This window comes from Desmodus rotundus, chromosome 13, assembly GCF_022682495.2.
Source record: "Desmodus rotundus isolate HL8 chromosome 13, HLdesRot8A.1, whole genome shotgun sequence".
NCBI classification, from domain to species: Eukaryota; Metazoa; Chordata; class Mammalia; order Chiroptera; family Phyllostomidae; genus Desmodus; species Desmodus rotundus.
This window is the reverse complement of record NC_071399.1, coordinates 90747566-90873525: the sequence shown is the minus strand read 5'-3', so window position 1 is coordinate 90873525 and position 125960 is coordinate 90747566. Positions and strand designations below refer to the sequence as shown.

The window sequence follows — 125960 nt, the reverse complement described above, 5'->3', positions numbered from 1 at the left end:
GCCCGCGCCGCATTCTCGGCGCTTGTGTACAAGGTCTGGCACGTTTCTGTGAAAATCGGTCCAGGCAGAAGCATCTGTTACTCTCTTCCTGTGACTGAGCTTAGAAGATGCAGAACTTTTCTTTTATAGAAAAGTGGTATTTATACAGATAACGACTTTTTTCCTCTCTCTTACCCCCGCCCCCTTCCTCTGGCAACCCATCTGCTGTCTGTGTCTGTGAGCTCGGCTGGGGGATTAGTGTTCATTTTGCATGTGGGACTAAGGCTTCTAGAAACGACAACACAGCAGGTCCCCTGCCACTGGAATGTGTGGCTACCAAGCGAGCAGTCTTGAGCACACCAGGAGCTGGAACCAGGAGAAGGAGCCGGCCGTCAGTGGCCTGTAGGTGACCAGCCCGCCACTGCTGCGTGTAGTCGGGCCAGGATGTGACAGTGTGCCCTGTCATCTCGTCGGCTGGGTGTGGACAAGAGTGACCTATCTCAGCAGACGATGCCGATTCAGAGTGTGGCACTTCCCTCTGGGCGCTCGCCCCGTCCCGTCCCCTCTGGGTGTTCACACACTGGAAATGTGCTAGAGCCTGACAGACACCAGCCCAGTCTGGTCCTGACCCATGGCGGCTCCTTCCTCTTCGCCTCCGCCTGCCGTTTCACTGACTATGTGAGCTCGGCTGCATTCGCACTTAAAAAAGAAAGACGCCTGGGAACATCAGAGTGCACTGAAAGATTTTGGTTCAGAATGACCCCACCCAAATCACTGCCCTTTATCCAAACTGAACACCTAACCTGTCTTTCCTTGGACATTTTTATCTTCTAACTTAGGGCCCCATGCTTTTCCCTCTCTGCAAGACACTCGCAAACCCTCATGGGCCCTCCTCCCATGGCTGGGGCAGCTTCTCTGGCCCCGGTTTGAGGTTCCGACACGTGCTTGTCATCCTGCCTGGTTTGGGCCCCCGCACATGCCTTTCCCTGAAATAGCACAGTGGGGCGTCTCGTGGTGACTCCCCATCTTCTGTGTCCATCGAGGGCCCAGTCACCGTGATTGGTTTCTGCTTTCTTCTTGTCCTTTTTTAAAGCATAAACGAACAGGTCTTAAACTTTGGTGCTCGTCAGCTCTTAGAGACGTGCCTTTGGGAAACTCAGGTGAAACGTCGGGCTTGACCGCAAGGTGTTTGCAAACTGTCCGCAGCGCAGCTCCGCGGTCATTCACGTGCGTGTGCCTCGCCTGCGATCGGGTCATTTTTGTCACGACAGAGGGAAGATCAAAGTAAGCCGGGTTGTGCTCCTGTTTGTGACCTGACTAGGTGTCCCACATGCGGAGCCCTCGTTCACTTTAGAGAGGAACACTCGCTGGAGAAAGCTGGATTCACAAGAACAAGACTTTGGCCAAAAGTCCCGAAACATCACTTTTGATCAGTAGAAAATCACTTAGGGCCAAAAGTCAATTTGATTTGATAACTGCATTTGAAAAATCTTGGGTTTTTAAAATTTTTAAATCAAGATGAAGACCTTTTACCCCCATCTACTGTAGGAACATACAGTGTTATATTCTACACTCTTTGTAAACGCTTACGAAAAACTCCATTTTGCATTTCACATTGCTGGAACACCCTCGCTCCAGCACGCAGATGCACTCAGCGGCTGGGATGCCGGCGCCCGGGGGTCGCGGAGCGATGGCAGGGGCGTGGGGACTGCTGACTTTTCATGCTGCAGAAACTCATCGACAAGAATGAGGTGACGATTTAAAAAGCAACCACGTCGAGGCATGGGTTTTCTAATTTTGTGTATATGGAATATATTTTTCAAATACAAATGTTTCTATGTTAGAGAAAGCGTTAATGTTGCCATTACCTAGGCTAAGCTAGTAAAAAAAATAGAAAAAAAAGGAAAACTTATTGCTTTAAGGTAGTCAGCTTGACTCAATTTAGATTTCATTATTATGGCTTTGCATACTGGAATTTTCTTATATGGATAGTTTTGTACTGCCCTTTTAAAAAATTTGTGAATAAAATTCTTACCTGGAATTCCTGTTTGCTCGTCCAGTGAGAATGTGACGGATGGTGTGAACACACACCCCCTCGCTGTCCTGGGAGGGCCTTGCTGGGTTCTGATCTTCCCAGCATAACCCTGTCGGACCCCGCAAACTTTATGGGGGAGATTCGAAATCCCTGTGACAACTAGTGACCTGGTGAGATTTCTCAGACACCTCGAGCTACTGAAATGCTTCGAGTTACTTGAGAAGCTTTGGTATCAAGATTTTATGATCTCTTTTCTCCCCCTGCATTTTAAGACACAAAGAGGAAAGGAACTGAAGAAGCTTTGGATTCATTCTTTGTGGGGGGCTCTAGGGTGTACTCCTGCAGAGAGTGGGGTAAAAAAGGAAAGAAGGAAGAAAGAAACTCCCACAGAGCAGTACTGGCCACTGTCAAAGTTTCCTTTTTCCTTCTGAGTTTCTCACCCTCCTTCTTTCTCAAGCCCTTTATTCCACTTTCCCTTCCTTCCCGTGGGGACCCTAATACAAGCTATTATTCAATTTTGAGAGAGGAGTTTAAACTTCTTGGGAAAAAATGGGTTATTTGAAAGTGACACCATATTTTCTCCACTGGTGAGTCTGTGGCATTGCAGGGCACTGGCGCCTGTGGGGAGGGACAGTGGCTTCTTTCCCCCTCTGCACCCCCTGCCACCACAGACACAGCAGCCCACGCAGATGGGCTGGGCTCATGGGTGCCCGCAGCTCTGAGAAAAGATAACTCCAGCTTTGTGAGTTCTAACCGGAGGTCAGAAGTGCTCTGTAGCCACACAAATGGCCTATTTTCATTATTAGTGCTATTATTAAGATCTCTTTGCTCTTGGCTACTCGTCATGCTGAATTTGTCCATTTGTCCCATTTTAACTCGAGAAGATATATAAGGTATATAAACACAACTTAAATTTATCATTTGGTCATCTACAACATCTAAGAAGTTTCAGTGAGACTTGGTGTGTGGTTCTGAGATACAGTTACGCTGAGTCGAGCCAACAGTTCGCGGTAACATTGCTTACGTTGCGTTTCAGCCCTTGGAAGGTCACCGGGTTTCTGCCACGGAGACTAAGCAGGCCAGGGTCGGGTCCTTTCCTAAACCACCGGAGGCATCGGAGTTAGTGTGATTTATGGCTGCTCTCACACTAGCCCCTCCAGAAGACTTGACTTTTAAGTTAACTGGCAGAACTCCTTTTTCTGGCACCATGGGTGGTCTTCTGAAGCAGGTTTCAATAAGTATATTGTATAAAGACAGAGCCTCCTTTCTTTTTATCTTCATTTCTAATGGAGTTAAGGATTCCTGTTGAAGACAGAAATAGCTGCACCCTATCTGTGTTGTTTGGGGTTGAACTTGGCCAGCAGAACGGTGCGCAGGAGGTTTTCTTACCTCTCCTGACTATTCACAGTAGATGGGAGATCTACAGATCGCAGCTGGCGGTGCCTCGGGAACCCCTGAGGGTGCGGGCTGCCCGATGGAGAGGTGCATGCCTACCATTCATGCATCGAGCGGAAACGGTTCCCTTGATGTTCTCAATTCAAGTCTGATTCCCCGCAGGAGACTCTTAAGAGGCCATCCTTCCTTGTTCCCGAATGACCATCTGTTTACATGGTCGTACAGGTATGTCCTCGGTAGCAAAAGCAAGGCCAGGGTGAGGCAGACTGGCAGAGGTAGGATAGGAACAAACCTTCAAAGGTTTTATACAATAGGTCTTGACTGTGAAGGCACACACCAAATTCTCCTCGGACCCAGGGCCCAGGGCTGTCCTGAGGGAGGTCAGGAAGGGCACAGGAACCTGGAGCTGATGCTCAGGTGGGCCCTGAGGGTGGTGTTGGCCCCCCCCCACCCCACTGGGGGTGGGCAGGGCAGGAGGAGCCCGCACAGCGCTGTGAAGGCCTGGCTTGTTCTGAGAGCCGTGAGGACGGGGCAGCTGGAGCTCAGGGAGCGGCCGAGTTCTGGTTGACAAGTGTCTAGTGGGCTGTGCCCCAGGCTTTGAACTGGCCCCGAAGGGAATTTGCTCACCTTTAAACAAATGGGTGACACAATATAAAACTCTAACACCGCTAGTCTTTCTGAGCAGAATAAGCCTAGAAATTGAGGGCATGGCCACCTAGCCTGGGGGACAGGCGGACACTCAGTGCCTGGCTTGAAAATAAGGAGCCTGAGATTGTTCTCTGTCACCGAGGTCGCCGGGGCCCCATCGTGACTTCAAGGCAGGACAAGGACTTGGCCGCAGCACCTGCTCACATCACATCAACGGATGATGCTCCACCCGCCTTTGTGGGGCCTCAGGCCCGATCTCGGCTCAGGCCGGGGGTCCTGAGAGACAATATTCAGAGAACACTGACCATTTTCCGAGACCAAGTACTGCCTATAATACCACCTTCAGACCTGGGTGAGCCAACCCCCGACCCTGGCCCTGTGCCTCAGGGAGCCCCAGTGCTTTGAAGAGTCTTTCTTGAAATGTTCTACACCCCCCTTCAAAGGTGAGGATCGGGCAGAGTGGCCAACACTTAGGTGGGGTGCCTGGCAGCCGAAACAAGGCCAGCGTGGGCCACAGTCCTGTTTCTCTCCTTCATGGCCCTCCCTTACTCTCGCCCTGGCTTTCGGGCCAGATGCTCCAAAGACCTTCAAGTCTTGCCCTTTGGGTTTTCCTGGGGCCCCGTGGCTGGGACTTGGCCTCAGGAAGGGGCCTGCTGAGTGGATCCTCCAGCGATTAAGAACTGGACGGCATTCGTAAAGCTCTGAGGTCTGAGGTCAAGGTTAGCTTGAGAAAGTCTAACTGGCAAGTACACTTTCTCCAATGGCGGATTTCCGATAACCTCAGTTTGAGAGACGACTGGGCTCAGTCTCTCCTTCCTGTGCTTTAGAGCCGAAGGGGCCTGATGACCAGTGTGGGGGAGCAGCGGTGGTAGAAGGAGGGTGTGGGAGTTGGGGGACCGCCAAAGATCAGGGGTTCAAGGGGGCACTAGAACCGCACTGCACCATCAGACCTTTCTGTGCCCCTGAGCTGCCTCAGTCTGCTTCTTCCTCAAACATAAAAAGGCTGAGAAAGTAGCACATGAGGGATAGTACTGGATTTTGAAAACTCCACCTCATCCGGAGAAAACCCACCCAATTCTGTGAGCTTTGGCCTGGGTGGGGGTGGGGGGAGGAATGCCGCCACGCCAACTTAGATCCGTGGAGTGAATCCAAGGGCTGGAAAGGACCTCACGGATAATGAAGTCCAGAATATAAACAGATCAATATGGGAAAAGCGAGGCCCGAGAGGGAAAGCAATGACACGTGGTCATTTGGGTCAGCACGTCGTCATGCCCATAAACCACTGACACAGTCATCACCTGCTCAATCTGTTTCAAACACCTGTCTGCCACCTCCCACCACGGGGAGCAGGCAGCTGCGGGCAGTAAGGACCGTCAGCAGTGAAGGGATTCCGGTCAGATTCGTCCCACAGCTGAGACCCGCCCCCAGGGTGACTGACTCCCAAGACGCCAGTCTCTGCTGCTGTCCGTCACAGGGGGGAGATGAGCGTCCGCATCAGGGGCACGTGTGAACCTCCCTCAAAATCTGAGATGAGGTGCGTGGAGACCAAATAAGGATGAGGAATGTCTGGGGGGCCCTGGCTGGGTGGCTCAGTCGGCTGGAGTGTCGTCCCGGTGAGCCAGGGTTGCAGGTTCGATCCCCAGTCAGGGCACAGACAAGGAAGTAAGCAGGGAGTGCCTGAATGGGTGGAGCAACAGCCAAATCAATACACAATATTTTTAAAAATGTCTGTTGTAAACCTGTTCTCTTGCAATTTACGGCGTGCCCCTAGCCTGATATAACTCTGAAGAGGCTGAGGTGAGTGGTTAGCGCAGACCCGAGGAAAGAAGATTATTGAGGGAGCCGTCCGAAGGGCTGGAGTCAAGGCCAGAGGATGTCGGTCGGGTCTGAAATGTACTAAGGATCCCGTGTGACAGGGGTTGGACTCGAGCCCTCCTGTGCGACACAACAATCCGCACGTCATTTTTAAGGATCAGGAAGACAATGTCCCTCCCTCTCCCACCCCCAGCATCCCCATTCCTCTCTGCATCCCCCACGCTGTGCCTCAGGATTAACTACAGAGGAGCTTGATCTCAAACCTAAACGCATTGCTTTTTCCAGTGCAGACCCGTTTACATCATGTAGAAGAAATGGCAAATGAAACTCATCTCTGTCCTTGATGTAATAATCCCTCACCCACGAAAAGAACTCGGCTGCTCCCTGTGTCCGTTTCCCAGATAAGCAGCCCCAGTTATCTTATGTTTTCTTTCCTTTTCTTTAAAAAGCTTGTATTTATTTATTTTTAGACAGAGGGGAAGGGAAGGAGAAAGAGAGGGAGAGAAATATCAATGTGTGGTTGCCTCTCACATGCCCCCTACTGGGGCCTGCAACCCAGGCATGTGCCCTGACTGGGAATCGAACTGGTGACCCTTCAGTTCTCAGCCTGCGCTTAATCCACTGAGCCACACTAGCCAGGGCTCAGTTATCTTATGTTTTCATCAGAGGTCCTGTCTCTGAGTCTTTCCAGCAGCTTCTGTGAGGGGCACTGGCTGGCCAGGAGACAGGCTCACGGGGAAGGTCATTCTCTGCGACACTGGGGTGGGCAGCTGCCCCTTCACTGAAGCTGAGTAAGCCCCCACTCAAGGCAGAAAAGCGGGCAGAAGTCAACAGAGGCCATCATGAAGGGCGGCGACTGGAAGGAGGCCCAATGCTGAGAAAACCCGAGGAGGACGAGAATCCCAAACACGGTTATTAACAGCAGGGAGATAAAGCCTTTGGAAAATACAAACACCGTATGAGACCTCAGGGGAGTGGAAAAAAAGCCAGCAAATTACATGTGAGCCTGAAACGCGAGATGCCCGAGGCGACCACAGGGCACACAAGCCGTGCTGGAGCGCATAGTTGAGGGATCGAGTCACAGAGGAGGACGGGAGCGATTTCCCGCTGAGCATACCGAGACCGCATCCTGGGCCCTGGGACAGCAGGGGGCTCAGATGAGGTGGGGGCGCTGGGAGGGAAGGCACCAGCTGGGGAAAGGGGTGGGAGGCAATGGTTTTGGAGAAAACCAGCAAAGTTTGTGTGAGTGGAGGCTAGAAGGAAGAAGGCCCCACCCCATGGCGAAGGAGAGGCCCACTGAGGGAGGCTGGACCCAGTAAGTCAGCTAATGGTGTGGCTGCACGGTGCCAGGAGACGGCCCCAGGGACCCCGTGGCTGGAGTGGCTCTTTGAGGCACGGAGAGGCCAGGCAGCATTGCAGCCGTGGTGAGGTCTGGTCTGCCCTGCAGCCGGGGCAGCAGATTCCTCAGGGCCTGGGACGTGCTCAGCGGGAAGGGGACTGGGGTCCTCCCACCTTTCCGATGACCGACACAGTCATCCCATCAAAGGCTGAAGCTCCGGAGGCCCGGGCTGCCTGTTCCTGCTTTCAATCACCAAGGCGCTGCCTTTTGTGAGCGGCGGCCAGATCAAGGTTACCCCTCACCGGATCTTTCTCTTGTGAGCTGTTTCCTGCCCATGTTTTCACAAAAAGCCAACAGGGGGTGGGAAACAGTGGAGGACAGAGGAGGACAGAGGAGGCAAGTGTGGCAGAGATGGGGGGCAAAGTCCTCGGGCAGCGGGAAGCTGAGTGGGGAGGCATGTGGGGGGCCCTGGGGTCCAGGCCTGTGGCTAGCGGCCTGTGGGCCTGGAGGGCTTGGGCAGGGAGCCAGAGGCCCTCAGCAGCCCCAAGGACCTCTAGTGGCAGGCTGGAGGTAGTGAGCATCCCTGGGGCCTCTTCCCGAGCCCAGGCCCAAGCAGGCCTCTTCCGCTGCGTCAGAAAACACGAGTCCCTCAACCGTGTGCAAACATGGGTGGAACCTGTAGGCCCATCACAGTGGTCCACACTCACAGCGCAGAACTGAAGAGCGTGACCCTCAGCGGGGAGAGGGACGGGGCCCCTGGAAATGGAAGTAGGGGGTCCTCGAGAACAGAAGTGGGAAAGGAGACCTGAGCTAGGGCACACTGGGTCTCTGGAGCCAACAGGGACAGCAGGGAGGTGAAGGGGGACACTCTGCAAAGGCGTGAAGTGACCTGTGGTGATGAAAAGCGTGGATTTTGGAGCCGCGCAGTTTGGATTTGAAGCTGTGTGACCTTGGGCGAGCGACTTCCCTTTGCTCTGTGCCTCAGTTTCCTCTGCCATAAAGTAAGGATTAAAAATGGGATCTGCCCTGGCCAGTGGCAGCTCAGTTGGAGTGCCCTCCGGTACACCAAAAGGTTGCGGGTTCGATCCCTGGTCGGGGCACGTACGGGAGGCAACCGATCGATGCTTCTCTCTCCCTCCTCCTTCCTCTCTCTAAAATTGATAAATACATCCTCTGATGAGGACTGGCAGAGAAAGGATCCACCTCTCAGGATTGTTCTGAGGATTGTCAATATGTGTAAAGCCCTTGGAACTCTGTGTGACATGAAGGAGGTGCTCGTTGCAGATGAGCAAAGGTCTTTCGAGTCTCGTACTCAGAGAACCTGGAGGAACTCAGGGATGGTGGACAAGGAGGCAGCGAGCAGGCGGCAGACCGGCTGGAGGGGCTGCTGCGGATGGGCGCTGCCCACAGTCTCAGGCGCCGGGGGCTGCTGGGGAGTCAGAGGAGACGTAGCTTTCTACTTCTTATTTTATAGATTTAAAAATATATGACCTTTAAAATGGCATTGGAAATCGCTTTCCCGTTACATGGCCTACAAAACTAAAATTAAAGCGCTCTGGTATTTTTATATTGCATAATTCAAGAGCTGTTGCTTAAACACGTATTTACTTGTGGCCAAAAGAACAAACAGAAAACAAATGTCAGAGTTTAATTATTTGGCTCAAAAAATAGATGATGCTAGGGCAGCATAAGGAGAAAAATGAGTTCTACCAAAAAAAAAAAAAAGGTTACTGAAAATGGTAAAATTAGTAACCAAAGCAAAAATAGTTTGCATTTCAACGCTCGTGAAGTCCTCCACCAGAGGAAAGGCTCCAGTGTCCGAGCAGGCTTATGGCCAGGAAAGAGGGCGGGAGGGGACTTGGGTCAGGGGACCTGAGTTGGATGCCCAGGCGGAATCGAGATACGTCTCTCAGATGAGGAAGAAGACGCTGATTTTTCAATCAACTTATAATACATTCATCCATGCCTCTCAAATACATACGTGCCTTCCTAAAGCTACATTTCTTCACGTGAGGGGTCCGGGCCACATGGTCAAGCCCCTGGGCACTCTGGGTCTCAGCACCGGGCAGGCCATGGCCTTGCCCCCAATTCCTGCAGGAAGGAGCCAGAGAGCGGGTGGGAACAGGCCCCACCTGGCCCCATGTCCCGGAGAGCTGGGAGGTGCGTTCGGGGTCCCTCATCTCCCTCTGCTGCTCTGCCCTGGCCGGCTCTCCACCCTCCACTCCTGCATGGGAAGTCCTTATCTCCTCGGGGCAAGCAACTGGCTAAGATTTGGGGGAAAGCTCAGAAAGGGGAGTCCCCAGCTGGGCCTTGGGCCCGTGCTTCAGCCTGCTTTCCAAAGGGCTCGGAAGCCCAGCACGAAACGCCCCACTGCCTCCCTTTACTAGGCCTCCGTGTTTTGGGCAGAGGCCTCCTCCTGGGGTTGCTGCCCGGGCTGGTTGAGAGCGTGGTACTGCAGTGGCTGTGGCCACAAGGACCTCTTCACGCTTCACAGCCACCTGGGCCAAAGCACACCTAGGTCCCTGTCACCGCTGGTCTCTGCAGCACGGGATAGGGTCCTTCCCCCATCACCCAAACACTGATGATGGGCCCAGGAGCAGGGGGACATGGCGGATTCCAGGGAACCGGGCCCCCTCGCCCCACCAGCCCTGTCCCAGGTCCCCACCGAGTCTGTCTCCGCAAACCAATGTTCCGGCACTGACCCGGGCAGCTCAGTCCGTCTCCCAATGACCACGCCACCCGCTCGGCCTTCCGTCGAGTGGGAGCCACACCACAAGCCCTCGGCCCCGGGGGTGGGGAGGGGTGATGATGATTAAGATGACCCCACAGTTTGGACACAAGACCAGGGACAAGATGGGTGTTATCAAGGCCTGGGGAAGGTGCATCCCCACCCGAGGCCCGGGCTGGCTTTCTGTCCCATCCTGCTCGGTCTCCAGGTGGAGAGTAAGTAAGCAGTAGGCCCCCCGGGCAGACAAATGCCTGCTCAACCTCCTGCAGGTGAACGTGACCCCCTGGGCCTCTCCCTGACCCCTTTCCACACAGCCTCGTTCATTGGGGATGCTGGGAAGTCCCTGAGGCCCCCTGAAGTGCTGAGGTCTGGAGAAGTGACTGCAGAGGGCGGGAGTGTCCGAGCAACTCATTCTCGGGTGGGCACTCCCCAGGCGACATGCCGGATGTCCGCACACCTTTGAGGTCAGATGACGGCAGAGAAGGGTCTCCTCCCCTTCTGTTGCACAACAGCTGCTGAGATGGAAGGTTTTTAAAAAATGCTGGAAGCTCAGGAAATCTGACACTCGGTCTCCACAGCAGCAGTCGCTCTGCCCACACGTTCCCGCCCGCCAGCCAGTGGCAGGCGGAGGGCCGCGCCAGAGACCACTTGAAAGAGAGCAGTTGGCTATGCGCTCCCTGGAACTGCAAGTCTGCACATCACTCGTGAACATCTGACCAGGCCACTCTGGCTCAGCTCCCCCACCCTGCCGGTCTGGGCTGGAAGGGGCAGCTCACGTCCAGCCTGGTTGCCACATCAGCCTGCTGTCCCCTGGCCAGGGACCCCGTCCATCTCTAGCCCATGCGATCGTGGTCACCGTGTGCCCAGCTCTGCGCGGGGTACTTCATGCCAACTGGCCGTCCGTCAACAGCTTTCTGCTGAGGCCCACGATGCTCGGGCTGTTCCATGTGACAGGGATGCGGCGAAGAGTAAAACAGTGCTTTGCCACCAAGCGGCTTGCCGCAGCAGCGAGGGAGGTGTTGCCAGCCATGCAATAAGAGCAGGCTACATGGTATTTGGTGCCGATGAGTGCCACAAAGGAAGTCACCCAGGGACGCACGAGAGGTGACGGTGTGCGGGCAATTCGCTTCTCCCCTCACGTCGGGTCCCCACCACGGGGCTGCGGAGTGGCGGTGAACAGCTACACCCCATTTTGTGGATGAAGGAGGAGGGGACCTGGGACGCATGTCACTAAGGCTGCCAACCTCACAGAGCTGAGCCAGAATTGAAACCAGGTCTTCCGGTCACAGAAGTCCATGTTCTTGCCATCGGGCTGTCGTCCAGAGACCTAAAATGCTGTGAACTTCTGGTCACAAAGCCCAGCAGATGTTAGCCCCGCGGTGATGTGATGATGGCGGTGTCGGGGAGAAGCTGGAGTCCTCGGGGTACCAGGGGGTGGGGAGGGAAGGGGTTGGTCACCGATGGCATCTGTCCATGGCGAGGAGCCCGGTGTGGACAGAGTGCCGGTGCCAGGAGGGGCCGCTGTGCACAGACAGGGTCCTCAACACAGAGCCCTGGTGCCGGTGGGGGCTGGTTTCCAGGTGCAGACACTCCTGTGGTGGCCGTGCCAGGTTACCGAGGTGATGCCGGTGAGCATGGACTTGGGAAGAGGTGTGGGCGACTACGACCTGGCTGGTCTTTGGGGGCCCCGGCTCCCCAGCCAGCGGGAGGGCACCCCTCGGAGGCCGTGTGCCGTGGAGGTGAAGAGCGTGGATTCTAAAGCCCGGCAGACGGGGTCCAGGTCCCAGCTTTGGTGCTTATTCGCTGTGTGATTTTACACACCTGCCTCTGAGACAGCAGGAAAGCACACGCACACGCACACGCACACGCACGAGCGGCAATGGGGACCCAGTCAGGGCTGCCTCAGCCCATGGAGGGAAGGCGTGCACACGCCCCTCCTGCGTGCGCTCTCCACACCATTCCCACCGACACTCTCAGGGTCCCCAACACCTGCCGTCACCTCGGACGCGTGGGACGTGCTCTAACAACCACGATGCCTCACAATCCTTCCAACTCCCTCGGGACTCCCGGAGACCCACTCACACCCTCCAGGGTGCGCGTTGGAGCCCTTTGGCGGGGTCACCATCACCCCGGACGAGAGGCACGTTTAAAACCTGTGGTCTAACCGCAGAGCACACCTGACCGCTGGAGGTCGGAGAGGACGCCCCTCCTGAGTCTCTGTCTCGGGCATCTGGGCGCCAATCTGTGCCACAAGCAGCTCTGCACTGAGACCACGTGACCACAAATATCTTAGACAATCCAAGAGGTTTCAAAACGTGGCTGGGTGGGCAAATCAGGCAGGAAGAGACTGCAGGGCCAGGTCTCCCTTCCCCCCTCCACCTTCTTCTCTCCCCAGAAGGTCCCGGGGCCAAAGTCAGGCTTGGCTGCAAATGGCCGGGGGCCATGCCATTCACAGACCTTTAATTTCAGAAACTCACTCCTTTCTCTTTGACAAATCAGCAGGTTTTTTTTCCCCCCTTTGGAAGAGGTACTTAGAAACTGAGGTAAATTAAAAAGTGATAAAACTGCCCTGGGTTCACAAAATTCGGTAAGAAGGAGGGAAAAGCACACCATCCCTGTTTAGCACAGAGCGGAAGCGATGTTTCGCGAAGACGTCGTGGCCTGAAGAGGTCCTGCCACACTCAGAGCTGGGCCAACCTTCAGTGCTTGTTGGAAAACTTGGAGTCCAACCTGTAGGTGTGGAGGACTTCATAGAGCCATTGGTCTCTGGGCTTTTGCCCTGCCCAGTGCCTCGCCCACCCGCAGGCCACCTCTGCCTGTCGCCGATTGGTCGCTGTCACCCGCCCTCCGCATCATCCAGTTCCCGCCATTTGAGTGGCTGTAAGGCCTGTCAGCCCTGCGGCCAGAGCTCCTGTCCCGTCTGGGTTCCTCTGCAGCCCTGGACGGCGCGCTAGTCCCAGACCGTCTCTGCCTCATCGGCTGCCTTCAGCTTTCAGAAGCCCACTCAGTCCCTCACTCTACACCGAACCGCCCCGTCGCCTGGCCCACCACCACATTATGACGTCCTCGGTGACCCTCTCGCCATCCCAGGGAAGGGGAAGGTGTCCTCCTGCTCCGAGGGTCCACACCCCTTCCCTGCGCTCCCCTCCCCGCCCTCCACGTTCTGAGGCTCCTGGCATGGGAGGAAGGTCCATCTTCCTCATCTTCCTCCAGGCCTGCGGCTGCATCCTGACACCTCACGCGTGTTCGGCACACCTCGGAGTGCCGTCCTCGAGTGTGTTTGTGCCACCACGAGAGAGGGGAGGCGCGTTCCCCCAGCGGGAGATTGCCGAAGGGGCTGGCTTGCAAATGGCTTCACTTACAGGGAACGCATGAGAGAGTCTAATGATTATCAGTAAGAGGCAGGTGACGGGAAAGTGAGACAATAAAAAGTGGTTTTTTTTAATCCTCTCCTGAGGACATGCTTACTGATTTCAGAGAGAGGACAAAGGAGGGAGAAAGAGAGAAACATCGATCGGTTGCCTCTCGTCCGCACCCTGAGAACTGAACCCGTAACCCAGGCATGTGCCCTGACCAGGAATTGAACCTACGACCTTTCCGTTTATGGGGCAACGCTCCAACCAATGGAGCCACACCGGCCAGGGCTCGAGTTTGTCATAATTAGTAATTTAGTAACCTTTTCGCGACAGCATTATAAATCACTGGAAAATAGACAAAAACAGAGGCAGAGTCTTAAAAAAAAGTCACCTAGCTCCCTGTTCCTTGTCATGCCTTCTCCTTCACTGAAAAAGCTAGGCAGCTGCCAACGAGAGCTAAAGACACAGAGGAACAACCACTGAGCGACTGCACTTACACGCGGCCCCTCAAACGGTGAAGTCATGGGGACACAGAGCAGAATGGTGGCTGCTGGGCGGGGGGGGGGGGGGAGGGGAGGGGACAAAGGTCAGTGCTTGGTGATGAGGGGGCTGGGAGGATGCACAGCCCTGGCACTGGGTGGGGTGGTCCCGCACCACAATGCGATGCCCCTAGTGCCGCACAACCGTGTCCTTAAAAATGGTCGAAACGGTAACTTTTACGTTACGTGCATTTTCCTGCGATGGTTACGATGGGAGTGAGGAAACCGAATGCTCAGAACTCACAAGTGTCCTCCTCCAGCCATCCCCGTGTTCCTGTCGCTGATGTGGCGTCGATCGAGCGGACAAGCGACGCGGGCCAGGAGCTGCGCCGCAGTGACGAGTGAGGCGGCCGCCAGGTGTGGGACGGTCGGCCTGCGGTCGGCCGTTACAGCCGTCTCTCCAGGAGCAGCTGGAGAAAACACCGAAGAGGTGCGTGCGGGCAATGCTCCCATCGCTGGCAGTGTGAGGGGCCGCGTGGTACTGGCCGCACCCTGGGCCCAGGGCCCCTCTGTCCCACCGGGCCTGTGGGCGAGCCTCCGAGGGCGCCCTTGACTTTGGGGTGGCGGGGGTGAGGCCCGCACCCGCTGCACACGGACAGCGCCGCCCTGATGCCGGAGGGTGTGTTTACACACGTGTGGTTCCCACGAGGTTCTGTTTCCTCAGCTTTATTTCCATCCCATCCCACAGCGTCCGGTCAGGAGCATGTGGCAACTTGGTCCTTTAAAGAAGTCTACCTAAAAGTGGCGCCTCTGTGATGTAACTTCACCCCAAGTCTTTCTGGGGGGAAAAAGGAAGGTTGGTGTATTTTTATCACAGGGGTTGTATCTGAATTGTCTAAAGACTGGTTACACAATAAACGTTGAGAGTTACGGTTAATAAACCTGTGCTTAGGGCGCTGGGTGTGTCGGGAGTGTCCGCTGAGACCTGAGTGCCCGCCACTCTGCAGAGAGGTCTGAGTCTGACTGGCCGTGAGACTCCTCCCCCTTTCCAAACGAGGTAGTAATTCAGATCAGACGGGAAACGAGGGTTCTCTCCAAACTCTGTGAGTCAGGCCCAACGCTAATGTCCTTGCAAAGGGCATCTCGTAAGTGAGAATGTGGCTATGCGTGTGTGTTGGGAGCGGGCTGGGCGGGCATAACAGGCCGACAATGGAAACCTCAGGCAGCGCAGCGCCCAGCAGGGGGATGCAGCCCCGTCGGAGCCCTGTCCAGGAGGAGCTGGGAGCCAGGACGCAGGCTCTGCCGTGGGCCTGGGAGGAAATGCAGTGGCACCTGGAGGCCTGGCGGTCCCCTGGGTTACAATACTGCATGCCGGCTGTTCACTGCCGTTCTCCTTTGGGTCCCTTTTCCTGGCACAAGTCTTCTCCCTGCCTTTCCTGTTTGCGGAAAGGGGGCATCAGGGGGTCCTCACTCCCTTGAGGGGGGTGCCATTTGGTCTTTTCAGAGCGATGTGACCTGCCGGTAATAGGATGAGAAGACACGGCCAGTGAAGCACGTCCTGGGGGAGCCACGTGCCTGGGCAGCCAACGCCTGTGTGCTTGTGTGACTTCCCGTTTCTGCTCCTCTCCCCTCCCGGCCGGTCTGGCGCCCTGGGCTGGCAGGCTGGCATGGGGCAGGGCCCCCTGGAACTTTAGGGTCTCTGGAGGCTTCCTGAGGCCTGGTTCCTGGAGAGGCTGGGGTGCAGCTCTACAGATCTAGGAGCACACCCCAGAGAACTCTTTCCCCCCTGCCCTCCTGCCCCGTCAGGGCAGCAAACAGAAGCTTCTGCACCCGGGGGCCATCAGGAGCTCTCCTGCCCCAGACTTCGGAGTAGCCGAATTACCACAAATACTTGTCAAACAGACTCTTCTTTAAAGTCTTGCCAAACAAGCTGACCTGCGACCGAAGTACCTGGAGGGGGGGCTCCATCCAGTCCCCCGCCCTCCTTTTCCCAACACGGCAGGCAACGTCCCTTCAGTGACCTCTTGGGTGGAAGCCCAGAGTGTAAATTCTGTTCCCCGTGGCTGTCACCCTCTCCCATGGTGGCACCTGAGGTCCTTGATGGACCTGTGACAACCACAAGGCTCTGTCTGAGAGACACTGGCCCTGAGAAGCTCCCAGCGACAGTCCCAGACTGGTCCCCCATTCTCTCCTTCTGCAGCCACTCAGGACAGACTCGGGCCCTGAGATAACGGCAGCTGCCGGGCGTTTGGCCCTGTTTGGAGGGCAGGCAGGCTGCCAGCTCCCTCCGGGAAGTGGAAGCCAACCCTGGACTCTCGTCCCAGAAAAATGCATACAAGCACAGATTTCTGCATATAAATGTGGGTGCCCCGGGGGTCTCGCTCAAAGCCCCTCCCTGCTGTTCAGCCATCACCCAGGACCACGTGGCCTGACAGTCTGACACGGTTTAACACGGTTTGATTTCAGATTTATCTTATTTGCAGCCAAAAGCATCCTCACCACTCTTGACATTCCCGTGTGGCCATGAGATGCTCTAGTGGTGTCCCTGTAAGAAATTCACCATTTTACTCAAGCTAGTTCAAGTCCGCAACCCAGATGTGCAACCAAGAGCATGAACAAACACGAGGTTGGTGTTATTAAAAGTCAGGCAGGAAGAGGATGCATTGACAGAGTTATTTTGCATACAAGAGAAAATCAATCTTCATTTTAAGTTTCTCTACATGACTATTTATGTCTGAGGCTGTAAAACTACACTAACAGAGACCGTGTAGGCACTGAAAGGAACAGGGAGGGAAGTGAGAAGCACAACCTTTATTATATATACTGGATACTCTTAGGAAGCTACAATTTCACACATAATGGAAATGTTTCATCACTCAGGAGACAGAAACAATTGCACTGCCAGTGACACATCATCTTTTGAAGCCTGTCCCCCAGGCGAGCAAGGAAAGGAAGCAGACATACCTGCCAGAGTCAGGGAGGAAACTGTTAGGGCCAAAGATCGCTTAGCAAGAGCGTGTAACCCTCAGCGGAGCTTTGACGAAGATGCAGCTAGCTGGGTACCTGATACCAGACCCTATTCACCAAATAAATGAAGACAAAAGGATGAATACATACATTTTTAAAAACAGCTTTATTGAGATATAATTCCCACACCATAAAACTCATCCATTTAGGTGTATAATTTCACGGTTTCTGGTACATTCCATGAACTTTTAAAAACAGCGGTAAAACGTTTATAGTTTTTTCTATGGAGTCAAGGCTGGGCAGCTTCTAGGTCATGGAAGGTTTGCCCTCCAGGGACCATGGTAAGTGGGATCCTCTGCCCACGCGGCAGCTTCAGAGCGTGGACGGGAGGCCCCAGCGTCTCCCATCCCGCAGGCTCGGCCTGGACCTTCCATTGTGTTCCTTCACTGAGGTGAATGGACCTTCCATGTCTGAGTCTTCTTGGAGGAGGTCTGTTCAAGTCTGTTTCAGCTGGGGTTCTCCAGAGAAACCGAACCAACAGGCATACGTGTGTGGGGGGAGAGAGGGGGGCGGGGAGTCGATTGTGACTGATCTGAAGGAGCCAGCTCCCACGATAATGGATGCCAGCGAGTCCAGACTTCATGGAGTGGTGGCAGCAGGCCCCCGCGTGCTCCGGGGCTCAGCCTTCTGTTGTGTTTGGGACTTCGGCGGATCGGACGAGGGCTGCCCACGTCCTGGAGGACGACCTGTGCCCCTCAGCCTTTACTGAGTTACATGCTGATTTCACCCAAAAACGCTCTTACCGAAACAGCCAGCAGGGTGTCTGGCTGCGTCTCTGGGAGCGGTGGCCCAGCCGGGTCGCCACGTGAAACCAACCATCTTCATGTCTATCTCAAGATGTGGTGCGTGGGCACGAACGCGGCACCCCAGGTGCGCGGCTGTGAAGCCGCGTGATGGCCGAGGAGGGGGCATTGCTCCATCTTGCACTTTTTGCACACCTCTGAGCCAGCCTCGGTGGCTGCCGTCACACGTGGACTGGCCCCTGCTCTGTGCTCCTCAGAGGCGGGCGGCCATGGGATCGGATGCGCACCCTATGCCCTCCCTTCTTCCCACGGTCTGGTTAGGGTTCTGGAGAGAATAATCTAGACTCAATTCTTCCTTTTCCTTAACTTCTTCTGTCTGGCTTCTCTGTCCACTCACCATTCCTAGTTCCTAGGTTCAGTGGGAGGGTGGTCCAGCATTCCCCAATTCTGGGTGGCACTGGACACTAACCCCATCCCCTGCTGGACCCCCTCCCTCCCTTGGCCAACAAGATCCACTTCCCATCTGTTCAGTTCATCAGCTTGTCACAGCTGCAGGTCAGGCCCTGGGTGGTGCTGGGGACACAGGACGGGCTCGGGCCTCACTGCCACATTCGTTTCCTCCTCTCTGGCTCTTCAGGCTCATTCCTTTCATGGCCTAGAAGGACGAACACAGCGATATGCAGATTGCATAAGAACTCCATAAAATATGCATTGTCTATTACTTAATACTGGGCTGCTGTAACGAGCAAGACGTGATGAAAGGGACCCACCCTGAAACAAGCAAGATGTGGCCTTTCACCTTAGGGAATTAAAGGGTGTAAACATGTTCACAAATAAATACATTGTAAAGCAGAAAGTGCTGGAGCTTTTAAAAAGATCTAATTATATGCTGTAAGTCAAGATCAAAGGAAGGAAACCTCCTTTTGGTTCTAGGCAAATGACATTGGCCTCACAGAGCCCTGATCGGCCGTGCGAGAGAGGGAAGGCGGCCCTGGCAGAAGCCACTGCACGGAACGGGCATGCCTGGGGGAGGGGAGGCACCAGGTGGGCTGCGGCCATGCCAAACAGTCGGGCATTTTACCAAATGTTCAACAGGGACTCAGTGACAGGTTGGGGGCAGTGGCGTGACATGGTGAGCAGCGTGCTTTAGAAGGGTCCTCTGGCAGTCACTCAGAAGGCCTGGGAGGAGCGGGGAGGGTGCCTGGGCAGGTGGCAGGAAGTGGGGCTGCCTGGACAGGGAGGGGAGGGGATGGAGGGGGGCTGGGCGGAGGGAGGGAGACAGGAGAATGCCGGGTTTGGAAAATTGCTGGCTGAGGAGGTGCTGCTTTTATCAGAAATGGCACAGAAAAGCTCCAGGGGTTTGGGAAACGTGGATTCAAGGAGGAGGTCAGACCCTTCCATGTAGAAATCCGGGATGAGTGAGCCCATTGCCTGTGTTGTTTGTGAATGAGGCACCACGGAGGAGACACACGCCCGCAAGTTTGGAAGGTCACGTGTGTTGAAAGCCACCTTCTGGACGCCTTCTGCCTGGTGTCTGCTGTGTGTTGGGGAGGGGTGGCGAGGGGTCGGTCAGTGTCACCTTGTCAGGGTCCTGAGTCACGCGCCAGCAGTTGGGAAATGCTGCGTTTGACTTCCTGATCTCCGGATCCCGTGTGCGGGCCTGTGTTCTCGGTCACACCGCTCCAGTGGCAGAGTCGGAGACCGCAGCCTGAGCACCTCCTTCCAGGAGCTCTTCCTGCAAGTGTGAAAACACCTGGCCACAGACCTGCTCACGCCGGCATCCCCGCACCAGGGGCTCCAGTGTGCCAGATGGGTTTGGTGGTGGGGCCTTTGCGGGCCCTGAAGTCAGGAGAGTGGAGGCCCCCGGATGGGAGAGCAGGGAGAGCACACGCAGGAGGGGGTGGCAGTGCCGCAGGGAAGGGGCTGTACCTGACCCGACCCCTGACCTGACCCTGCCGGCTCCTCATCTTGCACCTCCAGCCTCCACAATGGTGAGGAAGAAATGTCTCTTGTTTAAGCCACCCAGTCTGTGGTCTCTCCTTAGGGGAGCAGACACAGTGAATACCCGAATTAACCCTTTCCTGCCAGAGCTGCTGAGTGGGCCCTGTGCAGCAGGACCAAGTGACACCTGTGCTTCAGCCAGAAACATGGGCCCGAGGACAGACAGAACATGTGTCATGAGGGGTGAAGGTGGCTCTGCCTCCAGTGGTTGAATGAATGCAGCAGGAGAAGCAGGGGAGAGGAGGCTGAGCACGAAGCAGACGGGGAGTGTGAAAATCACCTTGGAGACACCGGCTCCCAGAACAGCAGAAACCAGATGGCACGCAGGACACTGGAGGCAGAAGACCGGGCTGGCTCTGGGGGGTCCCTGCTGGTGGGCTGTGTGGGTGGGGGTGGGGAGCACAGGGACAGTGTCTGGCCAGCGCAGAGGTCTCCGCAGCATGCCACCTGCGCCTGTCACAAATAAAGCCACTTAACCATACAAGGTCTGTCCAGAAAGCATCCAGCCATGCACAATGAAAAAGAGAGACATTTACTGAAGAAGATACAAGAGACAACATTGCACGGAGGACAGTGATGCCTCAGTCCCCTTCAAGGCAGGCACCTTGGGACCTCACACAGTTCTCCCAATCACCATCAGCTGCCCTATCGTAGTTTCCTGAATCTCATCGATGGTCTGAAATCTCTTCCCTTTTAAAGATGATTTTACTTTTGGGAAAATCCAGAAGTTGCAGGGCGCCAAATCTGGGCTGTAGGGGGGCTGAGTCACCTGGGCGATTTGGTGTTTTGCCAACAATTCTGCATGAGACGTGATGCATGAGCGGGCATGTTGTTCTGATGAAGCTGCCAATCACCAGTTGCCCATAGCTGCGGCCTTCTGAGTCATCCGAATAGTGTCCATGGAGGAATGTTCAAGCTTCACACAAAATTTGATGCAGGTTCATTGCTCTACTCACTCAGTCATTTTGAATGTGACAACCACACAGTACACATGCTCACTCAATGGTGTCTATGCCCCCACTGACTAGTACAGTGAAGTCGTCATTGTTCACACATGCGTGTTCCAGTCCTCTGTCCTGGGCTGCCAGGTTATGCTGATGTTGCGGAAACCGTTCTCGTTATACTAACCATGGCTGGACTTTTTCCAGACAGCCCTTGTACATTTCCTTTCTAAGACCAAGTCTGAGTCACGCTTTAGGTGAGCACACAGGTGGCTCATTCACACAGTTTGACACCAAGTCCTGCTAGGGAATGTTCCAGGGTGTCTGTTGGCTCACTCCTCTCCACCGTCCTACCCCAACAGCGCCTTCATTCAGCCCTTGTCTCTCCTGCTCTGATGTAATATTACATCTCATCTGACCTCGTCTTCCATCTGTCCTCAAGCGGAGAGGTGGGGAGGACAGAAGGCCCTGGGGCCCGTGGGTTGTGCACACTCCACACGCTATGTCGGTGTCTAAAGGCACAGCCCAGAGCCTGCAGAGAACACACTCGGGCGTCTGAGCACTAGCAGCAGGTGGCAAGGACAGCGGGCAGTGGGTGAGAAGCCAGGGGAGCTGGTGTTGGCTGATGCAGTGCCGGGGACCAGCTCAGGGACACTGGCAACCAAACCTGTCCGCCTCGCTAGTGACGGCGCTATCTCACAGGTGACGAGCATCCTATGGCTTAACTGTATGACGTGCTCTGTAAACTAAACAGTGCTCAATGAATGTCAGGGGCCGCAGCTACGAACATCGCAGTCACTTTTACCAAATCAGGCTGAACCTGGGCTGTTACACTACAGACGATCACGTTAACGTTTTGTTAACCACCACGCCCCTTTCACACACTCTCGCTCTCGAGTTTACCTAGTCCTAAGGGCTTTAAACTGGGGCCTGGGAAGCTGGTGGTGGATGCTGGCTGCAGCAGAGAGCGCTCCCCAGAGGAGCTGCCGGGGCTTACGGCTGCTGTGGCCATCGTCAGATCGTCAGGAAAAGCATTCACAATACAACTAGTTGCTATTACGATTTATCCAGCTGTTGTTTAAAAAGAGGCAGTGACCCCTCTGCATTCTTAGGAGCTCCTTAGAGACTTTCTTTGCTTTTGATGCTTTGTCTAAATGACTCATTCTTGTAGCAACGTTTAAAGGGCACAAGGGTGAGATGTTTCTGGAGCCCTCGCATCCCCTGTGCATGCCATTGGGCGTCTCAGCCTTTGCCACTCAAAGCTCTGTTTTCATTGTCCCTGGGCATCTCATGGCGATCGACGTACAGTCCCGCTTGTGCTGTTGCGATGACTCTGAGATCCCCAGGATGCACGTTCCTTCGCACGTAACCTGTTTTTCTCCTAGCTGAACATGTGCAGCACGGGTTTCCCGTGTCCTGAAAAACGTCACCGCCAGGTACTCCACAAAGGGGGCGGGGCCTATCATGACAATGTTCGGGAGACGCTGGGCCACACGTGCAACGCTTTGTGTGTTCTGTGAGAGTAGGGGCGCTGACGTGCGCACTGAACCTCCAACGCGCACTTGGCATTTTGCAAAAGTCTTTACCAAGTTCCTGGAAAATGGAGTAATATCCTGGAGAGTACGCTGCAAAGCCCAGCGTGGGGTACGCTGGCTTATAATTTCAACTACGTTTGCATTCAAACTCTTAAAAGCAGCAGCCAGTGTCTACACAAGGGTCTCTTTCCATCTTTCTGTTTGTTTCGGTCGGGAATAAAGGGCTCTCGCTCTCATTTTTTTCAAGAAGACTGTGGTAAAATATACGTAACAAAATTTACTGATTTACCCGTTTTTTACGTGTCCAGTTCAGTGGTACAGTCACATTATAGGGCAACTATCAAAGATTCCCTCTGAAACTGCACACTCATTTTCCCCTCTCATCTCAAAAAAGTTTTCTTAAGTTTGCAGAAGAGCAGGTATCTGCCAGACCACCTCCTCCTGCTCCCCATCCTCCTTCTTTGTCCCCGGGAATTCTACACCTGGCTCGGGAGGCAGCTGTCCCTCTGCTCGCCCGCTCCCAGCGCCCACATCCCTTCCACCCGCCTGCTGAGACGTTCTCACGTTTGTCCTTTCCTGCTCTGACACTGTCTTAAACCACCGCATGTGTTTTAGTTTCTTTGCCTTTCTTTCTTTCTCATTCTACCAATCTTCTTTTTAGCTTACGCTATTATTATCTTTTTATGCCTGCTTGCTCTTTATGGCTTTCAGCTTCATAAATGCTGCATTTTCTCAAATCTCAATAAGAGTAGTTGGAGGTTTTCTACATTGTGTTTACCCCCTTCACGGACGATTTTCCAAGGTCTGCTCCTGCTGGTGATCTTGCCCTTCCCCTTCCCTGAAGGATGTGCACACATGGGCTCCGTGGAGACCTTTCCCCATCCTCACCGGCACTGCTGCTACGCCTGGGAGACAGTGAAAGCACCTTTTCAGAGGTGCCTGCCACTGACGGGCAGAGTCCCATCAAGTTCTCCAAGCCCACGTCTCGGAAGTGAGCCGGCATTTGCGTGGTGCAGGTCTGTCGGGGAGGGCCTTCCTCACCTGAACTGGACACCGGCAATCAACAGGGTGGGGAGTGCCAACAACTCGATCCCTCCCGGGCACACCACCCGAGCCCTGCCCCACTTCCTGCCTGAGGACTCTCTGCAAAGTGGTCTCCAGGCTTTCGGACTGAGCGATTCCTTGGGAGCAGCTGGAAGAGGAATAAAGGGCACAGGGGCCAAGGTGAGAGCAGTGCCCAGGGTGGGTGGAGGACAGTGCCCGGTGCTCTCCTTTCTGGTTGGGGCCCACTTTGGACTTCTCAGCGTGAGGGGGGCTGCGGGGAGAGGAAGGGTCAGTCCCCTGGATCCAGGTGCCCCCGGCCATGGGCGGGGGGCGGTCACTGGCCTGTCCATCTGGTCTCATCTATTTCTGAACTGGTAGAAATTCCTCTAGATTCTGTGAATAGGTTGGACATGCGTCCTAGTTTGGGGGGTTTTTGATCTTGCCTTTTTGCATTGTCGTTGGTTATTGAGCGAGAAGCAGGAAGGAGCTCCTAGCAGATGCCATCTTGAAGTCTACACTTAAGTTCCTGACTTTGACGGTGGGAAAACCCCGTGAAATCTCTACTCTCCTACTGTGGACACACAGCGGCACAGGTGCACTCGTGTGAGGTAGGTGGGTCAGGGGGAAGCTCAGGCGGGGTGTGCGTCCTGGTGGCTCCCGTACTGAGCGCCTGCTGCCCCTCTGCCTGCATGTTGCGGGGTGACCGGGCCCGCGCCTGCTCTTGTGCGCCTGTAGTTGAGCAGGAGAAGTACGTGTTTCAGTCCTGTCCGTTCTGAGTCTACTGTGTACGCCGAAACACGCAGGGAAAACCAGCGACGTCAGTGACAAGGACTCTGGAAACCACACTTGGTTTCTGGTTGTCATAACAGCCCCCCCGCCCCCTCCATCGCATTCTCAAAGCTTGGACAGTGGGGTTGAGTGCAGGGGACCAGGGAACGCCCAGACCCGACACCGAAGAACCCTATGAGTTTTCACTAGCTCACCGAGTGGGTTTCCGTATGTCCAAAAATCTGCCAAACAGACTAACATCGGGTTGATTAAAACACATTATTTATTCCAAGTTCCCCCACTGAAGGTTTTTCAGCAGTCATCACGGAGGCGAATGCTGCCGTTAGAACGGGTGCTAGCAGCTGCGGCAGTTACGGCAGAGTCAACGTCCGAGTCTCGGATTTGGGAGGGGCGAGGCGTCTCTGTCACTCGGAGTCCATGAGGAAAGTCTCGAAGTCCGGGTCCAGGTCGGAGACCAGGGCGCTCACGAAGTCATCCACGGAGGGGCACTTCTGCAGCATCCCTGCCGACAAAGACAAGGTCAGCCAGCGCCTGCACCCCAGACGACCGGGAGGCATGGAGGAGGCTCACACTCGGGGGACATCCGGCCGGCACTCTGAAGTCAGAGCCCGGCTCTCCGAGATGAACTGAGGACATCACACGCAGTCACGGCTCCGTGTGGGGCCTGCGGGCAGCTACGGTTTTAACGCCTCTCTAATCAAGACTTAGCAGAGATTTAGGCCCAAATGTGTTTCCCCGAGGGCTTTTACTTTGCAGATATTACCGTACACTTGGAGTAATGTTAGAAGGCTGAATTTTTAAAGTTATCTTTGACTGGGCTGATTCAGAATTTAATATGTGTAATTGCTTACCAGGTTTTATTATTCAGTTTTACGCACTTTAAAACCAATCAAGTGTTAATTTTTTGGCAGAAATCTCATAGAGTCAAGTGACTGGCTTTCCTCCAACCTTCCTGTCCCGGAGAACTCCTAGCTTTGCAACTTAGTAACTGTGCACCGTGGAAGTCACTGACAGCCTCCAGTCCTCAGACGTCCCCATCTGATCTACGAGGCTGCTACAGGGTAGAGCACGAAGACGCAGTGGAAGGCCACGGGGCGCCATGGCGACTACACATTCACATTTAATAAAGGCTGGGTTTACCTCCATTTTTCACTCCAAAGAGAAAGGTCCAAGCAATCAACCTCGCTGCCCCAACCTCTGTTCTCGGCAGGTAACACTAACTCAGGGCTGAACAGGGCTCTGCACACCGGCACTTAATTCGGGGGATGGAGCCCGTAAATCTTTCCAACACCGAGGCCCGAGGAGATCGCCAGAGTCCGCGATTCTCCTCCAAGTCTCTGATGTCACTCAGTTACCAAGTCGTGGGTACTCGCTGCGTGTCAAGGATCGGGCCGGGTCACGATGGGTCCAAGCCCAGAGACGAACAGCCAGAGTCACACCAGAGGGCAAGGAGGACACACCGCTAAGGAAACCTGGGGAACTGGATACACCCGGATGGCGGAGAAAGCTAACCTTGACCCCCCGCCACATACTGTACACGGAAATCAACTTGAGATGGGCACAGACCTAACTGGGAAAGCTGAAAGGACGAAGTATCTCAAAGGAAACATAGAACAGCTCTGTGACTTTTAAGGAAGCAACAATTTCTTAGGACACAAAGGAATAACCACCAGAAACTGATGCATTTTATCAGAATTAAAAACTTCCACTCTTTACAGATACCTCCCAGAATACTGGTATCCAGAACATATAAAGGAATCCTTAAACTCACCATTAAAATATACTTAAAAAAAAAAACCTACGACGGACAAAAGAGAGAAGCAGACCTCCACAAGCGAAGACAGCCACCAGACACAAAGGCTAACGGCGCTGAGGAGACCAAGGTCGCTGCTGCGGGGGAAAAGCGAGTGAAAGCCACGGGGGACACCGTCGGGGACACCGCACGGCACCCGCCAGCACAGTTGGGAGACAAAGGCCGACAAGGGCACACACCGACCAGGTTGCGGGAGCCTGAACGTCACCTGTCCCTGCAGAACTGACCCTCCTTTGGAGAAAGGCCCAACAGCTCCTCGCAGAGCTAAGCTCAGGCCTGCCCTGTAAGCCCGCAATTCCCGGGGGGGTAGTGACCCGAGGAAGCGAAAGCAAGCTGACAGGAGGAAGAACATCACCTCCCAAATGGGGAACCCACAGGCTTCCGGGCACAGGACTGGGCTGAACACAGGGGTGTGTTCCTGCCCCAGCACACGACTAGGTGATGCTGAGCACCGGCCTGCTGTGCCGGAGAGGACGCGATGGGCCTCAAACAGCGTGCTGAGTGCGGGAAGCCTCACGGGAGGGAGGACGTACAGTTTGATTTCATTTGCACCGAGTTCAAAAATGGGCCGACTGACCTGTGGTGGGAAAACCGGAACGGTGGCCGCCTTGGAGAGCAGAGACAGCGAGTGCGGGAAAGGGACCTGGGCGGGCTTTCTGGTGTGAAGGCGACGCTGAACTCTAGGGGATGCCACGTGTGCAGAAGGGGCCAGGGTAAAACGCACTGGCGTCTGCTCTGAAAAATACCCGCGTATGAGTGACCTGGAGCATGTGTATGCCTGACCGGCAGGCGGGAAGAATGGGCGCTGGACGTGTGAGGCCGCAAATGCAGGCCGCGCACCGTGGGATCCAGATGGCACGTCTGTGGGTGGTGGCCGCATCACTCACTCCACTTTGCTGAGTGCTGGGAAGTTTTCAGCACCAAACACCGGGACAAGAGTGAACTGCGGGTGTTAGGCACACACAGAGCGCAGTTGGGGGGTCAGCAGGAGGAACCCTGATGGGAGACTCAGAGGCCGGGCGGAGTGGCTGGGGCCTGGGCAGGACCCTGAAAGACCGGGAAGATTTAGGTTTGAATCAGGGGCTACTGGGGATAGAGGACATCGACACTGGAAAGGCAGAAGGCTGGGAAACACCCGATTCTGGCGTCTGCATCTCAGGACGTATCTGAGAGAGAAGGAGCAGCTGCTGAAAGAAAATCCCATTGCTCTGTCTTTATTTGCGACACAAAAGTCCCAAACACAATTTCCTTTTTACTGTAAAACCATCTCTATGGAAGAGAGAAGGCCTATCCTCTGCGCTAGTCACAGAAACGGTGAGCCTTGCCGATTCGTGACACTGCCCATTTCCTGTCGTTACTTAACTGGATGCAGTCTGATGAGTCCCTCGGGTTCCGGGCTTTTCCTAGGTGCCAGGTTCCTCAGCACACAGAATCGCCGGGGGCAAAACGCGCCTTTCGGTCACCTGAGTGAGCCCAGCGCAACACTGTACTCCTTCAGTATGTGAAACATTCTGTAATTAAATGTCTAGCACTGCCAGGAGTTAAACCCACTTTATTCAGAGCAAATTTATTCAGCTCCGTGCGGCCCTCCTGCACCTTTGATGTGGCTCACTTCAACTCCGCTGGCTGCCAAGGTCAACATGACCTTGCTCTGTGCCTCTGGGCAGACAGCCCCAGCAGCTCACATCCCCCTCCGTGTCCCCATCCGCAGGCACTGCTGCCTCTCAGAGAAGGCGCCTGTGGCCACAACGAAAGAAAAACATATACGCTCGGGGCATTTTAAAATAAAACCTGGGCACAGCTAAGTGGTTTGGTACTTCTTCCTGTGATGCGATCGCTACAGATGAAGGCTCAGGAAGGAGGAAATCAGAACCGAAGGGATGAAAGAATAGTTACCGGGGCAAGAACTCGCTCGGCATATTGTTACAGCGCCCTCGCTTTAATTAGGCTAAATGTTTTACAAGCGCCGACATGAACTGACTTCTACGTGGAATTAAGCGGAAAGCACAGTGTTTTCAAGCAGTTCGACAAATAAGAGAAACTGAAGTTAGCTCTTATATGTGTGCGCAAAGAAAATTCCAAAACTCTTTGATTTTTTTTAAAGCCGACAAAAAACGTCCCCTCTGCCTTCAAGCCTTGATCTTAACCGGGAGATGACTGGACTTGCCGATCCCAAGGAGCCCCTGGGAGAGGGGAGGGCTGGGGCGGTTCAGTTGCAAGTGGGCGGAATTTACAATCGTCTCTCACTCACAAATGTCTCTCTTACAAACGGAAACCACCTAAATTGTGCGGAGTGGGGGCTGGGTCAGTTTTTCCAGAAGGATGGGAACAAACGGTACAGCTTGGGACTGAAAAGGGCCCACGGCGCCGTATCAGGGGCCTGGAGGCAGGAGGCCCTGCTGCGCACGCTGCTCCTTCGGAGGAGGCGGGTCACTGTCCGGTCTGCCTGTCCTCCCGGGCGGGGAGGACACTTAATGCGTAGGTGAAGAATGGTGATTCAATGTACTTTTCTCCTCTTTTTACCCAAGAGGTAAATGGGCTGATAAAGGCCGGATGAGCCAGAGCATTTCCATGCGCCGGCTCTGCTCAGACCGGTGAGCTCCACAGCCCCGCGGAGCCCGGGAGAGTCAGTGACGCTGTCGCAAGGGATCCCAGGCTGATTTTGGGAGCAGTAAAGGCTTCCAAGCCATGTGTGTGCCTGTCTGTCTAGCGGCTGTCAACATCAAGCTGGGAGCAGAGTGGGGACAAAGCTCCAGGCGTGAGGGCCTGGCCACCAACAGCCACTCCAGACAGGTTGGTAGACAGACCGCCACCAACACAAGGCAACTGTGATGAGGGCCACCACCTGGGGAAGAGGATCGGCTCACCTGGTCCTTACAGCACACCTGTGAGGAGCCCACCTTACAGGTGAGACCAGGGAGCAGGAAGAGGTCACAGGACCACGAAGCCCCTCTGTCCGACCCTGGTGGTCTGGCCCCAGAGCCCGTGCCCGTAGAGCATGGGACGCACCGAACTTCTGTACAATAGCACATGGTTGGAAAGGCCCGATCGGAAAGGCCCGTCCCTAAACACCAGCATCTGGAACGCAACAAAGACCAAACGTGTGGAGAAATTCTGGAAAAAAAGTCTAGTTTGCTGATGCCGCCCGTGGCTCCAGGGACCCAGCTCATTGCTTGTCCCTTACTGTTTTGCAGACACAGCCAACCGCACCCCGCTCTTTGGGCGATGGAGCCCACAGCGCACCCCACCTGTGTGCCCGTGCACCTGGAGGCTGGGCGCACAGCGGACTGTGAGCCACCTCGGCTGAGAAGGCCACGGGCCGGGTCCGGTGACATGGCTCTGCCTGCTGTGACAGGGATGCGCACCCGGGCTGTGACCAAGGCCTCTTCCTCTCAGGGCACAATACTCGGCCATGCCTGGCTGAGGTGGGCATCCTTTCCTGGCACAGCGCCGGGAGAAGAAAGTGCCTAGGAGTTCCACGCTGAAGGGTGTTTTCTGGCTGGCCTCCAAGTATCCATGGCAACCCTGGGCAAACAGGAGCCCTACATGTTTGAGGGGCTTTGAACCCTGAACGCCACTTCCGTGCTTTCACCAAGAGAAAACTGTCAGCCCCGGAGTGACTTCTATGGGTGTGTGAAGCTGCAAGTTCACACCCTGCTAGTTTGTAGTATGTGATGAGACTCTGACCAGACCACGGTTTACATGCCAGCAAGCACTTGGCATGACCTCTTTAACCTCTCGCGCACCTGCCCAGATGCGCAGCTCACACAATCATCTGCAAACCTGGTGGAGGACCACTGGTCGGCAGTTTGGTTAAGTCTCTAAGCCAGCCTGGCGGAGAGGGCGTCTCGTCCCGGCCCCTTCCTGCAGCACTGGGGTGACACGTCTCCATGTCATTCACTGTGGAGAATGCAGGGGCCACCAGGGCTGCCAAACCAGCAGAATTGACTTACGCCTCGAAGGAGAAGTAGGACAGTGACAGATCGGATGGCTCAGGGCTCACGGTGGAGGGCGAGTCGGGAGCTGGGGCGGGGCCAGCACCCACGGAGGGTCTGACAGGTCTCAGAAAACTGATGAACTACCTGGAAGATGAGGCAAAGCTGCTCTCAGCTGAAAACGGCAACCTGAAAACTACTGAGCAAGGACACGCTGACTTTTTACTTAACTAAACCAGAGACTATTTGTTTCTCAGATGAAATGGGAAACAAACTCGTGAAACAATGGCGGGGCTGTTAGGGGCCCTGTCCTTGGTTCTACGGCCATGCTGCAGCGAGGGGCCGCAGCGGCGCAAGAGCCCCTGGAAGGCCGGCTGGGGTGCATTTGGCAGGAGAACGGCCTGGGCGTCAGGGCAGGCAGGGAGCGGCCAGAGAGGCACAGACCTGGGCTCTGAGAGGACCAGGGACCTGCCAGGCAGGAGGTCCAGCTTTGCAAGTTAGTGACAGGGTTTTCATTAAAAAAAGGAGCGCGTCTGCTTGCTTAGTGGCAGCGCCTGGGAAATGGCGCGTGGTTTCTCGATTCCTGACTGTCCCGTGCGGAAATCTGAGAAGCACCTTGCAGCAGCTTCCGGGAGCAGCAGTTCTGGAGGTTCTGGGCCAGAGGCCCACCACTGAACCCAAGTTGGCGGGGGCCCCGGGGGGGGGGGGGGCCCTTCCCCAGAGAGGCGCCCCGGGAGTCAGCACAGGCATGGGGCTCTGTGGGAATGCAACAGCCCTGAGAAAGGTGGGGGGTCTTCCTAGCATCCTCTCCTGCTGGGGCTTCCGACACAGAGGCTCCAGCCGCCCAGCTCCGGGCAGTGCTGCCGAGGGGAAGTGTCCCGGGGAACCCGGCAGACGAGCCGCCGTGGCTGGAGAAACAGCCTCTCGGTCCGGGGCCGGTTAGAGTTTCAGGCAAAATGGAGCACTACCTGGCTCCGCACAGCACTGCAGTAACTTAAAATCTCAGCCGAGTTCTCCTCTTGTGACCATGCGAAAGTTTTCCTCTGAAGGACTGCCGAGAAGGAAGAGGGGAAGATAAATCCTTCCTCTGCGAAGCTGAGGTTCAGATGCCTCTGCAGAAGGCGCTCTGTGCTCAGGCCAGAGCGGGGTCAGGCAGCCAGGCCCCGAATCCGCCCGAGGCTCCGCAGATGGGCCGCCGACCTTCCCGAGGGCAGGGCAGGCCACGTGTTAGTGACGTGCAGGGTCGGAACCTCACAAAACTGGCACGAGGTCATCTACTTTGCCAGACTACTGCGGGGAGTAAATAAAATAGTGCATTTAACACAGGGAAAACGCTCCCTAATTGGTGCACATCAGGTCCACAGGTCTATGAAAAGCTGCCCCAGTTCAGGAGCTGAGGGGTGAGGTGAGGTTGCCTACTTCCCCCTGCACGCTGAATTCCTAAACACTGGTCTGTCATTCTAAGTATTAGGGTTTATCATTGAACTCACAATCACAAACACCCAGCTACTACATTATTGTTTGTTTCGTTTCCCCCTATGATTTGCCATCTGCTTTTTATAGGACAGCCGTCTATCTACTAACAGAAGGAAACAGAAGATGAATTACAACAGTAAATCGAGTTTTCTACCTGTTAGCAGCTGTGAGGGAAGGTCATGGAGAAGAGACCGCAGGTGAGGGGAAGGTCCTGCAGACGGAGGCCGGGAACGGCGACCGCAGACTGTGAATGCACAAAGCTGTGAGTGCCCCTGACTCGTGCACTTGAACAGGTGGAGATGGCGGACTTTACGTTATGTATACTGCACCACAGTTTTTTAAGAGACCAAAGTAGCACGGCAGGGCCTTGACACGCCCAGACGTCCAGCCGGGTGCTACCCGCCCTCTGCAACCAGATGCGACCGACGGTCTCTGCAGGCGTGGGAAGCGGGGAAGGAGGACCCACGTGTGCCCGACACACGATTCTCAGAGCCCATCTCAGAGTTCACAGCTGCTGTTGAAACTCAAATAATCACACGTGCCAATCTCAGCTCAGACTGATCAAAAACTCGAGTACAGGGCTGGCCTGGCCGCCTGAGAAGCTGTGCTCCAGACCCACCTCTCCCAAGCCCAGGGCAACTGCGCGGTTCGCCCTCTCTGCTCTGACGTTCTTCTCTGCTACTAGGCCGTGGCTGCCCACACCTCTTCCTGGGGTGGACTCCCACCATCTGCCATTGGTTCCTGAGAAAATGAGGGACCCAGCCAGGAAGTGAAGCCCCTTTGCTCCTCTGAACTGAAAAGTGACACTGGCCCCTGGGCTGGGCTGGGACCTGCTGACACTGACCCAAGCAGAGCTTCCCGCCGGATGGGGCGGGCCCACCCAGTGGGGGCCCAGACTGCTCTGTTTACCAATTAGTTTATCTTAATTTCATTGTCCGATTGAGTAATTCCACTTACCATTCCATTTCTGGGTTCCAAAACATTGTGCCTTTTGAAGTTCAACGTCTTCCTTAAACAAACACACCCACCCGTTAAACAAGCACACACCCTCTTAAAAATTCAGGGCATTCACAGAAGGGCAGCCCCAGCCTTGAGAACGCAGGTGCTCTCTTCCATCCCCGCCTTCCCGGAAGCTCCCGGCCCTTTCGGAGGCTTCGCTGAGTAAACAGCCCGGCAGGCCCACGGTTAGGGGTTCTGTTTGTGTGGCTGTTCCTGTGGGCTGCCATCGACCTCTACTGCAGAAACTGCGCTGTAATCCTCAAGCCCCCGAATGCCACGCCGGACCCCGCGGCCTGCTTCCCTTGCTTATCCCTGCCACACTGCGCAGGAAAGGCAGGGCTCTGCCGACGGGCTCTCGGAGAGAGACGACCGGCTGTGCACTCCCGTGCTCTCACTCAACAAGCGCACTTTGCTGCAAGGCCACTTCTGTGCACGAAGGCAAGGGGCACTTGGTTAGTTCCGGTTCGCACACGCCCCCTTCAGACCTGTCCCTATGGCATCTTGCTTCGCAAACTCAAAAATGTTTTCCCTGGGCCTCGGCGTGATCTTGACAAGGCAACTCAGTTACCGAAAACTGCTTGAGTGAGAGGGGAACCTGTGGTGGAACGTGCACACAGCTACTTCCAAAGCAAAAGGGGCCTGGTGACCCCTGACGGAGAGGTTGAGGTTACCTACCAGTCCCAGCAGACGGGCGGGAACGCCTGGACTGGGGTTCTAGTTCTACCACTTGCTACTGTGGGACCGTGGGGGCAGTTACGAAATGCACCCTTTGGCCTGCTGAGAACTCGGCGAGGCGAAGTGTGCGAGGTGCTAGCGCCTGTCTGGCCCATCCAGGGCACCCATGGCAGGTCTTAGCAGGGTCACTGTTAGCGTCCTTGTGACGTGGCTGCTACTACTGTTACTCTCTCCTGTCCGTTCAACGCGGCACATGTAAAAGTGGCAGAAATGAGCCCCGGCTGGTGTGGCTCAGTGGACTGAGTGCCAGCCTATGGACCAAAGGGTTGCCAGTTCGATTTCCAGTCAGGACACACGCCTGGGCTGTGGGCCAGGTCCCTAGTAGGGGGCGCTCCAGAGGCAACCACACATTGATATTTCTCTCCCTTTCTCCCTCCCTCCCCGCTCTCTAAAAATAAATAAAATCTTTAAAAAAATAAAAAATGGACATAAAAGCAGCAGCAATTAGTCTTGCCGGTTAATATCTAACCAAGTGTTAGCTGCTCTAGGAACACCGTGCACAGCCCGCAGCACCGTCCTCATAGAATTCGGACCTGGAAGCGAGAGGGGCCTGTGCACAGAAAGGAGCCAATGACTGTTGAGTGTGTGGCTTAAGGTTTTAAGAATTTTTAAAGTTTGTTTAAACTGCTTTTAGGAAAAATGTAAATGGAGTTTAGCTGCCCCCGCCCCCCACCCTACAGCTTAATCAAACTAAACATACATTCAGTACCGTAAGAAAGAGATTAAAAAACCAAACATGTGTTACTTGACATGCCATAAATTATGTGATGGGGTAGGAAAAGAACTTGATAATGTTATTCAAATATTTGAGACATGCAAACTCTGAGATAAAGGAGGAATTATTCTATTAAAAATCCTTTAATGTAAAAATAAACAAGTAAAAAAGAAAATTAGGTTTAGGCATGATCTAAATCCAGTTTAATTAGTAGCAAAGCTACCTATTAGCCAAAAGGAAAAGTTTCCTTTGGAGATAGTTGAAAAGGCTCAAATAAACAGAGAAGGAATCTTGTAAAGTTATCTTTTAGGAAATGATCCAGTCAAACCAAGAGAAACTTTCCTGTCTCTATGCTCTCTGGCAACATTTCAAGTAAGAGTTAGTAACCACATGTCTTCAACTCAACTCGATTCTTCCACTGAGAGCCGCTCTAGCTCTCTACGACCACCATGATTATTTTACTTTCACTGGTGCAGTTTTTGAACGTAATTCATGGGTGGCTCCCAGCCTCCCCTGCGCCTGCAGCTCCGTGCCTCAGGGGGTGAAGGTAGGAATGTCGACCAGGAGCTCTGGAGGAATGCCTTGCTCTTCTAGCCCGTGTGCAACCCAGTGCCCACAGCCCACGCCTGTAACCACGTGCTAAGGATGCATTTTAAAAGAAGATTTTACGGTGGTTTCACCAAGCAGTCAGAAGAGCTGAAAGAACATTATCTACACTCCTTTTAGAAAGTAGCAAATGTTGACACAATCTAAACGTGCAATCGTCGGTGTATTTCTTGGAATGAATCTACTGCAAGACACAGTAGACCTGGAAAAGGTGTCACCTCAAATAATGTCACGCCCAGAGACTTGACTCCAGTGGGCTTCACCTGCTGTGGGGCGGGGCTCATCTCACCGACCCAGCGAGTGCAACACGACAGTCTGCCACATGGTGAGGGAGAGGAGTCGCCATGGGCGCTGCGCACCCACAGTCCACGGTGACAGGAGTCATCAGGAGCCCGCGGCTCCTCGAGGGGCTGGGCTGGGGCACCATGAGCCAGCGGGGACGGGCGCCGCTTGCTCTGCACCCTGGGAGGCCACCCGCCTGCTGGGGGCCTGCCCTCCCCTGTGAGTGAACTGGGGGCCCCACCACCTGCCAATTCGGGTGGGGGTAGTGAAGCCACCACAAACCCTGCCCTGCCTTTGGGCAGGGCCGAGGCGCTGCGCCGAGACAGAAAGTGCCACATATACACCTGTGTGTGGTGTACAGCTGACAGGTGGAAAGTTAAGTTCCGTTTAAAAGTTACTTTCCCAAAAGCCAAAAACTCTGTCGGTTGAATTTGGTCGTTGGAATATTTGCAATAAAATAGCAGGGAAAAAATCCAAGGGTAGTAGAGCCTTCTGGGTTTAGTTTAACAGAAGAAAAGATCAATGCTTTTTTGGCAAAAGCTGACCTGTTTTTATTGGGAGAAAGATCACTACGCCATGTGGTTCCTACCACCCTGCGTCGTAGGAACCCCAGAGAGTGTTACCGGGTTGCTAGTAGGCAGTGCGCAGTCGTCTGCCTGCGTAGTAGGAAAACTCCGTCCCCCACAGGAATTGCTGGTGTTGCAGGAACATGTAGAAAATCAAAAACCCCGCCACTCTTTTCAGGAGGGCATTTCACTTATAACACCCACACACTTTCTCTTCTGTTCTGTCACCTTTGAAATTCTGATCATTATTAAGCTTTAGTCTTTCTCTCTCAAATGCCGTTAAGGTGTTTAATTCAATCTGGTGTTTCCATTTCTATTTACGAGATGTCTGAAGGGCGGGGCCTCCGGGACTCCCAGAAGCTCTGGGAGCACACTGGGGATGCCCTGGTCAAGCCGGCAGGCAGAGTTGGCCGCGGCCTCCAAGGCCGGACGCCCATTGATATCGCCGGCTCACACACAGCCCTCCCGAGGGCCGACATCCTGCGTGTGAACTCAGGTTTGCACGCACAGCACAGCGCCTTCCCCCAGTGCTCGCCCCCCAGGGACCTCACCCCCCATGACCCCTGGTCACCCGGTGGGTGCAGAGCACGCAGGTGGTTGGCTGGGGGAGGAGGGGCCGAAGCCCAGGGTCCGGCAGCCCCCAGCCCTGTGTCTTCCTGCAGGTGGCCGCCCTCACGTGGGAACCGTTGTGCAGTTCCACCTCCCAGAGGGGTTCCTTCCTGTGATTCCCCTCGGACGCCCTACCCGTCACATGAACGCAGGGTCTACCTATTACTCCCATTTATTTTTGTGTCTCCAGGGTGCCTGGCTGTCAGTAAGTATTCAACAAACACCTGTGAAGTTTAAATGAGTTAACGTTATCAACAACTCGCAACACTTTTTCCATTCTCTGAGGTCATTCACTAGTCACTAACTAACCTAAGAGTGCTAAAGCAGTGCGCTTCCATGACCGACAAGTTCTGGACAGCGGTCCCGGTCTCGGCCGGCGCCAAGGAAGGTGGTGCAGCTAAACCAGCTGATCCTGGAGGGCAAGGCGTCCAGGTGCCTGGGGCAGGGGGACACCTGGCCCCAGGCAGAGCTTCCCTTCGAGTAGGCCCTGCTTTAAGCCCCAAGAGTTGCTTCTCCATGGTCCCTGGGACAAAGGCCAGAAGTCCCTCCTAGTGTCAGCCCCCGGTGCCCCACACAGCCCGACCGACGCCGTGCAGGTGACCTCTCTAGCGCATTGTGTACTACATTCGCCCCTCCTCCCATTATGTGCCTCTGCATGCCCCCCGCCCGCCCGCACAGGGAGGAACCGGAGCCCCAGAAACAGCTGCCAGGATGCAGGGGACGTGGCAGACTGAGTTCCGAAATGGCACAGATGGCCAATGGTAGTGTCACCATCACTGAAAATTCTCCCAGAGGCTTTTTCGTCTGTACACTTTTGGTTCTAAGACAGTTTCATATTTACTGAAAAACTGAAGGTAGTACAGAGAGGCCCCCCAAACCCATTTCCCCCATTACCTCGCACTGCTATGGCCCACGCATCACAGCCCATCAGCCAGCTCCGGTCCAGCGGGGTTCACGAACGCCACCCGGTGTCTGGGACGCCTTAGTTTTTACCCAGCGCTCTCTTCTGTTCCCCGGGCCCCTCCAGGAAACCACACCGCACTCACCTGCTGAGGTGTCTGTTTCTCAGTGACCCTGACGGCTGTGAGCTGGACCAGCGTGGCGGCTGTACTCCACCCTCGGTGTGGGTTTGTCTGGTGGTCTCCTCACGACTGGACGTGGTTATGGGTTCGGGAAGGAGGAGCACAGGGCTGTGGCGCCCTTCTCAGCACGTTCTGTCAAGGGCACTCCTTGCCGATGTGGCCGACCACTGTGGACGTTGCCCTTGAGCCCCTGGTGGGGGCATGTTTGTCAGTTTCTCCAGGGCCACGCTATTCTGACCCCCACCCCCTGCCCCACGCTGCCCTCTTAGGGAGGAAGTCACTGTCATGCCCACACTTCAAGGGTGGGGAGCTGGGCTCCACCTCCTTAAGGAAGTACACAGGTCACCTGCAGTACACAGGTCACCTGAGATTCTTCTGCAAGGAAGATCTGCCTGCTCTCCCCATTTACTTATTTGTTTATTTTTCCAACCACATACTTCAGGATGGACTTGTTGGTACATATTTTCTACTTTGTGTTAGATTCCGACACTGCCTTATTGCTTTGGCTCCTCGAACGGCTGTGGCTTTGGCCACTGTGCACTCTTCTGTTCAGAGGACGCTGGACTCCCCGGCACAGACCCCATCGCTGTGCGTTTCTTCTTTCTGCTACTGCAAGACACCCTGGCTTGGGTTGTGCACTTCGCCCCAGAACTGCGCCTGGCCGTTCTTCCGGGAGCCCTGGCTGCGTTCGGTACGGGATGGCGTGAAGCTACGACTGGGCGCTGGCTGCGCCAACGGCTCACGGGACGCAGAACCCAGAACGTGCTTAAAAGAGAAGAGCAGCGCCTGGCCCAGTGGCTCCGTGGGTCGGAGCATTGTCCTGTGGACCATGAGGTCATGGGTTCAATTCCTGGTCAAGGGCCATACCCAGGTGGGGGGTTTGATCCTTGGTCGGGCACAGACAGGAGGCAACCAATCAATGTTTCTCTCTCACACTGATGCTTCTCTCCCTCTCAAAGCAATGAAAAAAAAATCCTCAGGTGAGGATTTATAAAAAAAAAAGAGTAGTTGTAGATTGTATTAATCTCCTTGGGGACCTTCTGGAATATAAACCACAATTCCCTGGTTTGTTTCTTGGACAAAAATAATATGTAAGAAGTTGGGAGAGATGATCTAGAACATAAGATAAGATGATTATGCTGAAACTAAATGTGTCTGAAAACCAGAATGCTCGTCAGAAGGGTGAGGTGTAACGATTCCAATCGGTAGTGCCCCGAGGGCTCCTAGACTTCGGTTCCAAGAGTCATTTTGGCAACACAGAAAACTGAGGGAGTTTCCAGCAAACTGACTCACTTATCTGCTCTCTTTTATCTGATGTTGGCTCCTTTCTAAATTCTGTCAAGTTACTACTTTGCACCTCTACTTGCACACTGCTTTTGGTTACAGAGAGACATAAAAATAAAGTAAGAGTTTCTTTTCCTCTAGAAAGGAGCAGAGAAATAAAGCCGTTCGATACTTGAAAATCATCTCTGGGATGCTAACATCCCAGACCGTAACCGTTCCTTTCCCTCACCCAAGTCTCTGTGCAGAGGCGGAAGAGGCGCGCACAGGAAAGCCCTAGGGACCTGCCCAACGCCACACTCATCCTGTGGTGGCGGGAACCCTCCTATCAGAGCCACCATGACAGGAAGGGGCCGTGGAGGACGTCAGCAGTGTAGCTGCAGAAGTCTCAAAGTGCTCCCAGGAACACGGCTTAGGGAGAAGTTTGCTGTGGGTCAGTGGAGGGCAGGCAGCCTCTCCCGGGTCGAGGGGAGCAGACTGCAGGTCCTGGGGGCCTAGAGCTCAGGTCACTTCTGTCTCCCGTGGTCCGAAGGCCCAGCCACCCTCAGGCCGGCACTCAAAGACCTGGGGCGGCTGTGGCGGTCAGAGGACAGTCAGCACAGCAAGGATGTGCACTCGGGCAGAGCCCCACCGTCAAGGGGACGGGCACTGGATGAGAGGGCGCGGCAGGAAGCCCCTTGTCCTGGATGGGCCGAGATACGGGAGATCGGGTCCTGAGAACTCGGGAAGGCCATTTCCTCCGGAAGTCAGGTGCCATGAACCCGAAAAGCAGTCTCAGAGGACGGCACTCACCCTTGCACGAGTAATCCCTGTCGTTGGTAAGTTCCGAAGCAACACGGCCTCAACCCCTCGCAGCCAGAGGGCCCCACGCTCTCACCTGCGTCACAGGGCGTCTGCCCGCGGCCCGGCGGGCACCAGACACACCTCCGCGCTGCTCACACCTCCCCGTGCTTCTCTTCCCAGCACACACACGTCATCTGAAACGGCCACGTCAGGAACTGAGCCTGGGCTCGTGTTCTCCACCGCACACACGGAAAGGTTCTCTCTCTATGTTTTTAAAGGGCAAAGTGAATGAAATGCCGTACCATCACGGCTTCCTTTAAGCACGTCTTTAAGTGTTCTTACTACTTAGACACGTGGTGCTGGCACCAGCCGGAAATCGCGGGTCGCGGTGACTGGTCAAGGACCAGGAGCATCACACGCCTGACGTCGTGGGGCGCGTCTCACTCAGGGCACACGTTCAATGCGTGTGTGCTCTGAGTCTATGACATAGCCCGGGGCTCGCTCAAACCTAAGTTGTAAGGAAGGAGGTTAACCGATGTGTTATTTGGCCAGGGAGGTACGAGGTTTGAAGGTAGGGAGACAGATCCCAGGGGCCCCCACAGGTACCGGGATGGGGCAGACGCTTGAGTGCCTGGGCCAGCTCCCCGTTCCTGGGGTGGGGGTGATACCTGCCGATGCGGAGGGCTGACTGTATTCTATTTCTCTTCTTTTTGCTACTTAACACAGTTGTTTCCATTTACCTAGGACGTAGTTAAATAAAATATATACAGCACCGATACAGTTACATTTTCACAAAGGAATAATACCAACTCGATGGTTTGTGCTTTTATATCACCGCTTCAGTAATTCTGCTGGTCCCTCCTCCAGGGGGCACCCCAGTGCTATGGCTGTGGGCCAGCACGTGCGACATTCCTGTTAGGGGCAGGCTGGCTGCGTACAAGAAAACGAGAAGCCACCGAGGGTCTGGTCTTACAAATCCAATCCCATGGAGTGACAACGGGCATAACCCCTCCACGCGGCCCCAATCATCTTTGACACGTCACGCGAGTTAACCAGGCATGACTGCACAGCTGCGGGGAGAGCAGACCCAGCTGCCGTCCACCGGGGAGGCGATGTGGACGCTCTCTGACGGCTGTCTGCCCAGTGCCGACGCTACTGCTCAAAGGCACGCGGTTCCAACCACCTGTGGCTCACTGTTACCAGCCAATGAATTTTGCTTTCACGAGAGCCCATAACCGACCTCGCTGGGTGTTCCGTCCCACGCGCAGGGGAAGCAGCAGAGACGACAGGGAGTCCGGTCCCGGCCACCGGGAGTCCCAGGCCCAGGCCCCACCCCAGGTCTCCTACTCACTGCCTCAGGACCTGGGCCAGGAGCCGCGGGCCCATCAGCTGGGAAACGGGGCAATGACGCATCCCACCTCACGGGGCTGCTAGAAGATGAATCAGTGCGGGAACAAAATCTGCAACAGTTCCTGGGGCTAGAGGGGTCCGGGAAGGGTCAGCGGGACAACGGAGGTGGCGTCACCCGCCTTCTCTATCTTGAGGGCTAACTCCCGGGCCAACCCGCTGCTGGGAAACCGAACTGGCCAAGCATAGCCTCGCTGTGCGACAGCAGACGCAGATCCCTGGGCTGGCTGAGCTGTTGGAGAAACCTGCGTGGGGCTGGCCAGGCGAGCTTTCCCGGGGAAAGTGGTGGGATTCTCCAGAGCCCATGGGAGCCGGGCTCCTGTCTCGCTTGTGTCTCAGCACTTCGCCTTCCGCACTTACAGCAGCACGGGGCACAGTCAGCACTCAGCACACGCCTGCTCCTGTTTAGTAAGCGCACAGCGGAAGGAGAGGGTTTGGGCATCTGACTAAAGAGATCCAGGACAGAAAACACTGACGTCAGAACCTGCACGCTTCCGACCCACTCAACAGTGACAAAGACGGCAACTTCCCCTGAGCCTGGAAGTCAGCTCCCAGGTGCCATTTCCATCCGACAGCCAGAGGGGCGGCCACACGACAGCTGCCGGCACTCGGCAGCGTCCACGAGCACTCACACCTTCCTCCACATGCTTGTGAGAACATCATACAGAAAGTCGTGACGGTCACTTCCATGTACAACTACATTTTCAGTGACAACACTTGAAGTTAAAAGATTACCAAAAACAATCACATAGGCAAACAAACTCGGTGATGCCCACAGAACAGTTAATTCAGTTCTAAGTTTTCAACGCGTAAAAAGTCCAATCCGATGCCTTAAATTTCTAGCCAATGTGTAGCCAAGCTTTCAGAGCAAGAAAAGAAGGAGTAAGAAATAAGTAAGTTCTGGTGGCTAAAGAAATGCATTGTGATCTATTAAAATCTAAAGGCAGATTTCCTGAGAATTGATGCAAATACACAAATTTATGACAAATTTAACAATTTCCTGTTAGAGCGCTAGGAACGTTTTGAAAGCTAAAGCCTGAAAATGTATCCTGTCATCTACATAACACACAGTAACTAAAAATTAATGTTATTTCAGATACAATGAAATAGAAACGGACGTTAGACTAGAGACAGTAAAACTGTTATTTGGGATACAATGAAATAGATTCCCAGAAAACGTGCATAGCTGAATGATCATCTCTTTGAAGGAAACAACACAAGGAGGAAACACGAAACAGCTTTCATTGTAGGCGGCCAAAAGCAAACTCACCCTGCTGATACTCAAACGTATGGCCCACAGACCCTTTAGAAAGGCCCCAGCCCCCATCTGGCTTACCTTGCACCAGAAGCATGGGCTCCCGGCCCCCGCCGTGGGCCAGCATCTCCCGCCGGTAGCGCTCCCCGGTCGCCCTGGGGAGACAAGAGGCTGTTAGGGGCCCTGCGTGCCCAGACTGCTGGGCCCCCCTCACACCTGTCCGGAGTTTCTTAAAAGAAGCCACACTGATGTCATGGTCTGGGAAGCTGCTACCGAAAGACCATTCAGCTGTTTACTTTCTTGCTTCTAAAAACCTAATTCCAATTTTTAAATTATTCTGATGAGCAAAATCATATATTCACAGTAAAAAGCTAACTATATGTTTAGCTGCTTCATTCTTAGCAAGCAATCCCTTCGCAGAAAGGATCACTTCATTTACACTTTATAGGGTAAGTAGGATTATACCCCGTTCTCCATCACCTTTGGGTTACAGCGAGGTCTGAAATGATTTATGCCAGCCTGGACTTTCATAAAGGGACTGGAGATGGTGCCTAACACAGAGAAAAGTAAGACTCTGAGGAAGAAGTGAAGAGAAGAAAGCTGGCAGGGGAGAACCCACGCCTGGGAGGCCTGGGCTGAGGAGGCTGGCTCAGGGGACAGAACGCTGGCTCTGGGGGGCGGGGGGCGGAGGCCGTGGCCACGGATGGAGCAGCTGTCTTCTCCTGCAGGGGCTCCCCGTCAGCTGGGGTCTGTAGGGAACATAGTCTGTACCACAAGGAGGCAGATGATGAAGAATTTTTAGAGACGAAAATTCTCCAAATCAATGGCACCTGGAGACAAGCTATGTGGTGCTACTCTGGTGTTTTATGAAAAATGTAATTCTTTCATGCAATTCTTTCAATGCAAATGACCACGCCCAGTGACAACGTAAATTCTGATGTTTTCATTCCATGGTTTCTGCAGCAATTCTATGCACGGGCGATTTTGTGAGCGTGATCTCGAATCAGGACTCTCGGCAGCATTACCCATCAGAAACGGGCTCGTCTCAGACACCGGTCTGGTTGCGTCCGGCAGTGGGGGCTCAGGCAAACGGTGCCCGGCAGCAGGAATGCGGGCAAGGACTGTGCCTCCTCAGGGGACGGGCCGCGCAGAGGCCCAGCCACCGTGTGCTGGCCGCCGGCTTGAGTCACATTATGGCCCTCCGCCTGCTCAGCTCGGGTCTGCCTGGCCCCTGCTGTCAGCCTCCAGCCCGGTCATTTTCAAAAGCGGGGTCCAAAAGGACCTACTGACAGGGGTTAGAACTGTTCTAGTCAGTGAGCATTTTTCCCAGCTTACTTTTTACATGGCTATAAAACTCTGGCCAGTACATGTCTAGGCAAGAATGCGTATATAAACAAGATATAAATACTTGGAAATATGTGTATTTAATAGTATGTGGTTTTCTAGTAAAGTGTAGTTCCTTTAAACAAGATATTTTGTCCATTTTATAGAAATCTCCAGTAAAAAAATGTAATCCCTCAAACTGTAGTCAATTTTGGCTTTAGGTCCTTTGAAAATAATAAAATCTGAAAAGCAGACCAAAACCCTGCTTGTGCAAAGGGCTGAAGACAAAACAGCAGGTGGGCACCAAGCTGTAAAGCATTTAAAACTTCTGTTACATCAGACCCCAGTTCAAAAGCCAGGACGGACCCTGATCACTGGCTGCTGGGGAATGCAAACCTCTGGCAGGACGCACGGGACGCTGGGGGGTGGGGGGGCGGTGCAGGCAGCAGGAGGCAGGAGGGACCGGGATGAGCAGCTCTGGACGGTCACCTCACTCCGCCCCGTGGGCCACGGAGCCTTCAGCAAGTACCCAGCCCTCCCCGGGCCTCAGTCTCCTCTGAGAAAACGCGCCGGCTCGGCCACAGCCGCTGGGTGTGAGACGACAGGCCACGAAAGCTCGAGGGCCCCGGACATCTTTAAGGGGACACCGTGTGAAACCACGTGAAGGCAGTGCTGGAGACAGGCCCCACGGTGGCGGCCCGGTTGTCGGAGATGCATCTGTTTGTGTGGTGAGGAGGTAAAATGCTTTCCCCGCCTATCGGACCAGGTCACAACGAGCAGTTTGCTTGCAAAGGAAGCTCCTTCCAAGGACTCGGAAGCCAGAACCCACTCCCCCTGCTTCCTGCCGTCGGAGGCAGGAGGAGACCCAGCCAGGCGGCCAGGGAGAAGTGGGCACCCTCTCGTGCTTCCCGCCCTCTCCAGCCCGCACCCCTGCCCCACCCCCTGGCCCGCCTCTGTTGTGGGGGCATCATTGTATTGTCTCCAGCTGAACTCTCCCCAGGGGCTCACGAAAGCTCACCACCGCACTGGCTGGGCAGAGGCCTGTGCTCTGTGCGAGGCTGGGGTCTGTGCACCCAGCGAGGGGCCTGCCTGACCTGACCCAGAGCCTCGGGCTGTGTCCTTGGCACCGCTGAGTATCCCATGAGGATGCTACCAGATGGCGGCAGGAAGCCACGCTGGGACTGCCCTGTCTTTCAAGGGCAAGGGAAAGTACTCCAAAGCCGAGAGGAAGGTGAACTTCCAGAACAAACGAGATGCTAAGGGCCATCACCCAAGGTTCCAGCAAGCACTGCTCCCAGCTGGAGAAAGTGCCAAGGCCTCCCTTAGGCAACAAAGGAGACAGGACAGGGGGATGCTCCAGTGGCAACAGGGACACCTGTGCCAGTGACGGGCATGCTGAAAGCAATGGGCACTGACCACAGGAGGGGCTGGAGCTGAGCAGACCTGCAGGAAGGGGGCGAACATGTCAGTGTGGCCCCTTGGGGCAGGAGCTGGTAGCACTCACACAGTGGGTCCCTGGGGGTGCTGGGACGGGGTGCTGGGACAGGGTGCCAGGCCACCACCCACAGGTGGCCGCAGCTCAGGGCTGCGCAGTGGGGCAGAAGGCTCTGGAAGGAGGAGGGGGCTTGGGCTGGAGGGAATGCCCCTGGAGCTTTGCTTTCCTGTGGGCTCGGGCTGGGTTCCACAGGGCCAAACATTGGTGGAGAGGGTGGCGGCATTGACTGGAACGTCTCTTGCCCTGCCCCCTTCTTACCTGTCGAAAGGATCCTGTAGGAAGCACTCCTTCCAAACCATGGAGGCGACAGCCCTGGACATCAGGTAAGAGTAGTACTTGGCTCCGTAGCCCACGAGGTGGCTGAACCGCAGCTGCCAGGCCTGCGAAGACAGCAACGCAGTGCTGGGAACAGGCCAGCCTCCGAATTGCAGAGACTACGGGTGAGTGCGCAAAGGCAGCACCCTGGGAGTCTGCGGACGTTTTCCCTTACCTCTCGCCCCGGAGGGCCACCCGCTCACGGCAGTAATTTTTCTTCACATTTAATACAATGATAGGGGTGGGACTGGGACCCTCCACATTCCTGCACTGAAGTCCCAACCCCGGTACCTCACGAGGTAATTGCGTTTGGAGAAGGGGCCTTTAAGAGGGTGATTCAGTGAGAAAGGAACTTTGGGTGGCCCCACCCCACAGGGCTGGTGTCCGAGGGTGAGACACCAGGGAAGGGTGCCGGGGGAAGACCACAGGGGCACACAGCAGGGCGGGCCAAGGGGGCAGGCCTCGGGGGACCAGGCCGACTCCTAGCAGTTCTGCCCACATGGGTCTCTGCTGGGATCTGACCCAGTGGCAGGACGGTGGTGGAGCAGGGCTGCCCCTCCACACTGCTCGGCCTGCTGGGGGCACTTGGCCCTGCGCGGCAGGGGACACAGGCCACGTGGGTGTTCCCGCCCAAATGCCCCTCACTGGAGAACCCCTTTCCTGTTTTTCCCCGTCCCTTCGAGCTCCAGACACGGGTTGCGCATTCTGACCGCGAGCAGGGGGACGGACGGCCCTCCGAGGGCAGCCGCAGGAGCTCGCCGGAGCACACGTGTCCCAGGTGGCACCTGCTGCGGCAAAGGCCAGAGTTCCAGAAACGGCCTGAACGACATTTAGGACGGAAACGTTTTCACTTTTCTGAAACAAACAACCTGACGTGCAGTGACCCACCATCTTCCAACGCGTGCTTTATCTGACACTCAGACTTGGGAAAAGTAAGTTGAAGCCTAAGTTTTCAACTAAGATGATCATTACTTCGTCAGTCTTTCAACTCCCTGGAAAACAGCGTGTAGGGTGTAATCCTCACCACAAATCCATAAACTGGACAAGCACGTGCTACCTAACACGTTAAGGGATAGGTATTAACAACACAGAGAAGCTTCCGAGGTCGCAGCGGAGTGGGATTTTAGGACGCGCTCCAAGTCCAACCCCCGCCCCTGGGGCTGTGCCAAGGGGGCTCCATACTGGCTCCTCTCTGCGCCACCCTGCTATTGGGGCAGGGGCTGCTCCCAAGGAAGCCGCGCTGGGGCAGGCGGACCCAGGGAGCACCGGGGGAGGGCACCAGTGCAGTGTGAAGCTATCCCCACACCTACTGCCCGTTCACCACGAGGATGTCACTGGAAGTGAGGTGCACACCTGGCGAGTTGTGTCCATGAAGGGAAGAGATGCACCCCTTCCTCCCTGCCCGGCACCCCCTTGGGCCACCTGTGCAGGTGAGAGCCCAGGGGTGGGGGAGGTGCAGGCAGGAGTGTGCTCGCTGACTCCCTGTGGCCATGGGCTGGGGGGTGCGCTCACGTGCCAGGACCCCTCCTCCTTCACCCCTGGCACTGAAGCCCTTCAAGCTCTGCAGTGGCTGTGCCCTGGCTCGGAGGAGGTGACTGCCCACTTTCCTGCCAGCAAATGCCCTCGAGTCACGGTGGGCATGGGATGGTAGGGGCAGGCTTTACCCCCTGTTTGTATGCAAGTGGTAATTAAATTGAGGGCAAGTAGCCAAGGATTACCCATGGGGTCAGGTTCTTCATTTACAACCAACACCCAGTTCTGGATACTCTGCCTTACTTTAAAAAGGGGTCTGTGCTGGCTTCCGTGCTGTGCTGGGATCTTAGTGGACCGTGGGTGACCGTGTTCACACACGGCCACTGGGGTGTGACTCTGTGAGAGGGAACACAGGCAGCTGCGCGAACAGGACACAGACCGATGCTGCGTCTCCTGCTGCTGATGACGTCTGTCTCTCGGGGCGAAAGCCCACAGCTGAGGGGTTCTGTCTTTGGAACTTTTCCCTCTTGGTGACCTGCCAGAACAAGTTGGGCGGCCTTTGCTGTCGTGAGCTGAGTTTAATTTTGTTTAGATTCGAGCTGAATACCGTTTTGTTTTATCTTGGAAGCCGGCATTTCATTTGCGCTCAGAAATTTCTAAGTTCCTTAGTTTCACCAACTCGTAACTGAGCTCCCACCTAATACAGTGATGGAACTCAGACCTTGCAGAAGTGGAGAGAGTCATCAGAATTTGTGAAACGTGCAATTTCCTGAGCCACCACAGCGCCCGCTTCGCACCAACCCCCCGCTTGGGCGCAGGCGTTCTGGCCCCATGCACACCTGGCTGTGTCTGGTTCTTTAATTCCAGGTTTGAGTCGGTGCCACACCCTTTCCCTCTTTCCCTACCTCCAGATGAGAGGTGCTGCATAATCACACCTACCTGACACCTTTGTCAGCGGCTGACAACAACCTGACCTGCCGTTTCACTGCTGTTTGACCACGAATGGCTGAATTCCTGCTAATGCAACCTAAATATGAAGTTCCTGTTGCCATTTCCCTCATTCATCAGGAAAAAATTAAAGACAGAGTATCTCGTTCAGCCCTGGAATCAGGACCCCTCTTCCTCTGAGACTGAAGTTCCCTTCTAGAGAACATTTGCCAGGTGGGTGAGAGGTCTCGCTCCCCTTCAGTGTAGCGTGCAGATGCGACCCCCCAGAACAAAGGGTCCGGGCACCCCGGCAGCCTCCCTTTCATGCAGACCAGAGACGTCGCTTCCTGATCCCACCGCCGTTCACTCCGAGGCGCAGCCACGAAGGCCTTTCCCGGGGGAGGACAGTCTCACTGCCCCGCAGGACGGACAGGAGCGTGAGCAGGCGGAGCGGCAGCGTGGGGACTCCATGGACGCGTGCTTGCTCCGGGGCTCGCGGAAGGCCAGGGCTCCGCAGCTTGTACTTGCTGCAGCTCTCAGAGGGGACCGCAGCCGGACCGCCCCCGGATGCCCCCAGGGACCATGGGGGAGTCTGCTCCTGACAGTGACACGGGCCACATGCAGGAGAGCGGGTGCAAAGCCGGGTCCTTCCTCGCTGCGAGCCCACACTCTCTCGCTCCTCCACACTGCTCGTCCTGACACTTCTCACGATGTGCCTGCTGCTTCCTATGCACACGAGCCTTCCAGCCACTTCGACTCCAAATTCCTGACCCCCCCCAAAACTCCTAAGCTACACTTGTGTGTTTGTATTTGATAGCTGTAACTTCATTTCTATCACACTGGCTAAAACTCGCATCGAAACACACCACCTAGCTATTTTCACACCTAAAATGGAGAGCCCTTCTACAAGCGACAGGAGGGAGTGTCACACGTTCAGACGTTAACACGGCTGGACCTGGGCTGGCCGAGAGTCGACGGGAGGCAAGAAGGCAGCGTAAGCACACCAGCACGAACCCTAAGCGTGACGATGAGAGTATTATGTTCCTGCTGCCATGGATCAGGTACAGACCCTTCTCCACATTACCATGCAAACTGCACAATTCCTAAAAGTGCCACGAGGAAGGCATCCTGCTCCCTTATTTTAAACCATACTACAAGGCTACAGGCATCAAAACAGCATGGTACTGGCACAAAGACAGACACGTACGTCAGTGGAACAGAGTAGAGCGCCCAGAAATACACCCGCACCTCTAGGGTCAACTAATCTATGAGAGAGTGCCGGGAATACTCAGTGGGGCAAGGACAGCCCTTCAGGAAAGGTGTTGGGGAACCTGGGCAGCCAGGTGCACAGGAAGGAAAAGGGACCCCTGTCTTACAGAACTGGGAACGTAACACACACCTCTCTGTATCTTGTGCCGGAAACAGCGTGCCCAACAAATATTCATAGAAAGATGATAAACTGGGCAGAAAAATTAAAATCAAATTACTACAATTTAGACACAATGACATCTGTAAATCCAAATTCTCTTTCCACACTTGACTAGTTTCCATAATCACTAAAACTGTGAAGACGCCAACATGCAGGTAAAAAAATGGCCGATTAACTTGCTGACACCTGAGTACACACACCTGCATTTCTGAGGTGACACAACAAAATACGATGCAATTGCTACTTCTATTAACTTCTCACTGAATCAGGCCCAGGTACGCTGGTCACACTGAGGAAGGCAGGCCCCGACAGCCACGTTCTCTGTGAAGTTCGGGGCCTGAACAGCAACCTCCGCTTACACGGGTTTTACCCACTGACCGCACCCAACAGCTTCCACATTTACACCACTTCGCTGGTTTGAGTAACCGCTACTCTCCAACTCACTTTCTGATTTGTAAGCACAGGGTCCCTCCAGCTCACTGAGAAGTACGTTCTACTAATGTCCACTTGTGTAGCCTGAGTCGTGGAGAAGTCACCCACGTGCCATCAGGAGGCTGCGCTCCCAGCGGGATAAAGCTCAGTGAACGGACACTGCACGCAGTGCCCCCACCTCCAGGAAGGGCTCAGACGCACGCTCCCGCCCTCCACGGACCCCTGGCGAGGCGCTCCAGCCGCTCACAAAGGAGTGGCCTCTTCTGAAGTGCGGCCCAGGGTCTGGGAGAGGCTGTCACCGGCCGGGCACGTCACTACCTGTGTCTGGATGGGGTAACTGACAGAAATAAGATACGTGACCGATCCACCGAAATTACTAGAGTCGCCTGCTCTCTGTCAATCAATCCTCCCTGATTATCTCGTCTGAACAATGTCCAAAACTCCTGATGCAACAGCTTTTAGTGATTTGTTACAGAGAGAGAGAGAGAGAGAGAAACTGCTATAGTTATGATGGAACCATATGCAGAACCTGGGCAATGCCAAACAGGACATATTCCTGCAATTCAAACAGAATGTCAGACCAACATAACAGCATTAGTTAAAATTGGTAGTCACTACAAAATGCAGCACCTAAGTATTAGTGTAACTCTCTATATGAAGGAAATACCAACTTGCATTATTTTGCAACGTTGTAGTAATAGGAGCTCTATATTGACTGTCTTATTCCCACATCTCCTAAATGTGGACGTTTGAAGGTGGTTCCTTCACGAGGGTCGGCCGTGAGGGACGGCTGGTTAAGGCTGAACTGCACAGCTGGGCTTGTGTTTCCCTCTGAACCTGCAGGTGACTGAGTTAGAGCTGACTGCACAGGGGGGCAGGCTGGATGATCTTGGGAGGGCAGCTGGTGTCCGCCTCTACAGCAAGCAGCTCGGGCTCCTTCTCCAAGGAAAGGGTGCATCGTGGGGCCCCGCACGCCCTTCCTGCTGCAAGGCATCGTCTCCTCTTTAAAAACACCAGATGAAATTCACACACAAGACCCACTCTCTGCAAGCGTACAGTCCAGTGGCTCCTAGTGCATTCACGAAGTCCTGTGACCGTCACCGCTGTCTACAACCCCGGCACCTTCTCATCTCCCCGAGAGAACTCTCCCCCCAACTCACAGTCAGCCTGCACGCCCGCCTTCCCCTGGCCCCTGACAACTGCTGATTTACTTCTGGTGCCCACAGGCTTTCCTGCTCTGGATGTTTCAAGTAAGTGGAATCATACAACAGGCGATCTTTTGTGTTTGGCTCCTTTCCCTTAGATAAAGGTCATTTATGTTGTACCCTGAGTCAGTACTGGATTCCTTTTTATGGCTGAGTAATATTCCAATGGGTGGATCAGCAACACTTTGTGTACCCACTCACCTAAATGTTGATGGAAGGGTATGTGGGATGTTTTCATTTGGGGGCTATTATGAATAATGTTACTAACATCTCAGATCTGCCAGGATGTGAGACCTCTGTGCAGGGACCCTGAGAGCTGAGGAAGCTGGTCACCCCCCTGCTCCTCCTGTCCCAGCAGGCGTGGTGGATTCTGTCCCCGCAGTGGATACTGTCCCCACTGGGGGGCTCCACCCATCACTGGGCACTGCCAGCCTGAGGGAGGGCATGAGGAAGGCAACATGAAGCTGTCTCCCTTCTCGTGCGAGCTTTCCGTTCTGGTCCACAGTGTTCTGAAGTCTCTTGAACGAGCTCCAAGGCTCTCCCAGATCTGCTTTTGTCTGTGGGCAGCTGTCTAATTGTTGATCTTTGTTGGAGGGTGGAGACTGGGGTCACCTACGTTGCCAATTTGGTGACGTTCCTCTTGGAATTCCACAGGGTCTTGATTACACAGGAGCTTTGTAATAAGTTTTGAAATTGCGAAGTGTGATCCCTCTAACTTTTTCCTTCTTTTTCAAGTTGGTTTTGGCTATTTTGGGTCCCTTGAATTTCCATATGACTATTACAGCTTGTCGGTTTCTACCAAAGGGCAGCTGAGATTTCAGAGATTGTATTGAATCTGTAAATCAATTTGGGGAGTATTGTCACATGTAACAGTCTTCCAATCCATGAAAGTAACAAGGTTTTCCATTTCTGTAGGTCTTCTTTAAATTTTTTCAATAATATTATAAAATGTATTTTATATTATTTTTCAATGACATTTTAATATTTTTAAGTGTGTACAAGTGTTAAACTTTTTGTTATGTTTATCCCTAAGTATTTTGTTTTTCTGATGCTATTGTCCGAATTGTTTTCTTCATTTCAGTTTTGGATTATTACCATAGTACAAAAATACGACGATTTCTGTTATTGCTCTCATGTCCTGCAACCTTGCTGGCCCTGTTTATCAGTCCTGAGGGTTTGCTGTGGATTCCTCAGGGTTCTCTATATGCAAGATGACGTCATCCACAGTAGAGGTCGTTTCCCTTGCCGCTCTCCCGGCCGAAGGCCATTTATGTGTTCTTCCTGACGAATGGTTGTAGTTAAGAACTACAGTACAGCATTTAACAGAAAACGGGGCCTTATTCCCATTGCAGGGGAGAGCTTCCAGCCTCACCACCGAGCACGATGCAGCCAAGGTTCTTCCCGATGCTCATTACGAGGTCACAGGTCGCAGGCACTGACCCTGGACTCCTTAGCAGTAACCGCTGATCGGCTCTCGTGTCCCGCCGATTCTGCCTCAATGCACTGCTTGCACTTCCCCCCTGTCCACGCCTACTTCCAGTGCCCCTTCCACCCCGGTCGTCTTTTGTCTGGACTGTAGGTCTTCAGGGCGGGGTCTAGGTGCAAATCTGCTTTTTGGAGCAGAAATGTTGCACTCATGAAACAAGATCGAGATGCTATGGAAAAGAAAAAGCAGCTACTGGCGATAAAACATGTAATTGCTATTGAAAACAAAAGCCAAAACTAAAGCTAACTAACCTGAAACCACGGGGAGAGTCAGATGAAGAACAAGCCACAGCCATTTCCTGGAACAGAGCAGAGGGGAAGCGGAAGCGTGCGGAGTAACTGAAGGAGGGGCCGAGAACCTGGGCACTGGCGGGGCTGCGGCCGAGAACCTGGGCAGGGGCTGCGGCCCTGCAGCGTGGCACGGTGGGCTGGCCCCACAGGCAGCCCTCCCGAACAGAACAACTGAAGTGCTGGATGAGAGAGACTTTTGTTTGTTTGTTTTGAGAGAAAGAAAAATGGAGGGGGAAGGAGGGAGAGAGTCCTGGACTTGTGGTCCCACTGACGTCGGTTCTTGTATGTGCCCTGACCAGGAATCGAACCTGGGACTTCGGCATCTTCTGGATGACACTCTGACCAACCGAGTGATCTGGCCAGGGCAAAACACACTTTTTTGTAAAAAATGTGAATGCATTGCTATGGCAGGAGAGAATAAAATACAGCTGAAATGGTCAAGCAGGTCATTTTTATAAATGACAATTGATGCTTATTTTTGTGGTAAAATCACTGTATTTTTTTATTTGTTTTCATCTACTACTTACTCGAAATAAGAGGTTAGTAAGAATAATTAGGAATAAAGTGTTTTGTGGCGTCCCAGGGTCGGTGCCAGTAGGCAAACTTGAGGTCACTCTGCCACGGAGACTGTGCTTGTTACTCAGTCACCACCGAGATAAACCAATTTACAGCTGAATTCTCCTATTTCAAACAAGCCGGCTCAGCAGCACTGATATTACTCCACTTCCTTTCGATGCTATGCTTTGCTAAACTGAGTGCTGTCTGTCTATGATTCTCTCAAATCTTTCTATCTATTTCTTTACTCACTTTAAAGTCAATATGGAATTGGCTAAAACTGTCAGAGGCTATACCGAGTTTTAAGAGGGAAAACGAGTGAAAAAAGTGGTTATGAAACACATGTAAGCCATCGCGTGATTTATAGAGCGCCACGGCTTCCTTTAAAGGGCTCAGCGCCCTGAGAGGCTGCTTAGACGGTTCTTTGGCTTCAGTGAAAAAAGTTGTTGCTGCAATTGTATAAATCACTTCAAATATTGTTTGATTTTAGCTTTTAAGTGTCTGCATTTTTCTAAATGTTCTGAGAAAGTTTGGTTCCCTTTTTACTCTCCATAAATCAGCAACTATTTCAAAGCTTCCCGGAGACACAGGAAAATATACACACGGGAAGAGTGATGGCCTCTTCGCCGAGTCGGGCATCTGAAGAGAGGGGACATCAAAGGCAGCGACAAACGCGGCCCCTCTTTTGGTGATTCAAAATACACAGTGCGAAGCAAGATGTGTGGGAGACACCGAGATAAACTATTCCACCCCGTTAACGACCACATATGGTCACGGAGAGCAGGGAGAGGGCGCAAACCTGCCGGCCTGGGGTTGGAGGAGCTGGCTCTGTGCCGGCATGGGCCCCCAGGGAGCCCGGGGGTTGCCTCAAAGGCCACTGGAAGAATCATGCTCAACGGCCAGGGAGGCTCCTATCTACTTTAGTGAGTTCCTCGGCTTTTCCTGCTCTTCCCCATCTCATATGCGGCTGGTGAAATCATGGTTCCCACTCACAGTTCTTACCACTTAAATGCCCCCTTTTGATGATCTTTATCCTGCTGACAACGGCAACAACACCACCTGCCGTTTGCTTTCAGTTCACTGTGGGCCAGTGCTCCTGACCTGCATGTATTCATTCACCCCCCAGACCCTCTGGGTTAGGTATCGCCGCCTCAGACAAAGAGCTGAGGGTAAAGATGCAGCAGTCTCGGCCATCTGATGCTAGGGCTCTGGAATGTTCTCTTCTCTCAGATGTTCGTCCTAGCCCTCTTTCAAGTCACAGGTCAACCAGAAACATTCTAGTACAACTATAAACGAAACAAGGATGCTGGAAGTTTCAAGCCACCAAACCAGCTGAAGTCATGGAAACATATAAATATAGGAAAGGGGCAGAAAAACATAAGTATACAGGCTGTGAGATACATTGTATGTATATGTGTAAACATATAGACATGCCTGGAAAGCCCCTTACAGCACAGCTGGTGAGTAAATATCAAACACAGTAAATGAATATTAAGAATGCAAAAGTACTTTCTGTGTACCAATGACACTCAGCTAGCAAAAGGGGGAGGGACGTAAACATCCCATTCACAACGGCCATCGTTGTCATCATCATTGTCGTCATCCTCATCATCCCCATCAGCAGGAACACACTGAACAAGATGTGGGAGAGACTCCGGAGAGCACTCTAAACAGAGAGGGTGTGACAGGAATAGGGAGAGAAACGAATAGTGGAGCAACAGCGCGCATCTGTGTTACAAAACCACCAACCGTCAGCAAACGATCATCCAGGCTGGGCAAGAACCGCGGTGACGGGAGGAAAGCTCAGAAGCAAATTCTGTCGTATACGAAAGCTTACGCGCTCACAAAGACAGCCTTTTTCGGGTTAGTGGGGGAAAATGGGTTATTTAAATGCCAACTAAAAAAGCTGAAGCTGGCTCTAAATCTCACACCTTATACCACCATGAACGTACGTAACCAAAGATCAGAGTTGACAATAAAACCACGAGAGTACTAGAATAAAACACGGGCAAACATTTAGATACTCTTAGGGAGTTCCTTTTAAGCATGGCAGGAAATTGAAAGTCTGACAGATTTAACTAAATATAATCACTACAACCATCAAGCAAACTAGTAAAAATAAAACTGAATGTTAAAAAATCGTAAAAGGCTAACATGCCTACAACAATCAGAAACAAAAAAATAAGAACATAACATAAACACGGGAAAATGACATAAATAGGCAATTCACCCCCTATTCTCCAGAGACTGTGAAATACCATGGGGGGAAGTGCTGATTTTACTGGTAATAAAAGAACTGCAAGCAAAAGCGAGCTGCAGTGTTTGTGGTCTACCAGCCTTCAACAACTAAAATCAAACAAGGACCCGGCTGCCCCGGGACCACTCCCTGGAGTCTGACTTTGCGGCGTGCCCTGGACCGCGATGGTGCACAGCTCAGCCCACGCAATCCCACTCCAGGAGCTGAAGAGCAGCCCAGCACACTAGGGGACGTGCACCCGTGGGTGGCCAGCAGGCCTGCTGTGATGTGGGAGAGTCGGGTCAGAACTTGTAACAAGCTGGGGCAGCGTTTCTGAGCAAGGGGAGGGAATGTGAGGACCACACGGGCCTGGGAAAGCACTCCAGGGGCCGAGGGCAGGCCAGAGCGCGGCGCGCAGAGGGTTGTCAGGCACGCCTTCCACTGCGCACAAACGCGTCAGGCCTGGCCCACAGCAGTCAGAGCCCCTGGAGACTGTTCATGCAATAAATGAACGAAGTCCAAACCCCACTTCGTGGAGCACCGACCCGAACCCCAGTAAGAGACTCCAGCACGACCTGGGAAAGTAAGGGGCTCACACACAGTTTCGAATAAGCTTGTTCATTTTCAGTTATGAATATACGTGCAAGTTCTGTCCAGGCCAAGAATGCACACTCCCTTTCTTTCACATTCCCCACCATGGCCCTGCCACACATGCTCTGCGGTGAAAACCCGCCCAGTGCGGTAAAAAGGCTGGTCATTGCTGCAAAAGCCAGTTTTCAGGGCGCTTCTTTCCGGAGGCAAGAAGAGTTTGCATTCCCAACCTTCAAGATCCTTCAAGAAGGGAGGGAGCTTTTGGGCTCCAGAGGATCGAATTTTGCCTCTAGAGCTCATGCCATGGGGAGAGAATTTCTACTCTGAACCTCTGTGGGGCTCAGCCCTGACCCTTCAGCCACGTGGGGCTGCCCTGGGCCCATGCGGCCCTTGTACTTTCAACTACCTGTAATTCTTCCACGGAACACAGAGAGCTGAACGCCCGTGTTACTGGGAGCCAACTGAAGGGGTGTGCGTGTGTGTGAGTGCATGCTCACCCCTCTATTATATGAGGAATACAGGCTTATTACCGAAAGTTGGAATATAACAAATAATAGTGAAAGGAAAGTGAAACTCACCCCTCATCCAGGACTTGTGACAAACACGTCAACATGTTAAAAGTTATCTTCAGTCTCCTTTCAAAAGACCCAGTCCCACCATCCACAATTTTCCACCCGTGTTTCGCTAACCCGACTTTCAGAATTCTTCGCAAACATTAATAGCTGCAGGGGATTTCATTGTGAGGACTACGTCGGCCAGGACACACTACGGTACGCTGCAGTCACACAGACCCTAAACTCCTGGCGGCTCCACACAGGAAAGATGTTTCCACCGAGCAGAGGCCCCGCCCGCTCTGCTCCTGTCACCAGCCCTGCCCATGGGCACCCACGACTCGGGGCCTCTGCCCCAGGGCCGTCCCTGGCTGCTGGGCCAGGGAAAGGAAGTGTGGACGAGGGCACCAGAGCTCTTAAAGGCTCCGCCTCCGCTCCATCCTGGGGGTCCGGTTAGGCCACACGGCCACAGCTAACTGCAGGGAGCAAGCTGGAGGTGCCTCCGCACCAGGCGCCACGGCCAGCAGTGGGTGTCCTCGAACAGGCCCGACGACCACCGCACAGGCGCGCCAGGGTGTCCAGTCCTCGAGTGCTGGACTCTGTGCGACTTTTTTTTGGTAAATGCAGTGATTATCAGGTAGAAAGCTTTATTTGGTTTTCTATTTCTTTCTTTAGACTAAATTCCTAAATGTTACATTATTGGTTTAAGAGGTCCACAAGCTCTTTGTGTTCTTGATGCCTTCTGCCAAACCCGCCTATCTGCCTACAAACAGACACAACCACGCTCGTCTCAGTGTAAACACTGGTGCTAGGTACTGTCTTTCTGTAAAACGTTGCTAATTTGATCAGTAAATACGTCATTTCACTGTTATTTCCACTTGCACATTTTTGTATCCTAGGCAAGTCAACTTATTTTATTGTTCTGTTGTTTTTGTTCTGTTTGTATAAGCTTCTTATGCAGCAACAATGTAGACCACTTGTCATAAATATTACAGTTGTTAAAAACTAGTTTGCCGCATGTGAATTTTATTCACGTTTTCTGAGATTCAAATTTTTGCAATCAAACTGTTACTGTTTTCATTTGTGATTTCTCCCATTTTTTAGCTTACTATCTTTCTCTAAATGAAAAACATATTTGCAAACAGATGCCATTTCTAATGGTGCACTTTTTCTATTTAAGTGTTCTCTCCATCTGGAATTTATTTCACGACAGTAAGTTAGTATAACAGAACTCCAGTCTAGAAGTCAGGCGATACCTCTACTAATTCTGCCCACGCCACCTTAGGTAAATCACTTAATCTTCACCTGACTTTGTTGGAAAGCTTCTTAGCTTTGATATAAGACAGAATGGGCCGCCTGGCCTCCACCACAACCAGAGTACCAGGAACTAGTAAACAAAAAGAAATTCTGTATTTGTACTTTGCAAACGAACAGGAAAATACGTCTCGTTTTCCACACCCTTCTCTTCACCTCCCTGTGTCTCCAGTATGACTGGTTCTGAGCTTTCCTCCTCCTGCCTCCCTTGGCCTTGAGGGAGACCAACCCTGCAACGGCTTCCCTCTGCCAGCGTCAAGTGGGGCCCAGAAAACGGTGTGCCCCACCCGGGTCTCTCACGTCCCAGTGGCCACCACTCACGGCTCCGCTGCCACCACCTGCTTTGTTTCTACCAGTCACCGTGGACATTCCGTGTGTCTCATGCTCTGACCTCTTCTTCTCCCTCCCCATCCGCCACTGAGTTGTCCGAAACCCAGTCACCAGCAAATTCCCCTCACTTCCATCTGCCTTCTCTGCATGTTCCCTTCCCTTTCTGTTCTAACAGACACCTGTGTCTCCCCCGAGAATCCTACCTCCCTCGAAATCTTCTCAAGATCTCTCCTGGTGCTGGACTGGGAGGTGAGGCGTTTTTTTCTGTTCCTCACTGACTGTCCTAGACCATTCCCCCTCCCCCTTCTCAAGGCGAGGACACCCCACCTTCCATCTTCCCGAGGGGAAAGCTGCTGCAGCCCTGGGCCTGACCGCCGGCCGTCCCCTTGGCCCTTCCCGATTTCTTACTTCGGCCTCACTTCCACTTTCACGTGAAAGCACACATTTTTGGGTTGTTTTAACCACTGGTTTGTTATAGCAATGACCTAAAACTAGTATACTCTGCTCTCTTGACTCCCAGCCCTTCTCTTTTAACTCTGTCCCTTGTTTCCACGGTCACAGCCTAGACCTTGTCATCCCTCTCACTGAATGACCCCCGTCACACCTGTGGGAAGGTGCAACAGCTGGGGTGGGGGGCAGGGACCTCCCAAGGTACTGGAAATGTTTGATATCTTCATCTGACCAGTAGTTACATGAGTATAAACACATACACACCTTCATGGGGCTGCGGATTAGAATTTGTGCCTTTTCTGTAAGTTATGCCTCCACAGAAAGGTAAAGAAAAAGAAGCGGTAAATTTCTTAGGCATCTACCACACACAAGTAAATGCAGGGCCCTGAAGAACTAATACCCAAATCAGAACCGGGCCTTGCCGGCATGCGGAGCACGCCCCCTGGGAAGATGAAGACGAATCACAGCCTGGGATGACTGATGGGAAGCAGAAGCCAGGCCGCAGAGCTGGGAGACGCGTGGCGGAGGGCTGACCAGCTCTGCAGAGGGGGCATTCCTAGCGAGTGAAGTGAGGGGAAAGAGAGGCTGCCCCAGGGAGGAGGAGACCCGGGCTCAGCCCTCGGGGCCAAGGGAAGCGAGTATGCTCAGCTGGACGGCACCGGAGTGGCCACACCACATGGGAGCTAGGGGTGGCAGAGGCTTTGGCCTGTAGTTAGAGAGCAATGAAATCTGTCGAGGGTTTTAAGGGGAGGGCTGTCACTGCCAAACTTGTATTTACACAAGATGTCGCGGACAGCTGAGAGAGGAAAAGGCGGTAAGGGGACACTCCATTAGGGACAATTGTGATCGTCCAGTCCAGAGTTCGCCTATCTGCGAGAAGAGGCAGGAAGAGCATAAGGGGGAAGGGGGTAGGGAGAACAGCAGGCCTGATGTCTCTCTGTATCTAATGGAAGTAATTCTGTCTTCAAGCCAGAGTGTGAGAAGCAACAGTAGCGCAGGGTGCAAGCAGGGAAGGGGCTGAGGGTCGGAGGGAGAGGGAGACTTTCACACCACAAATCCTGGTGGGCCTTACGGTTTTTAGTCCCGCACAAGTCCTACCTCCTCCAAATACAGCTGAAACACACCGCAGGCTCCCTCGTGTTGCTACTGTTGCCCTGGGGTCTCAAAGGCATAGAGGTGAAAGGACACGGTCACGAGCCCCTCTGGGTGCCATCGCTGCATGAAGCACAGTGAGGTCCCCGTCCTGCTCACAGCTCCCACTGGCCTGGGATGAAACGGGATTACCCCAGAGCAGTGACCCCCACCTGGAGTGCTGCGAGGATTTGCACAACATGCGACCCCGACTGCAAGCCAGAGGTACAGACCTCTCTTCCCTCTGGCCGTGAGATAAAAAAGGGCAGCAGCCATCCCAACAACAGCTGTCCGGTGTGAATGAATCAAAACTACACTTTTTTTTCAGGTCGGCAAAAAATATATTTTTTGGCATGTCACAGGTATTTAGTAATTAGTTTGTGAACAAGGTTGAAAATCGGTGCCTTAGAGAATCGCCAGAGAAAGCTTCCTAAAATAGAAATAGCTTCATATCTGAAAGACAATGTGCCTATCACTTAAAATACAATCAACAAAAGAAAAAAGCAAACAAAATGTAACCAGAGACATTGAAATTAAGGACAATGTAACAATAGCCCGAGGGGAGTGGGGAGAGGATAGTGGGGAGCGGGGTTTACAGAAGCTACTATAAAGGACACAAGGACAAAATCAAGGGGGAGGGTAGAGATGGGGGAGGGAGGTGGGATTGGCTGGGGTGGGGTGGAGGGATGGGGAGAAAATGCAGATAATTGTAACTGAATAAAAATTAAAAAAAATAAGTAAAATACAAAGTTATTTGGTAAAGAAAGAGCTTCTAATATCCTGGACTTTTGTCTCATTGTATCTAGCCCATGCGACTTTGCAGGCAAAAAAATAAATAAATAAAATAAAATCGCACTATTCGTGAAAACCAAGACGAAAACGAAAGTTGGTGACTTGGCACAAGGACATGCACCATAAAAACCACCCGGGGAATCTCATAACATCCTCGTGTTTTAAATCAGCGAGATCTAGAGTTGCAGCTGTCCCACAAACTGAAACCACACAAATTTTTAGAAAATGAGTCAATCCTGAGATTAAAGTTTCAATTTATAACACTTCTGTGTTTTAGTTACAAAGTCATAAATAAATCTACCATGACAGAGAAGGTAAATATTTTCTCAGTTGTTTATGTAGCCAAAGAGGAAAGGAATTTAACATGCAATTAACCACTTAGGGTTTTTGAGATATTCACCATATGGTTGTATTTAAGATAAAGAAAAATTATTGTTGTGTTTAATCTAGCATTTGCTTAGCAACACCAGATGAGTGCAGCCTGGGCAGCACCTTTACCTCTCAGGTGAGTTTTTCCACTCCTGCAAGCGCGGCGGCCTGAGAACAGGAGGAAATGTAACTTCTTCCCCAGGAAGAACAATAAAACAAAAACCAAACTGACCAAATAGAAGGGATGAGGACTGTTAAATAATTTAAACTGAATTATCTAGAGAGAGAATGATGAACTTTTAACAACGCTGGGGCTCTAGTTCTGTTATGTAACAGATGGTAGCTTTTCCACATATTACAAAAAAGAGACCTTTACGCCATCCTTCACACCGACACCTGACCAAGCGCGAGGGACAAACAGCCCAGCTCCGAAGCAGACCTCAGGTTTCTACACACAGACCCACGGGATCCTGGTTTCTCTCGCTCACCTTACTGTCAACGTAACTGATGAGGAAAAAAATATGATTGCCATTTTAATCTTGATGGTAGAAATCATTTTACAGATATGTACTTCTTGTCTTAGTTTTATAAATTATGCTAAAATTAAAGCTTTTAAAATAAAGTCAACAGAATGCTACATAAGGTCAATAAGCTGTGATCCAATTTTCTATTAATAAGTGAACGATAATGATCAAATATCCAATGAAAAGTTTTGCAATATACACTTAAAATTAAAAATATGAAAGCCTAACGTTTAATCTGCTTCAGGGTGCTCACGCCAGATATCTACATGGATTTACACCCAGGCACTCACACACGTATTGTGAAGAAAGAAGTCAAAACTGACTATCAAGTAAACAGGAGAGAACGTTACCTCCAGTAGCAATGAATCCGTCGTGTAACACCCCAACTGTGAGCAGCAACGCACTCTCTTGTGGCAGGTGTGTTCATGTTCCTTCTCCGCGGGCCATTAAAAATATAACTCCAGGCAGTCAAGTGAACGTGGTACAAAAGCACTCTCACAGCCCCGCACACGCACTCCTCCACAGCCCCCGCCTCCGCTCCCCACCGCTGCCCGCGCCGGGCCAGAGGTCTGTGGGACCCCATCTGGGACCTGCACACTCTATGACGACCGGCTTTGCTGTGAGCCGCACCCCTCTCCCAGCTGGAGACTCCACGCTTACTTTGCTCACACGAGCATGAAACAGCAATGTCAGCCTAAGAATCGGCTCTCAAATTTGAGCGATTTCAACATGAGCAGCTTGCAAATAACGCGTAGGCGGTGTGCTCCAAGTTCATTTACTGGTCTGCTGTCTGGGACCTCGGAACACACCCCCAAAATAAACGTGGCAGAAACGGAGTTCCGAGCCACCAGTCAACGGAACCACACCCAACAGAGGGGCGCAGGGCAGTGTGCTGCTGTGACTGAAGTCGCAGAAGCACACGAGAAAAGAGTGTGTTTGGAGCGTGCTCTCTGCGGACACCTGAAAAACGCTGTCCCTGCGACCAGCTCTGTGACCGCACTGGCCTACTCGCTGCTCACGCAGCCCAGCGGCTGCACCATAGACGCCCCCAGCCACGTCCCGTTCAGTGCTCAGCCTGGCCCTGGGTGGGCATCCCTCTCCAGGCCAGCGGCTCCCCAGGCCCATAGCCCCGGCCTCGGCCTGTTTCCTGTGCTGCCAGCCACCGACCCAGCAACGGCTGCTCACCCGCACTGCACTTGGACAGCCTACCGTCACCTCAAACCACACTCATCCATCTTCGCAGCCCTCTCCCCACGAAGCCGCAGCCCCGCCTTATTCCACTTTTCACTGAATGCCTCCCCCACCCAGACCCCATGGATGGCCCCCTACAAACTGAGGGTCCCCCTCCCCATACTCCGTTAGTGCCTCCAGCCCCTCTCGTCCTGCCCAGATATCTTTCCCATCCTTTGGCCTCACCTCTGGCCCTCTGGCCAGTGCCCCGAGGCCAAGTCCCCAAGGACAAGGAAGAAGGAAGAGGGCAGGGGCCAGGTGAGAACGCAAGGGCACCTCTTCTCCTCCCTGGTTCTTTGGGGAAGACCCCCTCTGGCCATTAAAGACCAGGCTCCAGCACACACACACACTGGCTGCATCAGGCCGCAACACCCCAGAATTCTCAGACTTCTCCTTCAGGCCATGTGCTCCTAGCTCGGAGAACTCCGCAGGGCTGGAGGGACAGCTGGCTCAGGGATGAAACGTTTCACAGACTGCTGGCCGTGATGATAATCGTGCACACTCCCCCACCCCAACAGGCCATCTCTAATGCAAGCCCCGGAAGGTGGGCGTCCCACTCACTGCCCTACCCGTCTCCCAGAGGGTGCACGGCAGAGTATGCACTGAATGAAGTGCATGTCGCACACACAATATATTCGTTACTGAAACTAATCCGATCTAGAATATTAACAGTATAACTGAATTAATGTATACAAGGAGGAAAAACAATATTTGTGCAAATCTAAACAAACTCTCAGGTATTAAAAGCCTTCGAGGGTCTTTCTTCTCTAAAGGTAACTATGCTTCTTTGAAAGACCTCTTGAAACAACCTGTACAGAGCTATGGGTATTGACCAGAAATGGGGAAGATGATCCCGGTAAAAAGTTAAATGTTTGTATTTTCTCAGAAACCAGCCTTGGCTGGTGTGGCTCAGTGGATTGAGTGCTAGCCTGCAAATGAAAGGGTCGTCAGTTCAGTTCCCAGTCAGGGCACATGCCTGGATTTCCGGCCAGGTCCCCAGTGGGGTAACCATACACTGATGTTTCCTTCCCTCTCTTTCTCCTTCCCTTCTCCTCTGTCTGGAAATAAATAAATAAAATCTTAAAAAAAAAAAAAAAAAAGAACTAGGACAAGAAACTAGTGAACATAATAATAAGACCATGCTTTTAAATGTAAAATAATTTACTGATAGTTGATTTTAGAGTTTGGTTGCCACTGTTACCTTATTTTCGTATATTTAATTATTTTGATGAAGAACCCTGGATAGTAAAGAGGTTTTACTTCTCTTCTAAAGAAAAGGAATAGATCAATCGTTACAAGACTTAAGACAGAGAAAGGCAGGGAGCAGGCAACTCCACGAAGTCGAAGTGCTGCAGGTTCAGGAAGCATCCCGCTCTTTCGTCTGCGTGGTTTTACTAGTTCCTGCTTGTGGAGACTAAGTCACGTCCATTTCGCTTCCCGTTTGCGTCTGTCTGTACTTCAGTACTTTTCCATCCCCGAACCCCCACTTTGCCAACCACCAACTTGCTCTCTATGGGTCTCTCTCTCGTGTTGTTTTGTTTTGTTCCGTTTTCTTTAGATTCCGCACGTAAGCGAGATCGTAGTGTCTTATTTCTCTGTCTTATTTCACGTAGCACAACACCTTCCAGGTCCATCTGTGCTGCTGCAAATGGCCGGATTACATTCTTCTGACTGACGAATAATACTCCATTCTACAGATACACCACATCTTCTTCATTCACTCACCCACTGACGGGACGTCTAGCTTGCTTCCACATCTTGGCTAAATACTAGTAATGCAATGATCGCTCATTACGGGTGCATGTGTCTTTTTGAGTTAGTGACTTCATTTTCTTCAAATAAACACCCAGAAGTGGAATTGCTGGGTCATCTCTATTTTTAATTTTTTGAGGAATCTCAGTACTATTTTCCATAGTGGCTGCACTAATTTGCAACCCTACCAACAGCATGTGAGAGTTCCTTTTTCTCTATATCCTCGCCAACAATTGTTATTTTGTGACTTATTAATGAAAGTCATTCTGACAGGCATCAGGCAGTAACTCGCTGTGGTTTTAATTTGCATTTCCCTAACGCCTACTAACGCTGGGTGTCTTTTCATACGTCTGGTGGCCATCTGTGTGTCCTCTTTACAGAAATGTCTCTTCACATCTGCTGCCCATTTTTTCATTGGATTTTTTGGGGTTTTTTGAGTTATGTTGTATGAGTTCCTTATATATATTGGCCCCGTATCAGATGTATCATTTGTGAATATCTTGCCAAATTTAGTAGGTTATCTTTTCATTTTGTTGATGGTTTCCTTTGCTGTGCAAAATCTTTTAGTTTGAAGTAGCTCCATTTGTTTATTTTTGCTTTAGTTGCCCTTGCCCAAGCTGACATATCCAAAAAGATACTGCTACGAGCAATGTCAATGTCAAAGAATTTACTGCCTGTGTCTTCTTCTAGTAGCAGTATGGTTTCTGGTCTTGCATTTAAGTCTTTAATACATTTTGAGTTTATTTTTGTATGTGGCGTAAGAAAGTGGTCCAATTTCATTTTTTTGCATGTTTCTGTGTAGCTTTCCCAACACCACATATTGAAGAGACTGCCTTCACCCCACTGGAGAGCCTTGCCTCCCTCTCATGCCTTCATCGACCATGTAAGAAGTTGTATCTGGGCTCTCAATTCTATCCCATCGATCTGTATGTCAGGGAGCATGAGTGATACCTCCCACTCTGTCCTCATTTAAGATTTCTTCAGCTAGTTAGGGCCTGTTGTGGCTCCATATAAATTCTAATGTTAGTTGTTCTAATTCTGAGAAGAATGTCATTGGTATTTTATCAGGGATTGCATTTAAACTGTGTACTACATTGGGCAGTAAGGATATTTTAACAATATTAATTCTTCCCATCCAAGAGCAAGGTATACCCTGTCATTTATTTGTATTGTCTCTAACTTCTTTACTGTCTTATAATTTTCACATTACAGGTCTCTCACCTCTTTGGTTAAATTTTTTTCTAGGCACTGCCTGCTTTTTGAGGCAGTTGTAGACAGGATTGCCTTCTTGACTCTCTTTCTGGTTGTTCGCTATTGATGTACAATAATACAACAGATTCCTGTACACTGATTCTGAAACCTGCACCCCGACTGAAATCATTGGTTAGTTCTAAGACAGTGTTTGGTAGAGCCTTTAGGGTTTTCCCTATTTAGTGTTGTGTCACCTGCAAATGATAGGAGCTCTTCCTTTCCAGTGTGGATGCCGTTTATTTCTTTTTCTCCTCTGTCTGCTGCGGCCAGGCCTCCCAATACTGTGTTGCATAGAAGTGCTGAGAGTGGGCGTCCTTGTCTTGTGCCTGATCCTAGAGACAAAGCTTTCAGCTTTTCACCACTGAGTGTATGAGCTGGGGGTTCTCATAAATAACCTTAATTTGTTGAGATATGTTACTTCTAGATCCACTTTGTTGAGATTTCTTTTAATCATAAAAGAATGTTGGGTTTTCTCAAATGCTATTTCTGGATGTACTGAGATGATCATAAGGTTTTACCCTTACTTTGTAACTACGGTGCATCACACTGATTTACAGATATCGAACCGTCCTTGCATCCCCAGGATGCATTCCCGTAGGTCATGGTATGTACCCTTTTTACTGTATTGTTCAATCTGATTTGCTCATATTTCGTTGGGAATTTTCATATCGATGTTCATCAGTGATACTGGCCTGTACATTTTTTCTCAATTTCTTTGTCTGGTTTTGGTATCAGGGTAATCCTGGCTACGTAGAATGAGTTTAGAAGTGTTCCTTCCTCTTCAGTATTTTGAAATAGTTAAGAAGGATAGACATTAATTCTTCTTTGAATGTTTGGCAGAATTCACCTGTAAAGTCATCTGGTACTGATGACTTTCAATCTGTTGGGAGTTTTCAATTATTGCTTCAATTTTTTTGCTAGTAATCAGTCTGTTTAGAATTTCTATTTCTTCTGATTCAGTTTTGGAAGTTTATATGCTTCTAGAAATTCATCCATTTCTTCTAGATAGTCACATTTGTTGACATATAATTGTTAGTAGTATTCTTCGATGATCCTTTGTAGTTCTGTGCTATCAGTTATAACTCCTCATTTATAATTTTATTGATTTAGTCACTCTCTTTTTTTTCTCAATGAGTTTGGCTAAAGTTCTGTCAATATGTTTATCTAGTCAAAGACCAAGTTCTTAGTTTTATTAATCTCCTCTATTGGTTTTTAAATTTTTTTAAATTTCTATTTCATTTATTCCCACTTTGATCTTCACCATTTCCTTCCTTCTGTTTATTTTGGGGTTTATTCTACTCTTTCCAGTTCCTTTAGGCGCAGGGTTAGATTGTTTATTTGGGGTTTTCCTTGTGAATTTCCCTCACAGAACTGCTCTTGTCGCATTCCATAAATTTTGAAAAGTTGTGTCTTCATTTTAATTTGTTTCAAGATAGTTTCTGAGTTTCTGTTTGTTTCATCTACTGGTTGTTTAGTGGCATGTTATTTAGTCTCCATGTATTTGGTTTTTTGCCAGTTTTCTTCCTGTAGTTGATTTCTAGTTTTATGCCATTGTGGCTGGAAAAGATGTTAATATGATTTCAGTATTCTTGGATTTATTGAGCTTCTTTTGTGTCCTAATATATAATCTATACTAGAAAACATTGCCCATGTGAAAAAAATGTACTTGGACTTTTTGCATGAAATGTTCTAAAGAGGTCCACTGTCGATGTGGTCTACTATGACATTTAAGGCCATTATTTCCTTATTAATTTTCTCTGTGGTTGATCTATCCCCACTGATGTGAGTAGGTACTAAAATCCCCTACTATTAGTTTTATTACTATGGAATTCTTCCTTAATGTCCATTAATGGTTGCTTTAGAAGTCACACCCATTTCAAAGGTAAGCAAAGAAAACTACAAAATAAGCACAAAAGTATGTGAATCATGCCATGTTCTCTAAACAGGAAACGCTATTATATTAAAATCTAGGCGACTGTTACGATTTATTCCACAAATGAATAGTTAGCTTACTCTTATCACCAACTTCCACTAACACAGACAATCCCGAGCTTAACAGCACGTGTCATCGGAACAATGAATCACACAGAAGGTCAGAGAGAGGCAGGGGCGTGATCAGCATTACATATCTGCAGAGGACTGAGCTTTCAAGACAGTAAAAACTGTCGGTGAGAGTGTTGTGAAGGCAGCTGCCCCGTTGTGCCACACGTCTGGTGAACAGGAACTGTTCCCATGCAGGTCTGAGCGTTGGGACCCGAAGATCAAGGGCACTTAGAGGTCACTGCTTCATTTGCCCTCTTAGCCCCACGTGTGCCGGCGCCCAGCGTGGTGAGAAGTAAAGAGTCACTCGCTGGGCATTCTACAGCGCACAGACAATTTTCAGGGCACCCCTTCTTCTATGACACTGGCTGAGTTAGGGGGTCGCCCCGGACCCACCGGCAGCCGCCACGTCACCTCATCAGCGCAGCCTGCCTGGGAATGAAGTGAAGACAGACGGCAGAGCTGAGACGTGGAAAGGAAGAGGAGCATCCCTAACAGCATTTTCTGGGAACTAACTAGATCCAGCCTAACTGGAACCAGATACGTGTCTGCACCTTTCACTTGTGAGACTCAATACGTTCACATTTCTTCCTAAGCCAATACAAGCTGGGTTTCCAGCACTCACAAACGAGAGTCCCGAGAGAGTCCCGAGGAACGTGCAGAAGTCTGTTACCCTGCTGACCACCCCAGCCAACACTCCGCCCACCATCCCGGCTTCTTCACAGCACACCCGGAGCACTGGGAAGGCGTGGCTTTGGAAGCTGGGCTTGAATCCCTCCACCATCACTCACCAGCCAAATGATCTTGGATGAGACATCCAATGTGTATGAGACATCCAATGTGTGTGAGCCACAATCTGAGCCCCAGATATGGGGGTATTATCTAATTTATGGGCTGATTTGAGAGTTAAATTAGATTATTTTTTATACAGCGGTTAGAGTCTGGCACCTAGCATTCCATAAATGGCAGTCTACCCTGACAGGGCACTGAGGTAAGATATGCAAAACACCGACTGCGATCCCTGATACAATCAGGTACCAGTGGGTGCTAGTTCTCTGCGAGACGGGAATGACTCGGGTTGATAATCACGCACCTTACGTGGCCACCGCTGTTCTCACCACGGAAAATAATGAAACGGAGCACAGGCTGACACCATGCCCTCTGTCACCCCCGCTTTCTCAGGAAGCTGGAAAGGTGCTGCGGGCAGGAGGCGACCAGGCATGTGCAAATCACAGCTGGAGACGCTGAGGGGCCAGGCCGTTTCGGGCACTTGCTCCGTGCGAGGCCTCGACATGAGTGCAAGGATTCCGTGTTCAACAAGGGGCAAGGCCACCAGAGCCCACCCACCCCGACAGACACAGCAGCAGAGCTGCTCAGCGGCATGTGACAGGGTCAAAGCGTGGTACTCACGGTGTTGGGGACGTAGGGCAAGCCATAAAGCCTTTCCTGGGCCTCCTGCAGGAGGGCCGTGGTCGAGCTGCTCAGCGGGTGCCGCCCGTGGTAGGTCTGGTCCAGCGCGGCGTAGAAGACCTGGAGGAGGGCAGAGATGCAGGAGAACACCTGTGTGGTGCGGGCTGTCCACCCCTACACCTAGGACGGGGCTCCACCAAAGGGGTCCTAGTGGTCCAGAGCCGCAATTTTACATCGCGGCTGAAAACATCCACAGACACAGGTATGTGTGGCTTCAGAAGTGTTTTTTGTTCAACATTTGAGACTATGTCAATGATGAAAAGGAGAGCTCTCAACCTTTCATGCTTAAAGATATTAAAGAATTTTAAATCTTATCTGTACAGTACTCTTTAAATATAATAATGTAGCAAGTTAAATTTGTGACTACAAACCTGAAATTTTGCCTCTCTCTCAATAGGCAACAAATACGGTTGGAAATATAAAAAAAATAAAGTTGCCATCATGAGCCCAGAACCTAACAAATCCTGTTCGGTTTGTTCCTGGAACCCCATATATCTGACGTGAGAGAAATATCATGGCCAGAACCCTAGCTTTGTGAGCAGAGGTGGAAGCCAGCGAGGTGGAGCAGGGTGGGGAAAGGAACAGCACTCTGAGCCTGGTGAAGGACATGTTACAGAACACGTGGGTGCAGCTGCGGGGAGCTGGAGCTAGGGCCAAGCCAGCCCCACACCTGGGGCCAGGAGCCCAAGGAGGCAGCTGCTGCCCAGGGGCAGCTCGGGCCTAAGGAGGTGACGGGAGGGAGGGACCGCTCACCTCTGAGTAGAGAATACGGGCCATGGAAACATACCAGGAGAAGGAGGCATCAGAAAAAGTTTACACGGGAAATCTGCTGCTTCTATAGCTCTGAAAACTAAATTTTGCATAAAATCTAGAGTAAAGATAAAATGCTTTTTGAGTTGGCTATTAGCACTATTTGGAGTTCACCTGAAATAAGAGAGTAGAAAATGCTTTATTTTAAAGTAAAAATTCTGATATGCAATTCTGCTTCCGACATGTATCTTTCTGACTCAAAAGTGGAACTTGCAGAGAATGTGCGGCTACTGACTTGAAAGAAGTGAGGATTAGTTTGGATAAAAGAAAAAATTTAAATGACTCCTAGCTTCTGGCTTCACCGAGATATAGAATTATGGTTCTAAATTATAAAGTTAAGTTTAAACCTTCCCTAGAAAAATACAGACATTTCCTAAATATAAATATTGCTTTACTCTAACTTGTAATCTAAACATATAGCTAAATATAGCTCTTTCACAATTCCATATTCCATAATGAATAACAATGCATAAAGCAATCAGAGGAGCCAAAATTACTCATACTTGTCTTGTCTGTATTCTAACAGAGTAAATTATTATGAATTAAAACTCTTAAACTCCAACCTCAACTGAGGTGGGTATTCTTTTCCCACAGTCTATAAACAAATAAAAATTCAGGAGTTTCCTTCTTTTGATTATACCTTTCACACACAGAAAAAGACATAAGCATGGAAGACTTTTATTTTTAAATTATGAAAACACAGCAAAATAAATTAAATGCACGTATTTCATGCTCACTTGCTGATAAAACAATTCTAAAGTGATGAGCCTCTTCGCTCAGCCAGGGAGTCGTGTATGCCTGTACTAGGACCCTTAGAGCCCCAGAAAAATAAGAGCCTATTTGTAAAACAATGGGCTGCAAAAAGAAACAAATCATTCCTGAATTTTAAAACACTGCTTACACCCCTTAGAAATCTGAAACAATGCATTCCCTTCCCCCCTTGCTGGTCTCCGTACAGGGGGACTAGGGCGTGTGGTGGAGGCTGGCCCACGGGGCTCCTGGGGCAGGTGATGAGAAACTCCCTCTCTCTCTTTCCCTCTCCCTCTCTTCCCTTTCTCAGGGGGTTATTCTTTTTTAGAGAGCAGGAGGGAAAGGTTGGTTTTTCAGTTTAAAAGTATATCATTGAAACAACTGCTCAAAATAAAAGGCTTTTAAATGAAGACTTCTACTAAAATGATCAGCAAATCAAAAGGCTTTTTCCAAGTAATGCTAACTTTTTCAAACAATTCAGAAATCCATTTTTAATTACATTGATGTAAATAGATAGTAAATAACATACATCAAATGTAAAGCGTGATTTTGTCTGTCTCCAGTAGGCATTTTCTTCACTGAAATATATTTTAAGGTACAACAAAAATAGAGCTCATCCATTACTTTCCAGGGACTGAATTCTACAAAACTATAAAGCAATTAAGGAGTGGTTACTCTTCTGAACAGGTAACTGGGTCACTGTGAAGTGACAATTTTGAGATGCTTGAGATGAAAGACAGGTGTGCTGGCTACGTCTACGTAACTATTAGGGCCTGAGGGAGAGTGGGACCACCACAGCCAGCTCAGGAGTCACACGTGACCGACGGCCGGTGTCAGGCAGCCCTGCCACCCACGTGCTCCAGGTCTCTCTAGTCTCTCTCTGGAAACCTAGAAAATTGGGTTTGAATATCATCGAAAACTAACAGTCATTACTCTTGAAACCTCACATCTAAAAACAAAAAATTTTAAATAAGATATAAAATGAATAATATATAAATCCGTTGCTAAAATGTATGATTTAGAAAAAACGATGTAACTTTTCCAAGCTTTGACTTTCCAGTCTGCATACAGAAAATAACCTAATTTCACATCTACTGCGCAAAGACAGTGTGAGGATTAAATGAGTCAATTTTGGTCAAGTTCTTTGAACTCAGATGAAAGATGTTTTAGAAGCATAATTATTATAATAAATGTGTAGCACTGGCAAGAATTTAAAGTTACATGCGTGTTCTGAAAACGGCCTGGAAAACGTCAGAACAAAGGTGCGTGCGTACCTGAAGCTGCATGTCGGCCGCCGCACAGACCTTCTTAGACTCACAGAGACGAGACACCATGGACTTGGGCATCGACTGGGAAGACAAAAGAACGTGTGTGTCAGCGAGCTGCTCAGTGAGCCATCGCGCTATGCTACCTGTGGGGCAGGAAAGCTAAAAGCAACAGTGAATGGAAAAAGAATAGAATTTCATTGTGGTTTAAAAATAACAACTTTGAGCTATTTTCGTTGACAAGATAAGAGAGGATGAAGACCTCGGTTCTCTCGTGAGCTCAAGAGAAGCTGGGATTTATCTGTCTTTTTCCTCGAATTGGCTTGGGAGCAGCACCCTTTCCAGCTTTCCACATCCCTGGCATTTCAGCCTCATCTCTAATGCCACTCATCCGGCTTTTAGCTTCCAAAAGAAACACGGGCAGGAAAGCCCTGTCAAGGGTGGGCTGCTCCCTGATGTCGGGAATCGGACGTCACTCCGGGTCACCACAGGAAAGCCGCAGAGCAGCAGCATGTGCGATGCGATGGTTTGTTTGCAGGCTGCCAGGCCGATGTCTGTGGGTACCAGTGGGTTTTGGTCCAAGTACAGTTCACTCAACAATCATTCACCGACTGCCAATTATGTGACGGGCACAGTGGACGTATCAGTGAGCAAAACAGATGAAAAAAATCCCAGTTTCCAAGGAACTTATATTCTAGGAGCCCTTCTTACTTTCTTAAAGTTACCACTGAGAAGAAAAAAAGGCACTTTTCAAGACTGCACCTCCCGCAGGCCCAAGGAGTGAAAGGACAGGGACTCGTGGGGCCCTCCCTTTGGCGCCCACCAAAGGCTCCCACCGTGCGGGTTTCGCTGGGGGCCCTGTGTGCACTCCTACTCAGGGTAAGCTCACTTGTGAGTTTTTCTGCCTCTTATGCGTAAGCAGGCCGTCAACAAATAGTGAATGAGGGCTTGATGTGCATATCATTCACACTGATACATTCCAAAGGAAATTAAATAATAAGATACACAAGTGGTACATCTCCATATGGGCTAAAGGCACCAACCAATTACTCATCCATTCATTCAACAAACTGCTAGTAGAAGGCACCTTCCTACGCACCATGGGAAAAAGAAGGACAAACACTACCTCCTGCGCTCCAAAGGGGTGCAGCTCTGCCGCCTGCTTCACATGGAGAAGTGGCTGTGGAACCGCAAGTTGCGGAACCCCCAAAACTCAGTGCTGCTGCTGAGATGTCTGACCATTTGACAGTAAAAGTGACCCTCTGCAAATTCAGTTCCATTGATACCCCACAAGTTTCTCCCCAGAAGGGATTAGGAATGGCAATAACTACTTCAGTCAATAGTAATATCAAATGCTTGTATTCACCAAGTAATTAGCCCATAATCAATAGACGAGGATGCTAGGGGATGGGGAAGTACAACATGAGGTCAGAATGGAAGTTAAGCACATAAGCACATGTGTCTTACGGCCTCGTTCCATGGACACATTTGGGCCATAAATTTGGCTCCAGCCAGAGAGGAAGCAACAATGTGTCTCATTCCAACTGCTGTGAGCACTTCAGATTCTTTGTACTCTTGCCTGAACGTCTTCTAATAAAATGCCTGCAGTTCGCTGTCTCTCTAGAAGCCTGCTGGGCTTTGCAGTCAGTCGGAAGCAGCCTCACTTTGATGGTTTGACGCTGGCTGACTCCTGAGTACTGAGCAACAGCCTAGCCTGTGGGGCAGCAGAGCAATGAAAGAGGCCAGGCTGGCCGGGGAGGCCCAGCTCTCTCATCTCTGCCGCGTATCCCAGCATGTACCTGACACCCTCCCGAGCCACGGAGGATCCTTCTTGGTCTTGCTGACCAGGAAGGAGAAAAGGATGTGTGTTGAAAGTAATACTCTGAGGGGAAATGCCCCAAATACCACACAAGAGGTACAGATGAAGCAATGGAGGCATTTACAAGTCAACAAGCATTTGAATGACTGTTGCCCTGATAATAAAATGTGCCTCTTGTGCTCTGGCAGTGGTGGCACTTCTGCTTCCAAGACTCACCCTAGCTGTAAAATGCAGAGAGACGTTTTGGGTCCCCTCCTGCCCCCACAAACAGGAAAATGGCAGAGCTGTTGTTTCTACTGCTGAGACATAATATGCCAATAATGAACTCTGGTGACCTAATTTGACATAAGTTATTTTAATAATTCAGTATAAATTTTCCACAATTACTTTGTTCTTTATATAAAAACAAACACACTGGTGTTCACTTCTGAGGAGTTACTATCTGGCTTTGTACGACTCTGACAATGCAGCCTTTCTAACAACAAAGGCCGAGCTCCCTGTAAACTACCGAGACCGACCTAAGTCTCAGAGCGCAGTAGGGACCCCACGGCCCACCTCCACGGTTCTGCTACGTGGTGAGCAGCAGTTCCCGTTTCTGGAATTTAGATGTTCGTTCACCCTGTATCCACTGATACACCCGGTCGTTCAATGTGACACTCCTGGGGCCCCGACCAGACCGGCCGTGTCGGAGGCCAGGCCGCCGGTGTTTCCTGCCGGCGCTCACTTGCCTGTGTCAGCAGGCAAGTCTCTGCTCAGCACCACGCTGGCCAGATTGTAAGGAGAGGGTTAAGAACACACCGTAAAGTGGTAAGTGGTATGAAGCTTCAATGCAGCGACAGTCACTCAATCAACCTACGAAAAACAGGACCTAACGGGAAGAGACTCATGTCCCTGCATCTAGCACACCTGTCTCTGGAAATGCTCACAGTGAGGGTGCTCGCCCCCACCGCCCTGCGGTCGGGCCTGACGGGATCAGGTTGGGCCGTGGTATGATTAGTAACGGCACCCCTCTTCCTTCTTAAAAGTGTCGTGGCTTGGACAGCAGCCCCCATCACCGCCTTGGTCACGCTAACCTGCGTGAAGGCTTCCTCTGAGTCAGTCACTGTTGGTGGGCCCAAGCCCACGCACACTCCCTCACCTGAGGAAGGAGGTTGTTCACTGCATTCTTGGGGTAAACACGAGCTGCTGCACTGTTTGCTGACGACACACAGGAACAAAAAATTAAAATAATAGCTTTTCTATTACATTAAGAAAGCACAACATTTTTGGAAGATTTTAGAAATATCATCGAAAATGCAAATGCTTTAGCAAACTTGGCCTGACTTAAGTTCTCTGAATGTTGCCCCCTGAGCTTAACTTACCATCATATAAGCTCATACATTTGCCGATAGTTTCCATCACTTCATAATCTCACCAGTCTAATTTAAATAGTTTTGTTAAAATTTTGGCAGCAGATTCTTACAGAGCCAAGTCACTGTGATAAAATATCTTGGTTTATTTATGGCCACTTAGAAAATGTATTACAGTAGAAGCACAAATATCAAGGTTAAGAGAGCGTCTGGTACGAATCCTTGTTATGGTAATAATTCAAACCCTTCCTAAATCGAAGACTTCCTCCCACTGATATCCCTGGGGAACACACTGGATCTAATGATAGAAATGGTGGAGACATCGTCACCCAACACAAGAAAGGGCTTCGGTGGCAGAGAGCCAAGCCTAACGTTGCCCAGGCTCCCAGTCAGCTGCTCTGCATCCCCCCCCCCCCCCAGCTCCGGCCCTCTGCACACGTCTGCGGTGGGAAGACCACTGCATGAAGCTCGTCTCAGCCAATCTGTTTCACTGCTGACCAGTAATCCAGTGGCATGTAGTCAATACAATGAAAACGCTATCTAGGCCCAAAGAGACAAATTCCCATATCAAATCCACAGGAAATAACGTTACTTTTCACTTATCTGACTTCCAGTGTTGTTTCTAACAAAATAAGATGATATGAGATGAAGGGACCTTTAGAGATGCTTCCATATTATCACAAACTTCCCAGCGGCTCAAAGAAGCTGAGCTACAGGGTTCAACAGTGAGCATTTTAATGTATGAAAGAGGTTCAGGTTCCGTTTTTTCTTTAAAAATTCCAATAATACCATGTTCACAGTTTGTACACAATATTAAATATGACCAACTAAAATTTTTGAGATAAGTATGAAGGTGTTAATTTTTAATTTCTGAAACTTTAATTTTATCGAAAAGGGCAGAGGAGTCTCAGCCAAGCCGGGTGACCGGTCCGGCCCACCTGAGTGTGCCGCTGGGGCCGAGGCTGGGCCTGCATCTGCCTCCGCCTCCTAGTTCAAAGCTCTTGTCTAGACTTAATTGAGAAGCATTAAAACGGAAAATTAGAAAAGTTTCAAAACAACTTAAACCTGCCAAAACTAATCTAGTTCTCGTCATACTGTAATTTTTACCTTCAATCCTTATTCACACCCCTGGAAGAGAATGACAGGGGAAGATTTATTACAAGTCTCCAAGTCTCCTTGGAAATAGATCTTAAGCGACTATAGCCGTGGGCTGACTTTCACACGTGAAGGCAACGGACTAAATCTTGTAACGATGCAGCACAGAAGAGTTCTAAAATGAAAGCGCTACAATTTTTCTAAAATACCACCACAGAAATGGGTCTGTTGCTTTGTGAGACATGCTGCATGAGAAGAATAGCCATCTCCTACCACGTCAAAGAATTTTTAAGTAGCAAAGACTGAAAAAGGAAAACACGCACAATGATATAATATTGATTTTAGCAAGTCTGACAGACCTTTAAGGAAGTTCTGATGTGAAACCAACAGATCCCCTTGTACGTCACTAACAGAAACTAACAGATGAGCCCTGTGTTACTACTGTATAAACTCTGGCCTATTACTTAACCCGTCTAACTCAGTTTCTGTTAAGTACGGACAACTATGTACCTGCTTCATACATTGCTAGATGAAACAACATAAAATGAAACATATAAAATAATGTTAATTTCTATTATTTATTATGTAATCAATATTCGGATAACTGGAGCAACATTTTAGAGAGGTGAGTGATGGACGAAACTATACCAAAAATGTAGGCTGTCTCAAAAACACAACGACTATGTTTGGTGCTAATGTAGTTAAGGCTGCAAAGTTATTTTGGAAAAATACACTTTGAGACAAAGCATCGTGAAACTTAAGATGATAGAAGGGCACAGGAAGATAGAAGTACTCTATGTTTATGCACACGATAAGTATTTTCAAAACACACCAGAATGGGTGGGATGATTTCTGCGTGGTGAAAACACAGCTGACTCTCGAACACCGGGCAGGGGCACCAGCCCCAGTCAAAGCCCACGCACAACTTTTAGCTCCCCTGGACCCAGCCACTGAACAGCTTACTGCTGCCTAGGAGCCTTCGCAGTAACGCAACAAGCAGTTGGCCAGCTCGCGCCCTGTGTGTCGTATGTGTGGGTCACGGCGTGCTTACATGACAGCGAGTCAGAGGCAAGGCGATGTCACGAAGACCCTGAGGGACAGAAAGTGCACGCACGGCACCGTGCGGGTCTATGTAAGCAGCGCACGTAAGTAAGTGACCCACATAGCGCAAGCCTGTGTGGGTCAAAGGTCACCCGCACCTGCTCTGGCACCCCAGGGACGGGGACTGTGGCAGGAACGATGGGCTGCGGGCGATGAGGACAGGCGAGGTAGCTCTGCAGAGGTAACAGAGGCACCACTCGGGTGCGGGACATGGGTAATGGGGAGGGTGCACAGGTGTGGTGCAGGAGGTATACAGGAAATCTCGGTACCTTCTCCTTCGTTTTCCTGTGAGCCTAAAACTGCTCTGAACAGTCCTACTAATTAAAAAAATTGGGAGGGGAAAAATGACATAGCCATGATCCTGGAGGAAGATCTTCAGCTGTCAATTACTGCTAGGTCAAACGAATTGGTTATGTAACAAACATCTAAACAACACAATTTGAAATTGACTTAAGAGATTTATATGAAAATTCAGACCAATTAGAAAATATACAACGTACTCAAGCACAAATAAAACACTTCCAAAAAGTGATGACAAACGAAACCATAAAATAAACACCAAACACACTGCAAAGAATCAGTGACAGACTAATTCGATATCAGTTGTAGGAAGACAACTACCTCCCTTGCAAAGGCTACAAATTCTGAACTACACTTGCCACCAGCAGTCCGTCAGAGACAAAGTGATGACGGAAATTAGCTACATAACTAGCATTCTGTACAAAGTCACGGGATGCAGCCAAAGCCCAGCACTGCGAATGTAAAATCACAGCATAAAGATTTAAATGCACGTGTTGGATAGGACAAACTTAATTAGCTAAGTGTCCACCTTAATGAACTGGGGAAGGAAAAAACAGAAAAAGAGAAAGGAGGGAATAATAATACGGAAACTAATGAACTAAAAGAAAACAGAAAGGATAAACATAGTAAGGGAGAAAATACTAAGAAAACAGACAAATTTCTGCTAAGCTTAATAGAGAAAAACAATGAAAGAATGATATTAGGAATGAAAAGCACAAAAGCACATAACTACACATTTAGCAAGATTTGAGGGATAAAAGAATGCTATAAATAACTTTATGCCAATAAACTTGAAAACTTGGATTCAAAGGATAAATTTCTAGAAAATTACACTTTAGCAAAGCTTACTTAATTAGAAAAGAAGGCCTGAAATCTCCTGACTATTAAGGAATCCGTCATTTAAAAAATGTTCCCACAGAGAAAATAACAGACTCTGGGTAGTTTTATAGATGAATTCTGACAAAGTTTCAAGGAACGGATCATTACACTTTCATGAAAGTGCCGGAACGGGAAAGATGGAGAAGGGGCCCTTAAGAGGTCATTGTATGAACCGTGCATACTCAGTACCAGCCAAGAACAAGATGGCCAAGAAACATCACAAGCCCATCTCTCTCACAAATGCAGATGCAAAATCCTCTCTGTACAAAATACGGGCAAACTAAAGCCGGCACTGGATTAAAAAACAACAAGTTGGGACCAAGGTCACTAACTGTGGAATGCAAAGGTGGCTTAACATTTAACATGAACATTCCCTACTTTAAGAGATCAAGAGAACAATCCAATTACCTTCAAAGATGCATACACAATCTGATAAACTGTGATACCTATTAATAATTAAACAAAAAAAAATTAGCAAACTAGAAACAGGAAGGAATTTCCTTTTCCTGAGATCCACCAAATCCATAACAAACATCCTTCTTTATGATAAAACAGTGGAAATATGTCCTTTAAAATCAACATAAAGGCAAAGAATGCCCATCTCATGGCTTCTTCTAGCAAGCTGAGTAGGGCAAGAAAAAAACAAAGACTATACAAATGGAAAAAAAGGAAACGGTCATCATCTGCAGCAGAGGTTAAAATACACTAAAAATTCTATAGACAAGTTATTACAACTAATGAGAAAGTTTAGCAAGGTGGTTGAAAATAAAGTCTATATACAAAAATGGATAAATTATAGTTTTAAAACACCAGCAACAGACAATTATAAATTATCACTTAAAAGTATACTACTTTCAATATCAAAAAGGTAAGTAAGGAACCTAAGAGCTAAGTTTAACACAAGTTGAGTAAGACACTTAGAAAGACTTTTTTTTTTTTTCTGTAATTGTTCCTGCAAATGCTTCACCCTTTTTCCCCATCACCTCCTCCCCTCTCCACTCTGGTCCCCACAGAAGAAATTTTTAAGACTTTTAAAAAGACTTAACAATTGGAAAGGTGTGTCATGGTCAAGGACTGAAAGATCCAGATGCAGAGACATCAGTTCTCCCTAAACTGATCCATGGATTTAATGTAATCTCAACTAAACTCTAATCAGAGTTGTTTTTTTAAATAAGTTAGTTCTCAAATATATATGAAAGAACACAAAATCCCAAGACTAGACAAGAAGATTCTGAAGACTAGAAGAAAACTTGATAAAGCAACAGTGATAAAGACAGATACACCACCACTGCACACCCATTAGGATGGCTACAATAAAACAATCAGAGAATACCAAGTGTCGGCGAGGATGTGGAGAAATCAGAACCCTTGCGCAGAGGTGGGCATGCAAAATGAGGTTGTCTCCGTGGAGAACAGCGTGGCGGTGCTGGAAACACTAAGACAGGGTTACTGTGTGATCCAGAGATCAGGTTCTGCCTACACAGGCAGAGGCACTGACAGCAGGGACTCCAGCAGACACTCGTACAGCTACGTTCACAGCAGCACTACTCACAGTCGCCAAGAGGGGGAAGCGACCTAAGTGCCCATCAATGCATGAGTGCACAAACAAAACGTGGTATACACAGAGGGACCCCCAAAACCGGAATTATCTTCTGGAGGGCGGCCCCTTGTAGGACAGGCTTCCCACACTAGGTGAGTGTTCTAGGAACCCATCTGGATCAGTGAACCAGCTGGCATGGTTGTGAGAGGCTGGGTTTGGCTTCAGTGAATTTTTTTTTTGAAAACTCTTTCAACGTGTTGGCCTGTTCCACAATGGGAGATGCACGAGCGCACTGCACCGTGCTGAGTGTTCAGCTGTTTCTGACCAAAACCAGCATGACCCCTGTGCCCCACCCTCCCTGTTCACCCGATCTCACCCCGAGTGATTCTTTTTGTTTTCCTGGGTGAAAAACGTACTCAGAAGGAAACGTTTGGCCAATGTGGAAGAGGTGAAACAAAAAACAGCAGAAGCACTAAAAGGCATCAAAACCAACGAGTTCAAAAACTGTTTTGAACAGTGAAAAAAATGTCTCCATAGGTATACTGAATCAAATGAAGAATACTTTGAAGCTGGCTGAAGTTTCAGCATGTAAGAATACACAATTTTTTATAAATGAATTCTGGTTTTATTCTGGGTCCCCCTCATACATACAATGGAATATTATTTAGCCTTAAAAAGAAAGGAAATTCTGACATGTGTTGTAACAGGGATCAGCCTTACAAACATGATACAAAGTGAACTAAGCCTGTAGCAAAGGACTAACACTGTACGGTTCCACTCACTCAAGGTGCCTAGAGAGGTCAAAGTCAGAGACAGCAAGCGCAAAGGGGGCTCCAGGGGCTGGGGAGGGAGGCAAGGGGGAGTTGGTATTTCATGGAAAGAGTCTTAAGCTTGCAAGATGAAGAGAGCCCTGTGGACAAACGGCGGTGACCGGAGCAGAGCTGGAAAGCACTCGATACCACTGGTCGGTACACTTACAAGTGGTTAGGGTGGTAAATCTTATGCTACGTGTACTGTACCCCAACCAAACACATGCTGCACTTTAGGATGTTTAAGGGAGGACCAGGATCATGCTCCTGGGAGTATGGGGTGCCCTGGAGAAGATTTCCTGCTTCCTGGGAGCCGCTGGAAGGGGCGTTAATAGGAAAAGTAAAAGCATCAGCACCGCTGCGAGAGTCAGGTCAGCCATCAAGAGGCTACAAAGGAAGACCTCATGCCGCAGTTCCCGGCGCTGCTGCTCAGTTGCCAACCTGTTGTTAAACTCAGGTCAAGGCTGTGCCATAAACACCCTGGAAAAACTGCGGAGTGGACTTGACCCCCCTCCTTTGCACATTAGAACCGGCTAGCCCCTGGCACCCTGGCCAGCAATTCTTCCTGGGCGTGACAGAGTTACACAGGGTGGCTCGTGCCCTTATAGACCCTACCACTCTGCCCAGTGCACTGTGGGTTGGTACCTGGACGCGGCCCTCCCGACTGCGACCGTTTTGCCCGGGTAAATGCCTTCTGTTCTTTATGACGGCCCGAGGCTCTCTGGCTAGCAGGGGTTAGGCTGGAGGCCAGAACCCATGAGCACTGCAAAGACAGACAACAGCCTTTAGTTCCCTGGACACCACAGGTCCCCCAGAGCAGCCTGAGACCGGCCGATTTGTGGGAACGCCACCAGAGTGCTGATTCACGATAAGCTGGTTGTGCCTAAAAACAGGGATTTTTTCCACATGCACCGCTCCCCAATCCATACTCCTTCTGTACCTGTGGTAGAGATTTTCAGATTAATTTACAATAACCTGTTTCGGCTTTGATGTCGCAGCTTGTCGAGACAGCTCTGCCCCTCCAGCGAGCACCCTGGTGTTTGCTGTCTCTGACAGCTGCGAGACAACCGCAGCTCAGCTCGGATGAGCACACTTCCAATTCCTCCCCCGCAGGGGTTCACTGGCTGTGCGGGGCTGGCGCTCAGAGAAAATACTTGTAGGTGTTAGTAAGTCACCCGTGTATTTTCCTTACTGACAGCTCTCTGGAAGGGTGGTTAAAAAACAAACCAAAAAACCTTTCCTGATATGCCGCAGAAGAGGAAATGAAGCATAGAAATGCAATCCTGTTATTCTTCATATGGGTAATTTATTTACAAGACTTGAATTTCAGGGAATTAGCTCCTTGTCCTTAAGGCTAGAATTGCCCTTAAAATGAAAACATCAAGGACTTGGTACCCTAATTAGAGGCAAGCAGAGGCAAGCGCCCTGTGAAACTCCAGGCAGGCATTACACATCCCTTGCCTTCGGGCACTCTTTCCACTCTCCAAGGAATCACGCAATTATTCTACATTCCTTAGCGACTGTCTGCAAGTCCGGTGGCCCCTGGCTATGTCTTCTGAGTTGGGAACTTGAAGTGATTTGAAGCAGTTTACTGCTTTTTTCCCACCTCATCTGCTTTGAAGGACATTTTCGGACTGTTTCCATGAAGACTATTGGGTTCAAAACAGACCTTCTTCCTGAAGGGTTTGGGAACGAAACTGAGCCAGCCCCTCTGCTCTGGGAAGAGGTAGTTCACCCACCAGCCCGAGCGGCACGTCCACCCCACGCAGTGCCCGCCTCCCTGCTGGACGTCCCCACAGGGATCTAAGGGTCAGGGCTGCGTGCTGCCGCCCTTAGCACATGGTCCCACGCACGGCCTGAGCTCGGACAGCCCCTCCCAGGTGGCTACAAGGTGTGTTCAGACGCCTCCTGCTTTTCCTTCACAGGAGAGTCTAACCTCCCTGCCAGTCGTCCCCGCATGATCATCTGCAGTGAGCAGCGCACTCCGAACGGTCCTTCTCTCAAGCTCACGGACCACGACGACGACCACCATACATCCAAACGAAGCGCTGCGTCTGCCCACCGCAAGCTGGGCCCTCCGAACTCTCTGTCCGTGGACCTCCCCTCTCTCCCCGTTATCTAGCCAGACCCAGGGCCTCCCGGTCACGTCTCCAATAGCCCTGGACTCTGCTGCTCCTACGAGCACTGCCACCCCGAGGTCCGGCCCTCGCCCCTGCTGGGCTCCATGCTGGCAAGCCCTCCGAAACCCTGATGCTAAGGGCTGCAGAAAGCTGCAAGGTCAAAGGGGGAACCCCGAGAAGCTGGCCCCCGGACGCTAGTGAGAGAATGGGTGGGAGCAGAGCTGTGTGGCATCTGGGCAGAAGGAGTGAATACAGCTCCCACGAGGGGAAGTGGGAGCAAAGTCCAGTGTGAACAAGGCCCAGAGGACTCACCGCCCTCACCAAAGGCAATCTGGTTAGGGGCTGGGATAGAAAGGTGGGGGGGAGGGGGCAAGAGGCGCTCTGAGGCTAGGAGCAAGTTCTAAAACAAGGCCATCCGGGATCTCTTTTCTGCCCGTCTCCCTCCCTGCCCCCTGCCCTTGCCTCAGCCAGCATCTCGCCACTGTCTGGGATCTCCCCACCCCTCTGCACAGCTCATCCTCTGGACTGGAATCCCCTGGTACACAGCTCTGCCTGGTGCCCCCATGCCTGAAGGCCCAGTGAGCACTGGACTTACTTTCGGCTGTTTCTTAGATGCCAAGAACAGTGCTGGGCACACAGTACAAATGCAGTAAGTATTTCCTGACTGGATGTGTCCTCGACAAACACTGCTTATGAGCCGGACTGGCGCGGGTAAACTGCCCCGTGCGGAACTTTTCCAAGAGCTCGCTCCCCTGGCACTCCCTATATGAAGCCCCTCCCACCGCCCACCAGCGGGCCAGCCATCCCCCCACCCCCCAGTCCTGGCCCTGGGCCCTGGGCCTGTGGCTCTGCTCCCCCGACACCGGCAGGGACCAATTCATTACAAAAGGAGGAATTTAACCACATCTCCTAATCACTCCCAGTCCCAAAATGTGGAGCCCTGGATGGGTTATGCTGTTTTTTGATGGGCTGCGTGTGCACCTAAGTTACTGGCTGAATCTGCATAATTTCCAGAGTAACTCTTTGCAGGTCGATAGGCAGCCAATTGGATCACAAGTACTCGATGAGGTCATCCAGTCACTGAAGTGGATTATGAGAAAGACTAACCCACATGAATTACCCAGAAACTCACCCACTATTCTACAGTTGATGGTAATGGCTCGATAAAAATCAATCCCTCCAAAGAAAGACGCGACTGATCATGTTACGTGTCTGGGGACGTCCTCAGAAAAGAGTCACAAATAGCGGTGGTCTGGGCCCTTTCTCCTGATTCCGTTCACGCCTTCATTTAATTTCTTCTCGTGCTTTCTCCGCGCTAGGCATGTTTCTAAAGGCTGACGACTCGAAGATGAGTATAATTTTACAGCCGCACGCAGAGGGGCACAGCCTGAGGGGAGTGTCACCAGCTAACACAGTACCTTACGGCCAAAGCTCTCGGAGAAGGAAAGAACACGTTCTCCCGAGCTTGCGGTGTCGCCGGCTGGCCTCACAGCTAACTCGCCGTCCGGCATTTCTCATTTGCATCCTACTTCACAGAATTTTAAAATATTTAAAATGGCAATGCACTATTTACATCCAAACCTTGGTATTAATGAATGTGCAGACTTATCCTCACAGAGACGCCAAGCACGCTGGGAAAATATGGCAATGCAGTTCTGTTTTATGGAACACCACAAACATTCAGACCGAGAGAGCAAGCTTCGGGAAGCACGGAGGAGAGAGGAGGAGGAAAGGCCTTTAGAAGGGGCAGGCTGCCGCCTCTGGGGACCCAGGAAATGGCACGGGGATGAAGCAGGGTGTCCCCAGCCTACAAGATCGAGGGCGGCTACCTGTCCACGCGGTGCGTGCTGCAACTGTGCTTAGGCTAACCCCCACCCCACACCCCCGGGAAGGAAAAGAGAAGCCTGGAAAAACACGGAGGAAGATTCTAGAACTGAGCGAGGGCAACGGAGTGGTGAAGAAGTGTGGAGCTCAGCATCGGCGGGCAGGTCCCACAGGCCGACGCCGACGCCACAACTCACTGGGCTGTGCGACCAGTCAGTCCCCCTACCTGCCCTGTCTGGTAGTGCCGGGCAAACTGGTTAACCACGCGGTAGTCGTTGGCAAAGTACTCCATCAGAACAGAGGGAACCTCAGCGAAATCAGTGGGGCACCTGGTCCCTAAAATGAGGGAAAAAGAAAGAAAAAGTTGGCAAGAATCAAATCAACATATTTATCTTACTTTTTACGTGTTCTTTTAAAATTTTTATTTGTACTTCTGATGACCTATGATAAGCTTTAATTCATTAAATCAATATTTTATTTCTATAAAATCACTGCACATATTTGCATAAAAGTTTATTATAATCCTACATATTTTCCTGTATATCAAAAGTAAAAGAAAATATTTGCACAGCTGGATAAAACACCTTGTAAAGCAGTGACTCAAACCCTCTACAAACAAGCCTGTCTTCAGCTACGCTGGGCTATACACGAAATGCACATGGAACCACTCTGACATTTAATATAGCGTTTGTATTTAATTCACTGGGTTCCACCACCAAATGCCTTCACCCGTCATTTCTTTCAAAAGAACTGCATTTTATCCACTGATTGTTTCTTGCAACGAAGTCAATCCTCGGTGCAGGCAGAAAGCAAGAGTACGCAAAGCAACGAACCCTGTGAGAACTCTTGGTGACATTTTGTACTTCTGTCTGGCCCTTCCACAGTTTCCTCCTCACTTATCTTCTCCTCCCCTCACCTACTGTGTGAGCACAGTTAGTTAACAAAGACGGGACGGGAACAACGAGCCCGGGGTCGCAGGCCGACCAAATCAGCACGCTGAAGGTGTACAGACGGGGGACCGAGAGGGAAGTCTGTCATGTCACCAAGTGAGGCCACAGGTCAGCACGCAAGATGCTGACTTTACACGGGGGAAGTATAAGAAAAATAAAAAGCAATGCATCAGGCTTTTTTGACACATTTTTGATATGTTTTCTAACTGAGTTTGGGAAAAAAGGCAACAGGCATTCACTTACTCTGTGCTAGGCACTAAGAAGATACATATTTATGAGGGGGAACCCAAAAAACCCCGGAATTTATTTATAAAAAATTGTTTATTTATCCTCACATGTTTAAACTTCAGTCAGCTTCAAAGTGCTCTCCATTTGATGCAGTAGAGACATTGAGACATTTTCCCACCCACCGCTCAAAACAGTTAGTGAACTCATGGATTTTGATCACTTTTAGTGCTTCTGTTTTTTTGTTTTCACCTCTTCCACATGGGCAGAACATTTCCTTTTAAGGACTTTTTTCATTGGGGAAACAGAAAGTCACTCAAGGTTGGCGTCAGATGAATAGGGAGGGTAGGGCTCAGGGGTCGCGCCGTTTTTGGTCAAAAACTGCTGAACACTCAGCGTGGTGTGGGCAGGTGTACTCACAAATCACCCATCATGAAATGGGCAAACATGTTAAGTCTTCAAAAACAATTCACTGAAGCCGAATGCAGCCTCTCACAACCACGCCAGCCAGTGCACTAATCCAGAGGGGTTCCTACAACACTCACCTAGCATGGGAAGCCTGTCCTCCAAGGGGCCGCCTTCCAGAAGATAATTCTGGGGTTTTCTTGGGTCCCCCCTTGTATTCACATACACATAGAGCCTCCAACTTACATTTGTGAAGTGCAAAAGGTAAAATGGCACAAACTCAACAGGCAGACAGTGAGACTTACCCTCGGTGAGAAGCGTTAGCAAGAAAAAAAGAAATGTGAGGGACTGGGCTGCACAACAATTGGAAGGACGAGATGAGGCGACCTGAGGTTAGTGACCACAGGACGAAGTATTAAATGATCGGATTTCCTACATAAAGAGCCTTCTCCCCACTTAGAGTGAAATGTGAGCTTTCAAGGAACCGTGTTAAATAGAAGTGCCCTCTTCGGGGCTCACCGGTGATGTGCTGGTAACGAGTCCGCCCCAGCATGGAGTGCATGGCGTGTCCCATTTCGTGGAAAAGGTTCTCCATCATCCCCGGCGTTAACAGAGTTGGTGAGCTCCTTGAGGAACGGGGAAGATTCAGCATAAGGACCACGACGGGGAGCTGATAGTCTCCATCCTCCTTTACCCTGCCACCGCGAATCGTGAAGTGGCAGTCCTTGAAGAGTCAGAAACCGTAACAGAAGGCAGCATTAGGTGGTCTAAAGCACAGAACGGTCTTAATGAACATAACATTGTATCAAAATGTGCTCTTGAGTTCAAATTTTGGCTTAACTCTATTCTTACTGTATTTAGTTATAGACACAAATTTTTCTCAACCCTTTATTGTGCTAAAATGTTATTTTTTAAAACCACCAACCACACATTGGGCTTATGTTGATTAATTCACACATTCCCAAATCATGTACCAGCAGACGCTGTACTGTGTGCTGGGAATGCAGTCCCTACAGAGCCGAGGTCCACGCCCCCAGGTGTTCACAAGCCAACAGGAAGTGACGGACACTGGGCTCCTGAGGGCAGAGAACTACTGCGCATTAAGCCCTTCGTGGAGCGAGGAGGCGCTCTCCATGCCCCTCGTCTTCATCACTTGGAAGCGGGAAGCTCTCAACTCACATGGAGCAGCTTCTGGAGTGGGCTGAGACCCACCTGCGTTTGTCGCTTGTTCTCCACAACCACCCATGAGGCAGACAAGCAGACTGGAGCTGGGTCCTGGGAGTACCGCCGGGGCCCAAGGATGCATGGCGGGCTGGCTGCCTCTCGGAGGGGAGCCCAGACGGACTGCAGCAGCTAGCGTTCCCAATCACCACCCTGCGCTCCGCCAGCCACTCAGGCGAAGAGGCGGAACCCAGGACTCAGTGTCGGCTGACCGAGACTGTAGTCCCACCTTGCACACCGACCAGGTTGCCTGCACTAGCTCCATCTCTACCTCATCAGACCTCAGAGTAGCCACCCAGATTTTGTAGGCACCCACCTATGAAAACACTTTGACATGGTGCATCACTACTCAGGTATGAGGTGCCATTGTTTCTGTTATAACTTATAACCTGAACTCTTCACACTGCCCATCAACTGGGCGGACACTGGGGAAGATGCCTGACCAGCCAGCATGTGCTGAGGCAGAGAAAGGAGCCTCCCGCATTCCACACGGGAAGTGAGCTGGCGGTGCATAAGACTTCCGTAGAAACACACAGTAAGCAGTTCCTCCTGAGCCGAGTTTCACCTTCCACGATGTCAGCTGTCAGCCGACAACCACGGTCCGAAAGTATCAGATGGAAAATTCCAGAAGCAAACTCCTCACTTCCACACTGCCTGTGGTGTGAGTGCCACGATGCCCCGCTCACGGCCCCGCCCCAGCCCTCCCAGAGTGGCAGCTGTCCCTTGGCCGAGTCTCCACGCTGTCGCACCACTGCCCCCAGTCACTCAGTGGCACTCAGGGATCAGATCGGTCGTCAGAGAGAGAGTCAGACCACGTTCACCTAAGTTTCGTTACAGCATATGGTTGTAACTGATCTGTTTACTCCGGGTTGTTGTTAATCTCTCACAGTGAACTAAACTCCATCCCAGGTGTGTATGTATAGGACGGAACACAGCATAGATAGGATTTGGTACTACCTGTGGTTTCAGGCAGCCACTGGGGTCCTAGAATGTGCCCCCCACAGACAAGGGGGCTACTGTATCTTCTGCAATGTCCAGCTAGGCCCACTGATGAGTGTGGGAAGTGATCAAGAGCTGGGGCTCTGGCCAGAGTGCCTGGGTTCAAATCCTAGCACTTCCAGCTGTGTGACGCGGGGCAAGTAAACTTAACCTCTCCGGCCTCAGTTTCCTTGTGATGTTAGTGTCTAGTTCAAAAGGTAGAGGTGAATGTTCAAAAGTAGGACATGACATAAAAAGTCTAATAAAGTGCTGGTGATCACTATTACTATCATTATTACCATGACCCGGATAAAAGTGACATGTACAGACGCACGTGATGGTTTTCATACTGTTTGTTTTTAAATTCTATGCTGATTTCAAATTTCCGTACTCAGTAACCATCACCAACGCCTTCTAATTAGGAAACTGCACAGAATGCGACCTGGTGCTCACACTAACGTAAACGCACTGCGGCCACCTCTAGAGAGACCCGATCACGAACGAAGCATCACCTGGTGCGGCTTGCCTGCTCGCTGAAAAAAGTCGCAGTAAATGTGACCCAGCAGTCCCTCCGAGTCGTGCACCACGGCCTGGAAAAGACAATTGCAATAACTGTGTGAGTCCACGAGAAACTGCACGTGTGAAAACACCCCACACAAGAATCTATACAAGGTGTGGCAGAGGAAGTCCTCAGGTGCGATACGTGAAACAGAGCTTTTCCCTGTGTATCATTACGTGTCAACGGCTGTATCATTTCCCAAGCAAACGACTGTGCCTGCGTGCCCCGCCCCATGGGCAAGTCACGCCCAGGTACAGACACAGACATTCCAGTACTTCCTCCCTCCCGTGCTGTCTCAAGACAGGTCCTGTTTTCTCTTCATCTCTCAGAGGACTCTGAGGGGAAATCCGTGCCGGGCAGGAGGCCCTCCCTCCTTGCTCAGGCCCTTCGCCCCAACTGCTTGCTCCCGGGACACCTCCACCAAACCCTGCTCTCCAGGCTGTTCACAAACCACCGGAATGAGCTGCGAATAAGTACCAGTGGGCCAATCTTAGCAGCAAAACGGTTTCTCCTCCAAATCACAGAATGTGACAACACGCGTCCATAGACATTATCACCTTGCACGTGGAAATGACAAAACGGAGCTTCCAGCTGATGGTGATGACCGGTGCAATCGTTACTGATGCCCTTCCCCCCGAACTGAGCCTACAAAAGAGGCACCACTTCCAGGAGGGGGCTCCCCCACTAGTCTCCATCTTGCCTTTGCTGTCCTTTCACAAGTTGAGGGTTCTGCCAGAGAGAACCTCAGTTTTACGCTTTGAAACTTCCTGCCAGCCTGTGCTCACGAAATCAACACAGGTCTGTTAACACGCCTGGGTGCCTGGGGCCATCCCGGTATCAGAGAGACGGCTGTGAACAGCGGCCGACGGTGCGCCCAGACGGGCCCGCGTCTTGTGGGGGGACCTCCCTCGCCTTCTGTGCACTGCCCTTTCCTCTCTGTCACCAGCTTTTCCTCTCGCTGCATCTCCGCATTCTGTCGGTCACTGTCGGGTCTGAAGTACAGTACGTGCAAGTAGAGAAAGCCTGGGTGAGGGAGCACGGTGACACAGTGTGCCCCCACTCGGTCCTGCCAGGCCCTCCGCCACACCGATTCCACGTGGGCACAGCCAGGGACAAAGACAGAGTTTTCGTTTCTTGAAATAGAGTGGCGAGAGCACAGTGTGGCCGGCACAGACGCAACATGAGAAACGCGGTAACAACACAAAGTCTTCGTGATAAACACACGGGCCAACAAGGCCTCAAAACCTCACCAGGAGAACATGAGCGCACTCAGACCCCAAGCCAGACGGGGCCTGGGAGGAGGTGGGTGGATTCTAAGCCCGGAAGTTACTATCCACGAAGTCAAATCAAACCCAGGACTGAATTAATGCCTGAGGCAAATGAGGCTCCTACAGAACGGGAAGATGTTGGAAGGACAGGAAAGGCGAGCAGTGCAATGGAAGCGGGGACTAACCAAGAGGGGCCCGCAGCACAGCCGGAAGGGAAGAGAGTAACGACAAGTTTTCCTTTAACTACAATTTGTCAGTGTATAGACTCGACCCACTAGTAGGCTCCTGGACATTTTGTTTCAGAGAACTAACTCCGCTGCTGTGTGCCTACGTCCATTTCCCGCGCCGACTGGTTGCAGAGAACAAGGATTCTTTCACCCAGTGCCCGCCGTCAGAAGTGGTCATTTGGGCTTTTCATGAGGCAGGAACAAGGGGAGGCCCGCTCCCTCCGGCCGAAGCTACTTGAGGACGCAAGTGCAGTTACTCAATGGCTGAACCTCCCAGATAAAGTGATACAACCTGTCACGGACTGGAATGCTTACCAGCTTTCGAACATCTTCACACCACACCTCTCCCTTGGCAGGCTGCTCTGCGTATAATGAAATGCCAAACAGTCTGTTAAACAAAATGTTCAGGCCTTCCATGCACGCGCCAAGGGAGAAAAATGGGCAGTATAAGCTGGGCTCGATATTATACCTAAGAGAAAGAACAAAGGTTAAAAAGCATTTTTGTTTACTTCAACTTAAGGTAAATTCAGAGAGCTTTTCATTTAAAATATACAACCATGCTAGCGATTTAAAATGAATTAAAACATACAGGTATGTTTCTGTCTCTTGAGAGAACGCCAGACTCAGTTTTCTACGGAAGAGCAGTGTAAACATTCCCAGTCGTACGTGACACTCGGGACTGAGGCAGGCACACTGTCCCGTCAGGTTTCGTCTGCACGGACGCAGTTAAGCCGTCTGCACTGACGTCTCACCTATCCGCACTGTACACCCATTTATTTGACGCACACTCATACACAAAATCTGACGAATCTGAGTTACAGTGGTAAACTTGACTTTATGGAATGCGTTACAGTCTAAAGAATTGTGACTTAAATCACATAAACGTTAAACACATACAAATCCTGAGACATACACACTGAACTGAAAATTCACACCTGATAAAATATTTTTAATGGAAAAATCTCCATAATATAAACAATTAAATCTTACTTTATTTGTTTTATAGTTATGTATCTTCAGTGAAGGACAGCATACTGACAAGGCTAATTAGTCTTTATCCATAAACGACTTTTTAATGCTTTATTCCAATATAAACCAAGCTGCATCTATAACGTGTGATATGAACGTTCATCTCGGAGTCATTGAATCAAGCCAAACTTTAGACCAAAGCCGGAAAGGATGGCTCCAGAATAGTAGTAAGTACCTACTCTATTGCCACCTTCTGGGATTAACACACCAGACACACGCAAGTTAAACACAGACTCACGCTCATTACTAAATGGGTGCCTGGATTTAGTGAGTGAGCACAAATGGCACCACAAATGAGATTCTGGCTATAGAAATCCATAAATGTATGACTTAGTTTCCACCAATTTTTTTGTAAAAATGGAATCTCGGTGTTGAAAGACACCGAGTGGTCCGGTGCCCTCTGATTCATTCGCTCACGCAGGTGGTCGAGGAACCAGCTGGATGCTGCAGGTAAGGAGCGGGCAGGTCTGTCTCCCAGCCGCTCGGGTGCATGAGGCAGAGACGTGGGCTGACCACACTGACTCCCGTGCTCAGCGCAGCGGCCAGGGTCAGCACTCAAAGGACACTGTGGACAGAGGGAGTGGACGGCAGGCAACTGAGCGTGGTGACGGGAGCTGTGGAGCGGGGGCTAGAAACAGTGAGGGGCCCACAGAAAGAAGTTCGGATGCAGGCGTCTGCTGCGCAGGGTGGGGGTGAGGGGTGAGGGAAGGGAGAAGGGAATTCTGGGGAGAAGCAGCAACGAGACAACGGCATGAAGCACGCAGTAGCCTGTGAACTCCTGGTAACCAGGAGGTAGCTCAACTTTATCACAGGCACGTGCAATGGGAAAAACACAGCAGACACCGGGCTTGCTGTTACCCGCAGCTTCAGGCACCCAGGGCAGCCGGCGGCGCCACCTGTCCCTTCGGGGTGAGGGTAGGCATTATGCCCTGTGCCCCTCGTTCTCGTGCACAGGACCCCAAGTGCCTTCATGAGAGCAAGGACAGAGGAAGCCGGGGCTCACTGCTAAGGCTTCACAAGGCAAAGAAGACGACAAGAAGTGCCTGACGAACAAGGAAAAAGAGTGGGCAACGAGAAGGTGGAGAACAGAACGTGGATGGCATGCACCCAAGAAAAAAATTTAGGAAATGGTGAGCAATATCAAAACCTGCAGAGGTGAGCGGTGTGGCGCACTACCACAAGTTACTAAATTGTATTATTGGCGGTTGGCTGATAACTCGGAAAGACTGGTCTGAGAGACTGGCAGGCTATACATCTGCAGAGAGTAGGGTTCCAACTGCTGCTGGGGAAGGTCTGGCGAAAAGAATAGAGAAGAAAAGAAAAGAAAGAAGGACAACCCCCCCCCCCCAGGTCCTGTGAGGGGTAATTACTTGTGTTTTAAGATAAGGGATATCTTGGGTCCTTTGCAGGAAAAGGGAAGAAGTTGATAGAAAGGAGAAGATTAATGGTACATTACAGAGTCGATGAAGCAAGCCCTGTAATAGTTTGAGATACTATTATCTTATATTTGCTTAGTGCTTTAAAAATGCAAAACACTTTCACATCCAGAAGCTTTCATGCTCCTTACATGGTTCTGTGACACAGGAGGACACAAATGTTACTTCATTTTGCTCGAGGAAACCGAGGCCCAAAGAGGCCCAGGACAGTGCCCGGCAGCCTGGGGGAGAGGCCTGCACCTGCATTAAAACTCCTGGTGGTGTCTCTTACCGGTTCTATGCTTTGAACCAGTGCTTGGCCTGTTGGGGCCTCGGTTTCCTCGCCAGGAGAATGGGGATAATACTCCCCAGACTTGACTGGTGATCAGATTAATGCTACAGCGAAGCTGGCCTGGTGCCGGGAGAGAGGCAGGAGCTCTGTAAATCACCCCGACTCTGTGTAGGGGCTTCAGCCCACGCAGTAAGCACTCACTCCTGGGCACCTGACCACTCCTGGGCAGGAGACGCTGTAGCCACCGAGAACGGATAAGCCAGAAATCAGGGAATGGAGAGCGGGGCGCAGAGCGCCGGGGAGCAACAGTGAGGCTGTGGCTGATACCACCTGCCAGGAGGCCGAGGGCCGGAATGTGAGGATCAGGGCAAGCTGCACGGAGGAGGGGGCATCTGAGGCAGACATGGGAGGGTGAGTTTCCTGGCTGAGGGAGGGGTGTTCGCGAAAAGCGAGCACCAGCAAAGGCTCACGGGCGTGGCAGCAAACAGGGCATACAAGCCCACTCAAGCAAAGACCGCCTGCTACCTGACTCAGCCGCCTCAAAGCAAGGCGGTGATCACACACACCTGCACGCTCCACCACGCCCTTGGAGACTCTCACAAATGGAAAGCAATTCCCTTCCTGAAGAGCAGCCAGAATGTGAAAAGGCTGAGAGGCTGCAAGAGACTCAGAAAGCCTGAAGTTCCAGCCAGCAGCGACCAGCCAGGCCTGAGGCCCCTGCAGGGCAGTCCCTGATGACACACCAGTCAGGAGGTAGCACCTGGCCCGCAGGGCCCCTGCCTCTTCACCTCCACAGACATCTTCAGCACAGTGTGGAGTGATCCATGGGATGTTTCAGAGGTGCCAGGACCCGGAGCCCCACAACGATGCTCGCCGGTGGCCACCCGAGCTCAGGACACGGCTGCTCCCCCGCCTGATCAGGGCCAGTGAGCGCTGGGACAGTCTTCACACCCACCTGTGCTTCAGGGCAAAAGCCTGGGCCTGGGGCTCCAGCCCGGGGCACTTCCCAGTTCACCAGTGAAGACCGGCCTGCGGCTCTTTCACCCACCACATCCTTACTTGCACCAATACCAGACATCAAAACCTCTCCCTCTATCGGCCATCTGGAAGGCTGAAACAACGGAAAAGCACTAAACCGCACGGCAAATCAGAGCCGCAGCCCAGCGGAGGGAGAACGTTTCAGTGTATTTTCAGGATTTCATCTCATCACGATCCCTTTCTGACCCCTTTCCTTGCCTCAAGCTCTTCTGTAGCTTCGCAGCAGAGCTCCACCACTATTTCTGTAACTGTGTTGCACTGACTTGAATCTGGAAAGAGTCCTTTGATTACTCCTCCTCAGAAAGAAACAGGAAGAGCATTACTGTTATCCACCGCTGTTGCTAAAGGAAGTTTAATAAATGTTCTGCTCTTTGTTCTGCTGAAAAATGTGCTACATACGGGTTTACAAATTTTCAATTTCAAACAACTAGATACATTATAATCAACATGGTAAAGTGGTATAACCATGTCTTATTAAGAACAACAGAATTTAGCAATATCTCAAAATCCTCAGGAGGAATACTAACTATCAGGGAAGTTGGGACAGAAATAATCAATGGAAGATTTTCAGCTAAAGGATTCTTTGTTGTAACTCGAGTTTGGGTTTTCTTTTAAGTCACTGTATCACACTGAAGCTCACGCTGTGGGTCGGCTCCTGTTCACCTTCTGATGCACCTGGAGTGAAGGTAAAGGACGAACTTGGGTGCGACTTCCAGAAACGCTGGCACGGAACTCGGCGGGCACACAAAACACAACCGAGTCCAGTGCACGAATCCAGGTTGCACGGCCTTTCTCTCCCTAGTCCCGTCCGTGAGTGAGGGCCAGCGAGAGAGGGGCGGCCTGCCAGACTGAGGCCATGTATGTGCGGGGGAGGGAGAACGCAGACTAACAAAGAGCTGCACACGGGACAACACTGGCAGAGACACTATTTTTAACTTTATCAAAATAAAATAAAAGACTGTTCTTGGCATCAGAAACAATTCTCTAAGCACGATGATAATGTGATCACTGGGGGGCATGTTGCCCTGTTTAGCCTGCAAAGCCACAGGGAAAGCTACTGTTTCCTCTGGCTGCAGAAAGGTAGAGGAGCATTGAAAGACCTGAATGATGCTAGACACCTGTTTATCCTTCAGGTAATTACACTGCACTGAAAATAGCGATTGGCCCTGGCCAGGCAGGGCGGTTGGTTAGAGCATCTTCCGAATGCGCCAAGGTTGTGGGTTTGATCCCTGGTCAGGGCACAGACAAGCAGCAGCCAATGGCTGTATAAATGAGTGGAATAACAAATCCATGTTTCTCTCTCTCTCTCTCAATCGATGAAAAAAAAAATAAAAGAATGATCTTTTTCCTCTCTGTTTTATAAAAAAGTCAGCCATTGCCAGTTTGGTTCCATCTTGACCTCTGAAGTCTGAGGCAAGGAAACTGTTCCACCCATGCTGCCTGGTAAACAGGCAGCAATTTCCCGTGATAGTCAATCAGCCACACGGCTCCCATGAAACCGGGGTTCACTCAAATCGACGCCAGAGTTAACGAGTACAGCACGATGTCCTCCTCACCCTGGCGAGGCAGGAGGGCGAGCCAGCAGGCTGCCTTCAGGGCACTAGGGCAGTGACGGGGCACCAGGCGATAGCTCTGTTCACAGACTCTAGCCCAGTCTCAGTGCAGCATGGCGACCCTGCCCCTTCCCCGCCAGCCTCTTGAACTGTACCAGCACGTGAGGTTAAAGAGCCACGGCTGAAATTCGAGAGTAAAACAGAAGAACCCAACAACTGAGGAGGCGGAGGGGAACAACATCGGCTCACAGGACAGGAAGAGAGGAACCAGCAAAGCGACAGAAGCCAGCAACCAGGTACATCCCAGAGGTCTGTGAGCTCTGCAGGAGAAATGGCCTGTTCCCTCGACAAACTGGGAACTCAAAGAGCTGGGGGCGCAGCAGGGCCTGCTGTGCAGAGGCTCCGGGGACAGAGGTGGCCTTGCTGCAGCCCCGGCCCCACGAGCCCACGGGGAAAACATACATTTGACACCACCCAGGAAGTCCGAGCACAGGCTGCCTATCAGACAAGGCCAGCACACTGCTGGGGGCGTAACGAGGCACTGGGGTTACATGAGAACATCCATCTTTTCAGACCACGTAATCAGTATGTGACAGTGACATGAGGTCTAGGATGTACTTCAAATGCTTCAGTAACAAGAAGAGGGAAGAAATAGAAGAAAAAGACAAAAAAAGATGAAGCAAACATGGCAAAATCTTGACAGTTACTGTATCCGAGAGATGAATGTATGGCAGTTACTTACATTGTTCCTTCTCTACCTGTTTGTTTTGAAAGTTCTCATAACAAAGGTTATTTTTTAATTGAAAGCACTAAGCTCGCCACACACACACCAACAGAGTATACAGTTTCACAGCCAAACAGAAGCCTTCATTCTTCTGAAATGCCGCAAGACCATCCTGCCGCGAGAGTTCAACGTCTTCTGAATAGTTCAGTGCGCGACACATTCCTATTGCATTATGCGAGAGCTCTGGAGATTTAGAGAGTGTACCTTAGCAAGGAACAGACAGGACTGAATGCTACTTCCCAGTGACATCGCTACACAAAATAGCCCCAGAATAAGAAAAATATATAGTTCCCTGAAACTCACTAGTGGCAGGAAAGAAATGAAGTCTCCAAGCACTAAAAACAAGAACCACAGGCCAGCAGACACAGAACAGCTTTAGAAAGGTGACCCCTGGGGGGCAGAGGCTCGGAGGGCTGCTGTGAGCAGGGGCCGCATGAGATCGAATTTCTCAATGTGAACGCTTTTCAATGTGGTTTTGAGTATTTGGATCTTGTTAATGTGCTGCCTGTTGAAAAATAAAATTTAATTTTAAATAAAATAATTTCAGTATATTTTTAATAATTCATTTATTTTAGAGACAGAGAGAGACACACACAGAGAGAGAGAGAGAGAGAGAGAGAGAGAGAAAGAGAGAGAGAGAGAGAGAGAGAGAGACATCACTCTGTTGCTCCACTGAGTCATCGCTCGTTACTTGATCTTGTGTGAGCCCTGACTGGGGATGGATCCCGCCACCTCGGCCTTTCAGGACCAACTATGCCCCATCCAACTGAGCTACCCGGCAAGGGCTGTACGTTTTATAATTTAAAGACGTGCTTTTACTTTTCCATGAAGAACCGACCTCTGTAACTTGAACAAGAAAAAAATGAGCTACTCTTTAGGGTTCACCGTCCAGCCAACCTTTGGCAGTTCTATAGCCTATCAGTTTCTTGTCTTACTTCTAACAGGTTCTTTCGTTTCTTTAGGCAGACATTTAAGAAACCTAAAGTAAATCTGAGATATTTAATATAAACCAAAGAAAGAAAAAGAAAAAAAGTGCCCGGGGTTAACTGTAAGAACAGCCCAAATCAAGGAAAGCCCCTTCTGGTTTGTTGCCTGTCAAAACTCACCCTCAGGTCTGTAGTTGAGAGGAGAGGAATTTAATTAACAAGGATTTAGGAATCTTCACTTTGTTCCACTCTTCTAACCTCACACCCAAACTATTTTCTCTCTCTTTGCTCGCCTATCACTTGTGCTTCTCAGAATACTTGTGTCCATCAGGATTACTGAAACTTCAAACCGAACTCAATCAGATGCCTTTTAAGCTGCTTACAATATGTGGCTTAAACCCCCAGTTCTTTCGATCCCTTCTGAAGCAGCTCTGCGTCCCTTTTCCTGGTCCTTTTACTGAGTTAATAGCAAAATAAGGGAACGAGTACTGAGACCCTAATTAAACAAAGTAAAGCCCCCGGTGGGCGTCAGGTCGGCTGTGTCGCCTGTTCCCGGAACAGCCGCCGATTTCATACTCCAAGCACCACGCCTGACGGAGACCCATCGGCCAGGGAGCATCACGAGGACCTCCAGCTGGTCACACTGCTTTCGCCAAATCCGACCAGTGAAAAATGTCATTCACAAAAATGCGATATTCTTTTTACACAAACATATCACTGGATTCCATATATTTAGTAAGAATTTCCAAACACACTGGCTTAGACACAGGCTTGAACAAGGGCTACCAACCGCTGACCCCAAGAAGGAATATACCTGCCAAAAGGGACTCCTTGCGGCTAATGGGGCCCAAATTCGTAACCAGAGTCCTGAGCCCTTGCTTGCAGGGGCATCTCACGCACAGGGGAACCACAGATGGTCCCTGCGCCTGCTGTACTGCCTTCCTACTGTCTGGGCCAACCTTCATAAAGGAGTTTGTGGACTGTATTTTAACCAATGGGCTAAGACCCACCCCCTGTGCAGCTACAGCCTCATCTGCATCTTTACCAACCAGAGGGGCTCCGTAACAACCAATCAGGACAGTACTATGTGGACCAGTCAAACTACAAATTTGGATTCCTCATCTGCATAAAAATGAACCAATCAGAGACCAGGGCAGGTACTTTCTCTATATAAGCAGGCTCCCTCTTTTTCAGGGGTGGGGGGAACATACTTTTGGAGGCTGTTTCCCAGGTCCAGGAACTGTTCACCTGAATGAACTTTCTCCTTTTACCTCACCCCGTGCTGGGGACTCCTGTCGACATTGGATCAGCAGCAGCAGCAGCCTTTAGTTGACATGACCAGTATGTATTTACTGAGAGCCCCAAGTCTGTCTTCCACATTTCACTGCAAACAAACTTTGTTCTTAAGAGCTTTAAGACATGGTTGAGAAGACACATCTAACAAAACGACCAAAGAGCCCATAATCGGAAGGCCAACCGAACTGCACGCAGGCTGTGAGCATGGTGGAAGCGGGAGCTCCAGGGCCAGTGCAGACCCAGGCTAGTGCAGCTCACTGCTGCTGGGTTTGAACGTAATTTCAACTCCTTAACTGTTAAGGAGTAGTTACACTTATACAGTCCTAAAGTTACTGCGGCCCTGTGGAGGCCACCGTGAGGCTGACGTGGCGCCCAGTGAAGATCAGTTTGACACCCCTGCTCCAGAAGAGTGTCCCCGTTCCAGAAGAAGAAGAACGGACAGGTGGCCAAGTCCATGTAATAACGCTGCCTTTGTACCAACAGTGCAGACGTTGTCTCACTTAACCCGGACCCATGACGCAGGGACTATGATAAACCCCGTCCGGTAGAGAGCCTTGCTGAGAGACTCAGAAGGACAAGGGACTTCCCAAAGGCCGAGTGCAGCTCACCGAGAGCGGAGCTGTGTGAGCCAAACTGCAAAGGCAGGAGGGCGCCGGCCCCCAGCCGAGGGGCTGACCTGGAGGAGACACGGGCTTGGAACGTGGGCAGTGGAGGGAGGACAGTGGTGGTGTGATTAATGTGCCGAGTGCTCCGTAAATACTAATTTCCTTCTTCCTTCTCCAAAGACCTTACCTTTCTGCACGAAGCACGCCACTGTAGTAGGGGGGGTCCCAAGGCATTAATTCCTACAAGGAAAAAATTCACTGTTACAAAAGCTACTGACTATTTCACAGTTTTCATCAATAGTTTAGCTAGCATATAAAATGTAACCCTGTTATTGAATCAGAAAAGTCCTATCACACCCTAAGAATTCATGACTTGGCAGGAAGTAGCGGCCTCTTTATTTTGGTTTCCTGTAATCAATGCGTAGAGAGGCCTAAGTGAGGCCTAATCCTGGAATTTGGGGAAAAGGTAAACAAGTGTCATTGTGAAATGTAAACTAATGAAGGTCAACGCTAATAGGTTAAGTCAGCCGTGTTGAAGTTGCTCCCAAACTGCAGCCCGGGTACTGACCCACGGAGCACGCTGCAGGGAAGATTAGTGCACGAAAGCTAAGATCAGGTTCTTTCTGCACCTAAGCAAGGAGCTTAGGGTGGATCCCCAAAATGAAAGCAACCATTTAGAATGTAGCTAAAGCAGAATTAACTCTAATCTTGGCAAAGAAAATATGTCACAGGAAATACACTGCAATAGGAATTTTCATGACAGCTGTGAAGAGCACCGAAAGGGAAAACGCCCGAGCACCTGAAGGACCACCTCCCCACACAAGCAGAGGGGTGAGAGGCAGGGCGCGCAGTCAGCCCGCTCGGGTTCCAGCCTTTCCTCCGCAGTGGCTATAAGATTTGGGGACGTAACCTCTGCCCACTGGAGCTTCCCTGTTTGCCTCCCAGGTGACTGGACCTCGCTGGGAGAGGACCCTGAGCCCACCTCCTCCGAGTCTTCCCCGCCCCGTTCACCGCACACTGGTCACAACCACCTCCTGGTGGTCCCTGGGCGCAGGGGTCCGCCTCCGCCTCAGGCGTCTGCACCTTCTCCCTCTTAGAGCGCCCTGCCATGTCATCTCCACGGTGGGCTCCTCACCTGCTCCAAGTGTCTGCTCGAGTGCCTGACCAGTGCCTCCAGAACAGCAACTCCGGCCTTTTTCCCTGCACTGCTTTCCCTTCGTCACCATAAGACACGGCACACATTTACTTCCCCCCGTGTTCCCTGTCTTTTCCTGCCCTAGAACGTAGCCCTGTGAGGGCAGCAGGGACCTTGGCCGCACTTTCCCCTGGTATGCCCCAAGACCCCGCATTCCCTCCGCAGCTGCGCGCTGAGCGAGTCAACGGCACCCCCAAACAGGGCCGCTGAACGCACTGAACGGTCCGACTGAGCACCTGGCACCGAGTAAGCGCTCCAGGTGACGACGTGTGGGCACGAGGGTCCAGGATGGCTCTGAGGGGCGACAGGCGAAAAGCTAGAGAACCGACTAGGCAGCAACTGTCGTCTGGGTGAGAAGAGGTAACAATGGTCCCGGGCAGGGCTGTGGCACGCGCACACAGAGGAGGGGGAGACCTGGCCTGCTCAGGAAGGCAGAACCTGTGGTCTTGACAATGACTGTGGGGGGCTTGGCGAAGCACAGGCTGTAGGCCTCCAGATGCAGTGGGCCTGGTGCGGGGCTCCGGAGTCAGCACTTCTGCCAAGTTCTGGGGGCGCCGCCACTTCTGGCCCAGAGGGCACACACGGAGAGCCGCTGGTCCACGGCAAGCCCAGGTTCTGGCTCGGGGAATGGGGTGAACGGTGCGACCAGCCACCCAGACGCGGACTTGGGGAGACCGCCTGTCAGGGAACATGCACCAGCGGCCACACAGAAATGTCTAGGGAGGGCAGCTGTGCGTCGCGTTAGCTCTGAATCAATCAGCTCCGGCAACGTATTTGATTTTCCCTCTTTCTAGATTCCTCAAAGGAAATTCTGACCCAAGGTCCAGTTTCCTAAGTGGACTTGCCTACCGAGCCCAAGCAGGCACGCAACTAGTTCCTTTGCTAGGCACAGCTCCTGCCTTAAATTCGGGAAGTGACCTGCTGCTCTGGGAGTGGGAGACTTCGATGGGGCTCATCTGGTCCGCAGTGGTAGCACCTGGGAAACTGCCGCTCAGCCCCCACAGAGGAACGGCAGAGACAACCCCAGCAGTCCCGGGGTGCCCACAAATCAAACGGGCGGCAGGGTCCTCACACCAGGCGCCCCACTCCCTGGGCCAGCACCCTGGCCATCGGGACACGTGAGTCTGCACTGTCAGGTCACGTGATGAGTTGATCTTGTGACCAGAAACAGCAAGTATTTCAGGACAGGCATATAGTGTCAGTCACCTGGATGTGCTTGCTTCCATGTGCTTGCTCGATGTGTTCAAGTTAGCAAATACACGCGTGGACCATGACTCTAACACGGGTGGCTAAAACTGCCGCCGACGGGTCCAGCCTTCCCCGAGGCTCCGTAAAGGCTGCTCTGAGCAGAGAAGCCTCCTTTCTGCAGAAAGGCAGCAGCCTCTGTAGGAGTGTGTTAGCGCACAGTGCTAACATACACTTACATGTGTGTGTGTGAGTGCACATGCGTTCCTGGGACCATCAGATGAAGGCGTCCGGATCAAACGCTCCTGTGCCCTTCTCACCACGGCCAAGGGCCAGACAGGAAACCACAGGTGCCTCCGGCAAGTCCCCAGAAAGTCCCCAAGTCAAAACACAATGACCTCAGCTGACTGTCTGTATTATTAATAAACATGCTCCAACATGGTTACTTACAGAATTTTGAGGATTTAGTTTCATTTTCATCCTTCGCATCATCTCAAAATCTTTTATTGCTCTGTAAAACAGGTTTGTCATTAACTGTTAAACAAAATCTGAGTAATCATATTGCAAAAGACTAGGTGCTTATGTTACTTTTTCCAATGCATATGATAAAATTAGAAGTAATTTGTAATGCAAATAGAAACCAGTATTAATCCCAAGATACGTGTCTTAAAAGTACTAAAGCTTGGAAAAATTAGCGATGCAAAAGAAACATACAAAGTATTAATCTACAAACTTTAAATATCTACTTTTTGCTGTATCTTAAAAAGGTAAAAATCTGGCATATTACTTCCTATAAAAGAATATTACAGATTATTTTTAAGATTACTGTTCATAATTTTTCCCCCACAGAAAAACACTAGCTGGACAATAATCAAATGCATGCGTAATACTTGTGGAACATGAAGTTTCTGTTAGAATTCTGAGGGTGTTTATGCAAAATGTAATCTACACTACACACAAGTAGAGAAAGAATACTCACACTTAACCAACAAAGCAAAATAGAATAAATTCTCAAATAACTGCATAATTAACACTTCCTCTTCATGATATCAAAGACATAGTTATTCACCGGATTAAGAGAAAAATTTGGAGTTTATAAATAAAATCCAAATTAGAAAGGATTAGAGAGGCATGAGTTTAGAACAGAAAATGGAAATTTGAGCTAAAATTCAACATGGTGTTGAAGTCAAAGGCAAACAGATTGTAGACAGCGCTTGACGAAATCAGATGCTCTTTCTCTTTTACTAACCTGGTGGGCGAGACGTCGGGTAGTAAGAGTGTACCGGTTTCAAGTGCACAGTTCTATCACGCATCAGCTGTGTATTAGGGGTCTGCCACCCAAAGTCAGATCTCCTCTGTCACCATCCTTCCTCCTCCCACCCCCTTCCCGCTGGGCACCTCCACACTGTGGTCTGTGTCTCTGAGTTTTTATTTGTCTTGTTTGCTCATCTGCTATTTGCAGTCTTATATCCCACAAATGAGTGAAATCACATGGTCCCTAACTTTCCCCGGAACAGGACCCTCTGACAAACCACGACGTGCCCCTTCCTGGAACCTGAGGTGTGCGACAGCTGTTGGAGCTCTGCCCTCTGCACAGCACGGGAGGAGGGCTGGGGAAGGACAGGGGGTGTGAGTGTAACACAGGGACTCACTGTACAGAGGACTGCACTTCAGCCTGAAATCGTAAATGGTGGAGCACAGCGTTCTTAAAATACACAAGATCAAAACAGATCGATGGGCCACTTCTGTGGACTGCCACCATTTAGGCCAATAGGAGAAAAAGACTATCTTCTGAGCTTGTCATAAAATTGATGGTACCAACAAAAATATATAGTTTCAGAAAACCTTGGGAAATTTTTACACTGCCCATCAGTGATGACTTCCTAAAGACAGATACCCAGAGGGGCCGGCCACAGTCTCTCAGGCCACCACCTCGGGAGGCGACAGTGTGCTTGCCCAGGGCACCACGGGGCTCTGCCAGCATCCTGCCCACAGTCCCAGGACCGAGTCCCTGTTCTGACATGTGCGTCCTTCACGGGCCACGCCCTAACACTTGTGTAAGTCAAGTCCTCAAAAGAAAAACCCAGAAGACAAACAATATCTCTTCTAAAGAGATATTGTTTAAAACTAACCTTTCTGAAAGTTTGTCAGATAGTTTCTCAAGGAACTCCATGACAGTCTCTAAAAATAAAATCCAAAAGAAAGTATCTTTAACTACATAAAAAAATAAGCATACCTGTAAAAGTTATAATGTGACAATGGTTATTATATACTACAATGCACTCAAATGGATAATTTTTAAAGAGGAAGCAGCACCGCTAACACATATTAGGCATGTAATAAGTATTTCTAGATAATAATAATCTCTTTATCAGAAAAACAATTCAACCAACTCGGTAATAATCCAAAGCCTTAGATTATACCCCAAAATGAAGAGTTAATGGGAGACTAAAAAAGAAACTTTAAATTTCAAAGTGTTTCTATCTATTTATATGTGTAAGAAAAAAAGTTATTTAGACATGCCTATTTTTTTCTGAGTTTTAAAGAGATAGCAAGACTGATTTGGGGATAAAATTCAGTACAATTTATATTCTAAAAATCAATCCAACGAGAAGATGTAACACTTGTCACACCTGGGCACCCACAGCAGGAGCCCCTAAGCACGCGCAGCAGGCACGGACACACGTAAAGGGGAGGTCGGCAGTGTCGCAGGAACAGCAGAGGACTCTGACCCCCGGCGTGGGTGAAAAGCAGGTCACCCAGACAGAGTGTTAACGAAGAAACAGTGGCCTTAACCAACAGATTAGATCAGACTGCCTCAATAGATATTTATACAACACTCCACCCAAAACAGAAAACATGTTTTTTTCAGGTAGACATAGAACATTTTCTAGGATAAACCATGTTAGTCCACAAAACGAGTCTCAGTAAATTTTATAAGACTGAAATTATATTGGGTGTCTTCTCCAGTCTCAATGATACGAAACAGGAAATTAAGAACTAAAAGCAAACTGGAAAAAACACAAAACATGGAGGCTAAACAATGCGCTATTTGACAATCAACGGCTTAGTGTAGAATTCAGAGAAATTTAAAAAGTATCTACAGACAAATGAAAATGGAAACACAATAACCAAAAATCTTTGGGACACAGGAAAAGTAGCTCTAAGAGGAAAATTCATAGGGATACAGGCCTACCACAAGAAATAAGAAAAACCTCAAATAAACAATCTAAACTTACACCTAAAGGGCCTAGAAAAAGAAGAACAAAGCCCAAAGTGAGTAAAAATAGACTAATAAAAAGATCAACAAAACTAAGAACTAGTTCTTTTAAAAGATAATAAAAAAAAACCACATAAACTTTTACCCAGAGAAAGGTGCAAATAAAATCAGAAATGAAAGAGGAAAAATGACAACTGACACACAAATGCAAAAATTCTTAACAAAACACCAGCAGCCCAGTTTTCGGCAATCCACTAACAAAATCACACACTATGGTCAAGTGGGGTTTATTCCGGGCATTCCGGGATGGTTCAATATCTGCAAATAATCAATGTGATACACCACATAAACAAAGTAATAAAGATCATAAGATTATCTCAACAGGTGTACAAAAGGTATCGACAAAAATTCAACATCCAGCCCTGGCTGGTGTGGCTCAGTGGATTGAGCGCCAGCCTGAGAATCAAAGGGTCACCAGGTCCAGTCCCAGTCAGGGCACATGCCTGGGTTGCAGGCCAGGTCCCCAGTAAGGGGGCATGCAAGACGCACCCACCCATGGAAAAAGAAATTCAACATCCATTTATGATAAAAGCTCTCAATAAAGCTGGTATAGAAAAAAACATACCTCAACATAATAACGGCCAAAATTGACAGACCCACAGCTAACATCATACTCGACAGTGAAAACTGAAAGCTTTGTCGCTAAGGTCAGGAACAAGACAAGGACGCCCAGTCTCACCACTCTTATTCAACATATTATTAGAAGTCCTAGCCACAGCAATCAGACAAGAAGAAAAAATAAAAGGTACCCAAATTGGAGAGAAGTAAAATTGTCACTATTTTCCGAGGACATTACATCATACATAAAAACCCTAAAGATTCCACCCTCCAAAAAATGATCAGAACTAATAAATAAATTCAGCAAAGTTGCAGAATAGAAAACTAATAGTCATAAATTTGTGACTATGTGTTGTTTCTCTACACATATAATATACTAGCACAAAGAAAAAGTTTTTAAAATCCCATCTGCTATTGCAAAAAGAATACCTAGGAATAAATTTACCTACGAAAGTAAAAGACCCCTATGCTAAAGACTAGGACATTAATGAAAGAAACTGAAGATGCCACAACAAACGGAAGGACATACCATGCTCACGGATTGGGAATATTAACATCATTAAAATGTCTCCTCTACTCAAAGCAGCCTACAGATTCAATGTAATCCCTATCAAAATACCTGTGGCATTTTTTCACAAAAATAGAACAATTATTCCTAAAATTTATATGGAACCACAAAAGACCTTGAATAGACAAACAAATCATGAGAAAGAAGAACTAAGTTAGAGGTGTTACGCATCCTAATTTCAAACTGTACTACAAAGCTATAGTAATCAAAACAGTACGGTGCCGACAAAAAAACAGACACGTAGGTCAGTGGAACAGAACAGAGAGCCCGGAAGTAAAAACATACTTATATGTGGTCAGTTAATCAATGACAAAGGAGACAAGGATGTATAATGAGGTAAAGACAGTCTCTTCAACAGGTGTGTTGGGAAAACTGGTCAGGTACAAGCAAAAAAACCCACCATAGACCACTTTCTTACACCATGTACGAAAACAAACTCAAAACGGATTGAAGAATTAAATGTAAGACCTGAGTCCATACACGTACCAGGAGAAAGCATAGGCAGTAAGCTCTCTGACATCAGTCCTAGCAACGCCTTGTTGGAGACAGGCAAAGGCAACAGCAGCAAAAATAAACAAATGGGACCACAGCAAACTAAAAGGCTTTTGCAAAGCAAAGCAAACCATCGACAACATGAAAGAAGGTATTTACAGATAATATATTTAATAAGGAGCTAATGTCTGAAATGCATAAAGAACTCACGCAACTCAACATAAAAAACAAAATCCAATCAAAAAATGGGCAGAAGACCTTAACAGACGTTTCTCCAAAGAAGACATCCAGACAGCAAACAAAAATGTGAGAAGATGCTCAAATTACTAATCGTCAGGGAAATGAAAATTAAAATCACAATGAGATATCACCTCACACCTGTCAGAATGGCTATTCTCACAAAAAGACAACCAATAACAAGTGTTGGTGTGGATGTGAAGAAAAGGGAACCTTGTTCCCCGTGGCGGGACTGCAAACTGCTCAGCCACTCTGGAAATGGAAAACCGTACGGGTATTCCTCAAAACATTAAAAAAGTAACTACCATTTGACCCAGCAAATCCACTTCTGGGCATATCTCTGAAGAAAACAAAGGGTATAATTCAAAAAAATAAATGCACCCCTATGTCCACAGCAGCACTGTTTACAAGGGCCAAGAAATGGAAGCAACTCAGGTATCAGTGGACAGATGAATGGATGGGGAAAAAAGTTGTGGCACATATATACAACGGAGCAAAACTCAGCTGTAAAAAGAAAGAATGAAATGCTGCCATTTGGGGCAGCATGGATGATTATTGCATCAGCTGAAATAAGGTGGACAGAGAAAGACCAATATCGTGTGATTTCACTTACATATAGAATCTAAAAACAAACAAAACAAAACGGAAGCGAGCTCACAGAGAGAGAAGGAACTGATGGGTGCCAGAGGGGGTGGGGTGAGAGGCTGAGCCGAAAGGGGAAGCGGATGAAGCAGCACACACTGCCAGTTCCAAGCACAGTCCCGGGGTGCAGTGAACGGCGCGGGGAACACAGACAACAGTGTCACAATGACTAGGCACGGCGACAGACGGTTGCTAGACTCGTCGAGGTGATCACTTTGTAAGGAACACAAATGTTGAATCACTGTGTTGTACACCTGAAAGTAACGTGATACGGGGTGTCAACTATAACTAAAAAAAATTCAAAAATAATTTTTAGGCTAGAATTTCAGGTCCATGAAAATTCTGTTTTGTCCTTAGAGTTGGACAAGCAGGCTCACCTGGGTTTTTAGCTATTGTCCCCCGGAGAGCTCTGTGTGAGTACGTAGAATACCCGACTAGCCTAGCCAGACGGTCTCTGCTGCTGAGCAACTCTTCCAAGCACCTCAACTGACCAGCATTGGGATAAAGAAAAATTTTGTAAGCAGCTTCTCGCACCTGTATCGAAAGAGCAGACGGTACAAGATGTAAGTACCACGATGCGAAGCCCTGTGCAATAGTAACACAGGCTAACTCTCACCACTTTATTCTTCAGGTGATCACTGCTATAAAACTGAAATAATGGCTTGCGCAAGGTGAGAAAAACTTTTAGACTCACGAGCCCGTATGAGATGCAAGAACATGCTGGACTGGAGTCCTCTGGTACGGGGTGTGGTCAGACAAAGCACCTTTACCCAGGCGAAGTGAAGGCTAATATGCATTACGAAATCTTAGTCTAGAATGTCAGTAACTGCTGTTATTTATCATACTCTAAAAGTGAGTTCTTCGTAACACATGATTAAACCACTTTCATCATTCAAAGCATTTATGGAATTAATAATCCCCAAGTTAAATTTCAGGGCTTAGCAGCAGTGAAGTGTTTCAATGGCAGAGCTGTGCCACCACGGAACGTGGGGCTAATGCAGTGCCAGCAGACAGACGGGACCCGACTGCGGAGAGTGGAGCACACGTACCAAGTCATCTGGCGCTTCGGCGTGCAGGCCGTCAACTATGACATGGTCCCCAGCAAGAACAAAGCTCTGGTGAATGTGTTCCGGTAAGAGATGCTTCTCTATCTTGGTGGGCAAGTTGGCTCCCGCCAGAAATGTGCTACTCAAGTCCAGGATCCGAACGTTCAGGTCCACTGCTCTTCTGCGCTGCATGTGGGGGGCAGTGAAACTTATTTCATGGCATTTAAAGTAGTTATTTCATGACTGATTTAATAAGTAATCTACAAAGATGGCAAATCAGCATTAATGTCTGAATTATAATTTAATGATGCTAAATGTACATAATAATAAAATGAATATTGACTATATTAACGTCCTAAATATATAACGTGCTATAACACATTAATTCTGTTTCTGAGAGACATTCGCTCTCCAGAGAAGAATGCTACCCTTGCGGCCGTACAGCGTTCCCGTGACTTCTGGAGTTCCACTCTATGTCCAGGTTAGGCAGCTAGTCTTTGAAATTACCAACACCAGGAAGTGAACTCTTCCCTTACCCCCCAAAAGACCTCTTAGTTAAGAGAATCTAGTTGAATCCAGTCAATACAATGCTTAAAAGTACTTTTAGATGAGAAGATTAAGTATTCGAAAGGCAGGTTAGAAAATACACTCAGTTTTTGAAGATCAGACTAAAAAGGTGGGGGAAGAAAAGGCAGTATTGCAATTCTTCACGAGAGTGTGGAGAACCTCCAGCAGTGGGAGCGCCCTTTCAAAGCTCAGGCCGGCACAGATGGGGTGTCTGGGGGAGGACAGCGCGGCGCGGTGACAACCCGGCTGGCGCCCCGTGCCTGGCCGTGCCTGGCCCTCGGTGCCCAGGCCTCAGGGAGCCGCGATGACGACGGGCTGGTGTTGGCACACCTGTACAGTTCTACCTTGCAGCCGCACCTTTCGGACACAAAATCCCCTGAGAAAACGAGTATCAGTAAAGGGCACCGCAGGTGTTCTGGGTGAGACACAAACTGGGGGGGAGGTATGCTGGAGGCCTGGGGTGAATCTGCAGTCGCTGCGCCTGGAAAACAGGATGGGCCTCGGGACCTGGGCTGCTGATAGGCATTGGGTGAAAGTGCAGGCGAGTCTTTCTGGGACCGGCGTCAACAGTTACTAGCAGATCCTAAGGTCTACTGTGATTTTAACGAGGGATTAGGCAGCACTATTTTTTAAATAAATATACAAAGTGCAGATGTATACTGACTGGTAAGATGCTAAAAATTATGTATTAAAAACCAAAAAACTTTTAATAAAGAAATTTTAAAGTTCATGCAAAAACAATTTTTCAGATTTCCCACACATTTTTTCTGTCGACTTTGTTTCTTATATGGTCAACTAGCACCACCTAGTGGTAATAAGTGGAATAACAGAAATGATTCAAAAAATTTCAGAGTCATTCCAAAAATTTTTCCCAAAGCCATTATCATGAAAGTAAAAAACGATAAAATTAATTATTCAAAAGCATTTGTCACCTGTTGAAATCCCTGAAAAAGTAAAAACTGGGTTTACTTCCCAACTTCACCAACAATCGGCTAGGCATTTCACCATCCTGAGATAAGTGTGCAGGTCTCTGAACTCTAAGATGCCATTGAAATTATCGTTATTTATTATATAATTGCCAATAAACGTATACTTCCCTTAATTTTAAACTTGTAAGTTATATTCAACGAGAAATTTCAAATTAAATAAGAAAAAAACCCAGAAAGAATACAGAAAGAATATATGCCTTTACAATTTGTAGGTTGTTGTTAGGTTTATTTCAAGATCTTTCTTTTAAAAAGTGTAGCATGCCTTCCTTGTGTCCTGCCCTGCAGGAGCACCTGTGAGAACAGGCACAGAAGTTACAAGAGGGAGACCCAGCAGGTTGACTTTACTTGCATCTCCATGTCCGTGGGGTCCCAGGGAAGGGCAGCTATGCTTGTAAAAACATACAATGAACGTAGCAAGGTCAATGCTAGTGAAATTGACCTTGACCTGACACACACTACCTTTTAGTAAAGTTTCAAAAACATCGTTCATGAAGATTAAATAAAGTAATAAAACTACCCAGCTACACCTTCCCTCCTGAAGCTATCAAAGTTGATTAATACTAGCTGGCATTATTATGATTTGTCATACATCCACTCCGTATTTTACTGAGCCCAGAACTGGTATGTGTTAAAACCACAGCTCACACTCTCTGTTCCTGACAAGCCTCCAATGCACACAAGTGATGCAATAATAGTACCAGCAGGAGCTTCAAGCAGCAGCAGCCGCAGGTAAATGCCATGTGCATAGAATAAGTAAAATGCATGGTCTGGGGAACGTGTGAGACTGACAGAAGCTTTGCAGACACTGCCAGCTAAAGAGGAAGCCTCACCGGGGATGGCCGGCAGGCAAAGCCGTTAAGCATGCAGAGGGGGACACAGGACCCACGAGGGGAGGACACGGCGCCATGACTTCACTGAGGCACAGGGAGAGCTGGGGCGGCCCTGCCGTGTGCTGGATGCTGTTTGTATTTTTACAACAGGCGACGCAGAGTCACTGGAAGGTCTGGGCAGGAGAGGAACAGTCGAGCCGGGGCTTTCAGGAACAACCCCACTGTTCGCAGACAGCACGCACTGACACCAGGAGGCCTGTTGGAAGGACTAGCTGGCAGTCTCTAGAGCATCTGACACACAGATAGGAGTTCGTGAGACACAGCGTTTATCTGTGTGTAATCACTCATTCATGACTGTACTGCTTTTCTCAGGAACAACTCTAAACCCACCTTGGCCCCACCCTGTGCGTCCTGTGCCACTGACTGGCCCTGTGACCTTACGTAAGTCCCATAACCTCTGGGGCCTCAGTTCCTCATCTATGAGACAGGAATAACAGTAGCATCGGCCGTAGTAAAGATCCAATGAGAACTGTGCTTTCAATAGCAAATGCTGCGTCTGTTCATTGGAAGTGTCAGGCAGACAAAGGACTTCAGGACAGCCCAGAGACTGCGTGATGAGGATCAAGGTGAGTTGTTTCGGGGATGCAGACAGGTGCAGGGGAAGCTCTAAAGGAATAACTGAGGGACCTGGTCACTGAATAAGACAGGAGAATACTGGGAAGGGGGAAATGCAAACGGACTCAGAGAATGGGGTATCACTGGTGCAGAGACATGGACACTGGCCGGGGGAGGGACAAGGCATCCATCCAGGCCGTGCGAGTTCACAGTGCAGCCGTTTGGCCTGTGGTGCTGGGAAGGCATGTGCTGGCTCAGGGCCCGGCCACGAGCCACAGACTGAGCCCTGGGGCCACATAAGCACATCAGTGTGTGAGCAGCCCCGGCAGGCTCAAACCCGGCACCGGCCAAAATCGCAGTGGCTATGGCACGTGACAGGCACCCACGGTACCCTAATGAGGGAGGGTCTGGACGATGCACAGGATGATGTCCCTCTCGTCCCAGGGCAAACCCTGCAGCACCCACACATGCTGCTTCAGGGACAAAACTGTGTGCATCCGGCAGACACGCCTGCCACACGAGAAGGTCTCAGTGATACCCCTGCACTGCCACCTCCAGATCTTGGTCTCCCATGGGGACAGCTTTCCGACTCACTTGCCTTGTCCTTCCTGATACTGCGCTCTCATCCTGATCCCAAGACACCTGAAGCACCCGTGCTGTCGGAAGCCATTGTTAATTCTGAATTACCACGGCCCTCGGGCCGACTTCCTGCGAGCACTGCATTCAAACCCACCCGTAGGAGAATTTCATAATGGAAAGGGCCCGAGCGGTTTTTCAGATGCAATTCACGCTGCACCGAGGCTGGGAGCAACACGGGCACTGATGAGATCATAGTGAAACAAGACCCACAGCACAGGAAGGGGAGTTTTACCTTTTCTCTGTCGAGATGGATTCCACTGATTTCAAAATCAAACATGAAGAGTTCAGCCACACGCCTGTAAGTAAAATGAGTGCCAGGTTATAACAAGTAAGAGTAATTATTAACAAAAAAATCATTTTTTGCTAAATAAATTGGCCTTTTCCAATCTCACTGACATGTCACCTCACAGTGACATCTCTGACCCTGACCTCTACCGCCTAGCATTCGTGATTTTCGCTTTAAATAACCTGGGGGGGGGGGGGGGACACGGGACACGTGCGTTTTTACAAAGTCATGGGGTGAGAGGCCTTCATTGCATGGAGCCAGAAATGCTTTACGTGGGCACTTAAGTATGGCAAACAAAGAAGAAACAAAAGATGGCCTCAACCAACCAGTGTTTGAACGTCAACATACGTAACGCAAAACAAGAAAAACTATTGTATTTGCTTTTCGTGTGTGAGCCTATTCCTTTAACGGCAGAGCACAAGCCTGCGAAAGGCGCCATGGCAACTACTTACTTCCACTCCATCCAAACCCCAGTAATTAAAAACCGAACAGTTCATACTTGGACAACTTTTCAAAGACTCTGCATGAGATTTGCAGTTTTTTTCTGACTGTTAACAGCTACTTAGAACACGAAACTCTTTGATGCCGTGCTGCTGGCTGTGTTTCTTGGCTAATGAGAATTGTTTTCTTTTTAACCCTACTGCGAGCCGGAAACCAATTTCGAGTGTGACACCTCCTTCTGCTAGCACTTTTTTCTTCTTTACTGGAATTACGTGATCCTCGTAGCCCGTCTACTCTTCTGGCTCTCCTTGAGTTTTCATAAGGGACATGTTTATCTTTTTGATTATTGTGCTGGTGTACCCTGAATGAGCAGAGTTAAGCTTCTAAAATTCTGAAAACTCAACAGAACACATCAATAAATTGGTAATTTACTTTCTTTCTTAATGTGAAGAGCTTCACTCAAGCCCCTAACTACCCCCATTTTCTCTGCATCCCATCGGTCTCTTTTCCTAAAGAGTTAACCTAAAAAACACCACTCTTTCCCAGTAAAGGTATTTGCTGTTTGTTTTAGTAAGAGAAAAGAAAGATGGCAGAGGTGCATAAATTGGTGACGGGAATTTATTCTGTAAGATTACTGCGTAACAACTTTACTGGAGAAAGGCATGAAAAAATTGAAGTCACGAATCCCCCCGAAGATAACCACTATTAAAACTCTCGCTGCGTTTTCCTTTCCTCCCTCAGGGCCATGAAGACCACGTTTGCTCAAGTCGGTCAGAGGCATCAGCACCGTGCCCAGCACCCAGCAGGCACTGGGAAGTGTTTGCTGAGGTTCTGAGTGCACAGAGGGGTGCTACACAGTGTCCCCTCACTCGGAGCGGCCATCGCCCCCAGGCGCTGGGCCAGGTAGGCTGGGGGTTTAGGGAGACCCGGTGGGCTGCTGGTCCTGAGATGCCCACGCGGAGGCAGCATCTTTGTCCCCTGCGGACACCGAACGGGGGCGGCTAGTGTGTGGCTCACACCAACCACGAGAACACTCCCTGGTCTTCCGTCCCACCCCCTTTCACTGTGCTACGCCCCTGATGTAGAGTGACTGAGACCCAGCCAGGGGGACTTCTCTGTCTTGCTTTCTCTTGAAAACTTGTATCACAAATACTGACTATTTCTCTGTATCTCTATTCTTCAAAAACATGGCTTTTGCTTGTCTTGCCAACATGGCTGCCTAATGCCGAGTGTAGCAAAGTTGTAACAAAGACTGGCCGCGGGCATCAGGACCACCAGCCCCTGCATGCCAGGCAGCTGGGGACAGCGCCCCACATGGCCTCACGGTGCCGCTCCCCCTTCATGGTGCTCACTCGCCACAGGAACCCCAGTGCCCATCGTCAGCAGTCCCCGTGGAGTAGTGCTGCACTGGGGGTCACAGCCCGTGTGGCGACAGGAAGGGGAAGCAGGCAGGAGGAGGGAGGGCTGAGGAGTCAGAGGAAGAAAGTGTCCCAGAAATAAAAGGTAGCTGCGGGTAGGAAAACAAGTCCATCTCTGCACTGAGACACAAGCAATATCCGGGTGGGTTACTGACAAACCCTGCAACACTTACTTTATAAATAAATAACAGGAGCAAAGCACATGACTCCAAAGTCCTATACCAAGTATTTCTATCTATTAACTTAGAGCGAAGCCTTTCCTGTGCAGATCACTAAATGTCACCTAGTGAACCAAAGCAAACCCTCTCAAGGCGCTGGACAGCCACCCGGCAGATAAAGCATCTTCTGGTGGCACCCATCACGGGACTTGAGGCACGGAGCTAAGTGTGAATATCCACTGTTCACAGGTCTCCATTCCCTGGCTCAGCAGCCACTGCAGCCCCGCGTGTGGCAGGTGCCCAGGACGCAGCCGTGAGCAAAACAAGCCAGACCCCTGTTCTCAAGGAGCTTCAGTGAAGCAGAGAAACAGGAAGTTAATGCGTGAATAAGGTACTGTGGGGAGAGAGCAGCCCTGAGAATCAAAACCGAGGGGCGCAGCCTGTATGGAGATCTCGAAGGAGGCACCCTGAGGGCACGCAAGCCTGGCACAGCTACCTGCGTAGAAACACCTGGACACACCCGGGCCTTCCAGCCACCCGCCCCAGCCGCAGCCCTGGTGCCCACAAGGAGACGCACACCTGGTCTCTGCATCAAGGGAGTCCATGAGTTTTTTATCAGCTGTCAGTCTCTGCAAACTCTGATATAATTCCACATTTGTGTTCAACCTAGAAAAATCACAAACAAAAAAATTAAATGAGTTTCTAGCACCTTCATTTTGACTTTACCCCAAGGGAACGATGTCAGATTGCAGCCAGAGGCCAAAGGATGGAGGTTTGCTTCTGTCTCTGCCTTTGGACCAGGAACAGCGTAACCGTAGTCAGTGCACTGGCCAGTCTGCTGGGCATGTGTTCAGTAGGAACCGTCTGGAAGGCTCGAGGACAAACTTAAAGTCAGTCAGCAGCTGGAGCCCGAGGGGCAGGCAGGAAGAAGGGGAGGGGGCAGCGGGGTCACTGGTGATGTGCCGGACCCCTGCCACCGAGACCCAGTCCTAGTGAGCAGTGTGTGACAGCCATCAGTCTGGGGAACTGCACACCCCAGGCCCTGGGCCGCCTCTGCTCACCTGGCTGAGCACGGCAGGCCCACACCGTGGGGGGGGATGCAGGGACTCTGGCTTCAGAGCCAGTCTCAGGGGGCAACACGAGCCCTGACACCATGTGGTGACCCGGGCCAAGTTATGGGAGCCCCTCGGCTTGCTGGGCCGTAGGTCGCCCTAAGGGTAATGAGGTGATGTGTGCGCACCACACACTCCCCACACTAACGTTGTCGGGTGGCCTACTGGCCACCCCCACGGAGCACCGCCCTCAGGTCCCAAGTCCTTCCCCCCTCGACGCCAGGAAGCCCGGACGCTCTCAGGGCTGAACAGCCACTGGTCCTGGACACACGTACTCCCAGCCTGCTGCGCCCCCAGGTGGGGGCGAGGGTATGAGAGCCACCTACTCTGACACCCTTGATGGCCAGGTTCCCGGTCACCACTGACATCCTGCAGTTTAAAATCAATCAAAGGGTTTCTGCTGCCACCATCCTCAGGGGCCACCTTGAACACCAAGGGAACTGAGGCCGTCGCCTCTGATGGAAAACAGTCACAAGGGCAGGCACCTCCTCTCTGCCCCAGGCACCCTCCCAGGGACCGGGAGAGGACACCCCATCCACCTACTCCAGGCCTGCTCGCCTGCGCAGCTGCCCTGTGTCGGGGGCAGTGGGACAGGGCGGCCTGCGCCGGCCCCTCTTCAGGAGTTTGAGCGAATCTCCAGGTTACGTCTCCTGTCGTGAGGTCCTCAGATACCGTGTGAACTTCAGTCTGTGTCCAGCACTGATTCTAAACAAACACACCTACCTGACGGTGCTCTTTTCCCCACTACTGCAAAAGACCTCGAAACCTGCATGTACACCCAAAACCATCCCATTTCTCACAGACCGACTAAGGCTCCGTCAGACCAGAGGGGAAGAGGGGCCCCAGGGCCCAGCGAGAACGGAGAACGAGGCTCTGGGGAAGACTCTGGGTAGTGTGGCGGCCCCGCCTGCGGGTTCCTGCAGACCGCAGAGCAGAGTGAAGGAGAACAGAGGACCCAGGTGCAGTGAAGCCTTTGGACAGACGCTCCTGACACTTCACACCGATCAGGGTCCCCTGCCAGCCTCCCAGACAAGTGAGAGCCCAAGTCTGCCGGACCAGATGGAGCCTGGGCACCGCAGGCAGGGGACCTGCGGTGACTCAGCTCAGGCTCCTTTCTTGGGCCTTCCCCAGGTGATGTTCTATTTCTCCCCAGGAGTCCCCATTTCAGCTCCTTCTTTGCCCTCACTCTGGAATCTGTGGGGCCCAGATTCAGCCCGTTCAACACTGTGACTTCCAATGGTGACAACAAAAATTGCAGGCCTTGCCCCAAAGTGCAAGCGATGCTCGGCGGGGGAAAGAGCAGCAGCTGCAGGTCCTGAAGTGCCAGGGCCTCAGGAAGCCTCGCTGGACGGGAGAAGCCACCTGCACACCTGCCTCCCTCCTGCAAATGTGGAGTGTGCCGGTCTCCCGGTGCTGACCGGCCCTGATTTCTAGGGCACGGAGCTGTGCGGGGGGCAGCCGGGGCTCTCACTGCCATCAGCACTCTCGCCCGACTCCCCTGCTCGGCATCACAATCTAAGTGGCTTTGAACGCGGCACTGTCCACCTCTCTGCTCTTTTAGCAAGCACCGTGCAGGTCTCAGAGATGGCTTAAAATATTTAGATTGACCTTAAAATCACTTAAAAAGAAGCCACTTCATCACAGCCACAGGGACTGCAAGGCCACTGTGGGGAGACAATGCTGGCTTCTTGCCCTGTGGTCCCCAGCCACCCACACACAGCAGCAACTGAAGCACACGCGGCAGGGGATCGAGAAACTGTAGTCTGCCCCTGGGATGCGAGGGAACCCTTGAGTCATGGAGGCAACGACAGTAAGGATGCTGGAGTTTGCCATGTTCCCGACACCGTTATGAGCGCTTTGTATTTAGCATTTATTTTCATTCCTTTTGTTGCCCTATTTGCAGACAAGGAAAGTGACAGAAAAGACAAACACTGAGCCTTAAGTCAGGCTGCTTGTGCTGGGAAGGTGGGTGCGGCGGTCTGGCCCCAGGTCCCCCCAGGCCCACCACCCTGGGCGGCTGTGCAGTATTCACATGCCAGCCCCACCCGGCGGAGAGGGGCAAGCCCAGGGAAACATTTCCTAGGACTCAAAGCCACAACTCTGCATCCCCCGGTACTGTCACAAGCGGGGAACGGAACGTACTTTTCTACCACGGTGCCGATACTTCTACAGGCTTCTTCCGCCGCCTCTCTGAATGCTGGCTCGGGGTGAGCAATTTTCACAAAATCAGCCTGGTAAAGAGGGAAGAGAAAACCAAAGGGAATTTGGTGGGAGGCTCTCTTCCAAGATCTAAGGGCAAAATGGAAACCTATTTTTAACAGTGCCGTCTGGCTGGGCCTGTGCATTCCGGTCACGGAGACTTCGCTCGCTAGCGGGGCAGAGCGGCTTCTCTCTGCACGGTACTCTGCTCTTCTCGGAACCAAGTGAGTTTTGGTCCAAAGACTTCCGATACTTCTACCGACTTTCCTTTAGAAAAGTCTTTCTCCTTCAAACATAAATATGTGCCAAGTGAATGCTTCCAAATTCTGTAGTTCCGAAGAGTGGCCTCTTCTTCAGATGTTCTAAAGCTTTCTAGTCAAACTTGTGCACACTATGGTTCTCAGGTGCAACCTGGCTCCAGAGACCGGCAATCAGAGGTTTTTCTTCTTGGTTTTTACATTGACACATACTGTAGTTTCAAGACTGATTTAAATATATCCTAGTTTTTGTGCGGAAAACAAAGGCCCATTCTTTGTCTCTTTACAGCCCCTTGAATGGGCCAGAGTCCCTAGTCCCAGCCAGACAGCACACAGCCGCCAGGGCTGAGGGGGCTGCTACACCGACCTCAGGATTAAACTGAGCTAGAATTCTTTCTTTCTTTTTAATAAAATCATGCAAAAACTAGGCTTTACTTTTAGTCTTAACGGCAGTACATTGCAAAAGAAAAGCACAGGAAAACTACAAAATATTACGCATTTTTTCCTTCATTCTATAAGAAGAAAATATATGAGACTTATAACATAAAATCACCACAGGTAAAATTTCCTGATTTTTTATCAAATAGTTTTTAATGAAAAATATTTAAATACAGTTTTATACAACTTTTGATGTAACAATGTTAGTACTGAAGCACCTGGAAAATGAGCTATGTAACATTAACAACATACTGTAGAAACTACCCATTTACAGTGTTGCAGAATTTACAATTCACTAAAACTTAAAACACTAGCATACATTTAAAATTCATTTGCAACAGTGATGAGGAAAACAATACTGTTACATAGCAACTGTACTGAAAAAGAAACCAAACTGACTAGTTAGTGGAAAATATAGTTTATAAAATCGATGTCTTGTGATGGTATCAAACCTACTGGCAGGTAAAAACTTCAAAACTGAAAAAGAAAAGAGGTCCTCTGAATTTTTTTTACCCAAAGATTTACATATATATTAGTATTAATGAGACAGTACACTTCATAAATATAAAAACCTTCAAAAACAGGACAAACTAGGGACAGAGAAGTTAAAATCTTTTAGCAAAGGGCAAAGGCAAAACGGTGGAAAAAGCCCCTGAGCACCGCGCTCAACTGAAGTGAGGCTAAGACCACAAGAGAACGGGGAGCCCTGGGGTTTTCGACCTCAAGAGCGGACCACGCGCAGTGACCGTCGGGGACAAGCGCCCGCTTCAGGCCGCAGTGACATGACGGAGCAGAGGAGGAGCCAGCCCTCCCAGGTCTGCGCCCTCCTGCGAAGCACCCGTACATACTTCCTGGGGGGGCAGAACCGGCACCTGTGAAAGCCGAGACCTGACCGCCGGGAGCCCCCAGCGTATCTCCCTTCATCTGCTTTATCAACGCCCTCGCACTAGGGGGCTCATCCCGCCTGTGTGGCCTTCTGAGAGGTCTTAACTGCTCGATTCAGGGGTGTGCAGAGAGACTTTCTGAACAATGAAAAACAAACGCAAGGAAGGTGCGAACGATTCCAAACATCGGACATTTCAGAGAAGACAAACCAGAGAGAACAGCAGCTGTTGGAGCTAAGAGGTGGGAAGCAGGGGTAACGATTAAAGGAAGCTTTTTTGGAGTGATGGAGTGTGTGTTTTTGCATCCTGGCTGTGGTGGTGGCTACATGAAAAACGAGTTAAAATCCATAGAGCTGTACTACCCCACAAGTCAATTTTACTGTGTGATATTTTAAATACATAAGAACTTTTTTAAATCGTGGGGAGTGTGCCTAACTTCCCAGCCTCTTCAGGTATGGCTCATTAGACCCCGACCTGCCAGCTGCCCCTTGGAGGGTGTGCAGGCCAGTGGGTGGGACAGGGGCCTGCAGCCGGGCTGCCTGGACTCACACCTAGCTTCACCGCCTACAGGCTGGTTGACCTTGGACATGTCACTTGGCCTCTTAGAGCCTTCCTTTCCTCCTCTGAAAATCAGACGTGGTGAGAAGGTCAAATCAATCAATCCAGGAGAGCGGTTACCAGGGCCTCGTGCCTAGTGAGACCGAACAAACAGCTGACACTGTAATGCGCTATGAGGTCAGAGCCCGTATCCCTCTTACTCACAACTGTGTGCCTCCTGCAGAGAGCAGAGCCTGGCCCGTGGGGGGGCCCAGTGTCAAACGGATGTGAAGGGAGAGCCGCACACAGCCCAGTACCAGGGGGCAGTAGCGTGAGTCACCATGAGTCTGCGTTTTGTACCCCTTCGCTGACTCAACAGATCAAGGTGTGACTCTCCCGGCCGACCAAAGGCCAGGCCTTCTGTCTCAGCAGCGGGTTTCGCAGTGGGTGAAGAGACCCAGATACACGTCCATTTCAAATTCAAAATGTTCAGGAAAAAAGTCTTTTATATAATTGGTTCGATGTTAAAATCTTACTTTTAATTGCACAGCACATTCCCTACAATGTTTATAAAAACTGTTTTTATAAGATTAATTTTATTGTAAGTGAACAGATAACTTCTTAAAATTTTGGTTAGAGGTTTTCACCAAAGAAGAATCTTTGTCAAACAGAAAACGTCATTTGACTATTTATTACATATTACATGTATATTTCATTAAATGTATCTCTTAAAGCACAAGTTCTAAATCCCACCTTTTCCTACACATTTCCCCTTCCTAATGACAGACTTCACTGGAACAAATCACACCCAACAGCTATCAAGTAGTGCAGACGTTTTTAACCTCACAGTCTAACATTAAACCTCACAAACTCTAACTGTCCGCAGCTCGGCAGAGAGGGAGTTTCAGGCCTTACGGCAATTCTTACCAAGTCCGCCACCCGGCAGAGGGTGTCGGAGAGCTCGTCGAAGATGCGCACGGTCTGTGGCCCCGGCGGCGTGGAACAGGCGCGCGCCACCAGCAGGTCCGTCTTTCTCAGGGCGTTTTCCTGCGCGACACGGAATCCTTCTGGGGCACTGAGCTCAGGAACTCCAAAAAGACCCTGAAATTCAACGAGTACTTCCAATTTATTATTAAAAATATGACCTTTTGGCACTATGTATAAATACTTTTTTCATAAAGAATATCTTGGGTTTTGTTGGTTTATTAAATATTTGTAAATACCTGTGATCATAGATACCACTTTCATTCACACTGCCCACGTTTTATAAGTATAATTTCTTCAATTTTTGATTATTTTATAAAAAACAATACAATGCAATGATACGGGTTCAAAACCAAGCTGGCACCACTACAGAACCGAACTGCAAAGTGCTTAATTACAAAGCCTGAACGAGAAGACACGTGCTAGAAAACCACACGCCACACTGCAAGAGTGGCCGGCACGCAGGGAGATCGACAGACGCTCGCTGCAGCCGCTAGTAGCTGCGCGACTCTGGCGGCTTCTCTCCACCTAGGCCTCAGTTTTTCACTAAGCACAACGGGGATGACCATACACATCTCACAGCTCGCATACAAGTACTGGGTTGGAAAATACACGTAAAGTCCTTAAACACCGCCCGGCACCTCGTGAGGTCCAGTACAAAGCACCAATTGATTCCACAGCTGCAAACCAGGGACGACGCGTAGATTATTCAGCATGCAGGTATTTCAGAAAAACTGGACAAACATCATAAACCCAGTCACAGGCTGAAACTGGCAGCAAATTTTATCCTTTCCAAAAGCATTTCATACTTTGATAAAGCCAAAAACCACTCATCTAATGGAGGGGCCTTCTCTCTGGACCAGCGGCACGCCTGGGCGGGAGGAGAGCACACACCTGCAGCACCCGCCGCGTGCCAGGCAGTGCACTGTACCTTACACGGGTCTCTCAGGTAAGCCATGCAGGCCCAGAGCAGGAACCACCATTCACCTCTCACAGGTAAACAAACAGCGTCAGGGGTGAAGGAAAGGGCTGAGGTCAGGAATCAACTGCGCAAGGTCAGAACTTGAGCGGGTCCCCTACACCCCGGAAGCCCACACTTTCTCCACACTTCTCTAAGGTAATCCGTCTGTCTGCACTTCTTCTCCTGAGAGGTGGAGCCCCTAGAGGCGGGACCCTGTCCTCCATCAGCCAGCCCGCTGCCCCCAGAACGCCCAATACACAGGGAAGTGGGGCGAACCACATTAATGGAGCGCATGCTGGACTTTGTAAATTACCTCTGTAGATGCTTCCGTGTCAGTTTTGGGAAATCCCAGGAGGGAAACCTTTCAGGCCTGATAAAGCTCACTGATCCTGCAAGACGGGAAGTGAAGGCGTCCACCTCTCTTCAAACCACACTAAGAAGATGAAGAAAATAAAGACAGTGGGGGGCAGAGCAGAACCAGACCCCCAAAATAAACTTGATCTTCACACTGATTTCATGTAAGTCAAGTCCAGGCCAGTCCCACTTTCCAGAGCACCAGCTGATGCTAACCCTCGGGAATTCCAAATCTCAGACCTCAAGGTACAACAACACTAGAAAACTAAATGCATCTTTCTGTTTTCAGTCAAAAACCAATTCACATACTTGAAAATCTGGGTTCACCACCTACAATCATGAGGTGTCAAAGAACAAAGCTAAAATTAGCTCTATTTCACCCACCCCCAAAACAAGCTCACCCTTCACTTCTGCCCTCTCAGAGCTCAGAGGTGGTTCTCTTCACACCAATTACATCAACACCAATATTATTTACCTGCATGGAAGTTGGTGTAGCAAATGTCATACACAGATCATTTGAAAACAAAGCTAATGGAGATAAAGTTTAAAAAATACACCATTAAGTTTACTGCAACCATATTCTAGACTCTACATGGTATAATGAAGAAGTTTTAAAAAGGCAAAAATCAAAGCGAAACCTAAAATGATCAACATCCACAAAAGCAAAGTAGAAGGGGTATCAGGTAAGTCCCTTTCAAGCCTTCCTTCCTTTCACCTTTAATGCGGCCATTCGACACATGGTATTAATTGAAGACTGAAGCCAGACACCGCGCTGGGCGGCGTGGATAGAGAAATGAGTAGAAATTAAGGAATTCAGCCAGTCATTTCCTGCAGGCAGAACTCAATGTGACCCACTCCATGGACCTACAGGAAACTAGCCTCTTCTCAAAAGACCTTTTTAAGGGGAAAAAAAAAAAAACAAAACAAAAAGAAAAAACAAGAAAGCCCAAAGCTTTGACAAAATTGATGCAATTTCGAGCATCCATGGAATTGCTAACGACAGCACTGAAGGCAAGGTGCGTTTTTGCAAAAAGAACACGTGACACTGCCGGTGGACTCGCAGGGCCAGGCCCCTCCTGCACACGTGGAGGGCTGGAGCAAAAGTGAACTGGAGCAGGGTCTGCGCAAGGCAGGCGGGGCCAGACAGGGGAAATCACTTCCACGGGGCGCAGTTTAAAGTTTCCGTGGAGCAAGGGATCATCTGAAGACACGTCCCAGGACCCAAACTTGGGTGAGAAGACCCCCTAAAGACCGTCCCGCTGCCTTTTAACCCAGCCCCTCAGAGAGGTGACCGGCCAGGAGGTCACCAAAATTCTTAACACCCCGCTGTGCAACGTGTGTTCGCAGCCCATCTTCTTCCGGATCCCGCAGAATCTGCCCCCACCCCCGCCCCGCGGAGAAGGGGACCAGCTTATCCCGGGTAAACAAGCGGGGTCCCGGCTCGCGCCGCTCACCCGGCGCTCGCCAAACAGGTCCAGGCGACTGCCTTGGGGCTTGACATTGAAGGCGGCACCCACTGGAGACCAGCTGGTGCTGACCCCTCGGAGCCCGGCCCCCAGGAGTCCCCGGCACGCGCTCCCCGGGAGCAGAGCCGCGGCCCGGGAGGCAAGGACCCCCGACAGCCCCTTACTCCACATCGTGTCCCCGCCGCAACCCGCGCCCCACGCTGCCGCCCCGCAAGGAGCCGATGCACGACGTTTCCTAGGCGGCGGGCCCACGCCGGTCACGTGAGGACCTCACGTCCCAATCGGAGAGTGCAGCCCTCAGGACGTGGGCACGTCTGCGTGCCCTGGGCAAGAGCGTCTCCTCGCCTCTGGCTCAGCCGCCGCTTCGGTCTTGCGCCGCCTTGTGCCTGGAGTCAGAAATGGCCAAGCATTACCTTCCCACCCAGTGACTAAATAGAAATAACCATTTCCTTTCCCTCTCCCCAATGTCCTTTAAATACACACCAGGGATAAATCACAAGATGGCTTCTTCGAGAGCTACAATGATATCAAAGCGGTCTTCCCACAAGAAACACATATGCAAAGTGTCTTCAGATACTGGAAATGATAAAAAATTGCAAATATATTACAATAAATAATGCAGGTATTTAAAAATTTACTCTTAGAAAAACGTAAGTTACACAGGATTGGTTTTAGAAATAACTTTCCCCCATCTTCACCGTTTCGTGATGATTACAAGAGTGAGTGTTAATTAATACAGCCGAATCACCTAATCACGTGTTCACCGAGCTACACCTCTCCGTCCCTCTGCTGAACAACGGGAAGCCGGTGAGAGTGGTGGCGACGTCCCCCCCTAGGGCACACAAGCCATTAAGCCCCCGCCTCCCGTTACCTGCATCCCCACCTGGTCCCCGAGCCTCAGCTGCAGCGCAATGCAGGCGAAAGGGGATCCTCGGAGCTCATCTAACCCTCTTCCATGTGTGAGATTTTTATCCCATTTTTGACCCAAGATCGCTGCACATTCCTGGAGAAAACACTGGGTCTGGCCACGTGGAGGTCACCTTGGCCAGACGGGTAGGGAGCAGGCCTGATAGCTGTGGATTCAGTGGAGGATGGCAGAGGAGCACTAGAGGCAACGCCTCTGAGTGACTCTTGCGAGGAATTTTGCTTAAAAGAGAGAAGAAATCAGGAGGTAGCTGGAAGAAGTAGGGTCAAGAGAGGTTTCTTTCAGGGCCCGCCCGGTAGGTGGGATGCTTAGGAGTATAGATGGGGGATAAAGCATTAAGCATCAAGGCTTGTGCTTGATTTTGAGGGGCTCAGAGAACCACGCTCAGCAGGGCTCCTGTTCAGACCCGGTCTGTTTTCAACTCTGTGATTCACCCTGGGCAGTGCTGCTTCTCTATCGAGTCTGGTGACCAGGAGTTTGCTTAACCTTTTCGTTTTTTATTGGTTTAGCTTTAATTATTGAAAATATTTTTTTACTTTTTAATTAGAGCTGACATTGTATATTAGATTAGTTTCAGGTGTACGACATAGTAATTAGATGTTTAGATAACTTGTGAAGCTATCCCCCTGCATAGTTACTAAATTAACTCTAGTTATTATTATTGACTGTATTCCTTACGCTACACTTTACATGCCTGTGTCTGTTTTTATAACTGGAACTTTGTTCTTTTTTCTCCCACCCCTCCCATCTGACTGTACCTACGAGTTTGTTCCTGTTTGGCTTTTTCAATAGTTTAGATTCTGTTTTTACATTCAGCTTTTAACACTTGAGGTAGGAAGTAGAAGACGAATCCGCAATTCTTCCAGGAACTGCTGATCATAGGTAGCAATAAATGTCTCCGTTCCATTTTCAACTTGTTTCTCTCAGGCATTAAAAGCTACACCTGAAGCGTAATACTCCTAAATGTGAAGAGCAAAGACACCCATCCCATTTATGCTGATTATTTATACATTTCTAGCTCATTACTTGGATCTTTTTTCTGCTCCTCACTGGAAAGTCCTGACTTTTTAACCTGCCCGCGGGGTCCTGTTCCCTCCCTGCACGGAGTAGCTTGACCTTCTCTGGACCCCCGGGCGCAGCGACGTGCTTCTTGAAGCGGGAGGTCACATGGAGTTCCTCGTGTGAGTGCATTAGGGCTTGAACAAAGCAGGCAGAAAGTTCTGTCTTTGCCTCCATTCTGATTTCAGAGAACTTACAACACAGAGAAGGCCGAGGCCTCAGCAACAGGGGGAACGATGATGTCTTCAAGCTCTGGTTTACAGCAACTCAGATTCCTTTGGAAGGTCATGAACTGGGAGCCCACTCTTCTTGATGGAAACCGGCACTGCCCTAGCTGGGTCTTAGGGGATGCCTTGGAAGGAGACGTGACAGGAATGCCATGGGAAGGGGAGCTCAGTGTCAACAAGTCTGGAAACCATTGCATTCGCTCTTCCTCTGTTGGGGGTGGATAAGGCATATTATAAGTGAGTAAGTCACATACAGAGTCAAAGTTTCGGTCTTCCTACAAGCAGATCCTGCAATGAGAAGTCAAGGGCAAGTTATTTATCTGGGGGGGGGGTCTAGGAAAGAACAGAAGAGAAGTGGGAAAGTGATACAAGGATGGGGAGAAAGCCAACCAAATGCATGTTGTCAGGCCAGCCCACTGCTGTGGTTGATTAGAGCTTACACCCGAGGGCAAACCTGGAGAGACAATGTGGAGAGCACCTCATACCTGTCCCATCTGAGGGATGAAGGGGCTGGGGCCTTCACACAATATCTGTCAGTCATCGCGGAGGGCCACCCCGATTCTTGCACTTCCAGCCTGCCACTGGCTGAGCAGCCTTATGGGCTGTGGATGAGTCCATCA

The 125960-nt window shown here is 50.4% G+C and overlaps 1 protein-coding gene across 1 annotated transcript; it reads right to left on the bottom strand.

The window, feature by feature from the left end:
* Nucleotides 1-24098: 24098 nt before the first annotated feature.
* On the bottom strand, nt 24099-123382 carry MIPEP (mitochondrial intermediate peptidase). The gene is made up of 19 exons (XM_024570232.3): nt 123118-123382; nt 120292-120465; nt 117192-117280; nt 114517-114603; nt 111867-111930; nt 107998-108180; nt 107326-107482; nt 103304-103352; nt 101622-101682; nt 98979-99031; nt 90169-90322; nt 88312-88389; nt 86120-86324; nt 84247-84356; nt 71194-71268; nt 68300-68419; nt 44475-44596; nt 41480-41553; nt 24099-24356 (listed from the first exon to the last, which is right to left on the bottom strand). Exons 1-19 carry the CDS (start codon nt 123298-123300, stop codon nt 24259-24261), a joined length of 2136 nt encoding a protein of 711 aa, XP_024426000.2. The 5' UTR covers nt 123301-123382; the 3' UTR covers nt 24099-24258.
* Nucleotides 123383-125960: the final 2578 nt, after the last annotated feature.

Coding starts and splice junctions, on each gene's coding strand:
- MIPEP (XM_024570232.3), bottom strand. CDS start 123,300: ATGTGGAGTAAGGGGCTGTCGGGGGTCCTTGCCTCCCGGGCCGCGGCT. Junction 108,181..111,866: donor TCCATCTCGACAGAGAAAAG/GTAAAACTCCCC, acceptor CCCCACATGCAG/CGCAGAAGAGCAGTGGACCT. Junction 41,554..44,474: donor CTACAGGATCCTTTCGACAG/GTAAGAAGGGGG, acceptor TTGTCTCCCCAG/GGCGACCGGGGAGCGCTACC.